General features: G+C 38.2%; 11 protein-coding genes and 1 long non-coding RNA gene across 14 annotated transcripts in view; 10 read left to right on the plus strand and 2 right to left on the minus strand.

The window, feature by feature from the left end:
• The window catches only part of dld (deltaD), a 9,041-nt gene extending 5,162 nt beyond the window's left edge, over positions 1-3,879 (plus strand). The window contains exons 9-14 of the mRNA XM_015000031.2: positions 1-100; positions 175-345; positions 1,242-1,431; positions 1,716-1,853; positions 2,426-2,515; positions 3,633-3,879. The exon at positions 1-100 is cut by the window's left edge and continues 91 nt beyond it. Coding sequence (XP_014855517.2) covers positions 1-100; positions 175-345; positions 1,242-1,431; positions 1,716-1,853; positions 2,426-2,515; positions 3,633-3,698 — 755 coding nt within the window. The 3' untranslated portion in view covers positions 3,699-3,879. The remainder of the gene's footprint in view (positions 101-174; positions 346-1,241; positions 1,432-1,715; positions 1,854-2,425; positions 2,516-3,632) is intronic.
• A 1,111-nt stretch (positions 3,880-4,990) lies between these two features.
• Positions 4,991-16,118, plus strand: syt8 (synaptotagmin VIII). The gene is made up of 10 exons (XM_015000030.2): positions 4,991-5,121; positions 6,735-6,800; positions 7,910-8,119; positions 9,132-9,295; positions 10,746-10,841; positions 10,990-11,157; positions 11,785-11,952; positions 12,225-12,342; positions 13,978-14,111; positions 15,366-16,118. The coding sequence occupies exons 2-10, from the start codon at positions 6,788-6,790 to the stop codon at positions 15,627-15,629; spliced, it is 1,335 nt and encodes a 444-aa protein (XP_014855516.1). The 5' UTR covers positions 4,991-5,121; positions 6,735-6,787; the 3' UTR covers positions 15,630-16,118.
• A 140-nt stretch (positions 16,119-16,258) lies between these two features.
• LOC106925583 (uncharacterized) lies at positions 16,259-25,372 on the plus strand. The gene is made up of 3 exons (XM_015000029.2): positions 16,259-17,541; positions 18,725-18,909; positions 19,466-25,372. Exons 1-3 carry the CDS (start codon positions 17,454-17,456, stop codon positions 20,354-20,356), a joined length of 1,164 nt encoding a protein of 387 aa, XP_014855515.1. The 5' UTR covers positions 16,259-17,453; the 3' UTR covers positions 20,357-25,372.
• Positions 25,373-35,062: 9,690 nt separating this feature from the next.
• Positions 35,063-43,729, plus strand: LOC106925575 (troponin I, fast skeletal muscle-like). Its single transcript, XM_015000022.2, has 7 exons — positions 35,063-35,156; positions 39,881-39,916; positions 40,135-40,171; positions 40,464-40,592; positions 40,782-40,871; positions 41,787-41,963; positions 42,218-43,729. The coding sequence occupies exons 2-7, from the start codon at positions 39,906-39,908 to the stop codon at positions 42,296-42,298; spliced, it is 525 nt and encodes a 174-aa protein (XP_014855508.1). The 5' UTR covers positions 35,063-35,156; positions 39,881-39,905; the 3' UTR covers positions 42,299-43,729.
• A 3,960-nt stretch (positions 43,730-47,689) lies between these two features.
• LOC106925578 (troponin I, fast skeletal muscle-like) lies at positions 47,690-53,806 on the plus strand. Of its 2 annotated transcripts, none has more exons than XM_015000025.2 (7): positions 47,690-47,806; positions 48,962-48,994; positions 49,205-49,241; positions 52,531-52,659; positions 52,914-53,003; positions 53,158-53,331; positions 53,423-53,806. In XM_015000025.2, the coding sequence occupies exons 2-7, from the start codon at positions 48,987-48,989 to the stop codon at positions 53,498-53,500; spliced, it is 516 nt and encodes a 171-aa protein (XP_014855511.1). In that variant the 5' UTR covers positions 47,690-47,806; positions 48,962-48,986; the 3' UTR covers positions 53,501-53,806. The 2 variants fall into 2 exon arrangements, with proteins under 2 accessions (XP_014855511.1, XP_014855512.1); XM_015000026.2 differs by having other exon boundaries at positions 47,727-47,802.
• Positions 53,807-57,850: 4,044 nt separating this feature from the next.
• LOC106925579 (troponin I, fast skeletal muscle-like) lies at positions 57,851-63,959 on the plus strand. Of its 2 annotated transcripts, none has more exons than XM_015000027.2 (6): positions 57,851-57,879; positions 59,503-59,542; positions 59,623-59,742; positions 60,613-60,702; positions 63,123-63,296; positions 63,654-63,959. In XM_015000027.2, exons 1-6 carry the CDS (start codon positions 57,872-57,874, stop codon positions 63,729-63,731), a joined length of 510 nt encoding a protein of 169 aa, XP_014855513.2. In that variant the 5' UTR covers positions 57,851-57,871; the 3' UTR covers positions 63,732-63,959. The 2 variants fall into 2 exon arrangements, with proteins under 2 accessions (XP_014855513.2, XP_087862721.1); XM_088006595.1 differs by lacking the exon at positions 57,851-57,879 and adding an exon at positions 60,187-60,195 and having other exon boundaries at positions 59,513-59,542.
• A 706-nt stretch (positions 63,960-64,665) lies between these two features.
• Positions 64,666-68,391, plus strand: LOC106925577 (troponin I, fast skeletal muscle-like). The gene is made up of 7 exons (XM_015000024.2): positions 64,666-64,898; positions 65,987-66,019; positions 66,205-66,241; positions 66,593-66,721; positions 67,536-67,625; positions 67,701-67,874; positions 68,007-68,391. The coding sequence occupies exons 2-7, from the start codon at positions 66,012-66,014 to the stop codon at positions 68,082-68,084; spliced, it is 516 nt and encodes a 171-aa protein (XP_014855510.1). The 5' UTR covers positions 64,666-64,898; positions 65,987-66,011; the 3' UTR covers positions 68,085-68,391.
• Positions 68,392-75,134: 6,743 nt separating this feature from the next.
• Positions 75,135-106,689, plus strand: lsp1a (lymphocyte specific protein 1 a). The gene is made up of 13 exons (XM_015000014.2): positions 75,135-75,467; positions 85,478-85,624; positions 90,123-90,495; positions 91,372-91,511; positions 91,874-92,114; positions 92,669-92,797; positions 94,205-94,248; positions 95,308-95,389; positions 95,745-95,879; positions 96,838-96,936; positions 97,781-97,867; positions 99,372-99,471; positions 104,319-106,689. The coding sequence occupies exons 1-13, from the start codon at positions 75,409-75,411 to the stop codon at positions 104,339-104,341; spliced, it is 1,659 nt and encodes a 552-aa protein (XP_014855500.2). The 5' UTR covers positions 75,135-75,408; the 3' UTR covers positions 104,342-106,689.
• prr33 (proline rich 33) lies at positions 99,515-110,046 on the minus strand. Its single transcript, XM_088006596.1, has 3 exons — positions 109,901-110,046; positions 109,527-109,576; positions 99,515-103,982 (listed from the first exon to the last, which is right to left on the minus strand). The coding sequence occupies exon 3, from the start codon at positions 103,965-103,967 to the stop codon at positions 100,944-100,946; it is 3,024 nt and encodes a 1,007-aa protein (XP_087862722.1). The 5' UTR covers positions 103,968-103,982; positions 109,527-109,576; positions 109,901-110,046; the 3' UTR covers positions 99,515-100,943.
• A 4,598-nt stretch (positions 110,047-114,644) lies between these two features.
• On the plus strand, positions 114,645-116,708 carry LOC148159503 (uncharacterized). Its single transcript, XR_015763092.1, has 3 exons — positions 114,645-114,762; positions 116,425-116,465; positions 116,696-116,708. It is a non-coding gene; the product is annotated as an uncharacterized LOC148159503 (long non-coding RNA).
• Positions 116,709-117,708: 1,000 nt separating this feature from the next.
• tnnt3a (troponin T type 3a (skeletal, fast)) lies at positions 117,709-125,792 on the plus strand (the record flags this gene model as incomplete). The annotated part of the gene is made up of 10 exons (XM_015000019.2): positions 117,709-117,898; positions 121,059-121,077; positions 121,181-121,226; positions 121,430-121,546; positions 122,459-122,536; positions 122,617-122,730; positions 122,813-122,925; positions 123,211-123,301; positions 124,018-124,058; positions 125,419-125,792. Coding segments are annotated over 10 exons (846 nt in total), but the record flags the coding sequence as incomplete, so codon positions are not given.
• A 7,447-nt stretch (positions 125,793-133,239) lies between these two features.
• Positions 133,240-136,943, minus strand: myod1 (myogenic differentiation 1). Its single transcript, XM_015000017.2, has 3 exons — positions 136,236-136,943; positions 135,353-135,422; positions 133,240-135,008 (listed from the first exon to the last, which is right to left on the minus strand). The coding sequence occupies exons 1-3, from the start codon at positions 136,821-136,823 to the stop codon at positions 134,782-134,784; spliced, it is 885 nt and encodes a 294-aa protein (XP_014855503.2). The 5' UTR covers positions 136,824-136,943; the 3' UTR covers positions 133,240-134,781.
• Positions 136,944-142,932: the final 5,989 nt, after the last annotated feature.

Below are 142,932 nucleotides of genomic sequence, written 5' to 3' on the forward strand. Positions count from 1 at the left end.
AGAACTTCCAGCGCATCCTGCAGAAGCAGGGCCTCAAGTTCAAGCTGAGCACCAAAGTCCTGGGGGCCACCAAGAGGCCTGACGGCAAGATAGACGTGGCGTGAGTTGGCGAGGAGAAGAAGAACATGCTTCTAGAGTCGGACGGTTTGTAACCGTAAGGGTTTGACGTTGCAGAGTGGAGGCAGCGGCTGGCGGGAAGAACGAGACGCTGACATGTGACGTTCTGCTGGTCTGCATCGGCAGAAGGCCGTTCACCCAGAACCTGGGTCTTGACAGCGTCGGCATCGAGTTGGACAACAGAGGTCGCATACCGGTCAACAACCGCTTCCAGACCAAAGTACACGGGTATGACCCTTCACCTGCTGATGTACCGAACCTCACCCGTCCATGCTCCGCAGCTGCCTTTATCCAGGAATCAGTAAATGAGATGGACCAGTGTCCAGTACATGACAGGACCAACACCCACAAGCAACATTTCATGCACTTATTCATATTAGAGTTTAGAATTAATAGAAAGTATTTTGAACTTCTAAGATCAGTGGATTGGTCAGCCTTTTCTTTAATTTCAGGTTAAAATAATATTTGAACAATTCATGAAATTTTAGAGATGACCTGTATTCTGGTGAACATCTGGTTCAGACCAACAGTATTTATTTTGCACCAATAAAAAAAATTGGGCCAATATTAATACTGCTTTTATGACCAATAATTACAGACATTTTATATATTACCTTATATATTCATGGTGGGACTTGATTAAAAATTTTTAGTTAATTTGAGTGTCTGTAATTAATTAATTGCATTTTAATCAAACTATTAACACAATAAGCAACATTTTCAATTCAAAAGCTCTTATCAGCTAAATTGTTGAATGAATAGACATTAACAAAGATATTTATTGTTTTTAATCTGTTATTCAGCCATCAGATTGTTTAAAGGTCCTACTCTATCCATTCAGTGATTAGGTGAATGCTACATGTTTAGCATTGAGATGCTATTTTAGGCTTGAATACCTTCACTAACAGGCTCACTCCTTTTAGCACAACTTGAACATAACATTCTTTTACTGCATCCAATCAGATAATCTTTTGAATAAATGAAACTGCAGTGAGCCAAGAGAAGCAGCTTAGTACTCTGTCACTGCTGGCTTTGTTTGTATTCAGTGTTGTAAATAAGTCTGCTAAAAGAATGCATGCAGTTATGAAACCCTAAACAGTTCTGAATATTTTTCTTTGCCCCAGCATTTATGCAATCGGTGACGTGATTGCTGGGCCGATGTTGGCCCACAAGGCTGAGGACGAGGGCATCATCTGCATCGAAGGCATGGCTGGTGGAGCAGTGCACATAGACTACAACTGTGTTCCCTCCGTCATCTACACCCACCCTGAGGCGGCCTGGGTGGGGAAGACAGAAGAGCAGCTTAAACAGGAGGTCAGAATCCCATCATGCTCCAGCTTCACGTTTGGTTCATTTACATTTTCGGCAGAGTTGAGAAAATGTTCTGAGCCACACAGGAGGTTTTGGGATAAACATTCTATACATTTTAAAGAACATACTGATGATAGATGAGTTAATAATGAATGTGTTTGGTGTCAGAAATCACAGCAAAGGACACATCTGGGTAAATAGTTCATCAGACAAAAATGCTAATTAGCACTAGCATGTTTTCAGTTTGTCAAACGACTGATATTCAATCATAAATCTCTTTTTTCCAGGGTGTCCCATACAAAGTTGGCAAGTTTCCTTTTGCCGCCAACAGCCGAGCCAAGACTAATGCAGACACTGATGGCATGGTGAAGATTCTGAGTCACAAGGAGACGGATCGGATGCTTGGAGCGCACATCCTGGGAACGGTGAGAGTTGAGATCAGTTCACACTGAGCGGAAACGCTGTAGAAAGGGTCTGAGGTAAAAAATCCCTGACATTCAGGATCAGTGTCACTTTATCGTATGACTGTAATCTGAACTAGGGATGGGCATTTATAATGTCTTATTTAACCTGATTAATTTCTTATCATAATAATAATTTTGATTTATTGTTGTCACGATAAATTCCAGTTGATGTTTAAAAAAATAAATAAACTGTCTGTATTACCGAGATAAACTATTGTTTGTTCAAAGAAAGCATCAATACATTTAAAAATATGATTAAATGCAGTTACTAATTGCAGTTTAATGACAAACTACACTCCTTTGTGTGTGAAGATGTATATTACAAAATGGGAAAGTTTTTCAAGAACAGTAATTGTTTTTGTGGGACTACAATTGCTGTGGCACAGAGCCGCAGTGGTACCGTTACATAACAAAGGAGTAATAAATAGTACTTATCGTCACTTCTATCGTTATCACAACAGCACTGCAAAATATCATGATAAAACTGTAGCTATCCTCTCCTGGTCTGATGACATAGTTGTGTTTTGATGCAGGGAGCTGGAGAGATGGTCAATGAAGCTGCTCTGGCCATGGAGTACGGAGCTTCCTGTGAGGACGTCGCTCGGGTCTGCCACGCACATCCAGTACGTTCTCTTCTCCACGCTCACTTTAACTCCAGGGCTTGGTTTCATCCCAGCAGCAGGAAACCTGCCGGCATACAGACCAATAAGAATAATGGTTTACACATTCATTTTAATCTATTTTAAATTTTCAAAATTCATGGAAAATTACTTTGTATCATTTTAAGACGTAGTGTTGTTCCTCATCAAAGACATACCACCTATGACTGGTTGCTAATGGCATCATGAGGAGCGTTGTCATGATGACGTGCTGACAGCGTAGTGTCGGACAGAGCTTCTTAAAGAGACAGAGGCCCAATTTCAAGGCATCAAATTACAAAGTCTAATTTATTTTTAAGTTATGTTTGATGTATGCAGCATTTTTATAATAACTGAAGATAACTTATTTGATTTTGCCTTAATTTAAAATGGCACTATGTGGCTAGAAAAATATGCAATACCGCCCCTTTAAGGATGGAACAATTACCGGCTTTATTGCTACCTCGACAAAATTTTTTATGCCAACTGTCACTGGTTCAAAGTTATTTTTCAAAATGTATTTGATAAGGCGCTAGGGAATTTTGGGTTTGTTCTGTTACCTATTAGAACATCTACCAAGATTCAACAGAAGATATGAGTATATATAGAGAGAAATATGAAATAAATGTTGACAGTTAGTTTCCCTAGCATAATTTGGTGCATTGAGTAAGAAAGTGAAAATGTTTTTTAAAGCTAGAGGGTTAGCATAAGGAACTGAGGGAAGCTGGTGAGGCCTAAGTTGTGGCAAACTGGCTAACACTGGTCAGTGATGCTATGCTATCAGCTGGGCTTCCTTACAAAATTGGTTACTAACTGTGATTAGAAGCTGAATTTCACCAGACTTGCTGCAGAAGTTGATATCAAAATAATTCAACAATTCAAAGGTATTTATTACTAAACTAAAACATGTATTCCTTCACTCATGTTTGTTCCTTCACCTCATCCTAACCCAGTTTCTTTTTTTTTTAATTGGTGTGTTTCCATTAAGCGAATATAATTTTGTAATTTCAATGTGCACAGTTTTATAGTTAATGGAAATGCAGCTTTAGTTGTATTTTTACCTGCTGCTCATCGTCCTGCCTGTTCTGCCCTCGTCCTGCAGACGGTGTCGGAGGCTTTCAGAGAAGCCAACCTGGCGGCATCCTTCGGAAAAGCCATCAACTTTTGAGGCTGCGGCGGCCGTGGCGCTGATGCTGGAGAAACGGGACGCGTACTGTCTGCATCGAGACTTTCACTGACTTAAGCCACCTGTGATCCTGTGTCCATCACGACGGGATAATTACAATTAGTTTCATGTTATTTAAGTGTTCCAAAAAGAATATTAAAATGGGTGTTGACGGTATACAAAAGCTGACTTGTGTGAGACTCTGCTTTGTTTTCAGCACGTACTTTAAAGTTGCCATGGGGATATTTTCTTCACCCTTTTGTGGAACAGAGAGATGGATGGTATTCTGAGATGACTGTGTTGTCTTCTAACTGAAGAAAAGGATGCTTGGTTTTTTTTTTGTTTTTTTTTTTTTTGTTTGAAAGGTTTAGTCAGGAGCTGAAGTTAGGATTAATATAGAAGCCTCTCTGCTCTGTTTGCACCCATCCCTACATATAAACAACACATTTTTTAATACATGTTGACTTCTCTGCAACTCTATTGATTTCCTCCTTTTAGGTCATTATCGACTCCATTTAAAACGGGAACTATTGGAGAGGCCTTTCCTGATTCAGTTAGTCGACTGATTGCTCCATTCATCCAAGCCAATAAATCCAGTTCCATAAATATTTATGTGGTGGTGTCTTCATTCAGGTCTGTAAAAGTTTGAAATTTACTGAATTCATCTAAACAGATTGCACTCAAACACACAGGAAAAGGTTGCTTTTGTTCTTCCTGCTCACATCGTCATATATGGATATTTTCAGACCCAGGGTAACTATGCAGGATTGGTTCCCAGCTGTTGATACTGAAACACGGCTTTCTGCAGCACTGATACACGGAACAGTTTGTATTTTATTAGTGGACTCTAAAAGATGTTAATAAAATAGATATGTTTGATCCTCTTGAATAAGCCGAAATCAGTAGTTGGTAGATTTTTTTGTTTTGTTTTTAAGAGAGTTTTCTTTGTAGAAGGGAGTAGAGGTTGATTGTTAGTTTTCCAAAATGACCCCAAAAATGTGCACCATCTCTCTTTAAGAATGCCTGGTGCCAGAGCAAACTGAAATCTCATTATGCAAGAATGAGTTTGTGCAAAAAATGTAAAGATGTTTTGCATACTTCATAAGCCACTAAAAAGATTCATTCTTATAACTAGGAACTTGTAAAACCTGCGTAGCCCCAATATACAGTAACTGAGTTTAGATGTTTGTTTTCCCAGTTAGCTGTAGCTGTTCTGGTGCTCTCATTAAATAAGAATTCCTGAAACTCCACCTGTGTTTGAACACTGACGGTGCAGGGTGAGGGTGTGGCAGCTGCTGCTGGCTGAAGTAAACACACTCAACCAGCTGAAGATGAAGGACCTCAGCAGAGCACTGACACTTTTATTAACTGTCTGAATTCATGAAGTAATGCAACAAAATCCCACAACTTGGAGCGACTGCCTCAGGTATTATGTTGGTTTTATTTTTTGAGTCATGATTCTTTTGGTGCTCACGTCATTCTGCTCCCTCTGTTCGTCTGACTTTTTTCTTATTTATGTCTTTCTTTTTGTACAGTGTAAGCGCAGACATGTTTGTAGTTCAAGAGACATTGAGGATAATGTTGCATTAAAGTAATTACAGTCCATTAAAACGGAGCAGTACCTAGAATATCTATTAGTTACTTTTCAAATCCAGAAAAACTAAAATTTCACCAGTTACACTTGTTTTCACATTTGACTAAAATCATTTAGTGTGACCTAATTGGTGTAGTTTACCATTATAATCGAAAGGTAACCCAAATATTGATTTTTCTTTATATTTAGAATAGAATACAGCATCATTTATTGTACCATAGTGAGAAAATTCAATTGGACAGATAGATGAGCAAAAGTATATTTTCTTATTTAAATTTAATTAAAATAAACATTTAAAATAAACTAAATGCGACTTTATTAGGGAGATCATAAACTGACTTTAAAATGTTTTATTCTGCTCAGTCATGGCCTTTTTTTTTTAGAATACCAAGACAACAGCAGTCTGTTAGTCCACCATGTCACAGGTTCAAAACATAACACCAGTTAAAAGTTTACACACGCTTCATTTCTGAGTAACAGGTACACCATCTTTATCACCTCAGAGCTGGGAAACACTGTTGACTTTCCATGCATGGTTTGTAGAGCTGTGGCTCCTGAACACGGAACCAACAGGAACATTTCAAATGATGGATGAGTGAAACCTCAGCACAAACCCGGCTCTTTGTCCAGAGCCCAGTGGGTTAAATGGATTTTCTAGTTTCATGACCGATCATGCCTGAAATAAAATAAATTAAATCAGTGTGGAATAAATAAAGAACAGAAATTATTTTAAACATTTCACAGACCAGTAAGAAGAATATGAAGCTGCATATTTATGTTGATTAGCTGACAGTGGAGGTATTTTGGCAACGAGTGTTTACAGACTATTTTTAAGCAAGCCACACTCTCAAAACAGGAAAACAGGAAATGCAGTTTAGTTTACTATTTGAGGTTTTTAAATTTTTAACTAGCTGCTCCTAGTGTTTAAAAATGGCTTGTTGGCACAGTTCCACTTCACAGCAACTGACCAACAGTAAAAAAAAAGATAAAGAAAAAAAACTATCAGAGAGAGACCTGACTGGTAACCCTACACAATTTTTGTTTCTTTTTACATAAAACAACAGAAATATTCAACATCTTGGCAAAACAAAGTCTGAAGAACCTCAGAGTGGATGCTTAGAGAAAACTTAGTGGGAGATCGAGTCACTGTGCTCAAAGTGTGAAAGTAAGACGTGTCAAACAGAGTTTGGTCATTTAACTTTTAGGTTTATCCGCATAATTGACCTTTTTAGAAGCCAGAGTTAAGAATTACACAAAGCAAACTTCTTTACTGGGATGTTTTGTGATGTATTCTCCTGATTACACTTAGACTAAAGAGCATGACTGGGAGTAAATGCAGGAAGGAGACACTTCCTCCCTTTGATTAAATGCTTAGACTCCTGCAGTTCAGCCGTTAAATGTCCCTTCCTTCCTTTTCACTCTGACACAAGTTTTCTTTTACTCAGAGTGAGAAACCTCAGAAGCAGTCGTTAGGAAAAATGAAGATGTGGACTTATCTATGAAACCCAGAAGTGAGTATTACATTGAAGTTACTCCCTAGTTCTGGTTTTATTTTATGAAATACTGTTTATTTCACATGGGAGTTTACTGGCTGTATGAATAGAAACTGAGAAAATAGCTGCTAAAAAGTTAGAATAGGTTGGGTTTGTCTAATTAAAAAAATTCTAGTAGTTATGTTAAGTATTTTTTGTTCTCCCTTGTGAGGAATCAGTTTAGGACTGTCAACAACTGGAGAGAGGAAAAAGAAATTGTTTTGTAAAACCTTAAACATAGACGCACCTGTTAACCGGGAGCAGAAGGTTTGAATGTTCCTCCGTTTTTTACACAAATAATGGATAACTAAGATTTTAAGTTGTATTAATATCATTTGTAACATGTTAACAAACATCATCATATTTCATTCTTTCAAAGAATCACTCTAAGTATTACTTTCATATACTACATAATTTACTATTTAAAAAAATAACTAGAATTTTAAAATATGGTGAGCATAAAAGGTTTATGTTATGTTTATGTTAACAAGTTAAAACAGGATCTACATAATAAAAGTGAAGACTAAATTATAAATAAAAATGGCTTTTATTTATTTATTATTTGTATTATTCTCTTTTTTGGAATAAACTAGTTAAGTATTAAGTATTGGAATTTTATCAATGAATTGATCAGACTACAGGTTAATGGTTTGCTTGTTGATTATTCAGGGTGGAGGCTGATGACTGGAATTCCAACCATGCATGTTAGCATGTATGGTGCTGGTTTTACCAAAGTTTTCACTTTTAAAGATGGCCATACGATTGCCACAATATTGACAATAAATAAATACTTAATAATTAATAAACAACCAGGAATCTTAGCATATTTGAATTTAGTGCAAACAATTGTAAAATCAGGTAAAAATGTATGATTTCTAGTATGTCTCAGACAGTGAAATCCTAGATTTAAAGAGACATGCTTTCTTTTCTACCACTTTTTAAATTCTTTTTTCTAACGGTGGTTGGACTGCCCTCATTTAAAGACACATATGAATGAAATGATAAATTATTAAGGAAAATAACTGCCATTATCTTTTCTTAATGTGTGAAGCAGAGTCTTATGTTTTTTTTATATCTCTTGCTGTTAGATGTCTTCAAAATGCCTGCAGTCCATCAGCCATCAAGATCTTCGATTCGGGGACATAGAGCATCAAAATCATGGGCTCAAACGAAAGCTGGATCGTCAAAGCTATTAGTCACCAATCAACCCATCCACATCGTTTCCACCATGTCTACTCACAATGCCTCAGTTCATCCAACTTCTGGTTCCTTTGAAGACCTGCTGGACCACATTCCCTGTAAGTCACCAACCACCAGCTGCTCCTTATTCTTGTTCTATTACTTTCTCCTTTCAGGTATGATCTATGCACCTGATGTTGTTTAACAACACCACAACAATAACCTAAGTTAGAATTGGATGATCTTTGCAAACAAAAGGTTCATTCTGTTTGCTGGTGCAGATTCTTAGATCAACCAGGACTTGACAACCTTAAGTCGGTAATTATAAGACAACTGGATTTCTTCTTGCTGTTGAAATGCACAGATTATGTGATTCTAAATTCAAAGTAGACAACAGAACTTGTTTCTTGTACACATTTTGAACACTCAACATAAAGGCTTCTGTCTGAACATTGAAGTAACAGGCTTACAAATTGTTGTAAGAACAATCACACTAACAGAACCTTTAAAGTCACTGACAGGGCATTAGGACACAAGAATCATTGGTCCTATCCTCAGTTCAGATTAGTGTCTGTGTCCCTAACAATGCCATGTCATTTGTTATGGTTGCATGTCCCACTGTGTGAATTGTAAAACTGTCTGTGAGGACGAGTCAGGGCTGCAGAATAGGTGTTGGAAAGATAAAATCTAAGTCCTCCTCTGCTTGGTGTTGGCTTCTCATTTTTAACATAGATAGCTTCTTACACTCGTCTTTCAAATCGGCAGTCTTCCCATGTCCAAAATATTAATGCCTTCAAACAAGTGTCTCTTGCCCTTGAAATGAACGTTCCTTACTGCGTTGGACTGCATATGCTGCTGGGCTTTTGTTTGTGCATTTCAAAACAGAAGAGCAAACTCATGGGTTCAAGAAGTTTTGTTTCATGTACATCTGAAGGACAAGGGACAAATTTAAAGACAGCAATAAGCACATTTAGGTAGATTTGTGCCGGAATCAAACTTAATGTCTCTATTAGTGCGGCTGTTCTGATTATGATTTATAAATCTGTTACTTCCAACCATGTTCAGAACCAGAGAAGCCTTTTCACCACAAAAAACCTCAACCTGACTATTTTTCCATTTTCCATTCTGCAGTGCCGCAATGGGCAATCTATGCAATCTTTGGACTGGGTGGCCTCATTATTCTGCTATGTTGCCTCTGCATCTGCATTAAATGTTGCTGCAAAAGGAAGAAGAGACAGAAAAAGGATCAGCAGATCCTTTTGAAGGGGTTAGATGGAAAAACAGCCACGGCTCTGGTAAGACAGGTTTCATGTAATACTAATCATTGACAGTCAATACAGTTCACACTTTAACATAATCATGTGAGATGAGTGACACATTAAATTTTAAGTTTAATAACTTATTAAACTGTGTTTAATAACTTAATAAGTTAGTTGCCTCATTTGTAATCTAGGACCTTTTAAGCAACCCAGCCTCTTATTTATAAGACTCATTGAAGTTGTTAAGTAATGGAAGTACTGATAAAATTGTATTTATGTTCATGATAAGTTTAAGTCAACTTCTCACAAGTCATTTTCTTAACAAGACTTAAACTTAATTTAGTGATCAGCGGATGTCAAAGAAAACATTCTGTCTTTAAGAATAAATGGCACAGTTTTTAGTTCTGTGATGTAATTTAGCCAACATGCTATAGAGAGAGCATAGCCAAATGTAAGCCTGACAGACTTGAGGGAAAAGTGAAAATCTGGAGAGGAAAGTTATCCGAGTGGAAGTAGCTGGCAGGAACCAAAAATGGGCGATTACAGTCACTGAGGAAACCAACTGAAGGAAGTGGCCAAGCAAACAGGAAGTGCAGAAATCAAATGAAAAACAAAACAAAAAAAGCAATACAAGTATCAACAGCTGAGCTAGCAAGAGAAGAGCTAGCTGGTTCAAAAACACAAAACCAGAAACACATGAAACACCTGTCATACACAACACTCAACCCGACCAAAAATAAACATAACAAACTGCAAAGATACTTAAAGCATCATATAAATTCTTTGATGTAAAAACATATAATATTGTGAGGGTGTGCTTTATTTAAATAAAAATATGTGTTGTATATTGAATCTTAATTCTTAATTGCTTAAATTTTTTCTCAAAACTCTATAATATATGAATTATAAATCTCCGGTCACTTTAGCCACCACTCATAAGTCTGTCCATCTAGCACCACCTAGTGGTGAAATGTAATTCTCTACTATCACAAAGCTCATCAGGACTAAATGTGATCACAATCAATCGATCAATCAATCAATCAATCAATCAATCAATCAATCAATCAATCAATCAATCAATCAATCAATCAATCAATCAATCGGGGTAACAAACTTATAAAAACCATAGGATTTCATATCTGTGAGTGTCTGAATGTTTTACTCAGTGAAGTCCTGTTCTCTGGCTGTTTACAACACTTTAAACGATTCTTTCCATATCTCTCCAAATTTGAATTCCTTCATGACTTTTCAGGCCAGGGTGACCTGCTATGTCACACACACACATTCTTTCAGGTCAGAATGACCTGGAACATTAAACTCACACATTTCCTGACTAAAATTGCACAAACAATATAATTATTCCCCTACATAAACCCTCCCTCTGCCCCCATTCCACTTTCTAGTGGAATTCTAACCAACTGAGTTGAGGATTATCTTCATTTCCACACCCTTGCTAGCAGATATTTTTTCTTTGCTCCTTTGACAGGTTCAGCCAGACATGGAGGATGTTGACTACGGTTCAGTCAAACAATATAGAGGAAAACTGCTTTACTCTTTGGAGTACAACGCCACTTTATCCGAGGTACTTCAGTTCGTAGATGTTTACAGTGAAGAGTCTGTTGAAAATATACATTCATGATTAGGCCTTGTCTAATCTGCTTCTAAAACTGTCTTTAGCAGCCAGTTTAACAAAACCGTCATTTTATTTTCTATTTCGTTGTTGTTCACAGCTTACAGTGGGGATCAAACAAGCTGACAGCCTGAAGGCGATGGACTTGGGCAGGAGTTCTGATCCATATGTCAAAGTCTACATTCTCCCTGACAAGGCCAAGATTTTTGAGACAAAAGTGTTCAAAAACACATTAAACCCCTTCTTCAATGAGCAGTTCACCTTCCAGGTAGAAGGTTCTTGTTAAATATTTGTTCAGTGTCATGGCAACAAGCGTTAAGTTACAACAGCAAAAACCTGTTTTTTAATATTTGATCCCAAGCAAAATCTCAGTTCCACTAGACTTGTCAGAAAGAAAGAGCAAAACTACTGTGAGAACCTTCTGACTTTTGAAGAAAGATAGAATTGTTTCTGTCTTTATCTCATTTATCGAACATTAATAAATTTGGCAAATTTAAATGAACAAAAACAGGAAAATCTTAATTTTAGTTTAAACAGGTGGGGAAAAAAAGGTTGTGCCTTTGTAAATATCTGGTTCCAACACATTTTCCTTGATTGGAAACAAGATGAAGATTTCTGCAGAGTGCAAGGGAGATTAATCTGAGGAAGTAATTAGGGTAATGGCAAGGAGACCTTCCAGAGTCAGAGCTCCTGAGTACATACATTTAACTCTGGATCTGAATAATTTGTGCCTGTATGTTATTGGCAATAAATGCCCATGGTGTATTTCAATAGCACAGTGTTTTAAAGTGTAGAAAAGTTGTAGATATTACATAAGCTGATGCGTACCTTAGTTGAAATTAGTCAAAAAGAAACAGAAGTATTTTTTCTTTTAATCCATTTCCTATCTCTGCAGCTATCTAAGTCCGCTCTTCAGAAGTCCACAGCCGTGATGAAGGTGTTTGACTTCAACCGCTTCACCAAACATGAGATCATCGGTGAACTCAGGGTGCAGCTCTGCAACATCGACCAGAATCACGTCATCGAGGAGTGGCAGGACCTGGCGAAGCCCGCCAAGTTTGAGGTTTCATTTTCTGACGCTTTTTTTCTCAAAAGAGGAAAGTAGGAAATTTAAAAAATACAGCTAAAGAAGAGCCCTATTTTTGTCAGCCATGTAAAACGAGTCATTATACATACATAGACTCATTACACACATAGTGAAGTATGATTAGCCTTTATTCAATGCATGTTAAATATGGTTTCAGCACTCAGTTTGTGTAAAAAAATAAATAAATAAGTGTAACTAAAACTAATGAACACACTTTCAGAGTTTGTTGTGACTTTTTTGTGTTGCAGGAAGAAAACTTAGGGGAGATCTGCTTCTCTCTGTGTTATGTTCCAATAAGCAGCAAGCTCACCGTGGTGATCCTGGAGGCCAAAGACCTAAAGAGCATGGACCTGGGAGGAAGCTCAGGTACAACTAAACATATTCACCCTTATTATATTATAATCTACGATAAATAAGCTCTGATATTGTTGACAACAGCCTTTTATAACACTTTTTGGAACATGTTAGACTTTAACAAATCAATATCAAACCTATCTTTCAGTCTCAGCAATCTCCCTGTGTTTTATGCATTCATGCTAAGAGTTAGTGATTAATTCGTAGCTCAGTGATTCTTGAGAATAGGGACAAAATGGGTTTTAATTTTCCCATATTTTTTTTTTATTTCTCAACCTTATGTATGCAAATATGACAAATAATGTTTAGAAAATATGAAGATGCTAAGGTACAGGCTCCCAGTTGCGAATTTTTTTTTAAAAATTACATTTTTAATCGACCTGACCCAGAACTTTGTCATCACCATCTGACAAAAATAAATCTAAAATGATTTTTAAAATACCCCATTAGTGATATTTTTACTCAATTTACAGACAAATGCTTCTCAAGAAATAAAATAAATATTATTTAAAACAAAAAACAAGAAAAAGTCCATCTGATGGAGTTGACAGTGCATGACGGAGTTGACACAGAACTGAAGGTGGTGACAAACTAGTGAGTAAAATGAAAAACTTGGTACATCTGAAGTAATGCAATTCATGTAAAATACATTAAAATGAATTAGTTGCACAATTAAGTGAGATTCGACAACAATTTCACTGAAAGAGTCAGAAAAACTCTGACGGAGTTGACGTCTGACGGAGTTGACGAAATGCCAAACTACCTCAATTTATATGATGTTATTCTGAAGGAGGCCATATTGTAGCTCATCAGGTCCATGAAATCTTTACAGTTTACCAAAATTAAGCTTTTATTTCGCAAAATTTCATCAAAGTTTTGTAAATTGTCAGTTATGGAGTTGACACATCATTGTTGTGACAAACAACTTAGGAATAAAACAGAAGAAAAAACTAAAGAATAACTTAAGCTAACCGGAGCTAACTAGCCCTCCTAGCAAAGGAAGAGAAAAGACAACGTCATGGGGTCCTCAGAAGTTCTGGTGCCCCCCAATAATGCCTGATTTTTTTTACATTCTTTTCATTTCTGACGGTGTTGACAAAAACTAAGGACAAATTTCAACGGAGTTGGAAAATATCTAAAAATTATTTTTAATTCAATTTATCGATACTTTTATAATTATTTATATGACTACTTATACTTAATTGTCATAATATATAATTTTAGTATTTCTTTAATTGTTTTAAACTATAAGAATGTGTTGAGTTCTGCTCCTGGACAAGGGCTTTTACAGGCATCATCCACCGACTACAATGTTTAAAATAAAAAAATATTCAGCAAAAAAAGAAAAATATACATTGTTGTGCTCACATGACCCAGGTTAGTTTAGTTAGATATTTGAAAAAAATATATTTTGTGTATATTTTATTCAAATTTCATGCTTTATCCATAGGACCTGTTTTGTCCCTATTCTCAAGAATCACTGAGCTAATTAATCACATTTTTGTGTAAGACTAGCTTGCTGACGTGTTTCTCTTCCAGCGCTGTGTATTGTTCAGGGACAGGAACAATTTGCCAGCCATGACATATAAAGAGATTTGCTGGTACCAGAAATTCTCTGATTTTCTTCCACTTGTTTGTTTCATGTAGATCCGTATGTGAAAGTACAGCTGACTTTGGACAAAAGGAAGTGGAAAAAAAGAATAACATCTATTAAGAAGAAAAGTCTGAACCCCTATTTCAATGAGTCCTTTACTTTTGATGTGTCACTGGATCAAATACAGGTGGGAATAATTAATTAGGTTCGGTAATTTCTAATATCATTGAAAGGTTCATTGAGTTAAATTCAGTTCACTAATACATGACATGGATTAATTACACACAGACTGATGTTTGCTAGTCTTTATTTTTGTTGATTATGATGACTTACTGCTTATAGTTAATTAAAACACATTTAAGCTTAGAATATTGAATCAGATCAATAAAATAACATTAGAAATGTTAGGTTAACAAGAAATGTCTAATGTCTGCTTAAAGGTTATGTTTATTCTGACAAACCAGCCTCACTGTAAGACATACCCTAATTCAGTGGTCCCCAAACTTTTTCTTCTGCGCCCCCCAGTGGTAGCTCCGCACAGCAGCAGCAGGTCTCCTTCACAGGTGTAAACCCAGCGCGAGCGTCGTAGCGCTCATGTTGCGTTTAAAAGCGGCTCGGAAAAACAGGTTACAATATGTTAACAACGGATTAAACAGTTTTAACTGCTGATAAAAGTGACAGAGGACACAAATATGGGAAATGTGGAAGACTCTACTGTATCAAATTGACATAGGAATAACAGAGAGTTGGCCATTCTAAGGTAAAAACCCAGCGCATACAGTGTTCATGTTTTTTTGTTTTTGTTTTTTCATCCAGACGGTTTCCCGCGCCCCCCCTGTCATTACACGGCGGCCCCCCTAGGGGGCGCGCCCCACAGTTCGGGAACCTCTGCCCTAATTAATGAATATGGCTGTATTGTAAAACAACCAAAAGCACTGAGTTTCTTTAGCCTAAAAAACCCCAGGTTAGAGTTGCTTTTGAAACAGCAGGAATGAAACATTAATCAACATTCAGACGTGTAACAATGCCACTTGACAATTGTTGACTGTGTGTTCCACAACTTTGTATTTTTTGTATGTGTATTTTTATGATGAAAAGCTCTTTGAACTGCCTGTTGCTGAAATGTGCTATGCAAATAAACTTGATTGATTGCTTGATATATATATCTATATATATAACTGCTGACACCAGTTACTCCTAGATCTTTGGACATAGAGTCATGTGGTCATAAGGTGCCTAGCCTTTTTGACAATAGCTATCCACACTATTTTTGATAAATCCCATCTTGAATCCATAATAGTTTGAAATATTGACTTTTTGAGATGCGCACAAAGCACAATCAGATATGTAAATTTTTCAATATTGCCAAAAGAGTCAATATCGAAAATAAAGGCTCCATTTATTTGCTGTTTCTCAGTGCTGGTCTTGTTTTTGTCTTCAGAGGGTGAACCTGGTGATCTCAGTTTGGGACCATGATGCCATGAGCAGGAACGACAGCATGGGAAAACTGTTCCTGGGCTGTGATTCCACAGGAAATCAGCTGAGGCACTGGGCCGACATGCTGTCCAACCCGCGGCGACCGGTCGCTCAGTGGCACAGCCTGCTGTCGGCTGAGCAGGTCAACGCCAGCTTGGGACTGAAAAGGAAAATCCCTGTTCCCAACAAAGTTAAAGAAAATAAACTATTAAAAAAACATTTTAAATAGACAGGAAAGTATTCTGAAAAAGATATTTTCTGGTGTATCAGTGATGTTGATCACACTGTAGGATATGCATGTAGGACTCACATTTGGGCAACACAATTTGATCACATTAAGGATACCTCAACAATTTTGTAATATATTCTATCCATGTAAAAATACCCCTGGTTACATTCTCGTGCAAAATCTGTGCAAACCAGAGTTTGGATTTTGGTTTACACAAAGAGAATCTCCTTAAATAGTTCATCAGGTCAAATGATGTGTCTGAGTTATGAAGCATGGATTTTTGGGAAGCTCATCCAAATTTACCGATTTCATTCAAATTTCAAGCATTCGTGTCTCCTGACCGCTTTCACATTTTATGAAGGTACGAACACAAACATAAATGTATTTCATTATGGTCTTATATAACAGCATGATTGTAAAGAGAAAGCAAAATATATTGTTTTCAATTATATATTTTCAGTTTTTATAAATAAATAAATGTAAAAAGTGTGTCATGTATACTTTGTTAAACCATCTCTCCTGTCTTTGGTATATGTCCACCATTAGTGTTTTGAAAAGAATATGAAGAAACGTCTGATGCAGATGTTATGCATAGTGCTGATGTCAAACTGATGGCTTTATCTCTCTTTCTCAAATTGTGACTGGATAAACAGATCGAACTCAGAGGAAACTTATTGTTGCTGGTTTATGACCAAAATATTCTGTTGCTTTTCAACAATACTTAGGGAACTTCAAGCTTGTCTTGTTTACTTGGAAATAAACCTCCAGACCAATACATTTAATGTTTCTCCCCTTTCCTTTTTCCAACTTATCCTTTTTGTTTGGTATAGTCTGCATTTGTGAAATACAATTTAAATGTGTATTTTTCATAACGCTGAGAAATACCTCCTGTAACACTTGATATTGCTGGTTGCTGCCATATTAAACCAGGGTAAAATTTTCTTAATGGTGAACAGATATATCACCATTAATAAACAACTCCGAGTTTATTTATGTTCACAATCTGTTGGCTGTCCTTTATAAAATTGTAGCTAAAATTTGGAATATTTTTGATAAGTAAATATTGTCACCTTCCTAAAATAATGGCCTAAGTCATTGTTTTTGCCTAAATTTCTTTTTTTTTAACTTAATTCTTTGACAATGAAAAGGTGGTGATTTTATTATTATTATTATTATTATTATTATTATTATTATTATTATTATTATTACTTAATTAACAAATTTTATTTTATTATTTACTATTACTTAGGCCAAAATTTCAGTAAGGTGACAATATGAAACAATATTTTTTATTGCAGAGTTGGTTTTTATCTTGCATAAAACTAACTTTTAAAAAAATCCAAATACAAGCAACTAATAAAATAAGTGCTTCCAGGTCGTTTTTTAGGTCTTCTATATTTGCGTTGTTTTCTACGTTTTTTTGATCCTCGCGCCCAAACAGGATTTACTCAACATCCTCAAGGACGCGTGAAAAGTCAAATGTTTTTTGGTCCTGTTGACTTTCCATATCCACCAACCAGCAGCAGTTAGCTGGTGCGCATCCTGCCCTCGTTCGGCAGCTGGACCGATATAACCGCTTTATCCCTCATGTCAGCCCGGGCTACTGGTGAGCATGTCTTCGCTCATTTTAACCCGAATTCCTCAACCGCACTAGCAGACTGACACAACTCCCAGAGAGTTAGCTGTGTGTTTGGCTAGCAGCGAACCGAGCTGCTAATGGCTGAAGCGATGTTTGTGAGATGCAGCTGAAGTGCTGATCGGCCTGGCAAAGATGACGTTCCGACCGAGCCTCGGTGATGTTCCTCTGGCTGCGGTTGGCGGAAGATGGACACCGAGGACGGGTGGACACCAGAACTGACTGCTGACGAACTTCGAAATCCGAAGGTGCTTTGCAGACACGATGGGAGAATCGGTAAGAGGACTGTTCTGTGGTTTCTGAGTCGGTTCCCAGCAGCAAGGTGACCTGTCACACCGACAGATGTTGGAGCTCATAGCCTGATCCAGAGCTGCAATTCATCACGATTTCCTCGGCCTGAATGAATACACACAAGTTTCTGAACGAGTCCCAGCCCATGTTTTAATATCTCCTAATATTGCCAAGCAAATGAAAACGGAATTTATTATCTTAAAATCAACTAATGGTCAGTTTTTACTGTGATGCTGTTCACACCTGGAGTTATTGTCCTCCTTGGACTTGTGATAAACCTGATAGTCATTTTACATTTGGTCAGTGAAGAGAGGCGGACTGTAGCTCAGCTGATGTTTCTGTAAAATCCATATTTTATTCTGCTTCTCCTGATGTTTCATTGCGACATGATGCATTTTGTTTTGATGTTTTATTAACAGCCTGTCTGGAGGGGAAAAAAAGTATGCTGACATCTTAACCTTAACATTTGGAGCCACAATACTCAATAACTGACAGATCTGTTATTATTGTGAGAGAAAAAAATATCATAAAAAACCCCAAAACAGATAAAAGCGAAAATCCTTCCTGAACCAAATATTCCATGCTAATGTGCTACATTCTCAAATTGCTAAAAAATGTTTTCTCCATTGATACCTATTATTATCAGATCAGTCTAAAGTTTTTCATTTTATGCTTTCAAAACTCCAGTATATGTCACTGACCATAGCTGGTACGACTGCATCTACGGTATTCTGATTCATAGCTTGCAACAAGCAGCTGTGAAAAACAGTTTGTAAAGTCAGTTGACATATTTAACTCGTTTAATATTCTACACTGCTAAATTCTTTAATATGTGGATCAGTCACTTCTGCGTTGCTCTTATGATTTTTGGGGATGCACCGATTGCATTTTTCTTCCCGATCACCAATAACTGATCTTTCAAAAGCCTGACTTGCCGATTCCAATTTTGGCCAATGCCAATTTATTTTGTTTGAAAAGTTTCTAAATATAGCAACTAAGTTACAACAATGGAGTAACTATTGTTAGGAAATGAACTGCTTGTCATTGGTTTAATATTAGTTTCTTTGGTTTCTAAGCTTTCTGACTGGCACAGCATTTTCATTTTAATGATTATTCATTATGGTTGGCTTGTCCTCACTGGTTGACATGTATGTTTTGTGTATTGCAGGTTCTTGTCCTGATCTAGCCATGAATAGGAGTGAGCACACTAACGCCAGGCATGTCCCTGTGGCCCTCACTCCTCAGCTCCCCCTTAGAGCCCATCGGCCCCTGTGCGCGTCGGTCTCCTCCGACAGCAGCGGCCGCTTCAAGGCTCTGGAGACTGAGGAGTGGAAGAACAACCTCAAAGCTCAGGTACAGACAATAAACAAAGCTGGTTTGGTTTTCCTTGGAAAACCGTAAACCTGGACAAAACAAACCAAAAAACTATAAACAGTAAAAAATTCTCATTAGGATTTTACTAATATGCCAGTCTACTTTTTTTTTCTTTTTTTTACAGGAATATCTAAACTAAATAGATTTTTGTGAAAAGTTCAATATTTTTTGTCATTCAATTTAGAAAGTAAAACTCCATATAGAAAAAAAACTCCACACACAGAGTGAAATATTTCAGTCCTTTATTTCTTGCACTTAGTTGTTCATGGCTTACAGATTACAGAGGAGGAGCTTTGTGCAAATGGGAGGAGCTTTGTATGAGTGAATGTTTAGGAACTCCTAATGATTGCCACAGGAGATTCAAGAATTTCCCGAACATGCCTGAAAGAATTAAAACAAAACTCCAGGTACGTTTTTGATGAAGGAATAACATTCTAACATAATGCAAAGCTCAAAAATGGCCACACAGGACCACTGGCAGCAGAATGAAGGATTTTGACTGGAGGTTCATGTTCATGTGTGTGTGTTCTTCCAGATGGAACTGGCCCACAGTGCAGGAGCGGCCAGCAGCACAGGTTCCCTAGAACGAGCCTCCATGTTCTGCGCGTCGGCCTCGGCCTCTCTGTCCAGCCCCGGCCCCTGCCTGCCCAGCCCCCCCGTGGAGACCCTCAGCAAGAGCAAATCCTCCAGCCGGTTCTCTCTCTTCTCCCCTCCGTGGAACAGCAGCTCTGAGTCCGACTCCAACCCACCATCCCGCTCGGGCTCCAAGAAGCTGCGCAACTACAGCCGGAGAGCGGCCACGGGGCCGGCCGGGGCCCGGGCCCCCGACGTGCTGGAGCCCAAACGGAGCGGCCCCGAACACTTCCAGTACTCTGAGCCGGTCATTTCCCGAGTAACAGACTACATCTATGTGGGCAACTTGAATGCGGCATACAATGGCCGCACGCTGTGCCGCAACAACATCGACAGCATCATTGACATGAGCAGCGCGCCCGGAGAGCCGGCCCCCTCCCTCAGCCTCATCCCCTGCACCTGCTCCCGCGGGTCCCGGCACAGCTGGTCCCGCCTCAAAGTGGACATGGGGGACATGCCGGACACGCTTGACGAGCGGCCGGCTCTGAAGCACTGCTGCTTTGAGGACATCAACGAGTGCATAAACGCATCCACAGAGAAGAGGAAGCGCGTGCTGGTCCACTGCCGGGACGGGTTCTCTCTGGCGCCCATGTGCATCATCCAGTACCTGATGGTGAAGCAGAACATGAGGCTAATTGCTGCTTATGAGCTGCTGAGAGCCAAGTACCCAGTCAACATCAAGGAGTGTCACCAGAACGTTCTAGTGAGTCTGGAGCGAGCCCTGTGGCCTGGCGGGGAAGTGGACCCCAAGTGCTTCAAACAGGCGCTGTCCCGCAAGCTGGCCTGGACATGATGTCTCCCCACCCCCAACAGACACACACATGCACATACCCTGATCACTCCCCCTTGTCTGCCTGGCTGCTCCTTCTGTTGCTTTCTTCTTTGGGTTGGTACATTTTCCACTGAAACCACCACGGGCAGCTGTACTTGTCCTTCTAGATATTACTGCACCTTTTTTTAATTTATTTGGTGAAGAGAAATAATTTCCATGTGTTTCTTTATCAAATATTGAAATGGATCTGGGAACAACGACTTTGAATGCAAATGCTTAACAGTTTGCTCTACACCTAATGTTTCGCTCTTTCGTTCACATCTGGCTTACATTCAAAGTCTATGTGCAGGTGCATCAGACTTGTCAAAATCGCTCTAGCTGTTGTTTTCCATTGCCGACCTATTTTGTCTGGCGCATCAGAAGGGCTTGATGCGTCAAACGGTTCAAATCGCGCCACGCTAGATGCTTGAAATGTGTCGCAACGGGCCATCGACGTGCCTCCACATAGACTTTGAATGTAAACCACACACATGAACGCACCATTACAGCCAATATAAAATAAATAATAAAGAAAGTGAAAGTGACAAAAACAATATGTTGACTACCTTAGTCAAACATTTAAAAATTAATTGCAACAGTCGTTCTTTCAGATGGTTCAGAAAGTGCGGTTGGGAATTATAAATTCAAGGTTTCTCCCAGAAAACTTGCACTACTGTTTTTTCTAGTTAAAAATGTTTAGAGTTGACAGGAAATTTGAAAATATCACAAGGTCATATTGTGCTATTGGAAACCATTACTAACAATACCGAAACAGTTACTATAAAATCTTAAACAGGCAAACATGAAAAAAAAACTATAATAAATAAATAAACAATAAATATACAATGCTTGGCCTGGTGGGGGCTGGGGGGCAGTAAAGCCAGACTGATAACACATTGAGGAAAACCCTGAAATATAACGTAAAACAAGCAACGGCATGACGTCACTCAGGGGCAAAGCATAGAACTACACTGAATAGATCTGCCCTCATTGTTCAGGCACATTGTGACAGATAACTAATCTAGAGTCTTTTTTTAAACATCAGAACCGATACAGATCTTGACGGACTTTTTCATCTCTAATTGTGACTTTGTTCTCCACCCTTTCTGTTCAGGACTAGCATCCACAGCTGCTTGGTTCCACAGTGTTTTATCTGTAGCTGTACAGTGAATTTATGTTCCTGTTTCTTTTCTGCTTCATGCTAATGTTCTGTTTTTCTATATCAGGGTAAAATCTTTTAGTGAGCTAACTCAGGAGACTGTTGATGTCAAAGCAATGTGGCATTTATGTTGTTCTTTTGCGACATAGAATATAGGGAGTATTCTGTGGTGTAAACCAAGGCCAGGTTTGGACACTGATCTTGGCTGAATTGTGCTGATAATCTTAAGTAGACTTATACGTTCACAGAACAAAACTAAGGTTATGCAGATGTGGAATTCATTTCAGACATTAGAAAGAGATATTTTGGACGTAATCAGCATGCCAGTGATTGACCCGTTAGTTATTTACTGTCTGTTTCTGACTATGTGGATTAGTGGTTCCCAACCGTTTTTGCGTCAGTTTTGTTAAAAACCTTTAACTTGAAGCAGTGGCTAGACATGATAACTTTAGTTAGAAACTTAAATCTGGGATCACTATGAATGATGCTCAGCAGAAAGAAATTTGACAGTCCTTTCTTTCTTTCAGTCCTTTATTTCTTTTTGGACACTTGGTAACATGAGTTATATCTTTTGCACTCTAATCACAGGCGAATGTATTTTTATTTTCATTTGAATTACTCTCCATAATAAAAATTCAATTAAAGTTTTAGCTCTATGAAATACATATTTAAAAAAATCCAATAAAATTTTTTTAAAAGCATGAAGCAGGAGACAATCTATGTGCCGGTGAAGGAGTCAGCTAATATTACAAATCATTTGAATAATGCTGCATGTTATCATAATGTTAATATCATAATAATCCACTTTTCAACACGTCGGTCTTTGTTTTCACACGAGGATACTAAATATTTACGCAATTTTATCCCTTTTACTGAGTTGCTAAAAAGTGTCAAGAAAGACTCGCCATTGGTTCCTCTTGGTCAATTTGAATAAATTGTTTTTTATTAAAGCCAAAACAAGAGGGCAGTTTAGAGAATAGAAAAGCCTTCCGGCTTTTTCTTTGTAGCTCTTCAGGCTTTCTATTTTGTTGACTTCCTGGTTGCGTGTTTGGGGTAATTCAAGGAATACTGACTGACTGATGCAATACTATTATTGTTTATAGCAGCAAATCTTAAACTCTTGTGACATTTGTGTTTGTGAAAATCTAATTGAAACTATTTAAACCTTGCATACACGTGCGACCGTACACGACCTCCTACTGGCCGCCAGGTTGGGAACCACTGACTGTAACAACACTTCCTACAGAGTTCACCTGTCTAGTTTTAAGAGAAGAAGTAAAATCTACAAATGACATGGAGCTTTTTATAGCACAGCATCAGCCTGTAAAGATTTCAACTGGGAACGGCACTGAAGTAAAACAGCCAATGACCTGTTTTCACAACTTTATCAGTATGGGAGAATAACGGTGCGTAGAGATAATTGGTCATTCCACATTTAGAGATTTTGCACTTTGCAGGAGTAATTTTAAGATGTCATAACATCAGTTAATACCACAACACCCAAAACAAAACTAAAAATGGTGCTTACAGCATTCCTGATAGCCATATAATTGTGTTAGATGCTGATTTGCCCAGAGACAGATTGCGTTCAGACTGCCTAACTGATTTAGACATCCGTTTTCAAGGCCACCTGAAAGTGTTTCCAAGGAAACCGTTCCCTCTGCTTCTTAAATCCTGTCCACACAGGATCGGATCATTCAAAACACGTCAGCGCCAGGTGGGAACAGGAAAATAAGTTTGAGGTGGTTCAGTGAAACAACAAATTTTACTCTAAATTGCAGTCAACGATTTCAGAGAAGAGCTGTGGATTCAATACGTTTGAAAGAGACGCAGCTTTTTTCTAGGCTGTGTGATGCTGTGAGAGCTCATGCCACTCCTCCACAAATGCCACCCTGGGCTGTTGCCCATATCGGAAACCGCCACTGCCCACACCAACTTTTGTTTCCATGTTATGCATGGAATGAAATGTTACAGTAGCCGCATTGCCATTGACCATGTAATAGAGCAATTTGAATTTTCAATAATAAATTAGCTTAATGGAATCACGGCAATTTTGAAAAAACTCAATTTTAACTAAAAAGTTTTGGCGCTAGAATGCGGTGTTTTTTTGTTGTTGTTGGCCGTATCGAAATTGGTTTATTTCACAAAACTGCAATGGAAGCATGTTCTTTACATTACGAGTCATGAGCAACTACCACTTGTGCAAACCACGAAGAAGACGAAAGAAAGTAGTTGGAGGAAGATGGCACAGTATTGTTTCTAATGACGTGAAGAAACTTATTCATTTGTGATTCTAATTGTGTTTCTTATGTAATGGAAACACCATAATTACAAAATTGTGATTTTCTGACATTAGCGGAGCATTGAGAAAGTTTTGCACACATTTGTAATGGAAACGCAGCTAGTTTGAATCTCGCATCATCTCACAAGCTGAAATCTCATTCCAAACTGCTTCAGGTTCTGTGTGTGAAAAGTCGGAGAGAATTTATGACCCAGTCAGTCACATTTCACCAACTTTATGACCACTGTGTGCCCAGATGAGTGATGATCCTATTTGGAAGTCAGCTGTTCTTCCTGAAATCTCTGGGTTTGGATCTCATTGGACTTTGAGTTGCTTCTACACCTAGCTTTAAATATTCCACATGTTGCATCTCATTGAACATGTTTTATTTGTTGGGCCTGTCTTTGTCTCCTGATGGAAGATGTGTGGTCTGACCCATCCTCTGTGTGTCACGGTACCAGTTCATGTGCAGCCACTTCCTTTCTCCATGTTTCACGGCGTTGTTTAGGTTTTGCTCTGTCTCTGTTGTTAGTTATTTTCTGTTTATTTTTTACTTTTTAGTTGCATTTAAGCCTATACCAATATTCCAAACTGCCATATTAATGTGCACTAACCAGATTAAGGCAATGAATCAGCAATCTAGACTTGCTACTGTTGGGTCACTTCCTATAATGGTAAAAATAAGTTCTGCCCATTTAAATGCTGTAGTTTTTTTTTAAAATGTTTTTTCTGTATTTATTTTTATTGGGATATACTTTTCCACAAATGTTTCTATTTTGAGTTTATCTTTAACAAAGGGTGAGATGATGATGATGATATAAACTTTGTTTTATGGTTTTGACCTTTTAGGATTAAAATAAGATGATTTTAGAACCCGTTCACCACAGTGCCACTGCAACACTGTACTTTAAACCTTAGAACTTGAAAACAGATGCACTAACTAAATCAGATACAGACTGGTTCTTATTTCTGTCTGCATTATAGGTTTGAAAATGGTCTTCTTTAATTAAATTTTGGCACCAGTAGATCTACTAACCTTGACAGTCAGAACATAAATCAAAATCTGCATTTCCACTGCTGTGAAAGTCTAGTCTAGTCTTTGTAAAATTAAATTTACTCCCCAATATATGAAGTAATGGTGTTTAAAAAGAGACCAATCAAAAGGAATATCAAACACAAAATATCAGCAAACGAATTCAAAGTCTACGCTAACCTTCTTTCACAGGTTAGCGTCCTCTACAGGCCTTATGCCAAACTGCAAACTGGGCTCAACATTTGCAGACAATGTACTGAATGATGTTTTCAAAGTTTAAAATTCAGGATCGATGCTTTGAACTAGGAGTGGACCATATGGACTTAGAAAATCATTGCAATATTTTGTGGTACTCTTGTGATAACGACAAAAATGAATTAGAAAAATATTAATTGCCTCTTTTTTATGGCTGTGAATGCATGGAACAGCTTTCAAAGCGGCACAAACAACATGGTTCTTGGAAAACATTCCCCTTTGAAATGGGCTTCTTCTTAAGATTAAACTGCATGTAGTAACTGCATCAAATCAATTTTCTGATATTTATTAGAAATATCAGCTTGTGCCCCCATGGAACAAACTGTGGAGAAAATAGTAAAAATAACTTTTGTGATAATACTGTCAGTTTTTTCACATCATTAATTGATGTGAAAGAAAATGCTTGATCAAAATTATACGAAAGTTTTTACGATAAACTATGAGGGGCCGTTTAGGACAAAATTTACGTTTTGTCTCTCACACACTACCAAAAAGTCTCGCATACTCCAAAAAAGTAGCCTCGCATACTAAAAAAAAATTACGTTTCGTCTCTCACACACTACCAGAAACTCTCGCACACTCCAAAAATTACGTTTTGTCTCTCACACACTACCAGAAACTCTCGCACACTCCAAAAAAGTTGCCTCGCATACTCCAAAAAATTACGTTTCGTCTCTCACACACTACCAGAAACTCTCGCACACTCCAAAAAAGTAGCCTCGCATACTCAAAAAAATTACGTTTTGTCTCTCACACACTACCAGAAACTCTCGCACACTCCAAAAAAGTTGCCTCGCATACTCCAAAAAATTACGTTTCGTCTCTCACACACTACCAGAAACTCTCGCACACTCCAAAAATTACGTTTTGTCTCTCACACACTACCAGAAACTCTCGCACACTCCAAAAAAGTAGCCTCGCATACTCAAAAAAATTACGTTTTGTCTCTCACACACTACCAGAAACTCTCGCACACTCCAAAAAAGTTGCCTCGCATACTCCAAAAAATTACGTTTCGTCTCTCACACACTACCAGAAACTCTCGCACACTCCAAAAAAGTTGCCTCGCACACTCCAAAAATTACGTTTCGTCTCTCACACACTACCAGAAACTCTCGCACACTCCAAAAAAGTTGCCTCGCATACTCCAAAAAATTACGTTTCGTCTCTCACACACTACCAGAAACTCTCGCACACTCCAAAAAATAGCCACGCACACTAAAAAAAATACTAAAATGTCACACACACACAAACGTTAACTTTCTCGCACACATACACTAACAGCTCGCACATTCACAAACGTTAACTGTCTCGCACACATACACTAACAGCTCGCACATTCACAAACGTTAACTTTCTCGCACACATACACTAACAGCTCGCACATTCACAAACGTTAACTGTCTCGCACACATACACTAACAGCTCGCACATTCACAAACGTTAACTGTCTCGCACACATACACTGCTACCAGCTCGCACATTCACAAACGTTAACTGTCTCGCTCACATACACTGCTACCAGCTCGCACACACACACACACAGACGTTTATCTCTCACATACACAAGACTAAAGTTGAACACACAGTACTAAGATTCGTTTTTTGAATGTGTGAGAGCGAAACTCTTTTTGAATGTGTGAGAGCGAGACTTTTTTTGAATGTGTGAGAGCGAGACTTTTTTTGAATGTGTGAGTTGTCACGGAAGAGGCGGGGCATAATTTTTGGATCAAACTGCGCATGCGTAGATCCTAAACCTTAAGTTTCGATTGTTGACTCACTGTATGTTCTATTACTTAGTATATTTGTGCTATATATATTTTAAATATATATAGAACGTTTAATTTTCTTGTAGATTAAATGTGCTATAGAAATAAATGAATTTGATTGATTGATTAAAAATAGCAAAATTGCTGTAGTACAATCTGTCCACTGGGTGCCAGCATTACAGGAATTATTAAGAGGTCTTGTGAGAAATTCTGTTCCCCCGTGAAAATCTGTTCCCCCTGTGCCGGGAGCGCGCATTGCAGCCAGAGACGTGGATCCGGTGAATCTGACCATTTTCACGGCGCTTCTGATCGATTTCTCGGTAAAAACTACTCATATGATCATATCAATGTGTAACTTTCAGTTTAATCGGCAGCTATCAAAATAAAAATACATACATAAATAAACGAGGTCCGGTGTGGAGGTCTTTTTTCGCTGTTTTGTGTTATTTTGAAAGCGAAGAAAATCGATCTTTTTTCAGCTTTTGTCTCGTAAGCCTGACAAATAAAAGTCAGTCAACAAACACAGGTTCCCAACACATAGTGTGCATTTATAATTTTTCATTTCTGATGAAGGAGGAAGGAGATTAATATACCTGCAAGATATTTTACTTTGTTTTCAAAATATTTGCACTATGTTTGACATTTGTCCTTAACATAGTTTAATATAAGGTAGCTATTGAAAGATAGTTTCAATATATTTATATATATTTAAAAACACAAATATACTAAGTAATACAACATACAGTGAGTCAAAAATGGAAAATTATAGTTTAGGATCTACGCATGCGCAGTTTGATCCAAAAATTATGCCCCGCCTCTTCCGTGACAACTCTCACACATTCAAAAAAAGTCTCGCTCTCACACATTCAAAAAACGAGTCTTAGTACTGTGTGTGTGTGTTCAACTTTAGTCTTGTGTATGTGAGAGATAAACGTCTGTGTGTGTGTGTGTGTGTGTGCGAGCTGGTAGCAGTGTATGTGAGCGAGACAGTTAACGTTTGTGAATGTGCGAGCTGTTAGTAATGTATGTGAGCGAGAAAGTTAACGTTTGTGTGTATGTGAGCGAGCTGATAGTGTGTGTGCGAGAAAGTTAACGTTTGTGTGTGCGTGGCTATTTTTTTGGAGTATGCGAGAGTTTTTGGTAGTGTGTGAGAGACAAAACGTAATTTTTTTGAGTATGCGAGGCTATTTTTTTGGAGTATGCGAGAGTTTTTGGTAGTGTGTGAGAGACAAAACGTAATTTTTTGAGTGCGAGAGTTTTTGGTAGTGTGTGAGAGACGAAACGTAATTTTTTTGAGTGTGCGTGGCTACTTTTTTGGAGTATGCGAGAGTTTTTGGTAGTGTGTGAGAGACAAAACGTAATTTTTTTGAGTGTGCGAGGCTATTTTTTTGGAGTATGCGAGAGTTTTTGGTAGTGTGTGAGAGACAAAACGTAATTTTTTTGAGTGTGCGAGAGTTTTTGGTAGTGTGTGAGAGACGAAACGTAATTTTTTTGAGTGTGCGTGGCTACTTTTTTGGAGTATGCGAGAGTTTTTGGTAGTGTGTGAGAGACGAAACGTAATTTTTTTGAGTGTGCGTGGCTACTTTTTTGGAGTATGCGAGAGTTTTTGGTAGTGTGTGAGAGACGAAACGTAATTTTTTTGAGTGTGCGTGGCTACTTTTTTGGAGTATGCGAGAGTTTTTGGTAGTGTGTGAGAGACGAAACGTAATTTTTTTGAGTGTGCGTGGCTACTTTTTTGGAGTATGCGAGAGTTTTTGGTAGTGTGTGAGAGACGAAACGTAATTTTTTTGAGTGTGCGTGGCTACTTTTTTGGAGTATGCGAGAGTTTTTGGTAGTGTGTGAGAGACAAAACGTAATTTTTTTGAGTGTGCGAGGCTATTTTTTGGAGTATGCGAGAGTTTTTGGTAGTGTGTGAGAGACAAAACGTAATTTTTTTGAGTGTGCGAGAGTTTTTGGTAGTGTGTGAGAGACAAAACGTAAATTTTGTCCTAAACGGCCCCTCATAATAAACAATACAATAAATACCCACCTCTACTTTAAACTTCACAAATGTATATCTGACCTCTGCTGCATTTCTTTGTCTTCACAATAATGTTTGTGCTCTAAAATTCTCTTGGAGAATGTGGACAGTGTTGCACCTCCTGCAGCTTTTATATCAGCTTAACTTTAAGACAGACTTTTTTATTTACTCAGATTCCATCATTCTCATATTTCAGCTTTGGAGTTTTCTTTATGTACAGTTTTTAACATTTGTTATCTGCATGAAAAGATGTTTGCAGCAGCAAAATGCTGCTGGGTCCCGTGAAAATCAATATTCATCATTATTTGATGTTTCATAGCAATAAGTGGCTACACATCATCTATTTGGCATCTTGTAGTTTAGATCCTTTTTAATTTTTAATCAAAAATAGTATTTACCACATGCACAAAAATTGGGCTTCAGGTACTTTGGATCCAGATGATGTCACCGTCCATATATGAAACTATCTCTGTTTAACAGAGAGCCATGGCTGCAGCAGCTGTTTCTTTGTTGGCAAAAAGTGCTTTTATAATTGCTCCAAAAATAGCGAAAAGGCTGGTAATTTATATATATTTTTTATACTTTCAGTATTTATTGGTATTCTGGCTCTAAACTGCAAGGTAGAGGCCATGGTAGGCATGTACAACACTGGCTTACAAAAATATATATTTTGGAAATTGTCTGTTTTTTCAACCGAATTAGGATTATTTTGCACCGCTGAATCCAAAAATGACATCCATTTTTCTCAATCAGGTTTTTATTCTAATTTGCTTTATAGAAATCTGATTTTCTGACTAAATTGATGAAATTTTTTGTGACATTATCAGTTCATTTCTCATCCAAAAAAGGTTTTAGGAGAAAAAGATGGTTTTCTAACATAATGTATAAATTAAATGTCACAAACTTGGATTTCTGTAAATTGTATAATAAACACTAATAAGGGTAAGTACATGTGAATTGAACATTACATCTTCATTGTGTAAAATTCCCCGTCTCTTTTCTGTCCTGATGGAATCTCTCGCTCATCACTCATTGATCAGATTCTCAGGAAACCGAGATTTTGATGCTCATGTTGCTCCATAGTTCAGAAAGTTGACCTGTTTGAGCAAAACCAATGTGATTTTTGGATTCAGCCAGTGTAATAGATCCGCTGGATCACCGATGTGAAATTGTAGCTGAGGTTTCTTTTAAGACCCCTATCTTTATAATATACCAATAATTAAAGTAATTACTTGCTAAGGCCATAAGTTAAATGCAATTTAGTAATCGCCAAAGAAAACTTGAATTTGTTCTGAATAACAAAAAATCTATGGAGCTGCAGCAGAGTTCACCCAAGTTTATTTTTATTTTTTGGTCAGGAAATTATGCATCTTTTCATATTTATATATCTGGAGCTGATCCTTTTATTTTATTATTTTTTTATCAGTGTTTAAATGTCAGACTTGCACCATAACAGGAAACTGAATTATAACGGCTACATGAAGGTATGATATTTTGTATTTTGATTTTGCTTGAATCCTAATAGTTTGTATTTGCTATATTTGGTCCCTATCAGACGGTGTCTCTCTCTAAGCACATCTGTCATGTGAAGGGTGCGGCTGTAGTGGAAGTATGGTGCCTTCGTTCAGCGTCGTTTTGTATGCCTTGTGGTGACACTTTGCACAATTTGTATGAATTTAACCTCTTGATATCTTGTACAGAAACTATGTCTATTTCTGGATGTTTTATTTGGATGGAAGGTGTCCATGTGACATTTGAGTGATGTGGTTTTTGCTGTTCTCTTCGGTGGTTGTGAAAGCCTAGTAAATGAGCAGATGTTGAAGTACTCCTGCAAAGCACTCTGAAAAAACAACAACAGTGTTTTGGTGTCTTCTTGTTGTAAATGATGCACATCAGTCCAATGCTAATCTGTTCTCTCAGGTGATTTCTTATTGGCCCACAATGTTTTTAATGAATTTGATGTTTTAAAATGTGAAGCAATGCATTTCTCATCTTACTTTTCCAAAGTTAATGTTAATTTCTATTGTTAAAACATTAAAATGCTGTTGTACACCTTGGTGGACTTTTTTGTTGTTTTTGTTGAAGTCAGGCAATTTAAAAGTCCAAGATAAAATTGAGCTTAGATTTCTAACACGTTTAAAGATATTTTTAAATTATTCTTACTGTGAAAATTCTGAGTCGGGATGGAAAAAATTTGGTCTCTCTTGGTCACATCTTGTAAAAACGCATGCGGGGTCAGTGTGACTCCCCCTTTGGACCTCATGTGGTCTGACTGACCCCCCTTTGGACCTCATGTGGTCTGACTGATCCCATTTTTTTAGACACGGGAGAGTCAGACAGTAAAGGAGAGTTTTACTGCATGTAAACATGTTTCAGTCAAACTAATGTATTACAAGGGTAGATATCATGATCTAGATATAGATATCAAGGTTTCAGATGTCACAGATTCTGTTCATTACTTTTATGGACAGAATTTCTAGGCGCAGTCGAGGTATTGAGGGGATCTGTTTTGGTGGCCTTAGGATTGCATCTCTGCGTTTTGCGGATGATGTGGTCCTATTGGCTTCTTCAAGTCGTGATCTGCAGCTCTCGATGGAGCGGTTTGCAACTGAGTGTGAAGTGGCTGGGAAGAGGATCAGTGCCTCCAAATCTGAGGCCATGGTCTTAAGCCGGAAAAGGGTAGAGTGCCTTCTCCAGGTCAGGGGGACTGTCCTGCCCCAAGTGGAGAAGTCTAAGTATCTGGGGATTTTGTCCACGAATGAGGGAAGAAGGGAGCGGGAGATCGACAGGTGGATTGGCGCAGGGTCTTCTGTGAAGTGGGCTCTGTATCGGTCAGTCGTGGTGAAGAGAGAGCTGAGTCAAAAAGCGAAGCTCTTGATTTACCAGTCAATCTACATTCCTACCCTCATCTATGGTCATGAGCTTTGGCTTATGGCCGAAAGAACAAGATCAAGGATATAAGCGGCCGAAATGGGTTTCCTCCGGAGGGTGGCTGGGCTCTTACTTAGAGAGAGGGTGAGAAGCTCGGTCATCCGGGAGGGATTTAGAGTAGAGCCGCTGCTCCTTCACGTCGAGAGGAGCCAGTTGATGTGGTTCGGGCATCTGGTCAGAATGCCTTCTGGACGCCTCCCTGGTGAGGTGCTCCTGGCACGTCCCACCGGTAGGAGGCCTCGGGGAAGACCCAGGAGACGCTGGAGGGACTATGTCTCTCGGCTGGCCTGGGAACGCCTTGGGGTTAGCCTGGAGGAGCTGGAAGAAGTGGCTGGGGAGAAGGAAGTCTGGGCCTCCCTTCTGAATCTGCTGCCCCCACGACCCGACCCCGGATAAGCAGAAGAAAATGGATGGATGGATGGATGGATGGATGGATAGATGGATGGATGGATGGAAGGATGGATGGATGGAAGGATGGAAGGAAGGAAAGAAAACATTCAGTGCTGCATTATGACAGAAGAGGATTCTGGGAAGCTTGAGTTCCAGTTTCTCTGTCTGCCCTTGAAGACTCAAAGAACTGCTGTCGTAACAGTCTATTGCTACGCCCACGCAATGTTTATCTTGACTGCAGTAACATCTACAAAAATAGTCATTTAAAGATGAAAATGAATAATTAAGGATTCCAAGCAATGAAATAAATAAATTAAACCAAAGCATTTGCATGAGAGAAAGCCCTGTAGTTTTTTGTAATCAACAAACATATCAACTTTAGAGAACTTGATGCATCAGTTTGTGACGTTGTTTCTGTCTGGACTCTAACTGTTGATTCTTGCCTCTGTTTTTAGACATGCCTCCCTGTCAGAGCCGTTTCCATCAGCCGAGAATGTGTCAGCTGCTTGCTGTTGATCTCTCAATGTGGTTGGTGGTGGGTGGGTTTGTTTGAGAGGCTTTTATATGATAGGGATTCTTGAATTCTTACTCCAAATCATACGGGGAAATTCTGCCTCAATTTTGCTTCCACCAGGTTTCCTCTTCCTGTGGAAGCATTACTTCCTGGAAACCGATGCTTTCCTGAAATGGCCTCACAGTCAGAAGGATTTCCACAGCCATCTTTTTTGGTAAAAATTAAAATGTCTGTGGTAATTGATTTCTATAAACACAATGCGTAGTTATTAAAATTTATTTTATGATTATTTTATCTTTCAGGGATTTAAAGCAAATCAAGATGTCAGAATGAGTAACTCAGAGCTGCAGTAACCTCTGTTATGCTACTTGGTCAAACTACGATATGTCAAACTGAATGGGATTTTTGATCTTCACAGCTGATATGTTTTTGTATTATCAGCCTGATAAAGAAGGATGGTTCTGTTCTGGTTCTGTTTATGATTCTGTTTTGGTTCTATTTATGGTTCTGTTTTGGTTTTGTTCTGGTTCTGTTCTGGTTCTGTTCTGGTCCTGTTTTGGTTTTGTTCTGGTTCTTTTCTGGTTCTGTTTATGGTTCTGTTTTGGTTTTGTTCTGGTTCTGTTCTGGTTCTTTTCTGGTTCTGTTTATGGTTCTGTTTTGGTTTTGTTCTAGTTCTGTTCTGGATCTGTTTATGGTTCTGTTCTGGTCCTGTTTTGGTTTTGTTCTGGTTCTTTTCTGGTTCTGTTTATGGTTCTGTTCTGGTCCTGTTTTGGTTTTGTTCTGGCTCTGTTCTGGATCTGTTTATGGTTCTGTTTATGGTTCTGTTCTGGTCCTGTTTTGGTTTTGTTCTGGTTCTTTTCTGGTTCTGTTTATGGTTCTGTTTTGGTTTTGTTCTGGTTCTGTTCTGGATCTGTTTATGGTTCTGTTTTGGTTCTGTTTTGGTTTTGTTCTGGCTCTGTTCTGGTTCTGTTCTGGTTCTGTTTTGGTTTTGTTCTGGTTCTGTTCTGGTTCTGTTTATGGTTCTGTTCTGTTTTTGTTCTGGTTTTGTTCTGGTTCTGTTCTGGTTCTGTTTATGGTTCTGTTCTGGTTCTGTTTTGGTTTTGTTCTGGTTCTGTTCTGGTTCTGTTTATGGTTCTGTTTATGGTTCTGTTCTGGTTCTGTTTTGGTTTTGTTCTGGCTCTGTTCTGGTTCTGTTTATGGTTCTGTTTTGGTTTTGTTCTGGTTCTGTTCTGGTTCTGTTTATGGTTCTGTTTTGGTTTTGTTCTGGTTCTGTTCTGGTTCTGTTTATGGTTCTGTTCTGGTTTTGTTCTGGTTCTGTTCTGGGGACTACTTTGAAACTTCTGGGGATGACGATGCAAAGAAAGATTTTACATAAAATCAAGAAAACTATTATTTTACAAAATTATTTAAAAAAACAGACTTCCTTTAGTCAGCAGCCTCTTCAAATTGGTTGTAATACAGACTGCTACAGGAGATCTTTCCCACCCACAGCCATCACCATCTACAGTAACTCTATCATCAAATGAGTTACAACATTTAATTTCCATATGGGATCGATAACATATTTTTGAATTTCATTAAATAAAATTTTGTTTCCATTTTGCTTTCACATATATTCCTGTGATAAGTAATTTGTTCCTCTTTGTACTTGTATTGTTATTGGTAATTTTTATCTCCCTCCTGTGTATTCCTGCTGTTTACTTAAACCTCACCCCTCCACTGTCTTTATTATCACTTAGATGTTTCCTATAATCATAGTGTCTATCCCATGCTCTCTTTTTTAAACCCACTCCTTGTATGCGCTAGTCTAGTGCTTAATGTTTCATTGCTAATCAGCTCCACTGTGAGTAAATTCCTCTGTTGTTAATTTGTTTTATACTTATGAAAACCTCACTTTGACTAGGACTTTGTCAGCTCTTCAGTCTTTCTCCTCCAGATACAAAAACAATGTACTTTCCTTTCCGCTGACTCTTTTGTTTTTATCCTCATTGGTTTAGAAATGCTCTGTGGAAACAACCACGTTTTCAGTTTTCATTAAATCATCTCAACAAGGAAGTAATAAGACAAGAACAAAGCAAAGTGTAGACCTTTGCTTTGTTCTTGCTTAAGATAAAATGAGTAACGAGCATGTCAGAATGTAGGCAAAAAATGAATTAAATGAGCTGAAATGAAATGAGTTTTGATGGTACGAGTTAAAAAGGATAACAATCTTAAAGGGCGGGTTATTTATAATGCAGGCAGCCTAGGAAGGGGCAACTGACAGTGTACTGTATTTCATGACCTTGCCATCTCATTGGCTTGTCCAGTAATCCACCACCATATAGAGAAAGTGGAGGATTTAGAGGGCTTTCTGAGATTGCAATATAAACCTTCTTTACACTTTCTCAGCGTGGGACTCAGTCTGCGTCTGACTGCAGAAGCTCTGCCTCGGTAAAGGAAAAACTTTTCTCTATGCTCTTCATCTTGATGTTGCTTTGTTCTCTCTGTCAGCTTCCTGGTGGCAGCTTTTCATTTCTTTATTAAAGGCAGCAAATCTTTACAATGTAGAAACTTTGCAATTAACAGGTGAAGTTTTATGTGATATCACTTGTGAATGCCTTTGGTGTAGTGTGAAATTTTGTGTCCGACTTGGAAAGGATTTTGCTTTTTGAGGTAAGACAGGGCGATCTTCTCTGTTGGCATTAAGTGCGTGTCCTGCTGGGCCGCCACAGTAATGTGTCGGCTGATGATGTGGAGCACTGAAAGCCAACGCCACGGCGAGGCTCTGAGTTGAAAATCAATCCAACAGTTTTTATCCTCCTGTCAACACCATGGAGGTTAGTATTTGGAGGAACACCTGGTTTGATACGGTGTTGACAGAAGTTATGTCTCTTTAAACGAAGCCATGTCTAAAGAACCCAGTCTGTTAAAAAGAAGTTAAATGGTTGTGAATCCCTCAGTTTTCCTTCAAGAGTTAAGATTTCTCTTTTAGAAAACACTTAGGACACAAATGCAGGACCATATGTATATATATTTTCATTTGTTATTAGGTATTGCTGTGTCCAGATTTTCTTTAAATAAACTTGTAGGCAAGACATAGCCTCCTTTCTTCCTGTTACTACTTCAAGGAGCTCTGACATTTGTTCCTGTGCCAGTTGAATGTTTCAGATGCCTGTGGTCATCACACATCCTTTCTTTTCAGGGGAGCTGTTTTTTTTTCTTCATACTTGATGAAAGCTTTGGGAACAGCTGTAGACCCAGGAATAGATGTTGCTCTGCTGCTCTGCTGCAGCTTCTAGGGATTACAATCAGCTCAGGCAGCAACTATGCAGCCTCAAGAGATCTGAAACTGTCTTAGTTTCTTCTTAACCCAGTGACATTATAAGTAAGGTTTTATATTTTGAGTGAAATACAATGTCTTGATAAAGTGTTTGACACAGAGTTGGGAAAAGTATTAGAATAAATAATAAATCCAGTATCACACAGTGTGAGAAAGACAATTGATCCAGCCACAGGACAGACAGCAGTGTAAATGCACATATAACACTGGGTTACAAAAAATATTTTTTGGAAGTTGTCTTTGTTTTTTCAACAGGATTATTTTGCACCGCTGAATCCAAAAATAACATTCAATCTCAATCAGGTTTTTATTCTAATTTCAATTTTATAGAAATCTGATCCTCTGGCTACATTGATGATATTTTTGTGATATTATCAGTTCATTTCGGTTAATATTTCTCATCCAAAAGAAGTTTTAGGAGGAAAAAAAAGTTTTCTAACTTTTAACTGTATTAATTAAATGCCAAAAAATTGGATTTCTGTAAACTGAATAATAAACACTACTAAGGGTAAGTACATGTGAATTGATCATCACGTCTTCATTGTGTAAAATTCTCCATCTCTTTTCTGTCCTGATGGAATCTCTCCTCCTCCTCTTGATCAGATTCTCAGGAAACCGATCCAGATGTGAGAACAAGTCATGCATTTGATGCTCATGTTGCTCCATAGTTCAGAAAGTTGACCTGATTGAGCAAAACCAAAGTGATTTTTGGATGCAGCACATAAAAATGACCCTAAAACTGTTGAAAAAACCGAGACAATATTTTAGCTGTAGACCAGTGGAATCTGACAGACGTATCAATGAGTCAATAAAAACACGTCACAGTGTTGTGATCTTCTCCATTCCTGCCCTCCTGTTGCATACTGATTGCTGTTGCCTACATCAGCTCCTGTCGTCAGTCTGGATTGGGGCTCCAGTCTTCCAGAGCTACCACCCTGTAACTTTTTTCTAACACACCTGCATCAAATGAATGGCTGCAGAGCACAGTTACTGCCGATGAGGAAAGCCAGCCTTTTTACTCAGGTGTATTGGAACAAGGATCCATCTAAAAGTTGCAGAGTGGCAGTTCTCAAAGTGGCCACAACTGACCAAAAGGTCAAAATCTCACATTTTGGTCATTATCCAGGTGGCAAGCCTTAACCACAATTTTTGAAAAGCAACGTCTCGATAATATTTTGGTGTGGTAGCCCTTCCAAAGTAGTAGCTTAGCCATAGTCGTCAGCTCATAGTTAACAACCCCTTTGGACAGATTCTGTTTTTTGAATCCAGGTATGGACATTTGTCAAAGGTCTGTAATAAATGCTTGGTGTCGTCTTAAAGGGAACACGCTTGGCTTGACCAACACAGAGGTCAGTAGAGCTTGTTAAGCCAAAATTAATACACATTTTTCCACACTTTTCGCCTCAGCTAGGCGGTATCTGGGAGATAAGAGTTAATAATAACTGGAATACTCAACAGACTCTAAGGATTCAGAACATGTATACCATACCCATACTGTCTGTTTATGGGAGGAGATTGAGCTGTGATTTGACACCACAGACCAACCCTGTTAACAGCCTTCAAGTATTCCATGTCTGACATCTTGACCATGGATCTGACTTGTTGTCTGTGCAAATAATATTTTCCCAAAGTCTTGGTGATCATCAAGGAGTTTTTTTGGGAAATGTAAGACAAGCTTTTGTGTTCTTTTTCGTCAGCTGTGGTTTTCTCTTTGGATATCATGTGGATGCTATTTTTGCCCCCCTCTCTAATGGTCTGTTTCTTATTGTTGAATCATACACACTGGCAGTAACTGCAGCAGGTAAGGCCTTCAGTACTTTAGATGCTGTTCAGGATCTGTTATCGCCTTCTGAGTGTGACGTAGATGAGCTTCTTGAGAACTCTGTGCTGGCTGGGTGTTGCTGTTAGGATTCTCTTCTGTTCCATCTGTTGAGTCCCATTGTGGACAATGGAGTCAAAAATCCCTTCCAGACTAAGTGGCATAACTTTGTTTCTCATCTGTTCTAGATTTTTTAGCCCACCTCTTGCTGTTGTACAAGTTATATTATAGTGATTGTTTTGGAAAACAAGAAAGACATTTAATTAATTATTTTATAAGGAGGGCAATTATGGTTTCATCTAGTGTCAGGTTAGTTTTGGAAACTATGATTATAAGAAATTAATCATCATTTGAAAATAGCTTTTTTGTGAGGTGACTTAAAAATCTATTTGATCATTTCAAAATGACAAAACCAAAAATAAACAAAATCTGTAAGAGGACAAATGCTTTTTTAATGGCACTGTGTTATTGTAAAAAAAAATAAAAAATACAAAACATATTCAAATGTAAGAATGTTTTTAAAAACATTTCATTTTTGGTGAATTATCATTTTATCAATAAATTATCATTTATTGAGGACTGGTCAAGGTATTTGATTTTAAAATCAAAAAGTAAATTTAGCACAATTGGGAAAAAATAGATGGTTTAAATCATCCATTTAACAATACAAACTGTTCAATGGGTTCTTATTGAACAGAAACTGTGATTTCTATCTGTGGGTTTTGTGTTTAATGCTTATTAGTTCTCTTTGTTGAAATAAACTGTTAAAATAAGACTGACTGGTTGCTGTGGTTATTTTTTATTTAGCTGTTTTTCCTTTAACCATCCCACAGTCATAAGAGACGGGGTCTATTGGACCCCACAAGCTCTTTACCCTGCGTGCACTTTTACAAGTTTTTTGTGTGTGTTTGGTTTCATGAACTGACAGACTCCCAAACAGAACACACAGGAACTTGATTTTTTTTCACAGAACCTGTCCCATACCTTACTGTTACGACAAAGTGAATGTTTTAACAAATATGTTAAACGTAGTTTTATGAAAGTTCAATACCGCAACTTTAAATGTTGTTACAATGCAAGTTGTCATAAAGTTTCTAGCAAAATATTGAGCAAAGAAAGATCAACAGTGCCACCTGGAATTATTATGAACCTGTCTGTTTTTCATTTAGATTTCCTATCTAAATGAAAAACAGACAGGTTCATTCTGCTGGAAAAAGAGACACGATTCAAATAAGATCAACAACATTTATTTAAGAATGGCAAAGCAAACACATAAAAAAGTAGAAAATGTATGACAACGTTATGAGAAATTAATTTGCAATATAATACCAAAAAAATTAAGGGGAATTTTGATTAAAGTTTTGAATATCCAACAGTTAGGACCTTGGCCATGTTCAAATTAAAGGTGAGATAAAGACTATACTACGTTCCTAAAATAAAAACATTTTGCTTAAAAATAATAGGCAGTTCTGTCAGCACAGAAATAAGATTTAAACATGAAAGGCAGTTTGCCTTTCTGCTTTCCTGAGTATTTCAAATTTTGCTGTGACAAAAAAACACAACCCAAATCTGTAAGATTAAAGCTGCTTTGTAATAATTTGAACAACAAAAAGAATAAACTATGGAATTATAAAGTCAGGACCCTTTTGTTTAACTCAGGGTACAACTTCAAGAAAAGTTGCCTTTTGATGTCGTTGCACTTTAGATTCTGACCAGTAGATGGTGCAAGAGAAGTCAAAATGAAGCAGGAGTGAAATTTAAATGGAGCCAAAATAAATAGCGCCTAAACTGGTAGCAGTCAGAAGGTTGAACAGAAAACCTGAAACAGATCAGTCTTCCTTTACCAACCTAAAGGTTAAAAACTATGAATGAATGTGCTGTTTATTATCAAAGGAACAACATGAGCAAAGCATGTGAGACTAAGAAGTGGAGATTGTTGAAAAAGACAGAATGTTGTCATTGTAACACAGTCCTGAAATAGACCTGAATTCAGCTTTCTTTGATTTGTTTTAACAGATAGAGACCAAATCCTACACCCAACATGGCCACTGAGTGAGTAAAATGTGATTTTTTTGTGCTTTGTATTTTGAGGCCAGCAGAACATGTAGCTTCTGTTATGTTAAAAAAAAATATTTGTGTTGCTAAATTTGTGAAACATTTTAGGTCATTTTACAGAACATTTCTAAACATAATAAAAACTAAAAATCAAATCTAACTTTATAGCTACTACTATTATTTGCCCTATAAAATGAATTTGTTTCTGTGTGCAGAAAAAGACTGTCTGCTAGACGCAAGCACACTCTGAAGGTAAGCCCACATAATTCAGAATTATATGTATGTGTGTGTGTCTGTGTGTGTGTGTGTGTGTGTGCGCGTGTGTGTAGGTGTTTGTGCGTGTGTGCGTGTGTGTGTAGGTGTGTGCGTGTGTGTGCGTGCATGTGTGTGTGTGCGCGCGTGCGGTGTGGTGTGGGTGTGGGTGACCATGAGCTACTGTAAATATTAACACTTTAGCACAACATTCGATCCAGGAACACATATGTTTATACTTGTGCCTGAACTCAATCAGTGTATTTTCTGAAGGGTCTTTTTCTTTTTGCAGAGCTGCATGCTTGTGGTCGCAAACAATTTACTGGAGGCTGAATCTCAAGTGAAGGCCAAAGAGAGGGAGACGTTTCTGGCAGAGAAATGTCCTCCTTTGGATGTGCCATATTCCAGGGAAGAACTAGTGGTGAGAAGAAAACCGTCAGAATATTGTCCTGGTATCATAATGACATACCTTCACAAACAAGGCAAAAGTTTTTCCTGACCTTTTCTTGGATATGGATATGTTTTTGTGACTTATTTATGGGCCTTCATATAGCAAAATTCTGAACAAAAATCTATTACATATTTTCTATTTTTTTATTTTGTTTCTCAGGAACTGTGCAAGAAACTTCATCAGCAGATCAATATAAGTGAAGAGGAGAGATACTGCACAGAATTCAAACTGAACATGGTCCTCAATGAGGTGAGACGCCTCAGTCTGCTGGTTCTGTCTGGAGGGAAACTGGCCGGGATTCCACATGTTGAACTCTCTCACAATAATCTGCTAATAATAGAATAATTCTTTCTAGGGATGCACGATATACTAAGACTTATTTGGCCAATAACCGATATCAATACTGATATTATTTTCTGATGTCAAATTTATTCATGACATCTTCTCTCTAAGACAATGACAACACTCAACCAGAGCAAATTTGTAAATCTTCATAAAATAAACGAGTTAAAAGCACATCAGTCATGCATTAATACTTAACAGTTTCTGATGATGAGGTGCTGAGCTGCAGGCATCATTGTCTCTGGTTTGTCAAGCAACTCCTTTTATGTCCATGAATCATTTTGAATGGTCGATGTCTGATATTAAATTTTACAGCTAATATCAGCCAATACCGATACCATGCTGATAATATTGTGCATCTCTAATTCTTCCTGTAGTTCGGTGAATGCAACATAATTAAATAGCAGTAGATGAGTTGAGAACATAGCATTCTTGAAGTGTGGAAGCTAATATAATGGAAGAAGACTTCAAAGTGGTAGTGCTCAGCATGGGTTTTTCTATAAATGTTCAAGGTGTTTTTTGACCTGTTGTACTGGGAAGAGACTTTGGGTCATATGACTGAGAGAATGTTTCAGAGCAACCTTAGGAATGTCAGGAAGCCTCACTAGATCAGCGAGACCAAGCTGGACGATGGAGGTTTGAGGATCTGTGCTCTGGAAAGACATTTGAGTCCCACATTTTCTTTGTCTGCACTTTATAAACTTTTAAAGAAATGTTTACAAATGATTTCCAGCTCCAGATCTCAGAAGACAACATGACCATCTTCGGAAGACAGAGTTCTGATTGGTGACTTTAATTCAACCTTTCCTGACCATTCTACAGGTCAGGGACCTAAACATCAAGATCGTGGATCTTAGAGGAAAGTTCAAAAGACCACGACTGAAGAAGGTGCGTATGTCCGCCGACGCCATGCTGAAGGCTCTGCTGGGCTCCAAACACACGGTCAACATGGACCTGAGGGCCAACCTGAAGCAGGTCAAGAAGGAGGTCAAAGAGGAGGTGAGCTGTTCAACATGAACAAACTCTTCGAAAACTAACTAAACTCTAAACTTCCACTTTATTTTTTTTTGGTTAGATCTCTCAAATGTTGCCCTTCTTTAGAAATCATTTTGATTTAGTTTTGGCCTCTATCTGAGAGGATACGATATAGAAATAATTAAAGATGTTGATGTTAACACCAGCTTCCTCACAGATGATTTGTACGTTTGATTTTTCAACCGCAAAAACTAAGAATTTCTTTTTTGTGTTTTTAGGACAAGCAGCTACGTGACGTGGGAGATTGGCGCAAGAACATTGAAGACAAGTCTGACAGGAAGAAGATGTTTGACAGTTAAATATTATATCTATCAAAGCCTAACAGCCCTAACAGAATGATGTTTTTTTTTTGAGGTGGTGTTTTGAGGTCATGAGCAGTCAATATGACACTTACAGCAGAAAATGTTCTTATGGACTTATTAACTTTCTAAAAACAGCTACTGACTAATCAGAGCTTTGTTCATTCATTCATTCATTCATTGTGTATGCCTTTGTTATAACCTGAACACATCAACATTGAATGAGAAGATGAACTTGTCTTGCTACTTTTCTGGTTCTGATCACTGCAGCAGGTTGTGATAAAGCTGAAGCAGCTTTAATTTGAAATGATAAGATTGAGTCATGGAGTAAGTGTGACAGAGAATGAGAATGACACAACAGAGCTTTGCATATATTTGAAGGATTGATGGTTTTTGAAGCGTCATAACAGAGTCCATTTCCACCATGTTAAAGGTGTGATTCCAGGCAGACGTGTGTCACACACAATCACTTAATTATTTTTTGAAACAAGTTTTGTTTCAACATTTTGATGATATTCAGTGAATTATCTGCAGCGAGTAAAGCATTGACAACTCATAACCCCTCAGCAGAACTCCACTAAAAATCTCTGAACTGTCCCTTTTATCACAGGTTTTAGGGCTAAATCAAAGGTGAAATCATTGTCTGCACAAGTAGGAAATGATCCAGTTCTTGACTTTACAGGTTTAAATTGTAGCAAAATGCTTTCCAACAAAAAAGCCAATCTAAGCATCTAGAATCTACAAATACTCCTGATCGTCTGAAGCCGATCAGAAGTACAGTCTCTAGCTGGCCATCATTGACAAAGTTTTAATAAGTTTAAAAACTGTATCCATGTAATGTTTTACAAGAAAGTCAAACTTGTCATCCTTCTTAAAAGAAAATTAACAATGAGGTTAGAACTGAGTGTACAGTCCTTCATATTACATTTTATTCAAAATTACTGCATGGAAGAACTTAAGCATGAATTTTAGATGTCACTTTTCACAGTAAATTCCCTTATGAACTTATGAAAAGACAAGAATTACTAATATTAATGCCAAATTTCTCCCCATTTTTGTCTGACGATAATGGCTTCCCCCCCCCCCTTGCTTTGATACTTGACTTGAGATATAATTTTCTTTCCTATTATAGAAGGGACAGAAATCCATCCAAGCTTTCTTTGGAGTCCTTATTTGAAAAGCTTTAATACAGAAGTTTAATGTAAAAATGAAGTAAACATATAAATGTTCATTCTGTTTCATGTAGCATGTTATGTCATCTTGTCTAAGAAAATCTCAAATTAAATGCAGAATCCTCAACTCACTCGTTGTTGGACCTAAAGTGTTTTCTTCTTTAAAGGGATTTCTTGTTTTACACGGGGAGTCATGAGCTGAAATAAGTTGCTGTTATGAGATTTTGAAGTAATTAAAACTCTGGAGCTGTTTTCCTAACATTTCAGTTTTATTGTTTTCATTTCAGTATTTCATAAAACACAATATTTTCATGGAATGTGTTTAACAAGCAATCATAAATATTTTTTACTGACTCTAATCATGAGTACTGCAATTTAATTTGATATTAGCTTATGGAAAAACTAAACAAAGAAAATCATAGCGAAGGAAAATACACCAGAGGTTTTAATCAGATTTGTTGCTGATAGTAATAATTGGAAAAGTAAAAAAGTGTTGCTCATGTACAGGATTTCTTTACAGGGTTTGACTGAAATCTTTACTTTTGAAGCTGTATTATGTAGTTTTATGTAATAAACCCCAAAAATCTTAACTGTTGGCAGAAAAGGAAACTAATTGATTACAAAAAAATAATTAGACCTAAATTCCTGAATCACTGTACTCAGATTTTTTGTATTCCTGTACTAATGGGACCACATTGATTTGCAACTGATGGATATTGACTGAGGTCTATTATTCCTGCACCTCTAATATCACTTTTTACTGATGCACCAAAGAGAATCTAAATATTGCAAAATTTAAATAATCTAAATCAGGATCAGAAGGTTTTCAACATTCAACATTAAAATTATTTAACCCTCCTGTTATGTTGCGGGTCAAATTGACCCGCGAACATTATTGCTGTACCTCAGAAACAAACATAACAGGAGGGTTAATTATGAAAATTTACAGTCTGAACACTTTGATGACACACATGATATCATGTTCAAAACATAAGTGATGCATGAACAAAGGTGACATTGACACAAAGTTTGCTGTGGATACAGAGGGAGGATAAATATAGGCATAGATGTCAGACAGGCCCCCATTCCAACACTTGATAGCCTAAACAGGATCTTGTGTGTTTTGTTACCCACTTGGTGAAGTGATACGTTATATTTGAGATTGAAAAAGTGAACTGAAGCCGAACACTTTTGTGAGAAAGTTTGGTTCCTGGGAATCGAAAGAGATTCCCAGGAGCAGACAAAGTTGTAGTGAGGATGGTAAAGAAGGGAAGGAGACTGGAGTTCCTCCAGAGGACTGGGATGGGAGAGGGGGGTCTAATTCTGGAACCAGTCCAAAAACAGCGGAGTCATCTCTGAACTTCAGGAGCTTCACAGAGAGGCCCACTGAGGAGCAGACATTTATGTAATGAGAGAAGATGTGTGGGGAGGAAACACACCCCTGGTGGACGCCGGTGCCTATCTGTAACAGAAGGTGGATCCCTGCTGCCGGTCAGTCAAGAAACTGGTGATCCACCGACGAGTGGATGTCTGAGTTGATGGTGTTCAGCTCAGACATTCCCTGGCTGGTCAAAATGGCATAAGATGAAGTGTACTCCCAGGTTGACTGAGTCGTCTGCCAACCTGCTTGGTTTGTGAGCAAACACTGTGCCATTGATGGGAGGGTGCCCAGCAGGGGGGCTCTGATGTCCTTCAGAGGCCTCCCCACCAGTTGCTAAGAAGGTTTAATGAACACAGACCTCAGGACGACAGCTGTGCAGTGACTGAATTCTGTGACGGCATGTTTATTGGGGAAGTGGTTTTGTGCAGCAATGAACCTAATCAGTGTACTATATAACTATATAGTGAAATAGGAAAGAGCAGCCAACAATCTTTCTGTCTCTGTATTATCCTATGAGTACCAACCTGCTGAGGTGTGCTATTACAACACAACATATTAATGAAGGAGGAGATTTGTGCAGTGGTGTTCTGAAACAGCATAATAGAGCTGGTGTCTCCAACTCCAGCTTTTAGCCACATTCCTGCTCCAACACAGCTGAGGCGATCCATTCACAGCAACTCCAGGTTTGGCAAAGGCCTGGTAACAAACCATTCTTCTGATTGATTCAACTGTTGGAGCACCTAATGTTTGGTTGACTCACCAAAATTATGTCTGTTGATTTTCAAAGCCTGAGAAACCCTATACGTGATGACAAAAAAAAAGAAGGATATAACAGGTTTGGTCCTACAGTGTGAGTGTACAGCCACACAAGAGAATCCACCACACAGATGTCAACCAGACTTAAAAGTAGCTGTTGAGGTCTGACGTTAGAAGCTCCTGACATAGAGCATAGGGGGTGTCTGTGTCTGCTAGCAAGGAAGATGACAGACAAAGCAAGAGGAGAATACACAAGATGGCAGGTGGCACTTTGTGGTGATGTCACACTCGAAACAGCTAGCAAGTGCACGAAGCGCTTGTGATCAATACTTGTACAGATGTGTGATTGCGCTGCAATGGTGGCTTGATCAGTGAACTGCATCACAAACAGAGTGCTGTTTCCAAGGTGACAGGGCAAAGGAGTCAGAATCTATCAAGACTCTGAAGCTCACAGAAACATATCGAAGATCCGAGTGAAGATGGCAGTTTAATGGCTGATGCTGAATTGTAGCTATGGCAATGCAGAAGCCATGGCTACAGTCTGACTGCATGTACAGCCACTGCGCCCTCTGACCACTACCAGCAGGGAAGAAAGGTGAAGTGTCTTGCCCAGTGAGACGAATGGAACAAGGATTGAATTGGCAACCCATTGATTATGGGACAGACTCCTATCACCATCACCACCGTCATGGTGCAGATGTCACCACCTGAATTCTCCACCAGGAATTGGAGCTTAACTTGGAGAAGCTGGCAAACTTTTCTAATAAGTTAAACCTTCTAAATTTGCTCCAGGCCTCCAGGGTCTGCCAGTTTTATTTATGTCTCTGCTCCACCACCGCTGATTCAAATGTCCCAACTACCTCCTCCACATGTCCACGTTCTGCAGAGGCCTCCTGATGCATCAGTTGGTCAAGGTGTGTTAAACCAGGGAAAGAGCCACAACATGCTGGCCTCTTAAAAAGTGACTTTGTTCTAAAGAAGCAAAAACGGAAAATGGAGAAAGATCACATTTTGCAGACAGCCTGCAGTTTAATGTAAATTGCAATCGCACCCAGGCAGGGGTCAGAGCGAATGCCTCTGGAAAACCTGCCCACCTGAAATCACCCCCCCTTATTTTTATAACTTGTGTTAATATGAGAGGTCTCCTGGCAGCCAGAGAAAAATCTGGAAGCCTTTCTGTGGACAGATTCACATCTCCAACCATTAAGCCAAAGTGAAATGCTTACCAGGCAGTAAATGAGTTGGTGATATTTATAGAGTGAAGTGTAGGGGTGCATAAGGCTTTATTTGGAGTAATGGTGTTATTGGTTTTTTGCACCTCTGTCCCCTGTTCCTCTTTCTGAGCTCACAGGTGACTGGAAATGCAGCGTAATCGTGTTTGTGTTAAGAAAGGTAAAATAATTTGATTCAAACTGCTTTCTTTTTTTTTTATTTACAGCTTAGAGACAGGTGTACATCCCACAACGGGTCAAGCACAAAGTGTGATAGCAGATGTTAGATCGTTATTTGGATCAGCTGAGAGTAAAACTGCATCTCACTGAGACCGGCTGCCTTTAACTCTTTGTTTCCTCCCAAAGCTTGAATGTGAAGCGCAACAGACTGTTTCCAAAGCAAGTCTCCAGCAGAAACATGGGGTGACTGGTTCTCAGGAATAATGTACTTCAGCTGGATACATGACACACTAACGCTAACAGAGCTGGCTCTGGGATGCAACACATTCCTTCTGCAACAGGGGAAATCTTCTTCATGATGGTAAGAACTAAAGATATTTATTTAGTGATGAAACAACTTTTCTTTCCCAGTCTGGTGACGGATATGTTAATGCTGCAGTGAAGATCTTTGTTCTTTTGTGATTTCATTTTTTGATAACTTTAGCTAACCATCCTGGGAAATTTTTACCATCAGATCCTGAAACTTGAATATATTTCTGACTTTTTCAGCCCATTTACTCCCCTGTAGAGGATTCCAGCAGCTCTTAGCAGGACCCTAAATGAATAGATGCTCCTCCTTGATGAGATGAAGTTGGGGGGGATGGTGATATTTCAGGCGCTTGATGGCTGATTGGACTGAGGATCTTGTATTTCCATAAAAAGCCACTCCACATCCAAGAACTGAAGCCTCATATATAAAAACACCCTGATGGTGATTTGTTCTCACTGCCTCTACTGTCCTCCTTCTTGGCTTTCTGTTTCATTGTAGGTGAGACCTGGCTGCTTTTCTATCTCTTTTTTTATTCATGGTGTCTCTGTACAGCTGGTACATGCATATGAACTTTAGTATTAACATGTTAAAGTGCTACGGTGATGAAATCCTGCAATGCAGAAGGCAAAGATTCAACAAGGAGGCAAAGAAATTTCAACTAAGGAGTTATTTGCTCTTTTCTCTTTTTTCTGACATGACTTTTTAGGATTTGTGGCAGGTATTTGGTTTGAAAGCTTATTGTATATTTTATAAAGTAAAATGTTAGTGTTATGTTTAGAACAATTTGAAGGGTGATTTACAGAAAACTTTTTAAAAACATATATTTGAAATTTCAAAGTTGTCAGTTGCTTGACTAACTTATTCTTTTGTTCTCATGTTTATGACATGAAGTTTATTTTTTCTTCACAAATGTGCATAACTATGAGTCAGCTGTTAAGGTTCCTGGAGATGCATGTGGTTCACAAAGAACAGAGGCTCCCTGAACACAACAAAGATTTCTCACCACAAACAGAACTGTTTAATCTGGAGGATGAAAAAAGAAAAGATTTACAACTATGTTTAACGTGTTAAAAATGAATGTCTGCTTTTAGTTTACTGAAACACATTTTGGTGTGATGTTACATATTAAATGTTTAACGGAGTTGAAAAATGTCTTAGAAAAAAAAAATCATGCTTTTACAAAATAAAGGTCACATTTCTGTTTTCCTATAAAGTTTAATAGTAAACCTATTTCTCTGTTTGTTGACATTGTGACAAAAGCAGCTAAGCTTGAAATATAATATACTATACTATATCACTCTGAGTCTACTGGACTTACAGTCCACAGACTTAAGTCCAGTGTGTGTGAGTGTGTGTGTGTGTGTGTGTGTACATAGGTGTGCTTGTGTTTAGTGGCTGCTATTAAAGATGCTGTTGCAGCACATTCACATGCAAAGTTATTTTCTGCAATAAGAATTAAGTGTTAATTCCCACAGGATGTTTGGCTTATCCCACTCTCTGCGCCAGCTGTGACATCTGACCCTACCCCTAAACTTAGCTCTATCACCCCTCAGCTGCTCATTAAAAGTTTTAATAGGCAACATTGGGACACTGTGGGGCCTCTTGTGTCATAAGGTTCTTATTTTTCTTCTGCTGTTTCTTTTTTCCAAACAGGCTGTGAAAGAAAGAAACTGCCAACATGTCTGAGTAAGTTCTCCTTTTGCTTTCCGCTGAAGAGACAGTGTTTTCAGACCTTTGGTTTAACTTGACTGAGAACATATTCATAATGTGCAAACGTTAGCTCAGAAGCATTAACTATTATAAATACTGACCCATAAAAGAGGAAGCAAATGTATGAAATGGATTAGAATCCATTTTAATATTCAGTATGTTTAATTTTGTTTGTGTTTCTCACAGAAAGAAGATGACTTCCAGCCGCAGGCACCACCTGAAGGTAAAGCAGTCTGCTGACTGGGCTGGGCATTCATCATGTGTTATGCTCATTCAGATCTCACTTTATTAAGCAAAAGCTTCATAGCAGTCATTAAATGACAACACCGTTGTTGATGGTCTGGTAGAACAGTCTGGAGGAAAGTATCTTAGAATGTTATTAAAATACTTTTGTTTCTTAAAAATATATATTTTAAAAGTTTTAATGGACCCTTTTTTGTTACTGACAATCAATTTAATGATTGAGTTCATGGTGTTTGACTCTTAACTAGTTTAGTTTGATTTAATTAATTACTGCCTCTGATTTCTCTGTCCACCACACATTCCTTTACACTTTCTCTCATGTCCCCTGTTGGCAAAATTCACTTGCATCCAATCACAGAGCAATACTAAACAATGTACTAAACAATGTACTAAACAATGTACTAAACAATGTACTAAACAATGTACTAAACAACCAGCCCAAGTACAAAAGTGTATTTGGGCTGCAGTTCATGTTATGGACTTATTTACATTAATCTCACTTATTTCTTTTGGTTTAGTGATGACAACTTACTTTTTTTGTGTTGAATTAACTTAAAAGTTGCACATTTTTAACTCAAAGGAACTTTTACTTTGACTTTACTTGAAGTTGCATTTGTATCCTGCATCTGGCATCATGACACAAGCTTCACCAGGGACAGATCCTGTGCCAACCAGGGAGCTGCGATGATACAGGATTGCAGCACCTGATCATGTATCACATAAGGAGCCTTAGTCCAGTCGCAGGTTCAATTCCTGGCCTGGTGACCTTTGCCGCATGTCATCTCCCTCTTTTATTACCCACTTTCCTGTCTAACTACTCTCAAATAAAGGCTGCCTGAGCCAAAACACATTTTAAAAAATATCCTTTATTAGTTTCCTTCTTTATTTAAGAAAGCTAAATGATTAACTGTACTTTGTTCAGGTGTAAAAGCCCATCTGAACGCTGGTGCTGCAAGCAAACCAGCTCTGTTCTGAATGAAAACATGGAGCTTTACTTTCAAGAGAACCTTGTTGTGATCCGGTTACAGTTGGAATGGAACTGGACCATCAATAGAAGAAGTGATGATGTGTCCTATATGTAGGAATTTACAGAGATATAAGTGATCTGAAAATGTTTAAGTTCTCTTTCTACATTTGTCTCATGACCACTGAGAGACGAGACAGCCACATGCTGGCAGTCAATCGCCTCATGAATGGCTCTTAGCTGTGTGACATCGGTGTAGCACAACCAGCTCATCATGTTGTCCTGGCAATTTTTGTGAAAGTAAACCAAACCAAATGAAATGATGAATCTTTCTTTATTGACCACCCAATCAAAATATGTCATCCAGTCTATTTTAGAGTGGAAATCTCTTTGACTGCCTGTTCATTTATGCTCTTTGTTAAGAATTGTTGAGCTTTATCCCACCAGAGGGTCTTATTTTATTTCTAAGGGAACATTTCATAATTTGGTGCTGTCATGGACGTTCTTAAAACAGAACATATTGCTGGATGTTTGATGAAGTTCAAGGTTTTCTTCTGGCTGCCATTGAATGCTGCAGGGTGTACAGTTTTCTCTTAAAGATGTTTCTTGGAAGCCAGGTGTGTTGTGGAACATCTTTTCTCTTATTTTGTGAAAGCAGAGCATGATGTTGTGACTACTAGCCTGACTGGCTCCCTGTGCAATTCCACTATTATTAATCAAATCAAGTGGAGTCAAGGTCTGACAGTTCTCTGTCAATAACAAACTATTTCCAACTTTAGGCTGCACTCAGCCAACACACTGCTAATTTAAAGAGCCCCAAGTACAAATCAACTCCAAATTAGAAGAATTTTTGCAAAAATAAAACAAAAAACATTTATTAATTTATGTTACCATGTATATATGTCATTAGCTTTATTCAGCATTACTTTGACTGTAGGTTTTACCTGCCTTTATAATATTAGTCAAAAGAATCTACAGCAAGATGTCGATATGAAAAAAGAATGTTTACCATGATATTTATCTTAGTGTTTTCATTATGTTTCTTATTGCACAATATAATTTTACTAACTTACACAATGTTTATCCCAAGTACATATTTAAATACAATAAGTTTCCTCCCCTAAATGTCAAGTGGGAATGTTGCAATGGGAATCCTTTTTGATTTCCAACCATGCTTCATACTTTTTCTCCTACCTTTTCTAAATTACTTTCAATTTTAAATATTTTGTGCCTAATCTGAGATTTTTTTAATACAACATTAACATATGAGAACAGTGTTTTCTGACTTGTGTGTAACGACAGAGACACGTTCTGATAATGCATCACTTTAGTAATTTTAGAACATGATGTATGCTTATTTACACTTAGAAACTAGAATGTAATCATAAATATGAATATGGTTAGACTATAGGTTCCCATCTGATGTCAGTCAGTGTTTTCCACTTTCAGCAAACCTGATTTAAAGTTGATGATGTGGTAAGGAGATCATGCAGACACATCTAAAACATCAGGGGCTTGTGGGCCTTGAGGGCCACTTAAGTCAGGTGTGTTGGACCAGGGACACATCTAAACGTTACAGGACACCGGAGCTTAGGGAGTAGAGATGAAGAGCCTCGCTGTAGGATGTTGTTTAATCTGCTAAGGCTCTTGGTAGTTTCTTTTTGTCATTATTTGTCAGTTTCCACTGGCTGGATTTTACTCAGAACAATGTCAAAGGAAATAGTGTAAATAGAAAAATGGAGGTGAGCAAAGTTAGACAATTTAAGAAAGATTTTAGTACTCCATTTGTAAACTCTAATCTCACCAAACAACAACTGAGCATTCTTTAGATGTCTCATGAATAGAAACAGAAACAGTTTTGCCGTGATAAATTTACTAACTAAGAAAATAATACCCTTAACTAGGTGAAAGATGCACTCTATCTATCTATCTATCTATCTATCTATCTATCTATCTATCTATCTATCTATCTATCTATCTATCTATCTATCTATCTATCTATCTATCTATCTATCTATCTATCTATCTATCTATCTATCTATCTATCTATCTATCTATCTATCTATCTATCTATCTATCTATCTATCTATCTATCTATCTATCTATCTGTCTATCTGTCTGTCTGTCTGTCTGTCTGTCTGTCTGTCTGTCTGTCTGTCTCTTTCTAAAAAAAAACTCAATAAATAATCAATCTGACACATTTTGTTCTCATAAAAAGCAGCATTTGCATCAACAAAGCCTAAAAGTCTATTGAATAATAAAAACGATTCTTTCATGAAGGCTGACTTTCTGTCCTTCCTCTCAGAGTTTGGTTCTGTCGGTGGCTGCAACCTGGCTTGAGAAGGAGAAGAAGGAGCTGGTTGTAGCCAAGGAGGCCTACATGGCTGAGCACTGTCCGGCACCAAACCTCAGTGGAGACCAGGCCACCCTCATGGTGAGAGACCCTCAGCTTCACAACACGACACTCTGACAGAGACCCTCTACCAGGATCTCTGTGTTTCATCAGTCCATTAATGAGACTAGCAGACTGATGTCCATTAGTCTTTGCCAAGAAAGGTTTCATTTAGTTTGGCTCCATTACTTATTTACATTTCATTTGATCATCTTTTAAAACTTAACTTAAAACCAATCACTATCTACTTTCTAATATCAATAAGTAACCGGCTGTTTCTTCTCAATTAAAACAAGGAAACCTGCAAAAAGATACATGCTCTCATCGACAAAGTGGATGAAGAGAGATACGACTTGGAGGCCAAAGTTGGCAAGGCTGATAAAGAGGTAGATCTTCTGAAGATTTTATCGTTCACCTTTATTGATCTCATCATGATGTTGGAATGAAAACCATCAAGCACCTCTGTCTGGAAGCATGCTGTGAGAAGAAAAAAGGAAGCTGGTCCTTAGTTTCAGTTTGATACCGCTCCGTTGTTCCCAGATTGAGGAACTGAAGATCAAAGTGGTGGATCTGGCTGGAGTGAAGAAGCCCGCCCTGAAGAAGGTGCGCATGTCTGCTGACGCCATGCTGAAGGCTCTGCTGGGCTCCAAACACACGGTCAACCTGGACCTCAGGGCCAACCTGAAGCAGGTCAAGAAGGAGGTCAAAGAGGAGGTGAGGGTTTTGTCGAAAGAAGCTTGGACCAGCTGTCGTGTTTTGATAACAGTTGACCGTGTGTGTGTGTGTGTGTGTGTGTGTGCTTCAGCCCACAGAGGCAGTGGGTGACTGGCGTAAGAACATTGAGGACAAAGCTGACAGGAAGAAGATGTTTGAAAGCGCTTAAAGAACTGAACTCTACACCTCCAGTTGCTCTGGGCTGTTTACACGCTTCTGAAATGTCTTACTTTCTCCATCAAATCATCTTTTGTTTCATAAATGAATGTGTTTCAGCCTGCTTTTGTTATTGTACATTTGTATAGTGCATTAGCTAGAATGATTGACTGTCCACTGGATGGTGTGTTATTCAAGCCACAACATTTTTAGGCAACAAGCATCCTCGTCTAAGACACCAAACCCAATACTGTCCCTCATGTGTTCCTTACTTATCAATGTGAGATTTAAAAAAATAAATAAATTGGATTCAATAGTTTAGATGGGTAAAGATGCATTTATTTTTCAATTTTAACTAGCTTTTTTATGTAAACATGTTCTGTTTCATACATAATAACTTCTCTTTGAACTCAGTGAGGCACAACACTGTAAAGCAGACGCATTAAACTCCATTAGGACCCGTGACAAAGTTTGCCAAACTTATCTCATTTTTCTGTAACATCAGTCTAATGCATTAAATGTGTGCCTGTAAAGGATCTTTGCATTGACAGTTCCGTGAAAGCCAACATTTTATTGTTGCAGTGTTAGGCATGTTTATTTGGTAGAAGACTCAATCATCAGTTTCCTTCAACATTCAACAAAAATCCAGTACTTTCTGTTTGTTCATAGCTAACCACGAAAAATGAGACCCTAGCCCTCAACAATGTGTAGCAGCTACAGCTTTATTAGTCTAGTTCACTGTATTGTTTAGATACCAGAATCAAAGTGCAGATGTGGATCGTAATTACCTTTTATCCTTAGTATTATGTCATGATATAGAATATAGAAAGCAATGACAAGAGAATGTCCACAACAGTACAAGATTCCATGTCCTCTATCATTATTTCTCTCTTATTGTTCCAGCATTGAAAAGTAATCATTTAACTGTGAAAGAAATTTAAACTAACTCCAGTCATGCTACAAATCTTTTATTGATTTAGCGTTTATTAGAAGATAAAAGTTGCTTCTTGACTTTCTGTCACAGCTTAAAATGTTTCTCAGTGTATAGTTCCCTCAGCGATCCTGTCAGCCACACAGGGTCAGCAGAGGGCCACCCAATGGTCCTGAACCGCAGGACGCTGTCCAGTTCTGTCAGAACTCTGCTAATCAGTGAAACTGTGGAAAATGATCAAGGTCATCATGTCATCATTCTTTAAGTAAAATGCACTAACACTTCATCATGTCATCTCTAGCCATGTAATGAAAAAGTCAATTCTTTCCAGTCATACACACATTTCAGCTGATCCTGATCAACAAAAGGTAAAAAGTGTCGACTGTTTTGTTTTGTTCAACATCCTTTTTCTTACTTGACACTTCTTTCCTTATTTAGAGTTTTTCTGTTTGTTTTCAGGTGCAGTGAAGCCAACATGAAAGCAGCCTCAAGACATCAAGTAAGCATTTTTTTTTTAATATTAAGTTCATTTGCATAAATCTAACAACCCTGTTTGTATAATCTTTGTGGAAATTCCAAACTTGCAATTCTCACTGTCTTGGGGGAAGGTGACTCTTCTGGTTCCAGAATAAAACTTTCAATTGGACATAATATATAAATCAGTAATATATTAGACACTATGAGCCAGGCAAGTCCAAATCACCAAGTAAAAAGTGAGAAATCACATTTAAGGCTAATTATTGATGACCAGTGAAACTGGAAACATTTTCTCAGGTATTGTATCAAAGACTAATTTGGGAATGCAATAGCTAAAACAAATGTGGTGGGGGCGCGAGTAAAGCCTGGTGACCTTCTAGGCTTATAGAATACAGAGGAAAACCCTGGGTGATGGACAGTGACAGTTCCAGTCTCTGTTTCTGCTGCCTCCACACCCACTACTATCTCCTCCCTTTTTGTTTGCCTGATATGAAGACTGGATTGATCCCAGTTTGTGGAGATGTCATTTCTTCAAAGTTACTTCAGTGTTGCTAAAAGTAGCCAATCCTGGACAGAGGGTTTGGGACTCTCCAATGACACTTGTGGCTCCCCGTAGTAGCCTCTGCAGGGGGCCCCTGGTTCTTCTTATCGGAGCTTTGGAGCCATGCTGAGAAGCAGTACATTAACACACTCTCCACCACCACTCTGTTGTGCAGGAACATAACAATGTTTTCGTTTAGTTTCCTCAGAAGGTCTGGTGTCCACTGGACTCTGTTTCACTGTTTTATTACGGCCAGATCATCACAGATCTGCTCCGTCTTCTCAAAACCCCAGTCTGTCGTGGCAGACGGCCACTTGTACTGAGCCAGGTTTTGATTCTGCTAGAACCTGACTCAAGGGAGTTTTTTTCTCTCCACTGTCACTACATGCATGCTCTGTATGAGGGATTGCCATAGAGTCAATGACAATATGTGTGTTTAACAAGCCATTTAAAACTATTTATTACCAAACTGGTTTGTCAGCCAGGCAGAGTGGTTGGTGGATGGTGGCTTTACTGAGAGAGATGAACTCTTTAAGCTGACAGAAACAGTTATCACATGCAGGATGTTATCAGGACCTGCTACAGTCTGTGGGTTTTGTACTGTCCGGAAAAAAAATAAATATATTTTTGCTTTACTTCTGGTATATCCTAATCAGGACAATATTAAAGATTTTAAGATATATTTGCATATGCTGCAAGGAAAACCATGTTTGTGATTTCAACTCATTGACCTACTGTCAAAAAAGTTTGCAATTTCTAAAAAGAATGTGTTTTATTTTCTTGGAACCAAAATGCTGATGTCTACCACAGCTGCAGGTAACATCTCGAGGTTTCTTACATTTTCATCGTTGGAGAGGCAATCATTTGTTCCATGTATGATGCAAGACAAACAGGCATTTATTAAGATTAACTGAATTAGCCAGAACTTAAAAAGTTCCTAACTTATAGACAGTTAAAAATATGTCACATTTTCAGTTGATTAGCAAAATGTGTATTTTTTTTAAATAATATATTGATTCTTATGTTGATTTTATCATTTGCATTTATCCTCCTGAACATGCCTCAAACAGTAATATGATGACTGAGTAATCAAGTTATTGGTATCTAGTCAGAATAAAACGTAAATCAAAGTGTGTGAAAATATAAATTTTCCACAAGATAACGTGATTTTCTGAGATGCTTATGTTGAGATGCTCATCTGAGATGTTTAATATTTCGCGTTCATCGGATCATCCTGATCTCACTCCAATTACTGGAAGAAGATCTCAGATCAGTATTTCCCTTGGTTTGTAATCATTTCCTCTTGCTATTGAACTAAAAGCTTCTCTAACCTCCTAATGCCATTTCCATAACTGTCTAGTGCAGCTTCATTAGTAGAACCTTTGGCTCAGTGGCTGCTGGATGTTGAGTCTTGTTGTTCTCCTGGTATGGATTAGCCCAGCTAGCCTGGCTGACTGTTGGTGTAACAATTACTTCTGTCCTGCTTGTCTTTGACGGAGGCAATCTGGTAGTAAAGTGATTTCCTGCAGCCGAAATTTATGACGTTCCGCAGCAAGTTGCAGTGGTATTTCTGGATGCTGTCGGCCCATTGGTCTGAAGTGGCTCTGCTACCATAAAGAGGTCTGGCTTTCCAGCTGAGGTGGCACTTAACACCATATATACGTTTATTCTTTACTGTTTGGGACTTGGCAATTTCTCCCTCTTCTTCTGCTGCAGCTCCTTGTCCTCATCACTCCTGCAGCTTGCTCCGTTCACTCAGCCAGGAAGCAGCACTGACAGTCACCTTTAGATTTGCTTTACAGGTAGGAGAACAGAGGATCCTGAAAATGAATTTGACTGAATATTTTGAAATTGTTGACCAATGCATGACACTTACATGGTGAAAAGTGCTAGATACTGAGAAAACATTCAGCTTCCATTCACATACAGATCAGGATGAGCTAATTTAAAGTTTATTGCTTTATGTCAGATAAAATTATTGCATTTAGTTTTCATTGCAACAAGTTTTATTCTTGATTGAATTATTCCTTTTGATTCCTGCTTGGCGTTACGTTTAGTAAGCCTGCTTCTGGACCCGGTTAGTGTCAGTAACTGTATTGACCTTAAGACGTTTGAATCATTTGAACTGCTGCGACTCGCTGCTGTGAGCCACATTTTTGTCCAGTGCTGGTGTCTATTTGTGCTCAGACCTTCGGCTCACTGTTACCAGTTCAGTCTCAGGTGATACGTCTTCCATAGGCCCAGCTGTTTAGCACAGTGACTGAGGCCCCACTCAGCTAAAACTGGCTGCTTTGAGAGCTTGATTATATTTATTCTAAAACATGTTCTCTTCCCTGCAGACCTGTAATGATTACCTAATCAATGACAAGCAGAATTTGTGTCCGTAAAACTGTTTTCTCTGTCTGAACAGGGTGTGAAGATCAAGCACAGCCAAGATGTCTGAGTAAGTATTAAACTCCAGATGCTTCTGTTGATATTTTATGTTCTTATCCCAGGATCATTCAGATTTGAATTTTCTAAATAAATCCAATGCATCAAAATCTGATTTCTTTCTTTATCAAAACTAAAGAACAGGTTTCATAAAGATTCTTTGACAGCTTTGACTTCTGTCTATAATAGATATCTTCCCCAACCTTCCTTTAAACGTGTCATTTGTTATCTTAAGATGGCAACTGATTAATTGATTGATGGGGAAGATATATATATATATATATATATATATATATGATTGATTGATTAATTGATCAATCATAAAATAGTTTTTTTTTTTTTGTTTTTTCTTCCTGACTATCTGTGATCATTTTCTAGATATGTAAAAATTCTTCAGTTACATTTTAACCTAAATGATCACTTGAGACATCTGCATTCACATTCTAACTAAAAATCTGACTTGAATTACAAATTATTCAGAACATCTTCAGTTAGTTGAAGATTTCTCTAATGATGTCACCGGGTCACACATCACTATGATTCAAGATTTCTCAAATGCAATTAAGATTTGTCAAAATGAGAATTTTAGATATCTGAATTAAGAACTGTATGACCCATTATGCTGCCACTGAGCTACAAAAACAGTTGCCTGCAGAATTTTGTGTGTCCAGCAAAAAATTGAAAGAAAATGCAACAATTTAGAAAGAGTTCAGCACTGCAGGATATGAGGAGAACTCAAACTGTGTGAATGTAAAAAAAATAAAATACACACACTGCACTTAAAAATGTACTTTATGATTAATTATGATTTAAGTGTTGATATCTGAAATATATGTTTCAGTAATTCATTACAGATATTTTGAATTGAAACTTCCATACAACTTATAGGAAAATCTCATATTTATATAGTCAGAATGAGAGTAAAGATATCTCAGAGAGGTATTTTGTCTCATTAAAATATAATTAGAAACATCTTTAGTAACTAATATGTCAAGTTGTAAACTAATATGAGATATCTATAATGTAAGTAGGGTGAAGCCGTTTTTATTTAAAACCAGTTGCCAGTTGCTCCTGCTGTTAGAAAGTTTGGATTCCTTTCTTGCTGATTCATTTCTCTTTACACGCCTGTAAATGTCTTATTCTTAGTTTTTAAAATATACAAACTCTGTTTAAACATTCTGATGAGTGATTTTGTCATCATAGGTAAAATTCAACTGCTAAATGAAACTCAAATGAATGTGTTATAGAATAATACAGTATTATTAGACATAAAAAACAATGCATTTAGCTGCAAATTTAACTTTTGTTTTGCCAAGTACCTTTTTTTCCCCAACTTGTTTTTTTTTTTCCCAACACAGTTTTGTCTGTGTGCCGGTTTTCTGCTGTTAGGACTTTCAAGAGCAGGTAGCTTAACATTAAGTGTGTAAGCGAGAATAACCAACCAGCTTAGATGAAACCCGTTCTGTACATTTCTGTTAACCACGCTGTAAAAGACCAAAGACCCACCTGTCCCCTGTCACTGTATCGCTGTAGTGACTGGCATATTGTTTAGTATGTAATATCAACTGACAATATTTTCAAAAAAGAAATAATAATAGCAATTGATACCTAATTAGTTGTTTGTCCTCACCTTCAGGGGAAAGAAAATGACATCAAGCCGCAGGCATCAACTGAAGGTCTGAATTTAACTTTTTTGTATTGGGAGAAAAAAAGTGTTAGGACAGTTCCTTTGACTGATTCAGGTCTGTTTCTACAGAGCCTGATGCTGCAGATTGCTACCAAATGGCTCGAGGAGGAGAAGAAGTCAATTGCAGCTGCTAAAGAAGCCTACCTTGCTGAGAACTGCCCACCGCCTGACCTCAGTGGAGACCTCACGGTGAGAGCGAAACACACTGAATCCAGAGAGTTTTCTTCTGACACTTAGTCTAACTCAGAGACTGCATCTTTAAAAAGGGATTTATCCCAGGTAACAGACAACTGGTCCACTTAATGAGAACATTTTTGACTCTGTTTGGAAAAGGAAACCTATAACGTATTTTATAATTTTTTCCAAATTAAATGTGTTTTCCAATGTTATGTTTTTAAAGCTTAAACAATGAACTTTCCTGTGTCCCCAAATGGGAAAAATATGTTTCAGAACATTTTAGTCTGGAATGTCACTTGAAGCAAAGGGCAGATCTTTGAACAAGAGGTCAAAGATCACCCTTAAACATTCATGGAAATAACCAAAGGAGCTTGAATCATATAGCAAGAGAGTGAGTGGAGAGCAGAAAACTGAGCAAGGCAGCGCTAGGACAATAGATGCTGATCTGATTTAGAGACCTTAAGAGTCTGGAATCATGTTAGGAGTCTGGAATCATGTTAGGAATCAAACTCCCAAACTCCCTTGCCATCCTCTTGTCTCCAAAAATGTAAGAATTTTGAGCAGATAACATTTTTTTACATGAAGACAGAAATGGTGGGTGAATATCTGTAAATGTAATGACCTTCAGGCCTGAGGCCTTCTTACATTATATCTTTATGGTGTTTTTATTAGTTCCTTTATCCATAAAACAGTACAAAGAGTTTCACAAAGAATTCTAAAAAGCTGGACTCAAGGACAGCACAGAGGCCCTCGTCCTGGCCGCCCAGGAACAGGCCCTAAACACCTCAATAGTTTTGTCGTAGATAACTGTCATAACAGATTAAATCTAGTTATGGCATTTATAAGTTGCTGAAAATATGCACTGTTTCTGTGAATCCACAGGAAATCTGCAAGCAGCTCCATGCTGCCATTGACAAGATTGATGAGGCGAGGTATGATGCAGAAGCCAAAGTTCAGAAGGCTGACAAAGAGGTGAGAGACAATCAAGAGCAAAACTCTGGAAACCTTAAAAATGCAGATACATTAAAAAACATTTCAAAGCCAATATTCAGAAACCATTAATTTGATTTCCAGTTCATGTTTTCAATACAAATTTCACACACTGTACATAGATTCATAGAGTGCTCATGTGTATTAATTTCTACCTGTTCTGTGCAGGGAGAGAAAAAAAAACAGTGGACAGACACTCCACAACTCACCAATGAGAATGCACTGACACCTGAGATTTCAGTTAAGAAAATACAACTGCAATTAAAGAAAAAATGCAACAATATAGATGTATATTCAGTTCTAACTAGGTGTAGGGAGATTTGACTAAAAACCTCACAGAACTGTCATTTCTCTTTTTCCTTGTCATTCTTAACTCCAGTAGAGGTTGCTGTAAGGTTTGTCAAATTGTCAATGAAAAAATGTACTTATTCTTTTCTTTTCATGGGTTTGCATATTACTGAGTTATTAAAAGACTCCAAACACACTCTAACAAGCACAAATCCCTTCCTTTTAGCACATTTAATAATTTTCATTCAGTAACTATTCAGAAGCTCTTCAACTGATATGTTTTAACTTGTTTTGGGTGTACAGACCCATTCAAAAGATTAGAATACTGAAAAGTCCATTTATTACACAACATTCAAAATCAGAATATTACATTATAACAATAAAAAATATTTTCAAAAACATAAATATGGGTTTAATGAAAAGTATGTTTAATAACTGCTTAAAGTTTATTATTTTCAAAAGGTACTGCTAATTTGACAAACAGATTACCAGGACAAATATTCTGATTTATTGAATTTGTTCAAGGGTTGGGTGTGAAACAAATGCAACATCCTGCATATGACACTCTGAGTCTATACTATAACACTGGATCGTTAGTTTCATACATAGAACAATGAGTCTGCTGAAAAGTTGGATATTTTAATCTCTTTTGGAGAATAGTTCTGCTTTGTGGGAAAGACAATGTTAATATGTGCAAAGTTAAACAAATTAAGGTTATTTGGTGTGACTGTCAAAAGAACAACTTCTTCCTTTGAATAAAATGGTAAAGAGATGTGACCAACATGAACTGAAATCAACACGTTAACTTGAGCTTTAGGTCTTTGTGTAATGCTCAGCTGTGTGATTTGTGCTAATGCTATTCAGTGTCTTATTTGTTTCTTTGTTTTCACAATCTTTTGAATTTATTTCTAGTCCTTCTAATTTGTTTTGCTAACAACAGGAAGCATGGTGGTCACAGTCTGTGTGTCAGTTGGTCGTCTTTGTGAAGAAGGAATCTGGTCACTTTCTGCTGTTGAAGGGTTAACCTCTGTGCTAGCTCAGCAGGCCAGTTCTGTCCCTCAAAGGCCTTCATAGCTGGAGCTGTGTTAGAACAAGGGAACATCTCTAGGCTTGTGCTAGTTGTGAAAGTGAAAGAGAGACAGGAGGATGAGCATTTGCACACAGACCTTTGTCAATGAGCATTTTTTGGGAGCTGAAGACTTGCAGTGGCTTGGAAGGCAGAATATGCCATAGATTGTAGGAAGTGCTAGAGACACTGTATTTTTATTGCCTTTTCATGTTTTGCTACAAGTTGTCTTATCAGGGGAAACTGCTTGTTTCCACTGATAAAAGTTCCTCTTTTCTTGCTGTGTAGAGAGAGATAAACTCAAGTCAGAAATATGAGTTAGCCCAAAGAGAAAGTCTCCTGTTGGGAAAAACAAACACCCTAAGACTGTAACACCATAATACTGTAAGAACCTAATAGTTTGATACCCTAATATTGTAGTCAGCTGTTCACCATATACTTTGAGCACTAAAGAAACTATAACCTGCTCTAAGGAACTGGCGCTTATCTCCGGCAGAAATTGGGTAAGAGGAGATGTAAATCACAGACTGGTATTTAGTTCATCACAGGGCAACATAGAGACACACAGAAAAAAACAACCTGCACACACACACACACACACACACAATGAAACTTACCCCCAAATCAACTTTTTTTTTGCTGATAAACTGCCTACACAGGTTATTTAAGGCTTTGTCTTTATGTTCCTGTGTGAATTTTGGCTTTTTTTTTTTTTGCCTAAAACTGTCTCAGAGAGACCTCAGTACTTAGGCAGTTGAATTTTTCTATTGACTGCAGCAGTACGACTTGGTACAACTTTGTCACAGCAGTTCAGGTACAGAAGCTCCTACAACAACAAAAACATTAGACAGATGTACAGAGCATCACGCTACAGGTTGATGTAAACACAAACCTCTGTCAGGAAATGACAACGGTTTCTAACAATGTGTAACCTTAGGCAGCATGTATTACCTCTACATTTTAAGTGTTGAACATGGCATTCATTGGTAAGATGTTACTAACATGTAGTCTTAGTTTATTATATGAATAATTGTTTCTCTGGCCCCAGATTGAAGATCTGAAGCTGAAGGTGGTGGATCTGGCTGGAGTGAAGAAGCCCGCCCTGAAGAAGGTGCGCATGTCTGCTGACGCCATGCTGAAGGCTCTGCTGGGCTCCAAACACACGGTCAACATGGACCTGAGGGCCAACCTGAAGCAGGTCAAGAAGGAGACCAAAGAGGAGGTGAGGCTCAAAGCTCTAACAAAGACATCTGGCGTCAGGTTTTCACTGTTTTGCATCTTCAGCTTTTACCAAACAGCTGTGACTACTAATAGACTTTGCTTTAACGCCTTAGCTTCATGTTGCACTTTATGTACAAACCTCCTTTTTTCAACTAATAACAAATCAAGAGTAATAATCATACTGTTTTTTTAAAGTAGTACATGACATATTTTACAGTAAACAACACAAGACTTTTCCAGCCAAGAAACTGTACAGATTTTTTTCATTTCACAGAAATCTGTTAAGTTCTTACTTGTTTCAAGCACTAGTCATGTTTTGTCAGTTTTGTGTATTAACAATTCTTGTTGTTTGATCCAGCCAACAGAGGCGATCGGCGACTGGCGTAAGAACATTGAGGACAAGGCCGACAGGAAGAAGATGTTTGAGTCTTCCTAAAACTCTTCAGGACTGTGGCGGATGATAGCAGGTCTGACTGACTGAGTGCACCTCTGTGTCCCCTGGAGGCGTTCAGGGCCCAAGGCGGGGCACTCTGTCTTGCTTTTCTAATTGTCAATGAGCACACTATGCTCCTGTGATAGTATAACTGTTTGCTGAGAAACATCACATCAGAATGTACCAGTTTTCATGAAAGCAGTAGAAATAAATGTTTTGAAATATGAGTTATTTTGTTTGTTGCTGCTTTTATTTACTTGATAGATCACATCATTCAAACTGATACAGTGATGATTATTGAAGAATAACAGAATGTAGGATTTACTCTGATCATTTCCAGTAAAAGGTAAATTACATGAACTGTAACCATATTTCCAATCCTAACAAGCCTCTTTTGGAACCCCTAACCGATGAACATGGGGGTTCTCTCACTGTGTCAGTACAACATGCCTTTGTCTCTGTGGACTGAAGGGATCTTTGTGGTTTGGGAAGATGCTTTTGTTCAGACTGGGCAGCACTGAGGAAACACCACAGATACTTTAAGTGTTATGGAACGTGAGAGGCACATGGCGAGGTTTAGTTAGGAACACGAGACCTGAAGGCTCCCAAAGGCCAAGTTTCAGGTTTCTACATCACAACATTGGGTTGCAAAAAGGGGATTATACAGTTTAGGGAAATCTAATTTGACAGATTAGCATTGGGACCTGAATGTGGTGGAGGTACAAGCACTGGGAGACAGCATGGACTGATACTCACTAACACTGATGTCGGCTTGTCTTCAACAACCACCAGACAAATGAGTAATTAGCCAGTTAGCTAGTTTACTCTACTCACTTACATAGAAGCAACAATTCACTTTTCTTATATCTGAAGGTTTCTCTGTGAGTAATGTCTAATTATCCATTGACAGTAAACTTGGTGGAAGGAGCCGTGAGCTCAGTAGGAAGACGGGGGCATCTTGCAGTGGGGCTGGGCAGGGTGTATTTCAGGAGCTCGCAGGGCCATTGGTCTGACTTTGAAATTCATTTCCATAAAGAGGTTCTCAGCATTCTGCTGAGGCATCTCAGGCCACCATATATACGTATTTCATTTTTCTCTGTCCGTGGCTTTGGCAGTGTCCGCTTTTCTTCCAACAAGTGTGTCTTGTCCTCCTTCCCTCTCTCTCAATAGGTGAGAACTCTTCCATTTTTTTTTTTACTTTCTCCAGCCTTTTTGAGAGCAGCATCCTTTACTTTAATCGGGAAGCCAGAAAATGTGAAGCAGAGCCGTGTCTTTAGGTGACATCATTTCAGGCTGCTTTACCTTTGACCAATTCTGACTCCCTAAACTCTCGCTCGCTGTGCTTGTAGGACACATGCAGCTTTCTTCAGACTTCATCTTTTACCTTCATGTGTTTCAAAATCAGTTTGCAGCTCAGCAGGATTAAGTGTGTGCCTGAAACGTTTTATACCTGTTCTGCTTGTATTTCTTCTAAATGATGTTTGTCTATCAGGACAGTTTTTTTATTATTATTATTATTTTCAAAAGATAATGTTTTGATTATATAAGCCCTTCGTTAAAACAAGGCTGTGGTTTTTGGAAATAGTAAAATTGTCAAAGTTCATCAACGTGTATGTTTTACTCACTGACATTTTTCTTCAACCCTGTTAGTTGACATTGAGGAAATTCTGATTAATTTAGCAGATTTATTTTTGTCTTTCTTGCTTTTAGATTCAAAATGTAAAAATTCAGATTCTGTTTACTTAATGTTCCTAAAAATAATGCATTTCGTGTTCGATTCTTCAGCTAAATTTTAAATAAAATGCACTTGTACCCATTTAAAAAAATAACAAGAATAATAGTAATAAACATTTGGATAGTTCTTTTCACTTAAAACATTTTTCTCAACATGCTGATAGAAAAATTTACTGCAACCTCATTGGATCAGTAAAACATCTCCTTTTCATCGTCATGGATATTCCATTAATTGGACATAAAAGCGACACATTGGACCCTCGCCGACTGGCATTGCTGTACAGAATGATTTCACAAGATCGGATGGTGTCTGAAAAAGAAGTGACACCCTAGCTGGACCTTCCCAGTTTAGTTCCGTCTATGTTGCTGTTTCTCAGCTGCGGCCTCAGATCTCGTTACGTTACAAATTCTGCAGTGCATCAATGTCCCTCATGCTGCTCTCAGACAGCTGATGTGCTTGGCTCCAACAGCATAGATCAAACACACTCATAAATTTCCTGTAATTCATGTGTGTTTTGATGCAGATTGTGAACTACAAACGCCATCAAGATGTCTGAGTAAGTCAAAAAGTCTTCTCTGATGACTGTTTTCAGTTTGCAGTCCCTACCCAAAAAGTTAAACAAAAGTTTCACAGTTTTTGTGGGTTTTTTTGTTTTTTGTTTTTTTCAAGAAAATGCATTTTGGAAAGTTTCAGTTTTTCCTCAACAGTGACATTGTAACTATGAGAAATCTGTCCAAACAGGAAAAAGATGACATCCAGCCGTCGGCACCACCTAAAGGTATCAAACATACATACACAGACACACAGACACACACACACACACACACACACACACACACACACGCACACGCACCCCCACACACACACGCGCACACACACACACCCCCCCCACACACACACACACACACCCCCACACACACACACACACACGTGTGCGTACACGCAGTCTCACAAGTCTGCTGCTACAGTAGTTGGGAAATCTACAACTTGTATACAGTTAATTAATAAAAGCAAAATAATTATAACACTGGTCTACTGTATCCCATATTTCAATTTACAGCTCTAGATAAATTAGGATGGCAGAAGAAATAAAACTAAATTGTGTGCTTGGTGTTGTTTCCTTCTGCAGAGCCTGGTTCTGCAAGTTGCTCAGACTTGGCTGGAGAAGGAAAAGAAGGAGAGAGAAGAGGCCAAAGAGGCCTACATGGCTGAGAACTGTCCTCCTCCAGACACGAGTGGAGATCAGGCTACGCTCATGGTGAGACACCAGTCACAAACATAAACTAATTTGAATGAAGATATTTCCAGACCTAAGATTCCCATAGGTCTGAAATATGGGTAGGAAGTAAGTCCAGCCATTGAAGAATAAAAAAGGGCAACATTTGCTGAAGGTAAAGAACTGAGAGAAGAACAAAGGTAGAAGATGTACCTTTGTGGTACATCCAAGAGTCCAGAAAGACTCTTAGATGTACCACAAAGGTTTCTTGATTGTTCATGTTTAAGGAAGTTCAGATTCCGACCTCTGAACAACAAAAGCCCAGAGGTAATGGACTTAGAGTTTCCATAAGTAGATGTAACTATGGATCATGGCAACATGTTGGTGGAATGAAAGAACACAGATATCCAGTTTTTACAACAAAATCTTTGCCAGCCCATTTCTTTTTAGTTTTTCTGTTTTTCCATCTATATTCACTAACAAATCAGAATTTGACAGATGAAGACAATCAAATATCCTGGTTACATGTTGTACAAGCATGCTGAATTTATAACATGGCTCCATTTTAAGACACAGAACCACATAAAATATGGCACTTATTGAAAATATTACAGTGCTTATGAAAGTTGTAGGATTAGTTAGAACCTCTTAACACAAACACAAGCTAAAGAGATGGTTGTAATGTTGTAGAAATCAATACAAGTAAGCAGGTCCACACTCTAACATGAGCTCAGCCGCGGAGCTTCCTTCATTACAGAAGATTTTATTTTTCTTTAGATTTGACATAAAACAGACCAGGTACTTAACACCTCTCAGGTTTAAGTGAACGTCACTGTTATTCTGATTGTATCAACAGGAGCTCTGCAAGAAGATCCATGCTGCCATAGATAAGATAGATGAGGAAAGGTACGACATTGAGGCCAAAGTCCAAAAGGCAGACAAAGAGGTGGGTCACATGTGACCACAAATACACAACAAAAGTCTAAAGAAAAGAAAAATCAAGTGTCATTTTTACTCGTAGATTGAAGACCTAAAAATCAAAGTGGTGGACCTGGTTGGAGTGAAGAAGCCCGCCCTGAAGAAGGTGCGTATGTCCGCCGACGCCATGCTGAAGGCTCTGCTGGGCTCCAAACACACGGTCAACATGGACCTGAGGGCCAACCTGAAGCAGGTCAAGAAGGAGGTCAAAGAGGAGGTGAGACACAAGTTTTTATCAAAATTTCACTCTTCGTAAAACACAAAAAACTATTATCCCTGTTCTTACGTCTGTGATGTTTTTGTGGACATGTATATTGCAATTAGAAAAATATGTTTCTGTGCTTCACAGCCAGCAGAAGCAGTGGGTGACTGGCGTAAGAACATCGAGGACAAGGCCGACAGGAAGAAGATGTTCGAGTCCTCCTAATTGTTCGTTGCTGCTCGTCTTTCTGTTTACATGTACTCCACGTGTCTTATGTGCCACTCGAAGCCGGCGACTAATGTTCATCTCACAGCTAAGAGTTAGTGTGACTCGGGGGAGTCTTTCTGCAAGACATGTAATGTGTCAGAGACTGAGAGGGAGATTTTGCACTGTTGTTGTAGTCTGGAGGGAGGGAGGGGAGAAGAGTGGAGGTTCAGGTTCACCAGAGAAACGTCATGTCTTTGGTTCCATACACACAGGAAAACACACAAAATCAAACACTTCATATAATAAAATCAAATGTGGAAGAAAACACCTGGTATGTTTGGTCTTTTTTTAAATGTCACAATTATTTTATTTTTACTTTGAAATACCATGAAGGGGGGGCAGTCCTGAATGTTTCTGCATGGAGCTGCATGTTCTCCCAAAGCATGCCTTGGTTTACTGCAGTCACTCTGGCTTCATCCCACAGTCTAAAAAGATGCAGCTTGCCCTGGTTGTCTTCGTGTTGTCCTTTGTTGTTCTGGTGACCTGTCCAGGGTGGACCAGGCCTCTCGTCAATCACCTCTGGAGAAAGGCTCCACCCTCCCTGATGCAGCAGGTACAGACCAAAGGAGGATGGATGGAGAAGTGAAGTAGCAATGACTAAAAACAGACCTACTACAGGACTGATCTGCTCTGCTGGAAATTAAATAAATACCTCAACTAGTTACCCACATAAATTCAGTCAAGTTAAGGTTAATCTAAGCCCATGAAGTTTACATCTGTGATATGTTTTGATGTAAAATAAGAGAAACTGTTTAAACTGTCCAGTAAGTGTCAGTTTAAAAATGGACAACCTTCTTCAGCTGAATATAAAGGAGGTACAATATGTATTAAATAATTCAACAGCCAAAGCTTTATTATGAAATCAAACTATTAAAGCTTATTTGGGTTAGAAATCCAGTTCCAGTCTGCCTTTCCAGTAATGCTCCACATCACCTGTGTCCAGATTTACACAATGCCCTGCAGCTCTTTTGTATAAATATGAAAGTCTCAAAAGTGCATTTAGAGCGGCCAACCTTCTCTCAATGTAGTTATATAATCCTATTTTAATGTCACTGAAAAAGACTTTATGTGTAAAAACATTAGGAAATGATCATCATTTCCATTATACAATAACCTCTTTTAACACCTTAATTCAGTCAGTTATGGCAGGTTCGGATGGATTCATAATATAAATATTTTCATATGTAACTGCAGGTATTGTTACATTAAAATATAGTACTATCTGCTTTATTATTATTATTATTATTATTATTATTATTATTATTATTATTATTATTATTATTATTATTATTATTATTATTATTATTATTATTATTATTATTATTATTATTATTAATGTTTCTTTTATATTTTAAACACTTTGTGACATAACTCGATGCTCCTGTCTGGGACATAAAGGATATTTCTATTGTAAAAAAAAATAAGTTTTCAATAGGTTTTCTGTGTTTATGGGCAAAGTTGTAGTTTGTTATCAGTTTTTTGTTGTTGCTTGTTTTTGGTGTAACCTTAAACTGAGATAAAACAGTATGTGTAATGTATTATCCTGTATACTGGAACCAGTTGGTTCCAGTATACAGGAGGATACAGCTTCAGGATACTGGAACCAGCCAACCAATGCAAAAAAAAGAAAAGAAAACAAACTTCCACCCCCCAAGAAATGATATTTATAAGGAGATGAAAATTATTTTTCCTTTTGTCTTTACCTAATCACCTCACCTGACGTTCTTTAAAGTTTTACATTTTCTCAGTTTGATTTGTTTTAATTCCCTCGTATTTCCGGACATGCTCCCACTCCTTGTATGGTGCTCTGGGCTTGGCCTCCAACTTGCCAGAGGCCTCAGAGCCTCCAGGGCTCTAATGTTTCCTCAGAAGCTAACTTTATCCTTGTAGCCTTTGGAGGAATGTCACAGAGATGCCTCTGAGTTATATTTGGAAAGTGTCATTTCGCAGAGACTCATTTAAGAAAATAATAAAAGTAGGGTTTTGTTTTCCAGTCTGGCAACTGTTTTTAAAATTAGCGAACTTTAGGGTTTTAAAAAGAAAATTCAAGTCTGTGCTGTTTAGACAATGTTATGGAACTGGGAAAAAAAACAGTTGAACACAACGCGATCCTGAACGTTGTATCTTGTACGCCTCGGGCCCATACTCAGCAGCGGCGGCGGCGGCGGCGGCGGCGGCGGCGGCGGCGGCAGCGGCTCAGTCTGTGGGAGCGAGAAGAGCAGAGCCACTTTACAATCCTTCAGTTTCTAATCTGAGAACTATGATGTTCAGCAGAATATGATGCTTACATCACAGTGAGGAGGATGGCCGCAAACTGTGCTTATATAAAAAGCATTAAATGCATTGAAAATTCCCAGCATGAGGACGGCAGCACAAAGCTTAGCAAGATATTGCTGAGTACAGGAGAAATGCCCCACACATTCAGCATACTGCTCAGGTATGACACACATCAAACATTTAGTTCAAGAGTTCCAGCTGAACACACAACCCAATGATCAAGCTGGATTAATTAAAGACCCTGACAAAAGCCTAACTGACAAAAGCCTGACGGTCTGTCCCCCCTCCTGTCGTCCTCCATGTCAGAATACCTCACACTCCCTGAGAGCTGCAAATCACACACATCAAAGCAAAGTTTATCTACAGATGAGCGGACATTTGAATGTTAGGGACCTCTCCTGGATGTGATTATCATTGACTCCATTTTCACACAACAGCAATATACATTTTAGTTATGTCGTAATTTAAAAAACAAAAATAGCATACTCACTTTTTTTTTTTTTTTAGAAATAATGACAAATGTTTCAGACCACTTTAATAACTTGAGCTAGATAAAATATGTTGTACTTGATTCTGTGAAAAAAGCAAGTTTGCTGTTGCTAAAGCAACAGAAAAAAGCCAATTTTTCCAAGGCACCATTAGCATACTTCACTGATTGATGAAAGAACCTTAGGATAACTAGATGACCAAAGAGCTTCTCACAGAGTCGTATTTGTATAGATCTTAGCTATTTTTTTATGAATTCGTAGTCAGATCATTAAAAAATACACATGAAACACACATGCCATTTCCTTTGAATAAATGTAATGGAAGCTGAATGTTTTTCAGCAGCCATATGGAATTCTAATAATATTTTGGTGACATGATGCAGGTTTTCAGTGCATCTTAAATTTTGTTAATGAGATCTGGTGCTTCCTTAAAATACAGCCTCACTTGGCCAGCAACACCACTGGCTTCCCCCTCTTCATCCTCAAAGCTTTCTGAATTTTATCCTCACTAATCTTTTCCACTTCCTGTCCACAGTTTCTACAACCTGTGCTCTTCCATTCTCTTCATTCATTAGCTCCTCAGAGCATTCTTTTCATCTTCCTACTGTAGTCCCCTCACTAGTTAGATTGCTGTTACTGTTTCAAACATAACCAGCTGCACAGATTGATTCCTTTGTCTTGCTAATAGATATAAGTTATTCTCTCCTTTTTTAAGGAGAGAAGGACTTAATGAAGAAGTATGCTGCGGAATGCATCATGGTGTTCTGTCATGTGTGGTTTGTAAAACTGCAGTAAACACAGTAATCATGGCAGAGAGGATCGACTATTATGAGTTCAGAAGTTCGAGAGAGGAGGAAAAAATGACCTATGACCTATGATCATGGAAAATAAAATCTTGTTTTATTTTCCATGGTGTCAGAAAATCAGAATGGAAGAGGTCGGTGAGACATTCACCTGCTGCATCGGACCAGAACCAAGCAGGCAGTGTTTATTGTTTCAGTGCATACATCTTCATGGCCTCAGCTCCTCAAAACTAGCTATCCAGCTTTCTGAATCAAAGACCAGCTTCTGGAAGCTGCTTTCCACATAATTAAACACACCCACAAAATTCACAAAATCACACAATAGTTTTGCGTGAATAGTTTGCTATGGGGATTGTGACCAGAAGGGGAGGACAACATGAGGCTGAGAACAAAATGATGAGATTTTTGTCATTCAGCTGTGACAATGAGAAGTGATGTTAGCAGTTCGGTTCGATCATGCCGAGCCCTGCCCAGCCTCTTCGCCCTATGTTGCATCTCCCTATATTGTTGTGTACTCCTGGGGCAATATAGGAGTATGTTAGAAGTTTGGTTTGAATCCCCACTCTGCTCTTCCTTGCCCTTGGCCTGGCCTGCTGTTGGTTGTCTGATGGCCTGGTAGCCCTGGTGCATGGCAGCTTTGCTTCTGTCAATTTACCTCAGTACAGCTATGGTTAAAATCCAGTTTCTTGCCACATCAAAGGGTGAATTTGTGGATGTATGATTTAATGTAATGTGAAGCATTTTGGGGTCCACTGGACCTGATAAAACACTACACAAGTACATGTTATTTGCCATTTACTCTCTTCAGTCCTCTCACTAAATTCTTCCTATGGTTAACTTCTTTCAATTTATCATTCCACCACCAGATTTCCTCATTATTTGTTCCCTATCCAAATGACACACCAAGTCCCTTCCTACATGTCTTTCTAATCCGTGCTCCCCAATCACCTGAAAGCTCTGTCGTACCACCCAGAGATCTTATCGTCCCATTTCTGAACTCCTTTCAACATCCATTCTTCCACCATTTAGTTCTCTTCTCTGCCTTTACTTTTTTCATCTTCTCCATCCTACAGTCACCCAACACACCACTATGAACTCGTTCTTTAACAGGTTTGATGAGTAGCCTCTGATAGTTTGCCTCATAACTCATAGTACAGAGTCAGAACTTTATGGACTGGTGCCAGTGGAACCACACTCTGATCAGTGTGGCTAAAAACAAGGAGTTAGTGGTGAACCGACCCACCTCACTGCAGTGAACATGCAGGGAGTGGACACTGAGACAGTGGCCTCTTATGAGTACTTGGTTGTTCACCTGACCTGACCAAACTTGACCAGACTCACAATACTGATGCTCTTTAAAGGAAAGGTCAGAGCAGACTCTGCCTGCTGAGGAGGCTGAGGTCTTTGGAGGTACAGACGGCATTCATGAAAACCTTCTTTGACTCTGTTGAAGCATCATGGTGTTATTTGTTGCTGCAGCAGCTTGCAATTTAGAAGAAGCAGTTAGATCAGGTCATAAAGATGGCCAGCTCTGACAGGCTGGTGAGAGTCCGAAGGACTCTAGCTAAAATAACATCAGTCTATGCATGATGCTGTTGAGGAACTGGAGACTTCTTTAAGTGACAGTCTGTTGCATCCTAAATGCACAAAAAAGCATTATAGGAGATCCTTCCTCCAAGCAAGCTGTCATACTTTATAATCATTACTCCTCCTAACAAAATCAACAAGTCCTTGCAGTACATTCTGGCATTCGCAAAATCATCTACTTTGTTCTTGCTAATTTTTAAATATTATTATTGGACATCTGTTTTTCTGCACTGATATGTTGTATACCCTGGGCATTGCCTTCATGTGCTATTCCACTTAGTTCAAATCTCGTTTACAGCAGAGACTGGGATTTCTCCCGTTGACATGGATTCCCTCCAGTAGAATTTCTACAGGCCAATCAGCCAACAGAAGCATAAGTTGTGAACGATAATATTGTTTTTCTGCACTGTTTTGGAATTGTAGTCTGTCTACTTTTAGCAGGAGCAGCAGAGGAAGTGAACAAAGCTGTTCAGTCTGTGTTGGCCACCCTTCCAAATACTGAGTTTGCATTAACTGGTTCAGTTCGGCACTTCTCTCTTTGCAGTGTTGGATGGTTGTTTACAGTGCAGGTAATTCCTGGTAAGCTTCAATAGTGTTGAATTGACGCATTACATTTGTCATGACCAAATGGTTGAGACTGGGTAAAATTTAAAACCTCAACACAGTTCACGCCTCCAGGACTGTGAAACAATCATTTCTCAATTGACCCTCTGGACGAAGCAAAGTGTAGAACAGCGGGCTGGTTTTTAAGAGGTCATTGTATTGCAAATATTCTATATTTGAAGTTTGTTACATATGCTTATTATGTTAGATTTTGAAAAAGTAATTAGTCCCAAGCCTAAACCCAAACTGAAAAACAACATTTTTTCTTATGGGTTCCAGACTTTACTGCTCTGCTGATGTTTGGTTTGTGGTATGCTACCAGGTGTCCACTAACCGTGATACAAAACAAACAAATTCTGAGTCATTCTGCAGCTACAGTCTTATATCTACACTGCATGTCTTAGTAAAGGTTTTCAGAAAGCTCAATGACTGAAGGATTTTTTATTTTTGCTTTTTTTTATTTTTTATTTTACCAAAAGTTAGTCCTGTCAAAACATCAGACAGGATTCAGAGCAACATGGCAATAAGAAATTATTACAATAGATAGAAAAAAAAACACTGCTCTCTGTTAATTGGCTTGTTCAAATCTTTTGGCTGAATTGACCACACTCTTTTAAAAATGCTTTATATTTAAGAAAAAGAACTTAATTTTAACATAGGGTTAGAATTACAAAAAAATGGTCTTGCTTTTTGATTTTTACTAGAAGTCTTGCTACAGCATTTTGGAGCAGCTCATGCCTTTTTCACAACTGAATTGCACTGGGTATGCATGACTGCAAATGTTCTAAGTGCCAAATTCTACTTTCTTTTTGTAAATTTGCTTATCTGTGTATTGTTTAGTAATTTGTATGGCTCACTACCTTGTTTCTGGTGACAGGGCTTTTTACATTCACTCAGCTTACTGTTTGTGTATGTGTTTCATTCACCTCACATAGAAAAAGTGCTCATAATTATTTTCTTTATCCAGTAGGGAAACATGAAAATTAGTATATTCCAGAACCAGATGACCCCACAGTAGTAGATTCTTCTTTTCTCAGGAACAGGCTCTTGTTTGTTTTATTCCGCGCTGGGGAAAAAACATGTTTGGAGGAATAACAGACAGAGATGGAATACAAACTGAGAAGAGGGATTCTGAATCCCGCTGCTCTTCAATGAAAACCACATGTAGAACAGAGGGAGGGGTGACGTGTGTGTTTGTGCTGGAGGGAGTGTAACGACTAAAGATCCAGCCTCCATGAGAGAAAGGAGCTAGTCCCCTTGAGCCTTCCTGGCATTCTCAACAAGCTTTGTAAGGGTTGGGACTGTGTGTGTGCATGTGTGTGTGTGCTTAAAGAGACTTTACCATTTACACCCAGATTCTCACACACTTCAGTGCTGTTTAACTTGGTACAACTTCAGATCAAAGCAAACCTTCTCTCAGAGGGGTTGATCTCAGAGCCATATCAGCAGCTGCTGTGATCTCTGTTATTTTTACCACTGTGAGGCAACAAGAAGAAGACAACTACACGCAGAAAAGAGGCAAACATGTCCCACGCTCTGCTGAGGAGGAATTCCAGCAAACAGGGTTTGCAAAATCTAATGAGGTATGTGATGGACACATCACAGTTTCTCATGGTCATTTCTCTTTGTCTTAGAAAGCTGCACAGCCACTGAGGTTAATGTTTAAACCACACATGTATCTCACACAGTGACTGAGGTAACATGAGTAAACATGACTTTTTGCTTCTGCTGGGCAGTTTTTAAGTGATCATCAGAAATCTGAGAGGTTTTGTCAGGTATTTTGTTTTTTTCTTTTTTTTTCAGATTTTGAGTGTGTTTGCTGGGAAAATCAATCTGTTTTAGTGGAAACCCTGGGATTAGTGGGAATGTCTTGGGTCACATGGGGATTTAGGTGTATTTTTCCACAAGCTAATATATGTAGTAAATAGTTAATACATATCTTGATCATTTTATTATTAAACCTCACTAAGTGTTTTGTTTTAGGATGGCAATGGAGACCTTTCAGTTGAAACATTTAAGACAGAGTAGATGCCAGAGGATTTTCTGGGAAACGGTGTCACTAACCAGAGTCAGAGGGGAAAGGTCACCTGAGTCCCTCTATTGTTTTCTGTGTGCTCATGTATGGAGGTATGTCCTGTTTTTTCTGCAGTTTGCCTCTCTGAGTTTGGTTCTATCAGGATCTTCAGTGATTCAAATGATTTTTGCACCTGCAGCCATAGCATGACTGGTTATTTGAGGTGCTACTTAAAGTTACGATTTAATCATTTCCCATGGTTTCCTCAGTTCTGTTCACTTTTTTCATTCTAACAAAGGTTCTATCAGTTTATAACGGATTTTACCAAACTAAGACAGAAACAAGTCAAAAGATCTAACAAGATTGTTTTAGTCAAGTTAATTATTTTCTAATACATCTTAACTTTAGTTTAAATTAATTTACATTTTATGTCAACTTACATTTCTGTGTTGTATCTGCAGCCAAAAAAAAAAACAAGAAAAAGTATAAATTTCACAAAGAATTGTAAAAAGATAAAAAGGTTTTACTTCAGTTTAAACATATTTATGTTTATTTAATTCGGACAACTGCTTTGATTCAGTTGTTCTAGGGGAGTAAGGAAGGGACACAGAAGAGAAGCGACTGCCTTTTGATGGCGAGAGATCCTGTTTACAACCAGATCCAGTAGGATAGACAGCAGAGGACAGAGAAGAGACCACGATGTGGTCAGCCAGGTCTCTGAAGGAAAGCTTTTGGCTCAGATATTACAACAAAACAACAAACATATAGTTTGGATTTCTTTCTCACGTGCTTGTTTAAAGCCACATTCTCCCACTGCTGATGTGTGTTTAGCCTGTGCATACTTGTGATGTGCTGAAAGGCATAGTTACATGTTAATCATTTGGAACCAGTCAGATTGCTGTCATAAAATCTCATGTCAATGTACCAACATGTTGTTTTGAGCCAGAATGAGATGAATTTGACTCATGGAAAGTTCTACCTGATGAAAGGAGTTCCAGGCCATCTGAATCAGGTGGTATATGAAAATTTAAACACTCCTGCTATGGAGGTGTTGTTAATCAGCAACATCCATTCCATTCGTCATCAGTGTGACAACAAGCAATGATGACTGCTCTTGTGACGGATTACGTTGCCTCAATACCAGGACTTCTGATGAGTATTTTGCTCTTCAAATGTATGAAATGACTCATTTATCCGAAGAACATCATTCCATGAGTCCTGGACTTTGTTTATATTTTTCGTGCAAAACTTTAGTTTGACCTTCATGAGTTTAAGTTAAGCAAAACTTTCCTCTTTGCACATGAAAATTGAAATTGTGCAGTCTTCCTGATTGTACAGGAATGCATGTTCACCTCAACACTAGCATATTTATTGGCCCCATGTTCACATTTTATAGGTTTGACTTCTTTTAGCTGTCTTGTTCTGAATGCCCACAAACTACATACTTTGTAACACTCTGATCACTGTTTGTGGAGATCCTTGCACGCAAACCAAACCTCTGTCACTGGCAGCCAACTTAATTTATGTCACGTCACTTTCTTTACCGTGTCGTGGTGAACGTTGCTAATTTACTGTTAGCTACAGCAGCTGTCCCTAACCCTGGTTCTGCATGTCTTAGGTGTTTCCCTGTTGCTGCACACCTGGCTTAAATGAATGGGTGATTAACAGACCTCTGCCGCAATTGAAGGCATGCTGAGGAGGTATTGAAGTCATTTAAATCATCTGTGTTGTAGTGGGGAAACATCTAAAACAGGCAGGACAGCGAGAGCCCCGAGGACCAAGGGGTCTGGGACCACAGAGCCAGAGTTAGATTTACTGCCTGCATCATCTGCATCTGGTTGCTGTTATTTATGACACCCCATGCTCTCCCTCCCAAGCAGTAGCCATACACTAGCTGTCATGTAACAGCTAAATTCCAAAATGTATTTATGAACATTCAGATTGTCATGATGACAATTAGCTCTGCATTAGGTGAAAATAAGCCAGAGTCCTGGTGATCATTAAATCTTAGTCTGTTTCTTAGGAATTGCTGCTAATTTACACTTTTATTACAGAAACACTTGCTCTGGTTGTTATCATATATAATCGATTTGGTAACAACCTTATTAGAGTTACAAAAACATTGCTTTATTTTCATAAACATTATTTATTCCCTATTATTTACTGGATATATTGTTATTATTATGATTATTATTATTATTAGTTGTAGTAGTAGTAGGATTACATTATTAATAATGAATCGTATTATTCATTTGAATGGATATTCATTATTTATTTCATGTAACATGATTTGTTCCATAAATAAAGCATAAATTTCAATTTATATTTCCATGAGCTATGTTTAGCTCAGTAATGAGCTAAACATAAACTCGTTACTGAGTTTATGTTTAGCTTACATAAACACAGTAAGCCTGTTTTTTTAAATAAATGATAATATCCCAATGATTCTATTTTCCAAAATGTATTTATGAACGTTCAGATAGGTCAGCAAAACGTTTTGTCACCTGACATCATTAAAATGGTTTTATGTGTGAATTGCTGTCCTCATAAAGTTACTCCAGATTGTCCTCTGAATCAGAATGAATGCTGACGGTTTGATTCTTGCCTCTGTCTCTGTTGAGGTTTTGTAATTGGTGAGTCACTGGAAGAAAGTCACAGGGCTTCAAGATAACAGCTGGCAGTTTTTGGATCTCTCATCATGATTTATCATTTACTCAGAAGATGGGCTCTTCTGTTCGGAGGTGCAGACAGAAACCACGACATCACACCAAATGCAGGGAGTGACTCCAAGCCCACTGGTGTATCAGAGAATTTACTGCTCGGCTTGTTTTTCAGCACTGTTCGTCATGTTTTCTTCTCTTAGGGAGTTCAGGTTGTTTGGGCATGTTTGACCTGCTTCTGAAAAACTTCATGTAGTGCTTTCTCTATAATGTTTATTGTTTCTTTGGTTTATAATTATAAACCAAAGTCTTCTATACTGAAAACTTTCTTTCTAATATTTGGTACAAATTTGAAGGATGTAAAAAAATGTGAAAAATCCTATTTGTTTTCTATCAAATTTGGACACATGGATAGATATCATAATTTTTCACCAGTAGTATAATTATATACCCAAATATACCCATTTCTTGGTTTCTGTGACACGAAGGCCAATACCAAAGCAATTTCTGGAAAGGATTACATTTGGACATTCCCACATTTATTGCCATTTTAAATAACTGGAAGTACACACTGGTGTGTCATTTTAGGTGCACATGAATAGAAAACCATTTCATTAGAACATCCGACATTTAGTGTGGAAGACTGTAACAGCTTATGAGTCAAAGAAGGAATTCAAAGAAGTCTTATTGTTGGGTTTGGTGATCTACTGCTGCGGCAGAATCTGGCCAGCTCCCCATCAAAGAAACCAACATTAACTTCATCGTGTAAAAAAGGTAGTTGAGGAAAATACTAAACCATGCTGCACATTAAAGAAATCATTCAAATATTAGACAGATGTCAGAGACTTGTTCAAAAAGTCCCTCATTGAATGTATTTCAACCAAAGGTGTGAAGATTAGTTGTCAAAAATAAAAAGAAAGAAATATAACTCAAATCTGTGAACTTTTTTTTTTTAATGCAGTAAAAAATTGGGTGAATTTTTTATGTGCAGTTGAATAACTGAGAATAAACAATAATACCTGAACCTTACTCATAAAAAAAGACATTCTTAAAGGCATGTCCCAATAGTTTTGAACATCTGTTGGTATGAAATAAGTAATCATCTCTGATCTCTTAAATATTTATTAGGGGGACATTGGAGGTATTTAGAGCACGATCTTCATTTTGAACTATTGCTGCTGTTTTTTTGGAAAGACTTTATTTGGTCTCAGATTCTTTGCAGGTTTTTTATTGTGCGACTGAAGGGCTTGCTGTTATGGGAAGGGGTCATGGCAGGAACGCAAGCAGACCTGATCTGCTTTTAATCAGCTCTTTGTCAGGCTGGCTCAGCCTGCAGCACAGACAGGGGTAGATCTGTGACCTCTAAGACTGAATCCCTGACTCATGTGTGGGTTGCCTCAGTGTGTCCAAAGAGATAAGACATTCTGGAATGTGTTTGGGGGAGGTGGACTGATGAGTGACGAGAGCATGGGCCTCCCTCAACTCTCCACATTTTGTCTTCATTAACCCTTGTGCGTACAAGGACAGAGGCAAACGTATGAGGACTGAGGCAAATAATACAAGTGATACGGGTGTGGGGTCGGTTGGACCCCATTTGTAAACACAAAGTTAAAAGGATAGAGGACTATCAGTCAGCAGTAGGTAGCTGTGATATAACAGTTCTTTTCTGGCCTACCTAGCTACTTGCTAGGAAAAGTAAATCAATGAAGAATTCTTTGGTTGTGCAGCTGACAGCTTGTTTTCTCCTCACCACAGTGGTCTTCTCAATTGATCTTTTTCCAAGTGGCTCACTTTTTTTCCACTCAAAAATAATGCAAAATCTTTAACCTCAAAGTTTCTCTTATTCCTAACGAATAAGAAAATGTCATAAATTAGGTGGAATCTTCTCATCTTCCTCCTAAATGTCAAAAATTGGTCAACTGTGTCCAATCAGCTACTAGAGTCAGCATCAAAATGTAGCAACATTAGCTACATTTTGATGTAGCTAATATTGTAACAAAGTAGTTAGTTGTTTGGGCTATGTATCCCAGGTTGGGTTTGAAATATTGAATTATACCTCAATAATTGTATTTAAAAAAAAACCTTTGAACATGTTTAGTTCATGAACTGCAAGGTCAAGTTTTTCCTCTCAAAAAAAACAAAAAAAACAAAAATGCTCGTTTGTTTCTGCTCCAACGCATCGATAGTTATGAAATCCAATCATTTTTTTTCTCATAGATGAAATCAAATAACTCTGTGTTGTGCCAAGATACCTCAAAGTCTGCTTTTGCTGTCCTGCCTCATGGTCTCCTCATATTGTTTGTCTGAGTATAACATAAAATTGAACATAATTCAGTTTCAGTAATTTCGCCCAGGTGATCAATAGAATAAAGACAAGTGGGAGTCTGACTTGTCGTGGCTTCTGAACCCACCTGTTGATTTATGTTCTGGAGCTACAGTGACTCATTGCGTCTCTCTGTTCTGACTTGTTCCTGCAGCACAGTGACTTCATCTGTAACATGTTCCCACCATGCCCGTCTGCACCACAGAGGCTGGAGGGCTTTCAGGCTGAATGCTAAACCTTGTTATTATTGTATCATTCAATCCATTCATCCACCTGATGACAGCGTGAGACATTACAAAAGAGCAGCTGAGGTATAATACCCTCAACCTCTTCCCTCCTGACTGTGATCCCTCTTCCTCTTCTGTTGCTCTTCAACATGTGCAGACAGAGCAAAAGGCTTTATATGGCTGCTGGCAGTTCTTATCCATCATGTGTGTATGGATGTGTTATGAAACAAATCTGCCAAGTAACCAATTTTGCTCCGACGACACAGCGAGGCTCTGAAGAACTGTCAGACTGCTGTCTTGTCTTTGTTTCCTTACTGTCCGAATAAACATGAACAATAGAGTCACCTGCTGGGGGAGTAATAAGAAGGCTGGTGGCCAGATGTGAAAAGTATGTTGAGGAAGGAACACCAAGAGACAATAAGCAATAAAAATGATGGCAAATAAACAAGTAAGAAGGAAGACAATGTTGAACAAACTGCTGCCAGCCTTGGCTCGTCTCTGACCAGAACACAGGATGATGATCAACATGACATGAGCAACTGAAAAGGCAAAAGCAGAGAATTGGACATATTCACTTGCATGATGTCCAAAAGCATTCGCAGTGTGTTCAGAAAGATGAGAAGACATTTGTCGTGCACAAATGACACAATGATTTGAAGATGGAACGAGCACTGAACAAGTTTTGAGCATTTCAGTTCTGACCTGAGAAACGCACCAAAGTGACTGCTCAACCTCCCCCCTCAACTTAAAGGACCTTTGCTTTGACTTGAAACAATTAAGTTTCAATGCTGCATTCGTATCCTGACATCTGATGTCATAACTCAAGCTTCACCAGGGATCTTGTACCTACTGTGGCACAGGACTAGAGCACAACTCACATAAGCAGGTGTTAGTACTTGACATGGCTGTCACAGGTTCGATTCCTAGCCTGATGACCTTTGCCGAATGTCTTCCCCATCTTTTATTACTCACTTTCCTGTCTAAGTCCTCTTAAATATAGGCCACTAGAGCCAAAAAAACCTTTAAAAAAATTACTTTATTAGTTTACTTCTTCATTTGAAGTAAACTAAATTATTTCAGTAACACTTAATAATAAATTAAATTGGATAAACTTAATTGGATTTCTTGTTACCAATTGAAGCAATTAAATTAAGTTGGTTAAACTATTTTCTTATTTCAGTGTAACTTTCTTAGTATTTAATGAAAGTACCAAAAAATAAACCATAGAAAGCAAATGAAGACATCAACCTCTGACCTGCAGTGTGAGGCATTTACATATTTGACTTCATCCTCAAGTATGTTGTGACTTTCTGCCACCTCAAACTGAGGAACGCAGCTTCAAATAAACTCAAACAGACGGTCACTTCCTGATCTTACCTCATAATTCGTATAAATTAATTTTAATCGTTAACTGAATTCTGCTCTTAAAAGCTGGATGTGTCCTTCCAGATAAATCACTGCTCCTAATCTGGTGTGGACTGTACTGACGTCCATGGCTTGGCTCATGGGAACTTTATCAACCATTATTTGAGGAAACGCTTAGTGCGTGTCCGTTCTTGCTCCTGGTTTTGGTTTACAAAGGAAGAATACAGAAAAGCCAAAGAAGTTTGTTTAAAGTCACTGCAATGGCAACATCAGCACATATGAGCTCTGTATGCTAAGCCCCGTTTTGGAAAACAAGGTTAAAATCTCCATCTCTATGCAATAATTACATGGTACAAGAAAGAGAAACAAAGAATAATTTTGTGGGGAAAAAAAGGCAGCTGAAGAAAGTTAAAATACCTTTAACATCTTTGATTGAAATTGCCATTTTAGAGATTTATCATTTAAATTTAGTAGGTTTCGGATGCTGCCAAGCATGACAAAATACCTCAGCCATAACTATGAGAGAATATGCAAGGTGAGAGCATAGTGAAATAAAAATAATTCTAATAATTCTATAATTCTATAATTCTCAATTAAAAAAAAAATCTAAACTTGCACTAATGAACGCTTTCTTCATGAAATCAGTCTGAGCTGATGTAGTTTTGATCTATTACATCCGGCTGGAGGTTGTGAGTTTGATTCATAGCAATTTAAAACTGGCAAAAACCCAAAAACAAACTGAAACTCAAAGACTTGTTTTCAAAAATTTAAAGTTTCATGTTGTCATTACAGCCTATGATGGGAAATCATGTTTGCTGTACAAAAACAACTCAAGATAGAGATCAAGAGATTGACTTTATGAAATCAATACTGTATCTGTAGCATCAACATAGAATCACCATATGATCTAAATGATTTCCAAATTAGTACCACAATCACTTTGATTTTTATTGCGAAAAATCACAAGACAATCGTGACATCCTGGAAGGACTGAAAAGATGCTCAATATTATTTAATTTTAAGAATCCATTGATATTTTAATCAATACAGCAGTAAAACCCTATCCTTATTACATGTTATTGTTGGAGTTCATTCATCTTTGTCTCTGTGCACCATCCAGGTTCGTTAATCAGTTTCATGACCTGACCAGAACCCTTCAGTGTAAATTACCTTGAGAAATAATGAGATCTGGTTATATATAAAAACAGTCTTCAATGCCGAAAAATTATCAAATATTGGAAGCCATACATGTCATTAAAAAGGATGCTCTGATCAGGTTTTTTGCTGCCGATTCCGATACCGATCACCCCTGAGGCCGATTTCTGCTGATCACCGATCTTTGCCGATCGCCTGAATTGACTGTTCATTTTTCCCTTTAGGTAGAAATGATACTAAGTGATCTGGCAAAATTTATAATTATCTTAATTAAATTCACCTAATTTAGACATAAACATGCAAAATACTTGCAGGCACAATACAGCAGCTATTCAGTCAAAAGGACAACTGAAAAACCTGCAATCAGTAAAATAATATTTAATAGTAAGGCTCTCAGTGCCACAAATTATTAGTCAAATAAATCTATATCAAATAATGTCAAGTAATAAAGGAGACATTCATTCAAAGTCAAATGCGGGTTGCATCAAAATAAACAATCCTTCCTGATAGCTTGGCTAGCTGATTAAGGCTGGTTCTGATTGGCTGTTTCTGACCGAGCGGAGTAATTCTGCAGAACACAGGAGGAGGCAGAGGAGATCGATTATTTTTTCAGAGATTATCTGTCTTATGTTAGGACGACGAAAGTTTTAATCCATATCTAAAATATTTTCTTTTTTTAAGTTACGTGCTGCAGCTTTAAGCAGAGGTTCGGTGTGAGAGTTCACTGCAGGTGGAGCAGAAACGGCTCTCCGTAGGTGAAATATTACTACCAGTAGCGCGTAGCGGCGGTTCAACAACGAGAACCGCGGCCACAGCTCGAAGACTTAAATTATTTTTCGGTTTATTTGTTTAGCTTTCTGACCGTGATGCTAATCCGGGTGAGTGTTGGTAGTTGAGCGCTGCTTTACCTGCCGTTCCGGATGTCCTTTTGTACCTGCATTAAGCCTCGATGTAGCCGAACTCCATCAAGTGCTTGTTTTTTAAATGTCATATTATATTCGTTTTGTTGATGCATTTTGACGTGATTCACTCCCGAAGTAATTTTCCGCCGCAACACGCAAATGTCCCGATTCACTCAGAGCGTTATAGTTCCACACGACAGGATTTGTTGCTACGCGTTTGTGCAGTGTGAAGGTAAAAGGAGATAAGCTGCACACGCAGGCTGCGAAGTGAGATAAGTGTGATCGGTAACAAGAGACCATGATCGGCGATCACCGATCATACACTTATTCACGGAAATCAGCCGATTATGATCGGTGGCCGATCGATCGGCACACCTTAATAGAGAGCGTTACATTCACCGTCCAGCCCTGGGCCACACTTAGCTCACCTTAGAGATGTAACCAAGTGAGGCAAAGATTGTAGCGTGAGTTTAGCTTTTATTCTTTGCAATCTGTATCCTTTCTAAAGGGTAGTCTAATCAGTTATGGGGGCAGTCATACATAAACATGGTTATGTAAGCTGCAGCGTGTGAGTGTAAGCAGATAAAAGAGGACAAAAGAGATAGAGGAAAAGCCAGAATCCATAACATTACATTATTGAGGGTAAAAGCAACATACAAAGTGATATGTGTACAGGTGAAGCAATGTGAAATGATTGTGGAATTTACAGCACAACGAATACTGTGGATATAAACTTACATTTAGTACGTTTCCCAGCAGTCTTTTTGCATATTTTATTAAAAGTATTGAAACACTTACATTAGTGAATGCCCTTTTTGTACTGATATATGAAAATGAAGTCGTGTGAAGTCTCCTTTTGGCATGTTTGAACGCAGACGTAGCATTTTCACATAAAGCCACTAGGACGTTTTGATGTCTGGAACGTCAGTAGTTCTTCTTCTCTCCAGACTCACCGCTCAGAGGAGCATTGAGGATGCTGAAGAAGTGGAGCGGGAACGTCGCCGAAAGGCTCGAGAGTCTTTACGCCGACGGAACAGCGGCTCAACACCGGAAGACTCGTCACCAGAGAGCGAGGCACCAGAGGAGAGGAACACGTGAGCACACATAACAAAACCGGCTGTCTTCTTCATACTGCATTTGATTCATGTTATAAGAGACGGCCAAGTTTGACTTCCAACTTCCACTTTGATAGATTATTAATCAGACTGCAGACTTCTCTAGCAAACAAATGGTTATATCAATCAAATCAAACTGACGTCACAGTAACAAAGTTAGATGGGGCCTATATAATAAAGCCCTTGAAACATAATTCTAGAAGTCATGAAGTAGCCTTTACTCCTGCCCTCTCTCAAAACTTAGTGTAAAATATGTCATTCAACATACTGTCAAAAATGAGTTTCTTCTCAGTTTGCACCTGTTATTGTAATGCAAACTGAGATAAGTGAAGGGAATGCTGATGCTCACTGAACTGAATCAGTTTTTATCCACTTCACTGTTTTATACATTTTGTTTTTGCACAATTTCAACATTTTGATGATGTTTTGTATTTACAATTTGCCTAGAGAATGTCAATGTTTCAATTAAGGTTAAATTTGAAATATAATATTTTATTTTCTATATTCTGATGAGCCACTGCCTCTTTGCATGGTCCCTGCATTAGAGACTCCAGGAGGAGCTCTGCTGAAAGGAAGCTGTTACTTCTCCCTATCTGAAACAGTCAGATTAGATTTAATCAATATTGGATATTGATTAGGATGTCTCCTGGCTGAGTTTTCCTTTTTTATGTAGTTTTTCAAATATTTTCCCTTGGGTGTGTTGCGAGGAACAGATCCAGACCTCTCTGGGTAACTTTCATTAATACATTATTCCTTAAATGTTTAACTTCGCAGCTTTGTTTGTTATGTATAACATGCATAAACTGAGACGATTTTCTGTAAACTGTAAAACCACTGAATCATTGTAATAAATATTTATTCATATTTATTCGGGGGTTTGGCGGACTCAGCCTCATTGAGGAATTTTTCTGAAATCCTGCTTTCAGACTGAAAATCCCTGCTCTTGGATTATGGCAGAAAAAATCCTCAATAGAATCTGGAAATTCAAACTTTTTGGAACTGCATTGCTAACAAGGACATTTAATCTGTCTCTTTATATTGTCATAGCAACCTGACTTAGTCAGAATACATCCAGGTGAAAAATTTAATGAACTGCAGAAAACTGCAGCACACAAACAGGCTGCTGGATTGCAACAAAAATGTTAAGAGTTTCACTGAAAACCAAACAGGACTTATAAGAACAAGATATGTATATACATGTGTACACTCAATAGTTTTCCTCTTTTTTAAAAGTATTTTGCAGTCACACAGTGGCATTTTATAGCATAATCAAATAACTATATTACCCTCCGTTGTTATAAAAGTGATAAAAGTGGTGTATATATTTCAAATATGACTTAAAAGACAATTTAATTCCATATTTAGCACCTTGAAATCCACAACAAACAGAAAGAATGAGACAGTGTCCTACCGGACATCTGTGGAACCATCTAATGTCAAAAAGTCTTAGCTGTTTTACCTTCTTTTACTGATAACTTAAGAACAAGTGCTTTCATTGAGAGAAGCAGCAAACCGTCTCTCTCCCCAGCACCGTGATAATGATCTGAAGAGCGACATGCAGCTGCTTTCTCATTACATAGCATGCAAAGAATGTCTCAAGAGAAAAAGCATCACCATGCCACAGCCTGTGGTGTCTCAGGAGACCTGAAATTTAAGGCCTGTAAATTACTGCTTTCACCTCCAACACCTCCTCTGTCTCATGGCAGGCTCAGCTGGCCTGAAATTGTGGTGATTCAACATTAGGTAACTCTGCCACTGCAAGCCTGTCATTTCCATACCTCTTGTATAGATGCAGCAGTGATGTAATGCTCCCTTTTAATTTGTGGTTAGATGGGAGATTTTGTAATTTGCTTTTTGTGGTGATTCAATAATTAGTCTGTGATCATTTCTGGTGTAATAAGCATCTGCTGGAATGACAGCTTACAGTTACTCCACTGGCTAAATGAGCAGCCAGAGAAAGGAAACACTTCAGAGACCTCAAAGCAGTTTTAGTGACTCAAACAGAATTGCTGGTATTATGGTTTTGCTACTTTATCAGGAATCAAGCAGAGACTTTAGGGTTCTACTGGGTGATCAAGCGATCTAATCATCTGTGGAATGTTAGTAAAATTCTCCTGTCACCCCCCGGAGACTCAGAACACATTTTCACCAGGAAACAGATTAAACTGATTAAAGGTGGCAGATTAAGACTTCATACCATCTTGCATGTAACAGTTGCAGGTTGGTAGCTCTTGGACAGCTCTCATTCAAGCCAGAAGTACCATAAAGTGCTAACTTGTTTGACTTTTTATTCAAAAAGTTTCCAACTCTTCCTAGAATCTCTGAATCCATCCATTTTGCTGAACCCTGTGGCCTTTTTGTGGAAGAAGGACCCATGTCCTTTAGAGTGCATTGTTTCAGTGTACTGCTAAAATGCAAAATCACTGACCAGTAACTATTACTTAACAATACAATGTTCTGGCACTAAAATCAGCTAATACTCTTAGATATATGAATATTTAGATGTATTCCAGGGAGCTTGTTCATATTTACTATTAAGAATGTAGTAATAGTTCTTACAAAAACTTTGAGAAAAAGGTCTGGCTAATAACTCAAAGCCTCCCTGTTAACAGTGTTTCTGAATGTGTTACAAGTATTCTGAGTCATAAACAAATATATGCAAAACTTTCTCATTAGTCTGCTGTTGTTGAAAAAAACTCAATCTCATAATTGTTGTATAATAAGAAGCACAGTTGAAATTACACGCGAACAAGTCATTAAGAAACATTATGGCATGATCCTCCAACTACTTCATGTTATCTTCTTTGTGAACCACAACATTGTTGATCATGTGACCAGTGTGATGCGAAAAAAGTATTTTCATTACAGTTTTGCTAAATGAACCAGTTTTGATACAGCCGAAAAACCATGTCATCCTACCTCCAAAACTGTTTACCAAAAAACAAGATTTTTTGTTGTTGTTGTTGTTGTTGTTGTTTTTAAATTGCTGTGTTTCTATGAAGGAGGAGTTTCAGAAAGAGCAGGAGTTTTTTAAAAGAGATTTCAATTCAAGGCATTGAATTACGCAGTTAAACTTCGTCATATCTAAAAAAAAAAAAAATTCCCTTCTCACCCTCCGCGGGTGGTCTCTTTCATCCTCTGAGCTCGGGTCCTCTACCAGAGGCCTGGGAGCTTGAGGGTTCTGCGCAGTATCTTGGCTGTGCCTAGAACTGCACATTTCTGGACTGAGATGTCTGATGTTGTTCCTGGGATCTGTTTGAGCCACTGCTCCAGTTTGGGGGTGACTGCCCCGAGGGCCCCGATGACCACAGGCACCACTGTGGTCTTCACCTTCCAGGCCTTCTCCAGTTCCTCTCTGAGGCCCTGGTATTTCTCCAGTTTCTCGTGCTCCTTTTTCCTGATGTTGTGGTCACTTGGTATTGCTACATCCACCACAACGGCTTTCCTCTGTTCTTTATCCCCCACCACAATGTCCGGTTGGTTCTCCATTACCATCTTGTCTGTCTGGATCTGGAAGTCCCACAGGATCTTAGATCGGTCATTCTCCACCACCTTTGGGGGTGTTCCCCACTTTGACCTCGGGGCTTCCAGTCCATATTCGGCACAGATGTTCCTGTACACTATGCCCGCCACTTGGTTATGTCGTTCCATGTACGCTTTCCCTGCCAGCATCTTGCACCCTGCTGTTATGTGCTGGACTGTCTCAGAGGCCTCCTTGCACAACCTACACCTTGGGTCTTGTCTGGTGTGGTAGATCTGAGCCTCTATTGCTCTGGTGTTTAGGGCCTGTTCCTGGGCGGCCAGGATGAGGGCCTCTGTGCTGTCCTTGAGTCCAGCTTTCTCCAGCCATTGGTAGGATTTCCTGATATCAACCACTTCAGTTATTTGTCGGTGGTACATCCCATATAGGGGCTTGTCTTCCCATGATGGTTCCCCCAGCACCTCGTCCTCTGTTCCCCATTGTCTGAGACATTCGCTGAGCAATAAACAGCTATGCCTTACCAGTAATCAGATACCCTGCCGGAATAATTAGCTGGCCAATGGAATCTCTTCCACGGACGTTAAGACTCGGAAGATACTCACCATGCATGGAGGGTTCCACCCCAAATCCAGCACCCTGAGACTGTACACAAGCCGTAAGGAAGGAGGCAGAGGACTAGTGAGTGTGAGAGCCACTGTCCAGGATGAAACAGCCAAGATCCATAAATACTGTACATCAAGGACAAAGCCTCAATGGACGATATCTTATATATATATATATATATATATATATATATATATATATATATATATATATATATATATATATATCTCATTCTTACAACAACTCTAGTTAATATAGTTACTTGATTGTGCTATAAAATGACACTATATGTCTTAAAAACACATAACACTGCCCCTTTAAGAGGTACATGGTGATAAGTGTGCCACCCAAATAGTTGAACCATATTTATATGACTGTCTCTTGTTACTTTAGGTATGATCGTGAACTGAAACCCAGCAGTTCCCCTTCTCTTGAGGAGGATGAGGGTTTTAGTGACTGGACTCAGCGCAGAGAAAAACAAAGACAACAGCGACTGCAGGAACTCAGTCAGGATGGAAAAGAAGAGGAAGAAGAAGAAAATGTCTTTATGAAGAACAATGTAGCCAAAAAGGCTGCTCACGCTGCTTTGACGCTGTTCAGTCCAGTTCAAAGACAAGATCAGGAAGATGCTGACAGCATCAGGATGGAGGCAGAGTGGAGGAACGATTACGAGGAAGAGGTCAGGAGAGTGAAGGAGAAGGAGGGAATGAAGAAGAACAAACTGCTGCTTTCCACAAAACAAGAGACTCAAAGGCCAAATATAGAGGTAAGAGTTTTGTATTAAACATTAAAGTGTTTGGTTCATTAGTCACAAGGATTTCTGAAGTTGCTAAGACATTTTTTTCTGTTTCTATTTTTTTGTGTGATAATGTCAGTAATCCTGCCAGCATGCCTAGGTGGGCCCCATATGGGGTAAAGGAGGGCAGACATATGGGTCCCATATGGGTTTGCCCGCGGGTTCCACGGTGGCCCCACATGGGTTTACCCATGTAGGGCCACAGCCTATGTGGGCCCTACATGGGCAAATCCATGTGGGCCCACCACCATGTAGTTTCATCGTTTACTTTTAAGCAATAAAAAAAATAAAACCATGAAAAAAACACCAGCCCGATTGTAACCGCAGCTCTTGGGGTTCCAGGGAGCGGGGTGGTACTGGGCTGGAAGTGCTAATGCAAAACCCATCAGCCGGGCCAAACCGGGTCCAGCTGTGCAGTGCAAAAGGGGCTTTAGTGTCTTCAGCCTGAACAGAAACACAGCTCAACATAGAAACTCTGAAGTCATAGTTAGATAAAAAACAAGACAACCAGCAAAAAGCTCCTTCAATTTCTCTGACAAACAAGATCAAGCTCAAATGTTTTACACATGTGGGCAAATTGTTGGCATGCCTCTATGAAAGAATGGAAAGCCTTCAATGGTCACTGAAATAACTTGAAATAGACAAAAGTAGTAATAAATACAACTTGACTAAAATTAACCAATGAAAATCAGACATTGCTGCTAAAAAGAACATTTTGAATTTTAAATGCCAAAAAACAAACAAACTTGAAAACATATTTGATCAAGATTTTTAATGTCTGGTACACACAAAAAAGACTGATATGTTCAAATAGTTTGTTTTTTTTTTCTAACATTTTACCAACAGGAAGCGAAAAAGAAAGAACTTAAAGTATCCTACATGTCCAAGGTTTTCCTGTGTCAGAAGCCAGAACATAACAGCCAAAAGAGTGGCACAGCTGGCCAGGAAGTGACATCAGTCATGAACCAGAGGAGCAGATCCAGCAGGTGTGTGGTGTGTGTGAGAAAAAATAGTCCAAACATAACACTTTTAATTTATTCGCCATGAAAAAAATAGATTTGTTGGTAACACTTTATTTAAAGGGCTGTTCATAAGTCTGATATGACTCTATTATAAACATGACATAACATCTGTTATGAACAAGAAGAAGACTTTATGAATATCACTGTTGTCATGGAAATGTCATTCTGTGAATAAAGTTTGAACTTTTAATAGACTTTTAATACAACTTTTAGAGCAACTTTGCTTTAAAAGTGTCATTATTTACTGATTGACACTTCCATGACAACAGTCATAAAGTCCTATATGTGCTCAAGAGCCTAAACCAAGATATTTGTATTGTATGCAGACAATCTGTGGAGTCAGAGGAGGCAAAGCCCTTTCTAGAGGCCGAGCAGAGACTGGAGAGGATCCGCCAGAGCCTGCAGGAGAAGGAGAGTCAGGAGCTGGAGCAAATCAGACACAGGCAGTTTGAGGCCGAGCAGGAGCTGCAAGAGCTGAAGAGGAGACGGGAGGAGAGACGGCGAGCTCGTGAGGAAGAGGAACGCCAGAGGGAGGAGGAGGAGAAACAGCACATGGCTGCTGAGGAGGTGAAAGCAGAAATAGTGAAATAAAAACTACAATCCTTTGGCTTTATGTAAATATTTACAGAAGTGGAGGAAATGCATCATCTCTCTGACTATATCAAGTAAAGTCGGAGTTCTTTTGGTAGAGATCAAACCAAAAAATGTCACACATTTCAGCAACAAGGCAGTTCAAAGATAGTCAATCTTTCAGTAAATCAGTACAATCAAATTGTGAAACTTTCGGGGTGAATTGAGTTTAGGTTGTGTTTCTGTAAGAAGGAGCAGCTTTTAAAGTAAAACCAAAAGGAAGTTTTCTTTTCAAACTTCCTTTGAAAAGAAAAATAAAGTTTTAGTTTGTTAAAGTTAAGTTTAAAGAAACTGAAAGGTTCTGAGTAGACATTGATTTGTAAACACAACTCCCTCATCACTGTTTGTGATAAACTGCTTTTATATCAGTCAGAATACTTTGGAAATGACGACTTCACTGAGGAACTTTCAGGGAGGAAAATGCTGGCTGTGTTTCTTATGAGACGGTGCTGCAAACATGATGTGATCGAGTGTTTTGGAATTCCATTCAGGAGGAAAGAAGAAAGATGAGGGAAGACATGGAGAGGAGGAGGATGGAAGCAGCAGAAAGGATGAAGAGCCTCAGTACGTCCAGTGCAGAAGGAGAGGAGGCGTTCAGTCCCAAAGTTTCAACACACAAGGTGATAAAAACTGAACAGCATGACTGTGTTTTCATCTACAAAACCTTAAAACGCTTTTATTTTTACTTTGTGCCATGATATTCAGCATCATATAGTCTTATACAACCAAAAAGCGCTTAAACAGCATGTTTTCAGAACTGGAAAAATAATAAACTTTAATGGAACTAAGCTCATATCTGTTCAGGATGAGAGAAATAAAAAAAAGAATGATGTGAATGCGTCAGATGACAATAACTGTTAGTTAGCTGACAACTTTATTTTGTGTCGTTAAATGAAATGAAATTAAAGTTGCATTAAAACCCCGTCTGATAAAATCTGACGTTATGTAGCAAGCAGCTATTAACGAGATACAACCATGTTTATTTCACCTTTATAATTTATCAGTTTAGTTATAGATTTTGCTGCCTGGTTTAGTTAATCCTAAGTTTTAATGTAATAATCAATTACAAAGGACATTAAAAACAACCAAAAACAGAAGCACCAGACCAGGCTTTGTTACTTTACTGACTTTTGTCAAATAAACCTTAGTGAACATACAAAAGAAAAAGGAATGAACATAACTGTGTTCTCTTTGCAGCTGATGGGTTCAGTCTTTTAGCTCTTGTAAGTTGCATGCGTGTGTGTGTGTGTGTGTGCGTGTGTGTGTGTGTGTGTGTGTGCGTGTGCATGTGTGCGTGTGCATGTGTGTGTGTGTGTTTGCAAAACCAGCATGACCTGGCTTCACCTTGGCAGCATGTGATGTTGTTTTGAAGTTCACTGATATTTCCACACATACGTCGCTTTCAAATGTTTAAGACTTTATGAACAGATGAAACCAGACGTCGACATAAACTGAATAAAAAGGCACACTGACCTTTTTGTCTCACTGTGTGAACTTCAATCAGATCAAACTAGAAATAGAAATACCACATTTATTTTCATTATGCTAAATGCCACACAAATGAGTATTTTAATCGTTTTGTCAATAAACTGTACTAACAGTTTACACCTGCAGTCACCCCTGAGCCTCATGTTTCAGTGATCTTTGCTCTGTAATGCATCAAAATGCCATCAGTCAATTCTTTCATGCAGCAATGTTTTGACTGAAACTTATTCTGATTACAATTAGCTCAATTTTGAAAAGGTACCATATTATCCAGTCCTGCCCTCATCATCAGCCCAGACAGAAGACGAAGCAGCTTTTATTGTCACCATGTTGATCAGGACTGCCCGCAAGACGAGATCCTCTGTGGCTTTCTGCTTGAACAATAAAGTTATTCACTATGAATTATACTGTCACAACTAAGTGTTAAACATGTGAAAGAGTTTGCTGAGCATGTGTAGACCACCATGGACATCTGGGGCTTTGTTTAGGAACTTGACATCTGAAGGCATGACATAAGACCCACACCTTTTTTTCTTTTTCAGATCACAGAGAGAACCAACTCCCTGAACCGCTCGCTAAAGAAAAGGTAACTCTGTCCTCAGACTTTGTTGTTTAATGAAAAAAAAGTTATTCTTTTTCAAATAGTTCATCAAAATTGTTTATGAAATATTTTAAATGTTTTCAAGATTCTATTCAGAATAAAACAGAATATGACTGCTAGACGCTTGTTCAGGCCACGGTGTCCAAAGTGTGGCTGGTGGGCCGTTTGTGGCCGTAAGGATGATGTTTTGCGATACATAGTCACTGTTCAAGACATTTGGTCAAACTGCAAAGGCGGCTGATGCTGATACGTTACTTTTTAAAGATTGTATGGTTGTGATTTTCAATAACTTGGCGCTTTTAGAGTCCTAACTGCTTTATAGCTGCTGATTAACTCTTAGTTGCCTGAAGTTAAGACAGACAAGGCAAGATGAGGAAGAAGGTCGAAGGACACCCCCCACCAACACACATTTTTCAGGATATAATACTCCTAGGTTGTGATTCGTAGCTCTGCTTAACTGAGTCCAGATGTCAGGGACTGTCTTCTCTCCAGTGGTGGGTGAGGGACGGTGGCTCCAGGAAGTCTGCAGAAGGAAATGATCAATTCTGAGGAGCTTTCAAGACAAGGGATCTTTCTATCAGGATGTATAAGTTCAAGATTATTTAACTTCCTTCATAGCTTTTGAGAATTCATGCTTGATATTCTCTAAAGACCAATAACACAACAACACATCATTGAGTGAATCCTGTCCTTTATGAAAATATGGTTCTTAAAGCCCTCTGCTTGAGGCAGACCCTTAACCCAGAGTGGATGGTCCACCGTGGGGAGACTCCTTTGGGATTCCCTGACTGTCAGTTGGTACAAAAAAATACATGTGAAGATGCCTTCAGGAAATGTATGGAAATATCTGACCTACGAAGGTAAAACAGCAATTGCTTAGTCTTGACTTTCTGATTTTGTTTAGGAAAAAAAAAAGTTTAGTCTCTGGAAGCTCTAAAATGACATATCATGACAGCTTAGTGAAAAATTGCACACAGACAGTTATCCGGTTAACCGTTTGTGGCTTTCATTTTAACAGACATCAGTGTCTTGTGTCTAATTTAGCAACAGTTTCAAGAAGACTCAGCCTCCCTTCCTCCTGACCAGGATCGATGATAAGATGGAGCAGTACACTCACGCTGTGGAGGTCAGTATCCCACACACACTTCCAGCATTGAACAAAATCTACATGTTTATGTTTTACAATAATGTTGGATATACATTTTTTTATTCTTTGAATCAAATTTACACAGCAGCTCATTTTGATACAGTTGATATATACTGTATCAAGTATGGCACTTGCATAAGAACCAACCATTAAAAAATAAGGCAGTGCACATAATTTCAAACTATATAGATCTTATTGATCATATCTTTAAAAACATTTAAGTGTGTTTAATGTATGGTAACTGAACCACTTCAAGATAATTATACACTATATATGAGACTTCATAAACATAGTCAGGTTATGTACACATTGATAACACATATTTCCCTGTCAGAAAACCTCCCAGGAGCTGCGGGCGGTGAAGGCATCGCTCACTGACCTTCCCAACTCCCCAGAGGTTGTTTCCTCCAAGAAGAATCTGTTTGAGGCTGGAGAGGCCTGGAGCCCGAACAAAGGAGCAACATGCAGGGTGACACGACACACACAGATTGTTGCTGACAACAATATATAAATATATTTGGCATAAATATATAGAATGAGCATAGACCTCCAACTGGGACTACGCAGACTTTACTCACTCCAGCACCTTATGATATATGTCCCAAGGTACAAAACAGATTGTTGCAACGCACTTCAGAAATGTAGGATTCAAATTTAATTAAAACGATCCAATATTCAGATTCATATCCATTCATACTGTAGTTCAATAATATAAATCAGATCATAAATTATCTGTTATGTGGTAGTTTTATAACTATCAATCTAAACCCTTCAAAATGTTTAACAGTCACATTTTAATTTAATTGTTCTCCATGCTGATGTTTGTGCTTGTTTCACGTTCTAGGCAAAAACAGAACATTATGAAAATGATTCAGCGATCATTATAGATTTTTTTGCCCCTAAAATAATTCCAACAGGCTTGCCTTGAAGTCTTGGGTCAGATCTGTTTTTTTTTTTAACCTCCTGAGAGAAAGTTTTGAAGATGTCTGCCATTGTGACAATACGTATTGATGAAGAAGGGCAACTTTCAGTTGATTTGACGTTCCAGTTGACAAGTACATCAGAGAAATGTCACACATTGTCTTAAAATAGAAATAAATAGTTTTATTTTTTCTAAAATAGCTTCATTATCTGTCTGCTGATTTGGGATCAGCAGAACAGATGGCCTGTGTGTTCTTCAGTCTGTAATGAATGATGACTGTATGATGACTTGATTGTATATATGTAAGATTACTTTGAACAGATTTGCAAAATACTAAATATACAAGAGTTTTACTCATATCCACTGTTCACCTCAATCCTGTATCAGATTAAAAAATTTGTAAAAAATAAAATCACATTTTTATTTCCTCATTTTCCTTTGTATTGATAACACAATGTAATGGTTGTAAAACTGAAGTCTATGTTGTCTTTACTTTCTGAATCAGGACACTGGTAGTCTGAAAGTGGGCGTGGCCAGCCTGATCACACACTGGGTGAAAGGCCCCTCAGAGCCCAGTAGCAAACAGTCACCATGCCGACCATCTGTAAGTTCACTTTGAAACTACTGAATTTTTTTTCTCTTGCAAGTGTGTCATATAAAGAACCACCATTTTAATAAACATAATCTCTGGTTTTAAGCATAAGTTCATATTTGTGCAATGACATCCTATTCTGAATGTAACATCTGATTTGGCAGTGATGTGTTAATTCTTATGATGAAGTGTCTTCTGTCTCCGTCTTTGGCTGTTTGACTTTTGAGTGCATTTATATTTTCACTTTTAATCTTTTCTAGCCTATGTTTAGCATTTTTTTTCTCTTTTTTTCTCATTTGAATGTTTCAAACTCATATGATTATGAGTTCCACCAGATGGTGGAGGTAACACAGCAATTTGTTGTTTGTTTACTGTTAATAAGAGGAGGCGGTGGAAGAAATAAACAAAAATGGAAAACAGCCAGCACATTGCTGTTTCTTATCTTTTTATTGTTGGTTGGGCAATCATGTCTGGTTGGTTGGTTGGTTGGTAGTCAGTTCAAACAAACTGAATGTGTCCAGATTTCAAAATCAATGTGTCCAGATTTCAAAATCTTAATATCAGTAAATAAATACTTATTGCATAGAGTTGAGTTCTTTTCTCTCGCACACTCAGGTGACACTCAGTGCAGATGGTTGGACTTTCTGAGACTTCCAGTTGCAATTATATGATGGCAGTATTTAATTCAGGGTTATAAAGGAGTGAATGTAATTTGATCTGAATCTGTCCATATGATTGGATTTGACTTGAATCTGGTTTATGGATAAACAGATTCCTTCTCCTCTGTTGTCCGAGTGCTCATCCTTTCAGCTTTGAGTTCTAACAGTTCTCTTCTGCTTCTGGATGAGTTTTCTAGGATGTGAGGTCTGGAGGAGTCCTGCAGAAGAAGAACATGTGGGAAATACTTGGAGACCCATCAGGGGGGACCGAACCAAAAGCAAAGGTTTGTAGCAACTGTTTTATTTCCCTGCCAAAACAACAGCTGACCATGGCTGTAAGTCTCTTCATGTCAGAATTACGCAGCATTGTTAGAGTGATGCTAAGTACATCTTTAAATTCTAGAATGTTCTGTGTTCTGTTCTGTATCTTTCTGTGAGTTCTGTGTAGAAGTAAATATGTAGATTAATGTGTGTTTTGCCTGAGTGATTTTTCTACATATGAGGACAAGTTTAAATATTTTTTCCAAAATAGTGAATTCTTAGAACTTCATGAATTCTAAGATTTTGCTTGTAGTTTTACCTCAGTTAGATAAAAGTTAGGTAACACTTTATTTGAAGGGGTGTGCATAAGACTGACATGACACTGTCATAAACATGACATAACGCCTGTCATGAACATAAAGAAGTCTTTATGAATGTTTATGACAGTTGTCATGAAGTGTCATTCAGTAAATAATGACACTTAATGCAAAGTTGCTTGAAAAGTTGCATTAAAAGTCCATTAAAAGTGCCAACATTGCATTAAATTATCATAATTTACAAAACCATGCAAAGTTGGCACTTTTAATGGACTTTTAATGCAACTTTTAGAGCAACTTTGCATTAAAAGTGTCATTATTTACCGAATGACACTTCATGACACTGTCATAAACATTCATAAAGACTTCTTTATGTTCATGGCAGTGTCATGTCAGTCTTATGCACACCCCTTCAAATAAAGTGTTACCAAAGTTTATTCACAAAGATAACCCCTAAAGGGACAAAATGTTAGCAGCAGTGAGGAGGACTGTCAGTGAGTCTGACTGACAAAAAAGGAGAGACGTTCTCTGTATAATGGATTGAACTGTGCCAACAGCAGGCACTGCATGTTGATACTGTGTGGTAGATAATACAATATTGCATAGTTTCATCATCATGGCACACTTCTCTTAATCCAATCTGGACTGTATGATCATTAATTTATATCAAGTGATTTGTGTTTTTGTGTGTCTTATTTAGTTTTGTGCAGTAATCAATCACAGTCAAAACTAGACCTTATTGATTCATCTCAGAAAGACTTAATCAGTAAATGCTACCTGGTCATAATCTTTTACATTTTTTTTAATCTTTGGTCATTTGTCTGATGGAATAAGATACATTACTTTTGTTGCTTCTTTTCTTTGATGTTTGATCAACACTCCTCACCAGTGGGTGGCAGTAATGCTCCATTAAGTTGTTTGTCAACTGTTAAACAGAAGTTGAAGAAGAGCCAGTCACAGATCCTATAAGACAGCATCACCCCTAGCAAAAGGGTCAATCACACCTAGCAACAGGGTCAATCACAGCTCCTCATTCAGATAGCAGTTTTCTGTCGTCTCCTCGCTCAGAGTGGCTCTCAGCAGCTGAATCACTCTGATGTCTATGGACCTGTAGGGAAAACCTTAACCCTACAGGTCAAAAGGTTAATCTGAACAAAAATCAGAGGGATTTCAAAGGAAATAAACTCATTTCTGTTCCATCTCTCCACAGTCAACACCACATGGGAAAAAACATAAATTTATTGTCACTGGTCATGGAAAATATGAGAAGATCTCTGTAGATGAATGTGGAGACCTCAGCCAAAGCGCCGGTAGGACTTTCATCACAAAGTAGAACAACACAATAAACATAAATAGAGTTGTAATTGTGAGTTTTATTTTTATTTTTTCATGTGTGCATCCTAATCTATTAGAACATGAGACGTGGTGGCAATTAAACATTATTTCAAGGTGTCATCTAGTACATAGATGGTTATTTTTTACACTGCAAAAGTTAAATATGTCAGACAGTTTGGGTTTGACATTCAAATCAAATTCTTTCCCTAAAAAAGAAGATGAAAATTGGCTTTTGTTGATGAAAATCTTTATTTTGAAAATAATTAGTCTTTATTATCTAGTCTATTAGATAAAATGGAGTGCCATGATAATTAGACTCTTGTCCACCTCCCAAAAAGGTGTTTATCAAGGGGAGATGATGCTTAGTAAAAAAAAAAAAAAAGAAATCAACTACAGTCTAGAAGTTCAGAGCTTTCTACCATCCCATCATCCCTCACCATCTAACTAACATCCTGTACAGCACTTTGTCTGCATTTCAATCCTTTTCTCTTACAACTTTGACAACTCACAAAAAATACCTTATTCTGTATTTTCTCTATTTATTTCTTTATAACCTCTAAAATGTATCTCTTTATAACCTTAGCTTTCCATCTAACGCTAACCTACAGTCGCTTCTGGAGTGCTGTTTTTTGTTTCAGATAAGTGTCTGCCTAATGTTCCAAATAAAAATCACAATGATTACTTAACAAAGTGGTTTGTTTATTACTGATGCCAAATTTGTAATTGTGGAGGTTTATTATTAGTGGATAATCCACTAGTGCCTTCTATTAGCAACATCATTGCTAATATGAACTTTCCCGCTGCTCTCCTCTTTACAATCACACTTCAGAGAATTAAACTGTCACTGAGGTGAGTGTTTTCAAAGAAAAGGGGAAAAAACATGTACAAACTCTACATAAGCATTCATCATTTACTCAGAGGTGTTATGTTGTGGCAAATAATACAATGTGGTAAAAAAAAAATGTGTTTTTTTTTATTTTGATTATGGATTAACATATAGTCTAACATTTCTTGATAAATATAAAAATACTGGAAGATTGTACACAAGCAACAACCATGTACATACATATTCAGTGGCTCAGCAGCATCTCTAGTAAATGTGTGATGAAAGAAGAAAGTGGAAATTGTCAGATTACATAAACACTTTAATGTTTTGTGATGTCTGGAGACATTTAAGACAAGTCAGCTTGTTTTTGCTAACTTAATAAAAATAAAACCTCTAACACCCGTTAAGCTACCGGCATACTATAATGCATTTGTCAAGTATAAAGTTGGGGTTTAGTTTCCTTCAGCAGTGTTCAGAAGTCTTACGTTAACAGATAAATTAATGTAGAGCTGTAGATGATCTCTGCTACCATTAACTTACAGTAAATGTAAGTTTAATCTGTGGGAAACAGATTAAACTGTTTCCCACAGTTTAATCTGGACATTTCACATCAGGCATAGTTTAAGAAGCAGCAAACCCTCTGGCCTTCCTGTTAAAGTCTTTTGGTTCCTCTTCTTTACCTTTCCGCCCAATCAGACCCATTTCAAACACAACAGAGATTTTTGATACTGGTCTTGAGGCTGCTTCTTTCAGCTTCTTAGCATCAAACCTGGGGCTGAAAAGCAACACCGGTAGCCTAAACGCAAATGAAGGGACCTCCTTCTGCTCATTGCTTTTCTCCTCATTTTTTTCATCTTCACTTTTGTTTAACTCAATCTGATGCATGATGTTCTCTTTGGAGGAGAACATCTGGAAGAGGACAGCATCCCACATCTTGGTTGCCTTTGGAGTGTCTATGTCTTTGGGTGTAGCTAGCTTCTCATCATGACCACTTGGCTTCTCTTCTACCCTCATCTCTTCACTCTGGTCCTGTTCTTGGATCTCAGCTTGAGAACCTGTCTCTGGGAATTTTGGTTCCTCCTGTTCCACCACCATGTGTTTCTTTAGTCGCAACCACCCGCTCGGTTTTGATTTCATGCCCTTTGACTTTTGCATAACATTAAGAAGAGATGCTGCTGCTGCAGGGGAGTCATCAGTGCCCTTTTTGTCAGGTTTATCTGTTGAACATGGTTCTGTGCTGTCTTTTGTATTCCTTTCAGTTAACTCAACAGGCGAAGTAGGATCAGCAGGAAGTGATTTTGAACTTTCATGCTTAATCTGTGTAATAGGTGTCTTTGGTTCTATGATGACAGATTTGTCAGATTTTACATCAGATTTTGCTTTTTCCTCATCAGTCTGGGCCTTCCCTCTACTCAAAAGCTTTTTTACAACCTTCAGGGAATCTTGGTCGCCACTTTTTAGAAGAGGATCTTTTATTTTTGTCAGTGTAGTTTCTGTGGTTTTTTCCTTCTGGTTTTCAGAAGGCACAGCAACCACTTTTGGCATTTCTTGAGTCACTATTGCCGCTTGTTTTGCTGCAACTGAACTCGTTGCTGTACATGGATCTTGTATTGATATTGTTCCTGTTGAGTCAGATAGTGTTGAAACCACAATGACTGGGACTGTGACACTGGAACCAGCCTTTACATGACTCTGGTCCAGCTTTTCTTCACATCTAGAGGTGTCCTGTCTTTCAGGAAGTTCAACCGTTGATTGTTCCTTTACAGTTGCTTTGTGGCTACTCTGTTTTGAAACTTCCTTTTCAACTTTAACCTCATCTTGTGTTGGTATCACAGAGGTTGTAATGCCAAATGCAGGTGAATATGTTTTGATTCCACCGTAAGCAGCATACTCAGCTGGTGTAAGTCCACGGTAAGCAGACTTTGACTTTTGAGAGTCTGGGGTTTTAGGTCTCTGAAAGGCCACATGTGAAATAGATGATGTTAACGTCTTTTGCTTTTTGTAGCCTGGTGATGTGGTCAAAAGGCGAGAGGCTTCATAAGTTGGAGTTTTTGGCCTTTGATAGGCAGTGGCTACTTGTGTTGCGGACACAGATATAAGAGTTACAGCTCTTTGGGAGCCAACCGCTGAAACCGAGGTCACTTTTCTTGTCAGATCAGACTCTGATTTTGACTTTGTAATACTTTGTTTTATAGAGTTGTCTGCAGGTGTCACATTAGAGTGGACATCCCCATTTAGTAAAATTTCAGGAAGCTCTGTTGTCTTCAGATTAAGAGAGGGCAATGAAGTGCTCACAGTAGAAATCGTTTGGGGTGACCTTGACCTCTCTGGATCCACTGTGATTGGCGACACCGCGAACAAAAGAGGATTGGGTCGTGAGATTTCAAAGACAGGGGTTGCGGCTCGGCTAATGTGGTATGCTGGAGTTTTAGGTCGCCTGGATGACAGAAGCTCATAAGTTGGTGTTTGAACTCTGACCTCAGATGTTGGAGTGGTGGTTTTATGTTCAACTGTTTGAGTTGGTCTTGTTGTTTCTATGTTTGGAGTTGGAGTTCCTCGTTTGATTTCTGACACTGGAGTGACTCGCTGGGTTTCTAATGTTGGAGTGACTCTTCTTACTTCAGCCTTTGGGCCAGCTCCTTTTACTTCTGATGTTGGAGTCTTTCTACCAGGATCTACTTCTAATAAAGGAGGCTGCATTGTTGTCGTTGTCACCTTCCCTCCTCTGGTCTCTGATGCTGTGAGCACTTCTTGTTTTGTTTCTGCTAATGTTTTACTTTGAAGTACTATGCTGCCAATAGCAGTTAATCCAGCCGTGTCGTACACTGGAGGTGTCCTGGATGTTTCATAATAAGATGTGCTTGCTGTGTACATCCTAATCTGAGGCACTTCAAACATCGGCTTTGGTGATTTTGAAGGCTCAGTTGCTTTAAATGTTGGACGTGGACTTTTAGATTTTATGAGTGGGGTCAACACCGTAAGAGGCCGAACCACAGGTTGACCCGCTGGTACCGGATGTTGAGTTGCAGCTGAACTTGTGATTTTTGAATGTGGGGTACCGACATAAGGGGTAGGTCTCAAACCAGCTTGGCTTTCAGTAAATGTTTTCAGTTCAGTTGTTTGTATGCTTACCTCGGGCACAGAGGAGTATGGCAGTGATTGCTTTGCTTCTCCTGGAGAGGCTAAGACTTTGGAAACCTGATTTGAAGCAGAACTTAATGACACTTTTGTGTCATGGTGTGAGTACGTGCATGAAGGGGCGGCCACCATGGGAGGCGACATGCTCACTGCTCGACCAAAAGCTGCCCTCTGCGGATAAGGGGACGGCACATGTTGATACAGTGGCCTGACGGTGAACCGTGGGGGTTGCTGGATGCTGTGGAGTCGAGGGAGTGTCTCTGGTGTTTGAGGGGAAGTTGAGTGGTCACTGCGCTCCAGGTCAGCGCTGGCCTCATTTACAGGCGAAAGGCTTGACCGGAAAGGTGTTGCAGACTGTGAAGTCTGGGTGGAGGCCTTTTTCTTTGCAGTCCTTTTGAGGAGTTTCTGTAGACGGACATTGTCTTTTCCAGGCTTGGGCAGCAGTGGTGGAGGGTACTGCTGGGAAAACAGGCCCAGCTGGTGGATAGTGCCATAAGCAACAGACATGAATGCTTCTGCACCCTATTGAGACAAAGAGACAAAGCATTCTTAAAACTTTGCCTAAAGTTTCACAATTGTTCATTGTTTTATGTTTTCAAATGCAAGTCATTTAAATGGAAGCATTAACCGCAAAGCAGCTGGTCAGAGGGGACGGCACATTAAACACATTGTCTTTTTTTAATGCCTATAACATCATCATCTCTTTCCTCTTTTACTAACTTAATCCTGAATACTCTAAAAGTTGGAAGCGGATAAACTCAGTTTTTCTTTCAAACAGAACTTATCTTCAAAATACATCAGGTTAAGAGAAGCTTCACATTTTTAATGTCTAATCTTTTTTCTCTGTTCCTTTTGCAGGTTTGTGTTACAGTGATTGCTGAGGAAGCATTTCCTTCCTCTTCTGTTGCCTTTGTGATCTCGCAACACCTTAAATGCTGATGCAGGAACTCTGCAACCGGAAAGTCTCTATTTTTTCTGACCATCTCTAAAGGAAATGCACATACAGCTCCAAACTCAGGCCCAAAAATATATATACCCTTGGCAGATTTAGGCTAAGTAAATTATTTTTTTATTTTTATTTCATTAAAATCCTGGTATGTTGAAAATGTAAACCTTTCTCAATAAGCAGTGGAAAAAAATCTTTATTCGCAATCACACCATTCCTTAAATTGATTAGTATCTTTTCACATCTTTCCACTGATTTGTTGCTGATATATTCTCCAAGTCTTTAAGCTTGGATGCCCTCCATCATCTTAAGCTCCGCCCAGAGAGTCTCAATCATATTCATGTTGGTATGCTTGCTGCAGCCTACAAAAACCCTAACCCTAAACCCTAACCCTGCTTCCAGTCAGGAGAAAGACTTTCAGAAATCTGTCAGGGGTATGAATGATTTTGGACTCAATCGTACATATTAAAAATTAAAGCCCACACAAATATGTGATGGTCATAGTTGTGTGATCCTCTTTACATCTTCCTGTTTTCTGTTTTTACCATCATGAGCCTATCTTAATGTGAGTTATTTTTTAGTTTTCATCTGTTCAAGATGATCATTTGTAAAACGTTTACAGTTTGAATCATCTCGAGTAAATGGATCACATCGATGTTTGACCTGTTCAGCACTTTTTAGCTTGAGGACAATCAAAACTGCAAAAACTGAGCACCAGCCACAGCTAAAAGCAGACATTAGATGTTACACACTGTCCAAAAAGACACAACTATTTTACTGTATGACATTAAATCTGAATAAATGTTTCGTTATTTTGGCCACTTAGGATTACCAAAACTTTTTCTTGTTGATAGATTTCAGAAAAATAATGGGAATATTTATTTTTACAACTTTCTTCTAATTCAGACATTTCTATCCATTTCCTCAGGACTTGGTAGAATAGTTTTTTCAATTGTATAAGTTATGTAATATTGGGCATCCTTCCACAAGCTTCTCATCAAAGTTTACCAGAATTTTATTTTGATTTTTTTTTGTGCTAGAACTATTTTGATTTAGACATTTTTTAAATAAATTCCTTACATTATTGTGCTTTTAAGCAAAATTCTATGTTATTGTAACTTAATTATGTAACATCACATGAAAATCTAAGTAGGAAGAGAATTGTGGACCAATTTCACAATCCTGGAGATTGTTCACAGTTTGGGAGCAATCTCCAGATGCATGAGTGTGCCACATTCAAATGTTGAAATAATTATATGTAAGCATAAACACTACATTGATATCCAGCAGTCTGGTCAAAGCAGTGAGAGGGAAGACAGCCCTGTAATGCCACTCAGCCAGGAGGAGGCCATTACTGAGGAGTCAGATTACAGTTTTCAAACTCACTCATGGACAGAGGCCTCATTGTTTAATATCTGTTTGATAAAACTAAAATGAAACTGTAAAATTGCCATCATTACATTTGGAGTAAAAATGGCAAAATCTGAAATCCTGAGAACAACTAATCAACCATGATGTAAGAGGCTGACACCATGATATCTCTGGCATTTTGGGAGGAAATGATCTGCACAAAAAAAAAGTTGGCATCACAAGAAAAGAAGAGTAATTTAAACAATTAACGTCTCACCTCCAGACCAGAGCAAGGAAGTTAAACCTGCAAACAAAATAGTCTTCTAAGTGGACAATGAACCCAGTCATACCAGTTATGTACTGGTTACAAAGTGTGTTAAATACATATATAAAAATAGCCATTTTATACTCCCTCAAACCTTTTACCACCTTTCCAAAGCAGGCTTGCTGAAATGCCAGGCCCAACCCGATCCAACTCATACAGTTCAAAAAATTATATAAAAGTAAACATGTAAATGACTGAATTTGAAGAAAGTTACAGAATAATCTCTGACTCATTACTCTGGCATTTATAAATAGTTAATAATGTTAGAAATCCTAATTATCCTAAAACAAATGTTTAGTTTGGTTTAATTTTGGTAAACATTTTGGTTTAGCTATAAAGAACTGCTGTTAACTGGATGTAAGAATCATAAATATTACTCAGTACATAGTTGTGACAATTGTGGTGGACATTTGCTTATCGAAATTTGACTTTATGATGATATTTAGCTTAATATTTACACCTTTGAACACTAATGTATGATTTAGTTGATACATTTCTGCTTCTGTCTAAATATGCTTTTACTTTTATTCCGTTTCAACAAGATTTTTTTGCTTTTATTTTTATGCCACTTTGAAAATATTAAATAAAATCAGTATCTATTCTTCTAATATGTCAACTGTTTTTATTATGCCCATTGTGTCAAACAACTACAACATTCACCATATTAAAACATTCAAATGTTTTAATAACACTTTACAAAATAATTGCTATTTTCCCATGCTTAAAAGTTTCATTAAGAATGTGTTTTTTTTTTTTTTTTGTTCACGTGTACTGTACGGAACATCCTGTAAATATAAGGCAAACACAAACCACCAGTGATCTCAAACTCTGTCCAGTATTCAATGTAAAATCCACTAATTAACAAAATCTGTGTTTTTGAGAAGAAATTGGATTATATTTTCCCCTCAAAGAAAAAGACTTTAAACATAAGTCCCTTTGGTCTGAGGTGACAGTATATGTATACAAATACATATAAATATAGAGCTCTGGAAAAGATATGAAAACACTTAAAATGATCAGTTTCTCTGATTTTACTTTTTATGTTTGAGTAAAATGAACATTGTTCTTTTATGAATGAAATTCCAAACAAAAATTTAGCATCTATTTGCAGAAAATGAGAAATGGTCAAAATAATAAAAAAGATGCAGTGCTTTCAAACCTCAAACAATGCAAATAAAATGAGTTCATTTTCATTTAGAAACAACAATACTAATGTTTTAACTCAGGAAGAGTTCAGAAATCAAGATTTGGTGCAATAACAAATGGGGTTCAGTGCAGTGGACTCTTAATTTTTCCAGAGCTGTATATACAGTACTCACAAAAAGTTAGGGATGTTTTGCCATTGAAATTTCTGGAAACATATAGAGTATTGTGATATTACATCACAAAAGTAGAGTATTTAAGCATATTTAAGCACTAGCATGCAATGGTGATTTCCTCATTTCAAACAATGTATTAAAACAAAACAACAGCGGTAGATATGTTACAACAAAATATGTCAAAGTCTTAATAACATGTCATGTGCCCTTGACCATCAATTGTAGCTTGAAGAGCTGTTCATAAATTGACTTATTGAAGCATGGCCTTTCTTCATGAAGGGCGGCCCTCAGATCATTGAGCTTCTGGTGTCCAAAACTACAAGCTATTAGATGGCGACTCAGCTGATCACACAAGGCTTCTGTAGGATTCAGGGCTGTAGAACGTTCTTCTTTGAAGAACCCTAGTGACCAGCAATCACTCTCTTATGATGTAACCTTGAGCATTATCTTCCATGATGATGAGATTGTTCTTCATACACCATGACTGAACTAATGATGTCACTCAGGTAGTATGGGTAGTGTAGGGCAGTCCTTTATTGACTGGACACACCAGTCCACACTCTAACACCACCACCCAGGTTCATCTGGTGACAACAGTGGATGATCCACAGCGCTCTTCTTGATGTTTCCAACATCTCTGGCGGCCATAGTTTCTGTTCAGCACTGAAGCCCACTGGTCCAGAGTTCCCTTGCCAGAGTTCTGGGTGGCTCAGCTGATAGACCTCACACACCCTGTGCAGAAGCTAATTGTCAGTTTGCTGTTCAATAAAAGCCACTATATACAAAACATCTTTTAAAAAATTGTCTCTGGTCAATGCAAGACGATGGCGCCTTTGCCTGATGATGTGCTCAGTTATCCTTGCAGGTCGTCTAACACACAAACCATGCTAATGTAGACGGTTTTCAATGTTCTGACCTGACATTTGGGTGATTCTCAGTTCATCTAAATTTGCTTAGATTTGAGTGGCATTAATCATCCACTTCCTCAGGGCACTCCTCACAATGAAGAGGTCATCTGTGTGGGATGTGGTCAAAGGATGTCCGGTCTTTCTGTATCTCTGTTGTAGCCTGCTGGTGACACTCTAAGCTCAGGGGCCAATTCTGCCAGAGAACATCCTCGACCTTCACAAATGCCACGTTACGTGTTGTCCTGGTCTCATGATGTCAAAATGTGAACAGCACGATGAAGAAGAGCTGTGCTCCTGATGTTCCTGCATTCATGTTAAACACTAGAGAGCCACAGTAGACTTAAAAAATTTTATGTTTGATATCAAATCAGAATTTTATGATGCAGTTTTGATTGATTATTCCAGATGTAGCTTCCCCCATAAACAATGTCTTTGTCACAAGAGTACGATCACCTGCTGGAAAGCAAATGTACAAGTGCATATCCTCTGTACATTTCAATTGTTTTAGCAGTCGGTTCTATCTTGTAATAAATATTTTACATACTGACGTGGGACGTATTATTGGACTGTGACTAACTGCCAATCAGGTGTTTGCTTTTTTATTTATAACAGGCTGAAAGTGAACGCTCATTATGCCTTATGATCTCACGCCCCACTGACACTGGATAACACCTTTGAAACGTGACGTCACCGAGGAAAACATGAGGGCCAATTAGGCACAAATGTCCCATGAACATGCAGCTTTGGCACACAACCTGGGAGTTATTATTTTAGGCCTAAGAAATAACACTCTGTATGTGTAACACTGGCAGAACATTGTGTCAGCAGTCTTAACCCTGATTTACCAGCTCAGGTTATTAGAGAACCATCCAGGCAGCTTAAGGTTCTAGCATAATTAAGTTCAGTGTTTGTTAGCCTTATCTCACTATGTGTCACCATGGTAATTTATAGGTACAACCTGGTAAATGTTTAGAACTCTCCCAGCTCCCCCTTCTGCACTTAGACGTCAGCCTGACACATGAGACACCCATTCCTCCTTTTAAGGCTCTGCTAGTGTTGGCATTTGTAGTTCTTTTAGGACACAGGTTCAAAAGAGGAAAGTCTAATAATAGCTGTGCAACAAAAAACTCAAACAGAAATTACCTGCTCATGCGCAAGAATTCAGGCTACAGATTTTATGTCAAGCAATAAGTTTAGAGGTAAATGAAAACGACTTACCAGGCGAAGAACTTATTGGTGGAGTTTAAAGCGCTCCAGGCAGGTTTCCCCTGGCAGGACAGGACAGTGTTTTAATTAATGGTAAAGGTGGAAAGTGAGCATTTATTAGAGCTGTTCAATTAAAATTAGAAGTGAATGCTACACTATGTTATAACCTGGACAGATGATCAATAGAAAAATGTGTGCTAAAGCCACACGGGGGTTGAAACATTGAAATCGTAACCCTGTCAGTGCTTCAGTTTTGCAGAGGACAAAAAAAGTTACCCTTCCATACACATAAGGTCTCAGCAAGTATCCAACAGCAGCTGCCACTGTAACATAATGCTTTTCCTCTGGTCTGGAAATTAAAAGGTGTAATTGAAGGGAATTGTTACCTGTAGGACTGCTGCTTGGGGGTGGCCGGCCAGCTGCTGCCTGCTTGTCCCAGCCCGGAGTGTCAGAACGGCAGGTTCATGTTGAGACCAACTCGACCCCCCTTCCTACAAATGGAAGGAACGGGTGCCATGGCATTCCAAAAATAAACCTTGAGCGCTGTGGGTTGCTCAGAAGCTGCAGCAACATTGTGACCACAGAGAAAGTTGAGGCGAGACGTAGCCAACAGGCCAACACCCAGTTTTTACAAACACAGAGCTCTGAGTGAGCTTTGAAGGCCACCTAGAGGTCTTTGAGAAAATAAAAATAAACTTTAAACACTACAGATGTTCTTTCAGCTGGGCCATTTTCCAAAAGAACTTATCTCAAGGAATATTACAACAATAATATACAATGTCAGGCTCTTCCAGTTCATTCAATTCCAGTTTAGTCCAGCACTAATCAGTCTAACTCAGTCAGAGTGCTATTCTTTGAAGAGGAGAATTTGGAATAACACATTTTTCCCCAAAACAGTATATCTCAATATTTCAGTTTCCTCAAGGACAGTAAAAAAAATGCAGACAAAGTTAATTAAACGTATGTTTAAATGAAGTAATGTTTTCTCAAGGCACAATTAATCAAGGATCTTGATTTGGAAAGGAGAGAAACAGAGGGAAAGTGATCATAAGTCTAAATTCAGATACTAATTTGACACTGTATTATATCATCACTAACCTGACGCTGTGTGAGGCAGAATCAGGTTTTATGATACTTTAATCATGACTGGTGTTAAGAAAATAAATTTAAAATAAGCTAGTTTTCAAACTTAACATGCCTTGATTCAAATAGCCTAATTGTGGTTTTAAAATCAGTAACGTATTCTGGCTTTTTGACCTTGATGTTACCTGTAGTTACAGCAGATGGTTTGCTAGGATCTTTTGAACTGCCTTTTGTCTGTGGGAAAACAATACAGTAGAAGTTCTAGCTTTTCACATTCATCTGTGAAAAGCCGTAAACACAGCAGGAGTTCCTGGCTTTAGAAAGAGGGTCAGAGATGGCTCCTGGTTGGATGAGCAAAGATACGCATTATTTGAATGAATTAAAGGTAAGAATACGCCTTTTACTATAAAACTTTCTACACAGAAGTAAAAAATTAGATTTGCTCTTGCAATTCTCCAAAGACGTCTTTGGACATCTTTGCTTTTCTTTCTTTCCTTCTTTTTTCCATGTCTGTCAGGTCTGTCTGTTTTGTATGTTTCTGTTGTTCTGCAGTTTCTGTTGTAATTTTAGGCGTTGTCTTCTATTGGATTAAACTGCAATTCTGTGACGTCTGCACTCATTGTTGTTTTTGTGTGGCTACACGTGGCCCGCCCGGAGAACCCGGGATCATAAAGGAAGAGAGAGAGCCAAACTTTTTCCAAAATTAACTAATTCAGAGAAATCTTCCTTAACACTGGCTACAATACACCATTCAAATTACAGTAATAGCAATGATGCTTCATCCAACTTAAGATTGCTTAAGTGGATTTGACACTTCATCACTGCACTTCAGGTGATGAAGTGCATGTGTAGTGACATGTAGTGCATACACAGGAGTACATGTTTTTCTTTATGTTTGTTTTTTTAAACTATGTGAGCCACTTTCGGTCTCTTGCCATCTTTGTGTTTAAACACTTCCTGTACCATTAGAAATATTGTCTTCTTCTGAGGTTAGCAAAATAAAAAACCCTGTGACTAATAAAATAATCTAATGCTGACTTGTTAAGAGTCCCATCGCCTGCCCAACCCTTGTTCTGATCGCTACCTTAATAAACAAGTAATTGGACTTGTTTGGAGAATAGAATAATGCTATAACACCATATTATAACATCTATTTCGCTATTTTGTTCAATTATTTAACTTTTTTTTTGTTTTACTAATTATATACCCAGTAATTAAATCACTAAATAAACAAGGTATTTCATGAGATCTTGTGAGCAAATTCTATGCCTTAAATCGCAAAAATGTCAAATAAAGCAGCAAAAGTTTTCAACCTGAACTTTTGCTGTGACGTTTATCTGGAAAGTGAACGCATGGGATTAAAGAAAGTGAGCATTTTTTATTATAGCAGATGAGTCAAGGAACATTGCCACCTAAAACTTGTATTTGTTTTCTTAGAAGAATACCGTAGGTGTTTTTGTGAACATTTTTTTGACTCACTTTACATACAGAGGATTTTCACATACTTCACCCAGGAGGTTCAGCGTTGCCCCCCTGGCCAGGCCTTTTCCCCTCCCCAATGTAAAATGCTCTAGATCCGCCACTAGGTGACAGATGTGGTAACTAAGCCAACTTAGAACTAAAATAAGCAGAGTGTCACTGTGTGCAGGAGTTACATCTAGTAACATGTTGGGGAGCGGAAGAGCTCTCCCAGCTGGCAGAGTGGATCAGCAGCCCAGAACCAGGCAGAACCTGCAAACAGTTCTGAGTGAGCAGCAGCAGGTTTCAGATAAACTCCAGCTACTCAGAAAGGAAAAGAAAAGCTTTACATTTAGTCTGGGAGCTGGTTCCACAGGAGACGAGTCTGAGAATTAAAGGACCTGCCTCACATTCTACATTTTGAAAGTCTAGGAGTAAATCTGCAGTCTCAGAGCAAAGTGTTCTGTTAGGAACATATGAACGGATGTCTGATGGAGTTGATCATTAAGGGCTTTATATGAAAGAAGGAGAACCTTAACTTCTATTCTGGATTTATCAGGGAGCCAATAAAGGGAAGCTAAAATAAAAGAAATATGATCTCTCCTTGTAATTGTAATGAGAACTTTCGCTGAAGCATTTTGGATCAGCTGACGGCTTTTAATTGTATCTTATGAACTTTCTAACAGTAAAGAATTACAGCAGCCTAGCCTTGAAGTAACAAATGCATGGAGACGTTTTTCAGCATCACTTCAGGACAAGATGTTTACAGTTTTGTTGATATTCTGAATATGAAAGAAGGAAATTCTCAAAACCTGTTTAATAGAAGATTTCACTGACATGTTTGGGTCAAACATAGACTTTATCACCTTTATTATTGGAGGCCAGTTTAATGTCATCCAGATTCAGTGATTGACGAAGCAGTTTATGTTTCAGAGTCTGCTACAAAGAGAACAACTTCTGTCTCATTTACATAAACAAACTGGAATCTGTAGGACAAATGAGATTAAATCTCTTCTCCTGATCTCTGCGACATATTTAACACTTTCTATGGGATTATTTTTGATCAGTTATGTCTAAAGCAACCAAAACAGATACAAGTTCATTATCTGAGGCCAAGAGAATATTATTTGTGACTTTCAACAGAATCATATATAAAATGAGTGCAGAAGTCAAAGGGAATGCTTTAAATAATTTGTTGGGATTGGGTCCAACATCATGGCAAATTAAAAGTTTAGATGAAGCTAATATTTTTGATAACTCTAAAAGCAAAAACTGAATCAAGGTAGTCTTTGTAAGTCATTTTTGTTGCCATACAAGTGCAGAATAGATACATTTTTAGTATCAATTTTAGAAATCCTGAGTGTATTCTTTGATAAGAAGGAGGACTCTTCTGGTTTCCACCAAGTTACCAACCAGAGGCGATGTTTTTCTCTTTCCTAGATCCTTAATTTATATTAAAATAAATTTAATGTTTAATGTGAAATATTTCCATTTTGAAGTGGAGAGGGGTTTTTTTTTCATTTCAAATCAGTAATAACTATAGAAAATCAGTCCCAGTTTCACACACCACCACTGCACTATGGCACTGTGTTCCAAAGCAATGACTTGTCAAGTTCTCACATTCTGCCGTCTCCCTCAGTCCATCAGCCTCAATGACAGCTACGAGAGACCACATTTAGTCAGTAAGTATGAAAACCTGCCCTCTTCTTAAAATTTTAGGAAATACTTCACTTGTTAAACTGAACACAAGACTGATGGTGTTGGCATTATTCAAATGTGAAGCATTTCTTCTTGTTTTCTAATCGCCAAGATCCCAGTTTGTTTCCTTTTCTCTTTTTCTACTAGGCTTCATTGGCATGAGCGGTAACGCTATGACTCCTGGTCTGAATTCTGTTATTACAGCACCATCTGGTGGAAGGCAAGGTCAACTTCAATGTGAGAAGATCTTACAAAGCCCCACTGTATGCAATAGGCCACTGATGAGTTTCCTGGATGACTCAAGCTGCAGCTCATCAGAAATACAAATCAAATTCTGCTGCTGCTTTCTGTCAGACCTGAATTTATTCAAAAACAACGGTAGGAGAACAGGACCTCTAACGTGATGTCGGCTACGAAGGATGTAAACTACAGTCAAATCAAAATCTCTGCCATCAGTATCACTGTGAGAAACACACAAATGAACATGCAATTAAAGAACAACCAATAGAGAACAACCAATAGAGAAGAACAACCTATTGTTCTTGAAAACCAAGAACAATAGGTTGTTCTTGGTTTTCAATCAAAATGGTTTTCAATCACACCATTTTGATTGAAATTTTGGTCTAAACAAATCTTCTGAATGTTCTTATTTTTCCATGTAAACTGTACACTGTGCTTGTCTGGATTTGTTTCTGAAGCACCACCTGCTGTTCTCCCTGATGATCAGCTCCCATCTCCTGCTTCAATGAAATTTGCTTGCCTAATGCAGCGACACCAGAATAGCATCCTGCAGGCATCTTCTCCATTGCTCTCACCAAACTAGAACCTCCCTCCTTAGCATTCGAGCCTTCCATCTCCTTATTGAGCACTTGTGTAGGGCGTGGGTGCACACTGAAGATGTGGATCCTGCCCCATGACAGGGACGGACGTGTCTTCAAGCCCGACCTCTGGCCAATAGGGAAGTTGAACGGATCAAGTGTCACTATAACAGAAGGACATAATCACGGTGGTAAGTTTGCAGAACCTTACAGCCTGTCTTGGCCAACAGGGAGCTCTCTTCATTCAGCTTTTCTGAGGTAAGGCAGAACAGGAGTGACTGCATGTGTGGATGATGGTGGGAGCTCAGCTGCAATGTCTCTAAACATCACCTAAAGTCAGGTGCAAACTGAGTCCATGTGTCTTAAAATCACTGTCACCACCAGTTGAGGCATCTACAAAGATCAGAGCTATAGCTACTGGAAGACATGTTTGTGTTTGAGCTCTAAAAAGCAAATATCTGATGTGTTTCTGCTTGCCAGAAGAACTGATGATCAATGGGCTCACTGTACTGATGTACATCTGTCTGACTTTAGCGTGAGCATAAAATATACTGTTTGTTTAGCACTTCTAATGGAGACACAATGCAAGCAGATTAATCTCAGTTTCTTGTCAGACGTGCAGCTAGACTTTGTTGTAGTTTTTGTGTTGTCATGGCTGGAGTCAGGTTTGACTCAGTGAGATGCTGAAGGGATTTACAGATGGCTCGGAACCTTAGCTCAGATTTTCTCCTTACTTTTAGTAAGCATGCACTTTTTCTCCACTGCTGAAGTTTTTATTTGACAATTTTGCATGTGGACAGTGAAATACTGAATACAAGACTGAATGTGTTGGCACTATCCAAATGCCAACACACCTAGTTTACTGACATCACATTAAAATGTGGAAAGAAACTACATCTGTCGAACAGTTCAGGACTTCGTTGTAAATTCCAAGTAAAGCGGCTTCAGTCAACAAGGCGCCTTGAGGATGATTGAAGGAACCATGTGAGAGCAGAAAAAGTCCACATAAGGGAACGATGCTGGAGGAAGTCCAGAGGATGGAATCCAATATTTTACATCATGCAAAGTGAAACCAAATCTAAGATCTGTGCAGCTGTCATTGGGATAAAGTGGTGATGTCAGGAGGTTTTCACGGTGGCTAAAGAGATTTATAACGTAGACAAATAACCAAAAATTCCATCAGGCAATGGATTTAATGATGAGTAAAGTCGGGTACTGGGTGTTTGTTGGTGGATTTTAATGGCACTGTACCGAGTCAGCTGACATGCTCCCAGATAAAATGCTGAAACAGATTTAGAATGTGGAAAAATTGATGCTGAGTGGATACTAGCCCCGTTATTGGCAAAAAGACAAAATCATCTTTAACACATAAACTGCTGATGGGGGAGGACAGCAGGCTGACCTGTAACACTATCACTGGACCTTTTTGTTCCCTCCACTGCAATATTAATCTCCTGCCGCGGTAGTTAAAAACAGACTATTGGCATAAATCTATGTTTAGTCTCCTTCTCATTTATCATGAGAGAAGCAAATTCATTACTGTGGCTCAAATTTCAGTCCAACGTTTTACACCAATTATAAAACCAAGCAGTTCGGATATCATTCCGTTAGAAAGAAGTGTCAAAAAATATTATTGGGGGAAACATTTACAATAAATCAAATGTAATCATTTTGTTTAATTTATTTCTACTAAGGAGGATAGTGTGAAAGTAAACAAGTTGAGGCTCATTTAGGGTGGGGTCTGCTGCACATATTTAAGGCATCTGCTACTCAACCCTGAGCTATAAATACAACAGGAGACACAGTTGCTCCTTAAAGACAGACTTTAAGCTCCTATTTTCTTTGGTTTTAAGGTTTTAAAGTCTACTGCCACCATGTCTGACGCAGAGGAAGTGTAAGTCTTCTCCCATTTCCTCTCAGAAATAAAAATGTTTCATTACATTTGTGAGTATTTTTGATTAAACAAACAAAACAAAAAAAAATCTCAGCTTTTGCTTTGAAGCAGCTTTCATTTCCTCTTGAGAAATTTGCAAAAAAAATAATCTTTACTCTTAAACATATTGCTGTATTCTGTAGTAGTGAGTATTTTTTGATGCTAACTTGTTTTTGTCTTGTGTTTTGCAGTGAGCAGGTCGAGGGTAAGTAGCCACATTTTCTGTACTTAAATGTATCTATATTTATATTTACATTGTCAAAGTATCTGCCCAGGTACAATTGGGAGCTCCATGCTAAATCAAGATGACATTTCTGAACATTCTCTAACTGACTTTCCATTCCCCGTAGAAAGTTAGCACTGGACAGTTTTGTCTGTTTGCAGGTTTGGCTTGACTCCTCCAGATTGAAACTGTACAGACAGAAATTAAATGTTTTTGTTGCTGTAGTATTCTTGCTGGTTGCAGCAAAAAAAAAAAAAAAGAAAAATAAAGAAAGAAAATTGACTATGCTGTTTGAAATCCAATTGCCCTGTTTGCAAATATAGTCTTCCAGCTCTGCATGACTATCTACAGTTGTAGCTGTCCTTCTGAGCTGAGCACATTTCCATCTGAAAAATTATTGTTTTATTCATCTTAAAGCTTCAATCAGCCCAGAATGACTGCTTTGTTTCGCTTAGCATGGATTCCCACTGTGCCCATCATTTACATTTATACTTTATGAAAAATGGGTACCAATGGGATGAAATGATAATATTCTTCTGCTCCTTTCTTTCTCGGATCAAGAATACGATGGTAAGACAGCCGGCAAACTACCAACCATAACATAAAAAAAAAATAACTCATTTATGACCCACTTGTGATTTCTTCCAGATATACTTTATGCAGCATGCTGTTTAACATTAACAGTATTTAAAATTAAAAACATATAAGTGGTTGTGCAGCTACAATCCCATTTCATCCATCAATGGTCTTTTTTTTATTTCTCTTTCCGATGTCTGCTGTCTCACATGCTTTGGCGCCATCTTGCGGAAACTGACCAAATAGCATTATCATTAACTCTCACACGTTCCCTTCCATGTCCAGAACTGAAAACATCCATCTCTTTCCCCCTTCTTCCTCTCCCCTGCTTCTATTAAATCTCTTGCTACCCCTTCACCCCTCTACCCCTCCACCCTCCACCCCCCACCTCCATCTCCACGATGATTTGCTGCATGCTGTTTAGCTGTAGAAGTGGAGGTAGTACAGGAGGTAGAGGTTGCCCCTGAGGCGGCCCCTGAGCCAGAGGCACAGCCTGAGCCTGAACCAGAACCAGAACCAGAACCAGTGGTAGAACCAGAGCCAGTGGCAGAACCAGAGCCAGAACCAGAACCAGAGCCACTGATTGACCCTGAAGGTATGTGGCAAGAAGGGGGACGGGGTTATTATTCTATCATCCCTTTCAATGCAAAGACCCCACTAATGTCTTGATGCTGTCTGCACATACTACCTTCCTTTCACCTCTGGACAAACTCAAGCACTCAGCTTTTACGCAGAGCTCAGACAGTGCAGGTTGAAGGACCTCTTGAAGAAATAAATATGCATAAATTATATATATATATATATATATATATATATATATATATATATATATATATATATATATATATATATATATATATATATATATATATAGACAAGATGGTAATGGCAAACCAACCGGACATTGTGGTGGGGGATAAAGAACAGAGGAAAGCCATTGTGGTGGATGTAGCAATACCAAGTGACCACAACATCAGAAAAAAGGAGCACAAGAAACTGGAGAAATACCAGGGCCTCAGAGAGGAACTGGAAAAGACCTGGAAGGTGAAGACCACAGTGGTGCCTGTGGTCATCGGGGCCCTCGGGGCAGACACCCCCAAACTGGAGCAGTGGCTAAAACAGATCCCAGGAACAACATCAGACATCTCAGTCCAGAAATGTGCAGTACTAGGCACAGCCAAGATACTGCACAGAACCCTCAAGCTCCCAGGCCTCTGGTAGAGGACCCGAGCTCAGAGGATGAAAGAGAGAGAGCAAGAGAGAGAGAGAGCGAGAGAGAGAGACCACCCGCAGAGGGTGAGAAGGGAATTTTTTTTTTTTTTTTTTTTTTTTTAAAGCTGCATTATGTGCCTTTTATTAAAAAACAATCACAGATTTTTGTCTCATACCATTCTGCCATGACTTAGTGACAGTTTCAATTAAAATGTAAAACATATATATTTATATAAAATGGTACATTCTGCAGTTTTAATGCTAAAGGCTTAGTTTGCATTGCTCTAAATGGCGGTTCTGTGAAGTATTGGTGATAGTTCCCTTACCTACAGTAGGAACGTGTCGTATCACCATCAGCTGGTTGAGACGTAAATACAGTTTGTGTGTTGGAGGCTAAGAGCTAGTTGGTTGTGCCTACTGTTTTAGCTGACTTTAGCAATTTACTTTAACTCAAACTGAAAACAGCTGAGCTTTTTATGTGATGGTACCTTGGTTTAGGAAGTGGGGGTGGTTCCACCTGAACAGGTCTGCAGTCCTTCCAGCGCAGGGCAGCACAGAGACACAATGCAACACACCTAATGACGATCTCAGCATGACCAGTTAACCTGCCGGCATGTTTCTGAACTGTAGGAGGAAGCATGAGGACCTGGAGAGAAGCACCTGAGCGTGGGCAGAAGTTGTTCAATCTATGCAGAAGACTCCTGCCCAGATCTAAATGTACCAGGCACCACAATTCACAGTTAGCTTTAACTGATACTTTATTGGTTAAAACCTATTTAGCTTTACCTGATACTTTATTGGTTAAAACCTATTTTCTGGCCCCAGGTTGTTTGTCCTAATTGACAACAGAGCTGCTAATAATACAGAAGATGACAAAACATTTCCTTAGTGTGTCATTCTTGTAGGTTGACCCAAATGGATCCTGCAGTTGAATCATTGACTGAATGTGACTGATTCAGTTCAATTTTACTCTAATACTTCTCAAAGAGAAGCGTCTTTGAGAATCCTGTGATATCTCTACGTGAATCTGTCATTTAATTAGATTTCATACATAACTTTACTTTATAGTAACAGTAAAGACCACTAGCTTTAGCAAAACTGGGTTTAAAAAGATTTAATTTTGTTAAAACCATTTCAAAGGGCAATCATCTAACTTGGTTACAGATCTACTTATTAAGCATAACCTGCTCACAATGAAATGCACACAGAAGGCTTGACTAACATGTTTGTCTTTTATACTACTGACAGAAATGGACACTGCTTTTAAAATTTCACAAATTTTAACCACATTTATGTATAATATGTGTAAATGTTCCACTTATCTTTATCCAAGAGAAACAGAAGTGTAATGTGGAATAACCAATGCAAACTACCAAGCAACTACCCACTTATTTTCAGGAATTTTATGTTCTGGATAGACGTTTTTGTTTGTTTTATTTTCCTTATGTTGAATGGGTTTACCTATTTCAATGTCAGACGTTGCTTTTTTGCGTCTTTATTCGATGCTTGTTGCATGCTGACGTCGTTGAGCTGAAGAGGAAGGTATGTAGAGATAAAAACATTTGATGGATATGAAAGGGATTCTTCTGGTTTTGGTGGGATGTCAAGTGTTCTGGTTTGAGGCTTATTTCTGTCAGTCCAAGAGCACCAACTAGTTGTCAGGGTGCTGGGGTTTAAGACATAAAAATGAAAAGAAAGTGACTTTTTTTGTTTTTGGGAAAAATCAAGAGTGTTATTGGAAAGGGAAAAAGGGTGAAAGAATATGGATTCCTAACACATGCTTTCCTGCACAGCAAACTTGGAGAGGCTTTCAGACCGAAAACAACAACTCAACACTGCACTCCAATATTTATTTATTTATTTATTTATTTATTTATTTATTTATTTATTTATTTATTTATTTATTTATCTAATATGCAGCCAAAGGTCATCAGATATCTGTTAAATTGCTGCCAGTAGGGCTGAATGCACCCTGCAGAAAACAGAGCTCAAGTTTTTCTTCCCTAAAACTCAACTCAACTCCTCCAGATCTGGAAGTCTGGCTACGTTTGCTCTGCAGCTCATCGTATGCATGGTTCAGGGCAACCAGAATATGACTAAAAGAGAGAAAATAGAGAAATAACTTGTGTTAAATAATTTTGGGGGTCAAGCCAAAAAGAAAATAAAAGTCTAGAAAGAAAGAGAGCAAGAAAGAAAGGAAAAGAGGAAGGAAAAAGTAAAGAAAGAAGCACTAACAGAGAGACTGGTTGTATTAACCGTTCAGTTTTAACTGCCTCTTGATTCTCACACACGTTTTATTTAATCCATGTTTAAAGTTTACACTTCTGCCATATCTGTTTCATTGAATTTTGTTTCATTTCCCTGTTGTGACTCTAACCTTAGCTGTTAATAAGGCGAGTTTCTTATTTTCTTTTTTCACAAATTAATCTCTCATTTAAAATGATTGTGATCTGTGAGCAATACCCAAAAGAAGTGCATTATAGTCTGTGCCCCTCCTAACCCAATGACATGTACTCATCCCCTCTTCATTTCTTAACCTGCAGAGGAGAAGCCAAAGTTCAAGTAAGTTTCCTCCTGTGGTCATGTGATCATTGGCCACAAAACAACAATAATAATAAAAAAGGCCCACATCAGTAGACTGAAACAGTGAATCCCTCTGTTGCAGGCCCAGCGCTCCAAAGATCCCAGATGGTGAGAAAGTGGACTTTGATGTAAGTGAGACTTAAATGAGATTAAGAAGGTTTGTTTTTATTTGTCTGTGATGTTTCCTGCTGAGTGCTGGGTCCATTATTATTATTATTATTATTATTATTATTATTATTATTATTATTATTATTATTATTATTATTATTATTATTATTATTATTATTATTATTATTATTATTATTATTAATTTATTTCTTTTCCAATGCAGGACATCCAGAAGAAACGTCAGAACAAGGATCTGATGGAGCTGCAGGCCCTGATCGACGCTCACTTTGAGTGCAGGAAGAAGGAGGAGGAGGAGCTGATTGCACTCAAGGAGAGGATTGTGAGTCTGACTCATTGACTTGATTTGATTTAAATCCAAATGTTACATCCAAACAGCCCTGCACAGCAGAGTGAAAATAAGCCTTTTTTGCCATATGTTAAGGAGAGTCAACAATGAAATATTTTCCTTCAATTTTCTTACTCAGTCAGCAAAACAATATATATATTTTAATAACCTGTCAGCAACTGAAGGACAAGAATATTTTAGGTGAAACAACACAACATGGATGACCAGATGCTGTCACTTACTCATCTGAATTTATCAGTGCAGTTGCTTTATTTCTCTGATGTGTTGAAGGTTTGGTGTCGTCGACAGAGAACTGTCCGATCGTTTACAACCTGCTGGACATGAAGGACTTAGTCCTTTCCACTTCAGCACTGCCAAACACTCTCCTCTTGACTTTGCTGAAATCTTACTTTCCTGCTGTCAGTTTTATAGTGTGTGGTTTGCGCTATATGAAGCTTTAAACTGCAAAGACACAAATGTATTTTTGGTCTAGTTTCTACGGTAAATATCTCAGTGCAGTTGAAATAAAACAAAATTAACTCATAAGTAACTTTTCATCAAGCTACATGAGTTTGTTTAAACTTTATATTTTCTTAATATTGATGAAAAAAGTATTACTTACAAAGACAGATTATTTCACTTATAACTTGTGAAAAACATGTTATAAGTGAAAATTATCTGCAACGCAGAAAGTACTTTCTTTTAATAAATATTAATTAATTACTGACATAAAACAAGTTTGCATATCTCGCTGAAAAGTTATTTGTAAGTTAGCTTTGTCTTATTTCAAGCTTACTAAGATATTTGCTCTAGAAACTGGACCCAAATGACTTGGTAAGGTTTAGTATTTTTGCAGTGTAAGTGTTTTGCACGGTCTCCATGACTACGCCCTTCCCAACCCTGCAGGAGAAGCGTCGCGCTGAGAGGGCTGAGCAGCAGAGGGTCCGAGCTGAGAAGGACAAGGAGCGCCAGGCCAGACGTGAGGTCGGTCGACTGATTATGATGTCACGGCGCCGGTCAGCGACAGTGTGGACTCACTGTGGGTTTATGTGTCGTGAACGCAGGAGGAGAGGCGGATAAGGGAGGAGGCTGATGCCAAGAAGAAGGCTGATGAGGAGGCTAAGAAGAAGTCAGCTCTGTCCAGCATGGGTTCCAACTACAGCAGCCACCTGCAGAGGGTCAGCACACACACGCATGCTCATACTGACAGAGGCAAATGTAGGGTCTTGATCCACTCTCATCTGTATCCACACCAAACAGGCTGACCAGAAGAGAGGAGGAAAGAAAGAGACTGAGAGGGAGAAGAAGAAGAAGATCCTGGCCGCCAGGCGCAAGGCACTCAACATCGACCACCTGAGCGAGGACAAGTTGAAGTATGACTCACTTTCTCTTCCAGGAAGCATCTTTTTGTCGTTTCTTATCTACAAAAAAATAAATAAATAAATCAGAGACCAGTAAAAATGAGAGTTAAAGCTGTTAAACATTATAACCTTCTGCTTCCAAACTAAAAACCATTCTAATGAGCAACAGTCTGATATTTATTCCTGTTTGCAGTCTACTTTTTTACACTAGAAAGTGATTTTTTTTTAGACTAGCTGTGAGTCGCATGATGACAGCGGTGCTCAGAGTTTGTAAAAAGCTGATTGGTTCTCCTGCAGGGAAAAGATCAATGAACTCAGTGACTGGATGCGTCAGCTGGAGTCTGAGAAGTTCGACCACATGGAGAGACTGAAGCTGCAGAAGTACGAGGTGAGAAGAGCTGATTACTCTGCTGCCTCACACACATCATTTGGACATAACAGACCCCAGTGGTCAAAAAAGGTTATAATAATTACATTTTGTAACTAAAACTGCAAAATGAATGATGCAGGAATTTTTCTAAACACAGATTTTACGTGACGTCTTTATTTTGTTAGTGTTGAAATATTGATTCAACTTAATTCAGTTCATTTACAGCATCAATTCACAAGATCTGATTTATACACAGAAACATTAAATCAATCCAATAAAATATAATAGACAAGTTCAAATTCAAATTACAAACATTCTAACTTAATCCCAGTTATTATACAGGCATCTAATAGTGGATATATTACATGTGACTATTTATTTGATGTTATTTGTTCAATTTTACTCCATCTGATGCAGAAAAAAGGAAACTAAATCTGATTATTTCTAGTATTTGCTCTGATTTAGTTTTTTACTATTTTGAAATTTATTCCTTAAAAAGTTTTTTATATGAAAGAGCTCCAAAACATGAAAATTGAAAGCTTGTGTGTGCGTCTGTGTGTGTGTGTGTGTGTGTGTGCGTGTGTGCGTGTGTGTGTGTGTGTGTGTGTGTGGGGGTGTGTGTGTGTGTGTGTGTGTGTGTGTAACATCTCCACCTGCTCTGCTGTACGCTCCGTCCTCCATCACCTCATTATTTTCTGAGATTAAAATTCTTTTTAATTTTCTTTTCTCTTCAGGTTACAAGACTGCGCAAGAGAGTGGAAGAGCTCAGTAAATTGTAAGTCACAAAAATGACGTTGTTCCTGCATGTCAGACAACAGTGAGAGAGACACCACAGTTTCCCAGAATCACTTTGTTACCATGGAGACTAAACCTCCACTCATGAGTTGGCTAAAGAAAGTCAGAGCTGGTGACTGGGGCAGTGTGGATCTGTTGCTGGGGTAAATTTCCTGCAACCTGGAAATGGAGAGTTTCATTCCAGCGTCTTCGTACGTCACTGTGACCCTGAGTGAGGCACTTCACCCAAAGCTGTGCATCAGTTGTGAATGAGTGAACGTGGATTCAGTGTAAAACACTTTGTTTGTAGAACTAGAAAAGGCGTCAGTTGACCTTTGTTGACTCAACATCAGATTTTTATTGTTTTCTTATGTTAAAGTTGGGGACAGCTCCTTGCAGTTTGCAGGTTGTATTAAAGCTGTAATTGGTTTAAAAACAATATTTTTATATTTGGCCACCTCTCCAAAAACGGGTTAGGTCACAACCCTTCAGTTATACTTGCGGTTCTCCTTTTGGTGTCAAACTGTTTGGTCATTAGTCATGTATGTTGGCAGGGAATCAGACAGGTCAGTTAGAGCCTGCTGGGAAATCAAGGCGTGTATGGAGGTGTTTATAATGAGACTGGTGCTGTAACATCACAGCCAACAATGGATTTAATTAGACTCTAAGAGTAATGTTTTATAATGCTTATATTTTCCTTTTCCCGGTATTTGCTAACACAGAAATGAATGAAAAAACAGGATTTTCAAATTTTTCAAAACATTAAAAGTTGATTGTATGGCATGTTTAAATTTTAGATACTCACATAGCCAATCTGCTTGTGCATAAAAAAGAACACACACACACACACACACACACACACACATATATATATATAAGAATATATTTTTCTTCACTTTACATATCTGTTCCCCAGTTCACATACTAAACATAGTAAAAACTAAGAGACTTAATAAAAAGGATAACAATTTGCAAAAAAGGTTTGAAGTTTCATATTGTCCAAGACATGCTTCATCTTCTGATGTGTTAACTCTCAAAATTAGGTTTAACCTCAATATAACTATGAATCGACTAATTAGTCAATAAAATATTTCAGCCAATTAATCGATGATTAAATGTGAAAGGAAGGAGTAAAGCCTTCTGTGATTAAATAAATGTATTTACAGCACACTGCTCTCTACCTACAAATGTTCATACATGCTTTAAAATGGTGCCACAAAACTTTGGTGAATCTGTTTGTCTTTATGTTTCACCAACATGGCGTCTTTGGGACAAATAAGACACAAGTTGCTCCTGTTTGGAATTAAAAATGTGAAGCTGCAGCTCTGACACGTCTCCCTGTTTTCTGTTTGGAATTACAGCAGCAAGAAAGGTGCTGCAGCCCGCCGCAGAAAGTAGACAGGCTGAACCCACGAGTGCTTGCAAACCAAACTGCCATCACCATGGACACACGCAGGATGAAGCAAATCACACTGTGGAGAAGGTTGCACCTCTGAAGAAACTAGTAACGCTGAGGTCCGCCCTGCGGTTTCTCAGCCATGTCCTGAAGAAACAAGGAGCCTTTAGCCACCGTTTAATAGGAAGAAAACACTACTCAACATGCTTGCCATCACGCCTCCTCACCCTCAACTCTGTGGTTCTCAGTAATTTTGTAAATAAAGTGTGACTCTTCAAGCCATGTCTGTAGTTATCAGAAGCCAATAAAGTTCCGTCTTTTCAGATGTGGAATCTTAAAGTCATCTGTTCAGCTCTTATTTCATTTTTGCCGAGCCGATTCTAGTCTTCGGTCAAAAGCTCCAGTCATTTGGAACATGCTTTTTTACTTTAGTCAGCCTAAATTAAATTATTTTCAAGGGTCTGCAGTGCAAAAGAGCGCAACATATTCAAGTATGTTGCAGTCTTTATATATATATATATAAAGAGTGCAACATTATTTATATATAAAGAATGTTGCTTATAGTCTTAAGAGCGCAACATATTCAAGTATGTTGCAGTCTTTATATATATATATATAAAGAGTGCAACATTATTTATATATAAAGAATGCTGCTTATAGTCTTAAGAGTGCAACATATTCAAGTATGTTGCACTCATTTGCACTGCAGACCCTTGAAAATAATTTAATTTAGGCGGGGATGTAAAAACTTCAGATCACTCAGATCAAAGAGGATGGGATGTGTCTGAAGAGTATTAAAGCTCAAGAACATCAGAGGTGCTTTGGCCATTCTCAAGAGCTTTTGAGTTACATGATCCATCATCTGTCCTGATCAGAAATAAATATATTACATGGCTCAGCATAGAGAAAATTTTCAAATAAAGTTTTAAGTCTGTCCTGCTGATTTTTTAAATTGATGACAATTCTTATGCTTATTTAATATTTCGTATGATGAGATTTCAAGTGTTGTGACTGTAATTTATTCATCAGTAGTTTTAGAGAACAGGAACAGCTGGGTGTGATACAACAACACTTCCAACTTTCTGCTGACAACAGGAAACCAAGTGTCAACTTTGTTCAAAGGCAACATCCACGTTGACTAGGAGTCGTCTGGAACAGACCATGACTCTGGGAACATGGATTGTTTTCAGAGTATTGCAGATAAGTGGCCCTAGTAAACCAAAACATGGTATGTCAGAACCAGTCGAAGTTCTGACTCTCTCTCTCTCCATCAGACTTTACATTTAAATAACACCTCACTGTTTTCATTAACACGCAAAGAGTTGCTCCTCTAACCAATAAAGCAGAAAAAAAAAAGTTTTATTGAATTTCTCCCAATACAGTCAAATATAGTTTTATTGTAAGCAGGTTTAGCCTGTTACATATGAAACTAGACTTTTATTGTCTAAACAAAAGACTATAAGCAACATTTAGCAGCAGGGAAAGATATGAAGAGTTTATGTTGCCTCTGTTTTCCAAAATCTTTACTTTTATTTCAAATGAAGCCCTAGGCGAAAATTCAACCTGTAAGACTCTTCCGGCATCACCTATCACCACGCCTTCACCCCAGCCAATCAGGACGCACCACCTCTCTACCTCGATCCAATCAACTGGCGAGAGCTCCTTCAAAAAGGCGAAGCAACTACTTCAGCTGTGTTTCAACCCACCTCCTCCCCGTTTCCACCACCAGCCTCCAGGCAGTGGCGCAACTGCACATTATTCAGGTGGATGCGAAAACATAAAATTCCAATAAAATTGTCTAACTGCTGTTTCTCTCTCTCTGTGAGTCTCTACAGCAGTGTTTCTCAATTCCGGTCCTCACGCCCCCCTGCCCTGCATGTTTTAGATGTTTCCCTTCTGCCACACACCTGGATTCAATAGTTTGGTGATTAACAGGCCTCTGCAGTACTTGAAGGTCATGCAATCATTTGAATCAGCTGTTCTGGAGTAGAGGCACATCTGCCTGGGTGATTGGCTGGTATTATTATAAAACGAGGAAACTGATTCAAACTAGACTGGCGAGACCTATGTGTAATGCTGACAGAGCTCTATGAAGCTCAGTGGAGAGAAGGAGCCGCTCAGGGTTTAACTTGTGTCTGGGAAAAAGAAGATTTGACGGCAACACGGATTGGGAGCAAAGGCGGAAGAGGCACGACCAGACTGTGAATGGTTGGAAGGATGTCAGAGGGAAATGTGTCAGGTAGTGATTTTGCGGAAATGGAAGAGGGTGCTGATGATGTGGAAAATGAAGGACCTTGGCATATTCAAAAAGCTAAGCATAAACGGAAAAAATCAAGACAACAAATAGAATCATCTGTTTCTGAGGCTGAAGGAGAAACTGTTAAGATGTCAGAATTTAAAATAGTTCTGAAGTTTGTCAAAGAGGGTGTGTCCTTTGGGAAGTGGAATCCAATAAAGCTGACAAAAGAAATCAATTCACTGGTTGGAAAGGTGAAATTTGTTAAAATATTAAGAGATGGATCGTTATTGATTATCTGTAATGATATTAAACAAAAAGAAAGGGCGCTGAATATAAAAAGAATCCTTGGTGAGAATGTGAGAGGAAGACTTTTGGATGACAAGAAGTATGTATGCGGAGTCATTTCGGGGATTCCACCTGATGTGCCAATTGATGAGATCAAGTCTAATGTTTCAGGAGGGAAAGTGGTGGAAGCCAAACGATTGAAAAGAAATAAAAATGGAGAGAGGAGTGATAGTTTTTCTATCATGTTAAAATTTGAAGAGAACAGTCTGCCAGATAAAGTGTTTGTGGGATATATGAGCTATGATGTCCGACCATTTATTCCTCCGCCGCTGCGGTGCTTTAAATGCCAGAAATTTGGACATGTCGCGGCAGTATGTAAGGGGAAACAGAAATGTGGGAGATGTGCTGGGGATCATGAGTATGGGAAATGTGAGGAAGGGGCTCCGCTGAAATGTTGTAATTGTGGAGGTGGGCATAGTTCAGGATTTAGGGGATGCATAGTTAGTAAAAGAGCTGAGGAAGTTCAGAAAATCAAAGTCACTACTGGCATTACTTATGCGGAAGCAACGAAAAAAGTTCCTGTTCAACCAATATTATACCCAAAGAAAGTGTCTGGAGGAGGAAAAGAAGGATCTAATTGTTCAGAATGCTCTAAGATTAAAGGTGACACTTTACTCATGACAAAGGAGGATTTTGTATTGTTCATGGTAGAAGTTGTTAACTGCACTGCTCAAACACAAAGGAAAACGGAAAAAATTCAAATAATAGTGAAGGCAGCCCAAAAGTATCTTGATTGTAAAAATGTTAATTGGGAATCAATAAAGGAAAAATTAAATGAGACGCAATCTTCTCAACCTCAATCATGCAGTGGTGGCCCCTCTTCGTTATGTTAATTATTTTCCAGTGGAATGCAAGAAGTCTTATTAGTAATGGTCTAGAGTTTAAGAAATATATTTCAGATTTGACAGTTAAACCTCACCTGATTTGCATTCAAGAAACCTGGCTTAAGCCTCATCTGGATTTCAAAATCTCTGGGTATACATCAATTAGGAATGATAGAAAAGAAAGACAAGGAGGGGGAGTAGCAACTTTTGTACTAGACAGTATAAGATATAAAGTGGAATCAATAGGGAAAAATTATGAATCAATAGTTATTAAGATTTGGATAGAAAATGACCAAATGTCGGTGATAAATTTTTATAATGCTAACAAGAAGTTGTCCATTCAGAATCTCAATGAAGTAAATGATCAAAATGTAGGTAAGACTGTATGGTGTGGTGATTTCAATTCTCATAATATTTTATGGGGGAGTCTTAATACAGATGCAAATGGATTGACTGTTGAAGAATTTCTTGAGTTACATTCTCTGGTTTGCCTTAATGATGGCAGCACTACTAGATATGATTGCTGTAGGAATTTAAAGAGTGTTTTAGATCTAACATTGGTTTCAAATACATTAGCTGGAATTACTTCTTGGGAGGTGATGAGTGATTCTCCAATGGGCAGTGATCATTTTCCTATTCTAGTTTCAGTTGGTTCTGAAGTGATAAAAGAAGAGGAAGGACAGATTCCAAGATGGAAGTTAAGTAACGCTAATTGGGAGTTATTTAAAAATTTAGTTGATAGTCAATTTAATAAACTGGATGAGAATTTGTTTTGTGATGTGGAGATGTGTTATTCAAAGATTAAGTCTGTTATTATTAATGCAGCTGAAAGTTCAATTCCTAAATCAAAGGGAAGAGGAAATAAAAAGTCTACTCCATGGTGGAATGAGCAATGTAGTATTGCTATAAGGGGAAGAAATAAAGCTTTTAAATTGGTAAGAAGATGTCATACCTTTGAGGCATTAATTCAATATAAGAAAGCACAAGCTATAGTTAGGAAGACTATTAGAGAAGCTAAGAAGGCTTGTTGGAGGCAGTACTGTAATTCCATTGGAAGAGAGACCAAACTGTCAGAGGTATGGAGAGTTATTAAGAAAATGAATGGTGTTAAAAAGAGGTTTTCCTTACCTGTTTTAGAATTAAATGGGAAAATGGCGGTTAGTAATAAAGAAAAAGCTGACTTATTAGCAGTAACGTTAATTAAGGTGAATAGTTCAGAAAATTTATCTGAAGAAATGAAAAGTAATAAATTAGATTTATTGGATGGAAATCCAGGAGTTACTACTAGGAGAGAAGTCTCAAACCAGGATTTAGATATGCCTTTTTCTATGTATGAGTTAGAAAAAGCTATTAATAATGTTAAGCAATCAACTCCGGGGAAGGATGGAGTGTGTTATGTAATGCTCAAACATTTTAAATATTCATCTCTTACTGTTATATTAAAATTGTTTAATCTGATTTGGATGACTGGGAGAATTCCGGCAGAATGGAAACAGTCAGTTATAATTCCCATCTTAAAACCTGGTAAAAATGCAAAAGACCCATCAAATTATAGACCTATAGCTCTTACATCTCAATTAGGGAAAATAATGGAGAGGATTGTTACAGATAGGCTTTATTATTTTATTGAGAGTAAAAATAAATTTTGTCCATTCCAGAGTGGTTTTCGTAAAGGGAGAAATACGATGGATGCAGTTCTGTGTCTAGAGTCAGAAGTAAGAAAAGCTCAAGCGAATAGAGAGTTAGTGATAGCTGTGTTCTTTGACATTGAGAAGGCATATGATATGTTATGGAAAGAAGGATTATTGATTAAATTAGGGAAAATTGGTATAGGAGGTAAGATTTATAATTGGATTTTGGATTTTTTGTTTGGTAGAGAAATAGAAGTTCGGGTAGGAGCGAATTTCTCTTCTAGATATGCTGTTGAGAATGGTACTCCACAAGGTAGTGTGTGTAGCCCAATTCTCTTTAATATTATGATTAATGACATTTTTGATGAGATAGATAGTAGTATAGGTAAATCTTTATTTGCAGATGATGGTGCTCTATGGATTCGGGGACATAATCTGGTTTATTTACAGAAAAAGATGCAGGCTGCCATTTTGAAAGTGGAAGGTTGGGCTAATAAATGGGGTTTTAGGATGTCAATTGCAAAGACTCAAGTAATTTGCTTTTATAGAAGACATAAGGAAGTTACGTTGAATCTTTATAAACATAAACTTGAACAAGTGAAAACAGTGAAGTTTTTAGGTGTCATCTTTGATGAAAGCTTAACTTGGAAACATCAAATAGAATCAGTTCAAAATAAATGTAAAAAAGTGAATAATTTGTTAAGATGTCTCTCAGGACAGGAATGGGGAGCTTCAAGAAGTGCACTGTTGGGAGTTTATCAGGCGCTCATGAGATCTATTATGGATTATGGGAGTATAGCATATATGGCAGCTGCTGACAGTCATTTGAGAAAACTTGATAGTGAGCAAACACAAGCATTGAGGATTTGTTGTGGAGCTTTCAGAACATCGTCTTTAGCTGCTTTACAAGTAGAAACTGGTGAGCTTCCTTTAAGATTAAGAAGGTTGAAATTAATGTACATGTACTGGGTGAACCTACAAGGACATAAGGGTGATCATCCAACTAAGATGGTGCTGAAGGAATGTTGGGAACATCATAAATTAAATTGTAATAGTTTTGGATGGATTGGGGAAATAAAGGCAAAACAGCTTGGTTTAACTATGCTCCAGTATAGTGCTACAGTTCCTCAATCTGAAATTCCTCCATGGTTATTTTTAACTCCAGAAGTTGATCTTCAATTAAATGAAATTCTTAAAAAGGGAAAGACTCCAGAATGGGTTGTAGTTAATAGATATTTTGAAAGATATAAAGACAACATAATTATATATACAGATGGATCTAAAGATCCAAATAGTGGTAGAACTGGAGCAGCAGTGAATATCCCACACCATAAAGTCTTGATTAAGAGGAGAACAGCTGACCATTTAGCTGTTTTTACAGTTGAATTATCAGCCATCATATTGGCCTTAGAATGGTTGCTTGATAATGATACTAGGGAAGTAAGTACATTTATCATAGCATCAGATAGTCAAGCAGCATTATTAAGTATTAAATCTGGTAAATCTAGCAGATTAGATTTGATATTAAGAATATATCAATTATTACTTTATCTTCATAACAATAAATGCTTGGTTCAATTTGTCTGGATTCCTGCTCATGTAGGTATAGAAGGAAATGAGGAAGTAGATATTTTAGCTAAGCAGGCCTTGAGATCAGATATTGTTCATCTGAATATCCCTTTGAGTAAAAATGAGGGTAAATCTATTATTCAAAAAGAAATTATTAAGATTTGGCAGGAGATATGGGATAACCATGATAATGGGAGACAACTATATACAATTCAAAAGAGTGTGGGAGATAGTAATTATCTGAGTGGAAGGCGGAAAGAGGAAGTAGTTATGTCTCGACTTAGAATTGGACATTCTGGACTTAATAGTTCGCTCTTTAAAATGAAAATGGGGCTTGTAATTATTGCAATCAGGTGGAAACAGTGGAGCATGTCTTGTTAGAATGTGATAAATACTCAGAGGAACGTCAGATTTTAAAGTCGTTACTAAGCAGAAAGAATATAGGACTGTCTATGATTAGTCTATTAGATAATAAATCAAGTTATGTTAGAAATCTCTTATTTAGGTTCTTAAATAACACTGGGTTAATGAGTCGTATTTAGGATATGAACAAGTATTTGTGTGTATGCCAGTGCATGCTCATGCATTAATTCAGGTATTAATGAGTGTGTTAGGATGTGAATTTGCACATCCTACACATCATTGAGGTGGATGTAATTCCCTCTGAGATCTCTGATGACCACACTCCAGTCTGGTAGGTGGCGGTAAATGCACCTTAAGTTGGATGCCAGCCGCCAATAAAAAACAAAAGAAGAAGAAGAAGAAGAGGCACATCTAAAACATGCAGAGCAGGGGGGCGTGAGGACTGGAATTGAGAAGCACTGCTCTACAGATTAAAATAGATTAATATGTTTCAAGCTGTTTTGTCCAAAATGGGCTGGTAACATTTTGTCACATTCTAATGTGTTTCAGAGAATTGGACACACATTGATGAGCGATCAAAGCCTTATGACTAAATATCTTATTTTATAACAACTTACCTGAAATCCAAAAAATAGTTTTAAAAGCTGAAAAAAAAACTGTACTTTCTCAGTTTTACCAGCAGATGACTCTGTCGACATCCTTCCTTTGTCAAAACCTGCTGGTCTGTGTGTGGGTCAAGTTTCACCCATCCAGAGGTAATTATTTCAATCTTTAAGTAAAATTTCTTGAAATGTGATAAAATATCAACGTCAAGCTTTTTGTATAAATAAGCCAGTGGATTTATTTACCTTAAAAATTTCACACAGTTTTCAGCAGTATAAATATAAAGGTGGCAATTTCCTCACAACAACAAACAATACAAACTGGAACATTAAATACAAATGCATGACTTCACATGAAACAAATCAGCTCTTATTTACACGATATGTACAGAAACAAGAACTAAACGAAACTGTATGGTCCTGACGGAGACTTCCGGGTCTGGATTTGACAGGAGTTTAAAACCAAACAATAAAACACAAACAGTAGATTACTTCTCCAACTGCTGCTTGGTCTGTCTCTGTTATTTTGTCAGTAGGTTTTCTCTGCAGAAGTTTTTTTTTGTTTGTTTTGTTTTGTTTGTATTTTCAGATCTACTGGAGCCTTCAGGACTTCAGAAAGAAGGATGAGAGTGGAGGAATGTTACTGGATGGTTTTCAGACTCATTTCATCAAATGAACAAACTAATTATTTTTTCATATAACTTAAATAGAAAAAAAAGCTATTAGGATAATAATATTGAATCCACTCACTTAACCCAAAAAGTGGAATAATCATCTATAGTGAGAAAATAAATTATTCTTATCAGTTTAGCGTTTATACGACCAACCTCCTGGAACCAAAGTAGTGACAAGTTTCTACTTAGTTATCTCTTCAACAGGGACAAAGCATGTACATACAATAATAATAATAATTATTATTATTAATAATAATAATAATAATAATAATAATAATAATCGGTTTGGTCTATTCACTTAGTTTTTAGATTTTTTTACTTGGAAAAAAATTTTGAGGTTCATGAAGTTCATGTTATGAAGCTTCCGCGCAAATTCAATCTGGAAGACTCTCTAGCCTCACCTGCCTCATTAATCAGCGCCTCCCTCTCATCACCCTGGACCTATCGGCGCTGGACTAAGCCTCATCATGGCCAATCATCGATCAAGCTCCAGTTGATAAGGACCTTCATCCATGGCCTCCTCCGCTTACCAGCTGCGATCAACCCATCTCAGTCCCATCTCCACCCGGCTCTTCAGGTCACATCCTTCTTCGACCTCCGCCACCAGTATAGGCCCAGGGGGGATTACATTCCTATGCAGCATCAATAATGTTTATCAAGCTTATCGAAGTCCAGCTCGACGTCCTCGGCCGGGGCCTGAAAGCCAAAGCACTTTAATGTTTATTTGTCATAGAACTTTTTAATCGCTTTCTTTCTCTGTCTGAGTCTCTCCAGATTGAATAAAGTTTCAATTAAGACTAGTGAAATATGAAATCACATTAAATACAATTTCAAAACTATTTAACAAAATGTCCACTGTCCTCTGATAAAAACTTTGACAAGTTTAGTTGAGTTAAATTAGTTTTTTCTTCCCGGCAGGAAGGAGCGTTGACATGAGAGGGATGCGTGTCACACTGCTAACAGCTGCCGGAGACTCTTTAAAAGCAGAATAATGAGGCCATTTTGTTACAGTACGTGTTTTCCAGTAATAACTCTACAACAAGGTAGCGTGCTGCTTTCCAGCGGGGCTGAGCAGGAGGCTCTATAGGACTTGGTAGGTGAGGTTTGGATCCTGGTTGACGAGGGAGGAGGGGATCTGGGTGGGCTCTCGGGCCTTTCCTGCCTCGCTGAGCGGAGCTGCGGAGGTCGGGGAGCCGTAGTCTTCAGGCCCGGGCTGCAGGCTGCTGCCGTCCGTGGAGATACGCTCCACAATGCTGGACAGGCAGTCCAGACTGGAGACCACTGAGCTGCGACCCCTCTTCGGACCAGCTGCACAGAGATTTTATACAAATACATTTATTGATACTTTTATTAACATTTGCTGTAAATTGATTTGTTGCTCCCCCTCCCCACGCGCCCCATGTGCTACAAATAAAGTTACTTGATTTTATTATTATTATTATTATTATTATTATTATTATTATTATTATTAGGTAATTGGGCTCTTAAATTTCTGACTTTAATGCAAGACATTTTCATTCTGAATTTCCCCCCGATTTAACTTAGTTATAAATTATGCGACTGGAAGTGGTTCAAATTCATAACCAGTTAAATATAATATTCCATAACACTCATTTGATTGATCGAAAGGCTCTGAGAACCGTGTGTCTCACCGTTTAGCGTCTCAGAGAAGAAAGAGCTGCTGTCAAAGCTTCTTGTTTTGCTCGGTCCGTTAAAATCCATCTGGAAGGAAAAGAAAGGCCGCTTACTGACGTCAGACAGCATTTTCACCGGACAAGTGAAAATGGTCTCCGGAAGTATTTTTCCGGAGACCATTTTTTACATAAACGTTAGTGTTTGACTTTCTTTAAGTGAAATAAAACAAAACTACAATCTAGTTCGTTGATTGGACGCGTTTCAAAATAAATCACACATCCTGTGCCTATGCTGAAATGTTATTACCAAATCATGTCTCGTTTTTATGTATTTCTGCTGTTGATACATTTTAACACTTAACATCTTAATATATTTCTCCATAAACGTTTAGATTAAAATGCGCATTTGAAAAGAATGGGGAAAAAACAAATATCATTTTAGTTAATTCAGAAAACACCAATCAAAAGAAATGTTCTCAAGTTAATATAATAATAATAATAATTATTATTATTATATTATTATTATTATTATTATTATTATTATTATTATTATTATTATCAGCATACCAGGTGTGTCTGTGTTCCCACAGAAGTACTGTTTGCTTCATAAATCACAAGAGTGGACTAAAAAATAAACAAAAACGAATAATCGAAAGCAGGTGAATGCAGGTGAACGGGCATTTAAAATGTCAAATACCCGTTTGACATTTTAAGTTAAAAAAAAAATAAATAAAATAACGTGTACCACCAATCAAGCACCGGTCATTTTATACTGTTCGTTGAAATTAAAATAGTCTAAAAGGAAGGAAAGTTATGACTGGCCTGGGATGGAATCAGGTCAGCAGTTTGAAAGCTAAAGATCGTCGGTGCGTAAAAGCGCGCCGCGCGTTCCCGGACTCACCATCCCATCGGAGCAGTTGGAACGGGGACTGGACGCGTCCGAGTCCCCGCTGTAATGCTCCAACACCGGGTAGAAGCCTTCCTCCTGGCCGCCGCGCAGGAGCGCCTGCAGAGATTCGATGTAGCTGATGGCGTTCCTCAGAATCTCCACCTTGGGAAGCCTCTGGTTGGGGTTGGCCGTCGTGCAGCGCTTCAACGTCTCGAAGGCGTCGTTCACTTTGCTGAGCCGCCGGCGTTCACGCAGCGTCGCCGCCTTCCGTCTGTCCGCGTTGGTGGTCTTCCGCTTGCAAGCCTTGCAGGCCCACAAAAGGCAGCGGCCCGCCTGGTGGTGCCCGCTGGGGACGCGGACGTGCTCGTCGTCCTCAGCCTCCGGGTGCTGGAGCTGGTGATGCAGGTGGGAGCACGGTGAGGGCGATGATGAAGACGAGGAGGAGGAGGGGGAGCAGGAGTCCTCGGGTTTCAGCGGGACCACATGCACCAACCGCGGATCCAGGTCCTCGAAGAAGTGCATGTCAGTGGTGTTAAAGCAGGGGTCATCATAGAAGTCATCAGCAGAGGGAATGGAGAAGGAAATATCCGACAGCTCCATGAGTGAGTCCAACCCAGAGCAGAGCAGGAGACAGATCCGCCGGAGCAGAAACCAATAGCCCGCTTTCAGTCGATGTGAAGTGTTCAGGCAACAGCGAAGAAGAAGAAAGAAGAAGAACAAGAAGAAGAAGAAGTGTTGTTTGATTCCTGTTCTCATAGCAGCTGTCAGCCTGGGGTCCCTGCATCTTATACATGGCCCCGCCGCAGCGGGCAGGGTCAGGGTACTGGGGGTCCGCCCGGATTTGACCAATCTGCTGCCAGCAGGAGGGGTTTACAGATTCACGGTAATTAGCTCAGTCCTACAATTAACTCAAGAGGAGATTTAGAAAAAAAAAAAAAAAGTGCAGAAGGAGCCAGAAACCCGCAGCCGGAGATAGAAACAGCGCAAATGTTCATACCGGAAACAGCTCTGCATGATTTATTTTGTTTTTCGTTTGATTTTCATTAATGTTGCATCATTTTACAAGACAATCCGTGATAGAAATGAACCGGATCAAATTTGATCTGGTAAATTATGAAAGAGCAAGTGCAAGATGATTGTTAAAAATTATTCTCATTGTAATTCGATTGTAAAGTTGAGTGTAAATCAAATTAGAATTGGATCAGAGAACTTTTGTCTGTTTGTTAAATGAAATCTGAATTGAATCCATTATGATTGTAAAATGGTTTGAAAAATCATAGGGTAAATATTTGAACCATTATTTCTTGTAGTATAAATTTAAACTAATCATAAAAAAATCTTGAAATAATATCAGAAATTATAATAAATACAAGTTATAATGTCGGGCTTTGTGGGAAATAGTTCCTCAATAATCTAAATTGTAAATCTTCTAAAAAGGAAAAGGTGTTTTAGAATGTGATGATGATAATAATAATAATAATAATAATAATAATAATAATAATAATAATAATAATAATAATAGTAATAATAACTATTATTATTATTATTATTATTATTATTATTATTAATAATAATAATAATAATAGTAATAATAGTAATAATAATAATAATAATAATAATAATAATAATAATAATAATAGTTATTATTATTATTATTATTATTATTATTATTATTATTATGATCATTAATAGTAATACTAGTAGTAAAAAGTAATATGTGATCATAATATTTTTGGAAACAGTCATATGAGTACAAATACAATAAACTTAATGAATTATTTCTCAACCAAACTCTAAAACTTCACTAAACTCTAATACTTCACTCCATCCCAACTCAGAGAAGCTCGTGTTCATATTGGAAACACGTCCACGGAGAATGTAAACGCTACATGAAAAAAAAAACAAACAAACAAACAAACAAAAACATCTAATGTCAGGGCATATTTTTAGACAGATGAAGCTCCCCTCCCTCTCAGGAGTCCCCCCCTTCGGAGGTGGGGTGGAGGAGGTCGTTCTCCTCCGGCTCCCTGCAGCCCACCCCTCAGCTGTGCAGTTTCATCCATAATTCAAAATTTCCACTCACAGTGAACACTGATTTGTTTTTCGTTTTTCTGCGGATGTAGGGAGTTAACTTTCCAAACACGACAGAAACAATAAAGTTACATATAACTCTGGAAAACGTAAGATATAAGAAAATAATTATCTTAAAAAATGAAGAGCCCACTGCACTGAACCCCACTGAAAACCTCGTTGTTATTGCACCAAATATTGATTTCTGAATTTTTCCTGAGTTCAAACATTAGTATTGTTGTTTCTAAATTAACATGAACTTGTTTTCTTTGCATTATTTGAGATCTGAAAGAACTGCATCTGGTTAGTTTAACCATTTCTCATTTTCTGCAAATAAATACTTAACTATTGATTGGAACCTCAGAGAACTCTCTCCATTAAATGTCTTTTTGAGGAGGAATCCTTCAGATTGTAATGAGAGGCTTGGTGGGACTGAGTTCTGCTGCTCTCATAGCTAACTTTAAGTATTTTTCTTATGAGAATGCTAGCATCACATTATTAGCAATATGTACTGGTAACGTCTATATATATCTGCTAGCTGATTGCTGTTATGTACCATTCGTTATAGGTCTGAAACTTTGCTAAATCTATTTTAAATTCAATAGTCAAGTTGGCAAAGCTCAAAATACTTTGGAGCTCAGTCAGATTCTCTCCATATTTTGTCTTGTTGACTCATCATTTATGAGTAACAGAAAGAAATATGACATGACTTGTGGTACACAACACTAGAACACGAGAAAGTTAACAGGTGTCAGAGAACTGTGTTGTGCTAATCTCGGGTTTAGCTGACTAATAAAGTTGGGGCAGAGAACGGTCAAAGGCCATGCTGTGACAAACCAACACCACCACCAATTCATCAGCCACCTGGAAACAACATCATCACCGCTCTATCTCTGTGGCAACATTAATCTTTCCAGTTTTCTGGAACGATTGGGGGGCAAACTTTAGGTTGTGGTGTGTTTAAATGTACAATCTGACCTGTTAAATGACTTAACCTGCTTCCATATCTTTGTTAGTTATTTAGATTCAAATTACTAAGTTGGGGCACAACTTGATTATAAAGGAAGAAAGCAAAATAGTTATTTCTTAGTTATTGTTTAGCAATTATCTGATCATTTAGAATAATACAAAAGTGACTTAAGTCAAAACAAAGACTCTAATATTTGTCTGATTAAACAGTCTCTTAAGTTCAAAGAACCAAAGAACCTTAAATAACAATATTGATTGTCTATGAGCATCAACGGTTCACTGACTATGAGCAGCATGAGGCTATGCTGCTCATGCTATAGTAGCTGTCAGCCACATGCTGCCATTAGATTTAAGAAAATGGGACATCTTAGAACATTTTTAGAACTATCTTATGTAACTCAGCGGTCAAATAAGGGGACAAAATTAACAATAAAAGAGAAATTCAACTAACATTTAAAACACTCGTTGGAAAGAAGTTTGAACAATCCAAATTCTTTATTAGTTTTAAACACACCAAGCTCTCAGGCCATTTTTTCTGGAACACTTCCAAGTTTTTAATGGAAAAACACATCAGAAATACAGAATAAAAACACTTACACTGGTCTTCCTAAGATATTATTTCTGCAACCTACTGTGAATAGAGTTCCAATGAACAAGGTGGGCTTAATCGTTCACCTGGCTGCATCTTTGTCAGAAACCAGGAGACAGCTAGCTGCTCGACTTAGAGCTTGGAGTGTGTTTTACGGCAAGAAGACTACAACATGGCGTTTTTAGCTCCACATCAGGCTGGCATAAGTGTCCAGCAATGGTAAAGTGCTGCTTCTCAGCTCAGGTTCTCAAAATAATCAGAATTATTAGTGGCAGCTATGCATGGCTAATACAGGTCAGCTTGAACAGCTGAGGCATCCTGTTGGCTCCTGTCTGGCTATCAGACAGTCATACTCGGCGAAGCTGTGACTCTCAGCTCTGGAGTTCAATAGGCTTTTTCATCTTCTCCTTCAAAGGGGCTAGCAACCAGTTTTGGGTTGCTGGCAGCAATTTTGGGGAACGTGTAATTCCAAGGTTCCTTTTGCAGAATTCTGAATAAAACCAGGATCAAGGTTTAATCCTTCTGCTGTGATTAGGTACTGGATGTACTAACAGTGACATGTATTTTTGGATCCTTTGCTCCTGGGCAGCCTTCCTCCTCTGGCGCACTTTGTCCACTCCAATGTAGCAGAAAGAGATAAGTATTATCCTAGACCTGGGTTATCTAAACAAGGTTGTACATTTAAGGTGCTCTAGTTAACTAGAAAAAAATGTTTACTAGATGAATAAATTCAATAGTCAAGTTGGCAAAGTTTGAAATACTTTGGAGCTCAGTCAGATTCTCTCCATATTTTGTCTTGTTGACTTACTGTTAAACTAGTAGAGCCCAACATTGAACATTAGGGGATGGAGAAGGATTGAAAACTAAACGTTTGCTAAACTGGGACGTTTTTTTTCAGCTTTTGAGAGCTTTAATCTATAATAGCTCCTAATTTGCTTAGGAGCTATTATTTCAGAAATCAACATCTTCTACCATTATGATAATATGTGATTTTACAGATTCAAATTCAGGTACATATATTACAATTTGATCCTAGTCGTAGTACAATGTAATCAAATGTAGCCTCTTCCTGAGCAAGCAAGCAGCAGCAGCGGGAAGGAATGACTCACTTTTTATAAATGAAATCTCTGTGAGCAGCATCTGCATGCATGTGTGTGTGGTGGTGTTAAACACTCAAGTAACTTTAAACACTCTGCTGAGTATGTCATACAGCAGTTAATGTTGTGATGACCACAAAACAGTTCACAGGGACCCTTTACACACTAATGACACTCAGGTTACGTTTCATGTTTGTGATCTTTTCTATGTCATAGGCTATGTGTGTCCATCTCTCTCTCCTGTTGTGTGTGTGTGTGTGTGTGTGTGTGTATGTGCGTGCGTGTGTGTGTGGTCATGAAGTACCCCAGCTCTCTGTGTGGTCCGTCACCCTTTACCCTGCAGACCTTCAGTGTCTGAATCAACACACTCAGTCTCTATGTTCCTGCTGCTGCTCTTCACACATTAAACATCCAAGCATCATCTTCCCACTGAGTGACAGAGTGAAACCAGCTCACAGTGGTTGTCTCAAAGGACCTGCACGTTTCTGTAAGTTTAAGAAAATTATCTTGGCGTCTTGAAAAAGTGAAACGTGAACAATTAGCATATTTTGAATAATTCTTTCTAACCATAATCAGCATGTTGCTTACATCTCATCACCTGAACTCTAATAAGCAATATTGGGGGATCCCTCCATCAACATTACAACATTGCTAATGATGTAAAGTTGATGTAATGATGTAAAGTTAGTTGCATGACTAACTGCAAAAGTATTGAATCTAATGCACAAATATTCACCTTGGAGGGAGGAACAGGGCATTGTTACCTATGAACTTGTGAGGGCAAAATGGGATTGCAAACAAGTTGATAAAAATCAACTGATGAAACTTTATTTATAGAATATGAAGTAAAGTGTGAGAAAGTATAGTTAAAAAAAAAACATATTACACCACTAGAGATGAGCGCAACAAAATCAAAAAGATATAGAGTAAAAAAAATAAACAAAAAGCAGAAAAAATTTGTCATGAAACAATGCCAACTTATAAGTGATAGAACTCAATTATAGATAAATAGATAAATCAATAGAAAATTTGGGATCTTTCCTCAGGGAAATTGTAGTTCCCGTCTCCAACACAGCACCCATACATCAAATTACTTAAATATTTAAATTACAGACAGAGGTGGGTGATAATTAGATTTCCTCAGTTACATGTATCTGAATAACTTTGGAAAAAGTGTATTTGTAGGAACAAGCTTACAATATTACACTTTTTATTAGAGTAATATTATGAAGACATGTTATGCTAACTAAAGAAAAATTTCTGGATATTCTGCCCACTTTGTAAAACGTTTAAGTCTAACAGTTAAAAGCCAAAAGTCAAGATGGTAATGAGATACATGTATGTCATCCATGTTACTGCGCTCACCTCCAAGGGTCTTGAGGTGAACAGTGGGATAAACAAAGTTTCAAAAAATAAATTAGAGAGGTAAAATTTCATGAGGGTTCTGGTTTATTTATATTTTGCACAAAAGAATTTTTCTCTAACAGTATCTACAAACTAAACAACGACGGCTGATTGGTGCCCACCCATTGCACATGGCATTGTCAGGTTAACTCCAACGGATCACAGTATGAGGGACCCGGCAGACTTTGACATGGTCAGCAGCTGATAACCTGAGCACAGTTCTAAGACTGAAGCATATAAAAGGCTGCACCCTCCTCTCTGGCTGGCTAACAAGAGTGGCTCCTGGGGATCCTGCCTTCTCTGTGCTGGTGGTCCACACACTTTGTTAGCATTCTTTATTTGTTCAAATGGTGCCAAACTTCATGTGTCTATTTTACAAGCCCAGTATTGACACTTCAACACAAGGTTTCACTAAATTACATGAAGGTATTCTATTGAACTTCAGATCATTTCAAATGGCATGCATGGACCTAACTTAGACCTTAACATCATTTCCTTTGTCATTTATCATGCTGGATTAATTAAGCTGTGAAGATTTGTTGTAAAAGTAAAAAAAAAAATAGATTTCTGACCAGAAAAT

The sequence above is a fragment of the Poecilia mexicana genome, unplaced genomic scaffold (assembly GCF_051168715.1).
Source record: "Poecilia mexicana isolate PSO_F unplaced genomic scaffold, ASM5116871v1 scaffold_6, whole genome shotgun sequence".
Taxonomy (NCBI): domain Eukaryota; kingdom Metazoa; phylum Chordata; class Actinopteri; order Cyprinodontiformes; family Poeciliidae; genus Poecilia; species Poecilia mexicana.

Coding starts and splice junctions, on each gene's coding strand:
- syt8 (XM_015000030.2), top strand. Junction 12,343..13,977: donor GGACCTGGGAGGAAGCTCAG/GTACAACTAAAC, acceptor TGTTTCATGTAG/ATCCGTATGTGAAAGTACAG. Junction 14,112..15,365: donor TGTCACTGGATCAAATACAG/GTGGGAATAATT, acceptor TTTTGTCTTCAG/AGGGTGAACCTGGTGATCTC.
- LOC106925583 (XM_015000029.2), top strand. CDS start 17,454: ATGGACACCGAGGACGGGTGGACACCAGAACTGACTGCTGACGAACTT. Junction 17,542..18,724: donor CAGACACGATGGGAGAATCG/GTAAGAGGACTG, acceptor TGTGTATTGCAG/GTTCTTGTCCTGATCTAGCC. Junction 18,910..19,465: donor AGAACAACCTCAAAGCTCAG/GTACAGACAATA, acceptor GTGTTCTTCCAG/ATGGAACTGGCCCACAGTGC.
- LOC106925575 (XM_015000022.2), top strand. Junction 40,172..40,463: donor GACGCAAGCACACTCTGAAG/GTAAGCCCACAT, acceptor TTCTTTTTGCAG/AGCTGCATGCTTGTGGTCGC. Junction 40,872..41,786: donor TGAACATGGTCCTCAATGAG/GTGAGACGCCTC, acceptor ACCATTCTACAG/GTCAGGGACCTAAACATCAA.
- LOC106925578 (XM_015000025.2), top strand. Junction 49,242..52,530: donor GCCGCAGGCACCACCTGAAG/GTAAAGCAGTCT, acceptor CCTTCCTCTCAG/AGTTTGGTTCTGTCGGTGGC. Junction 53,004..53,157: donor TTGGCAAGGCTGATAAAGAG/GTAGATCTTCTG, acceptor CGTTGTTCCCAG/ATTGAGGAACTGAAGATCAA.
- LOC106925579 (XM_015000027.2), top strand. Junction 59,743..60,612: donor ACCTCAGTGGAGACCTCACG/GTGAGAGCGAAA, acceptor GTGAATCCACAG/GAAATCTGCAAGCAGCTCCA. Junction 63,297..63,653: donor AGAAGGAGACCAAAGAGGAG/GTGAGGCTCAAA, acceptor TGTTTGATCCAG/CCAACAGAGGCGATCGGCGA.
- LOC106925577 (XM_015000024.2), top strand. Junction 66,242..66,592: donor GCCGTCGGCACCACCTAAAG/GTATCAAACATA, acceptor TTCCTTCTGCAG/AGCCTGGTTCTGCAAGTTGC. Junction 67,626..67,700: donor TCCAAAAGGCAGACAAAGAG/GTGGGTCACATG, acceptor TTTTACTCGTAG/ATTGAAGACCTAAAAATCAA.
- lsp1a (XM_015000014.2), top strand. CDS start 75,409: ATGTCCCACGCTCTGCTGAGGAGGAATTCCAGCAAACAGGGTTTGCAA. Junction 91,512..91,873: donor CAGAGGAGCAGATCCAGCAG/GTGTGTGGTGTG, acceptor TATTGTATGCAG/ACAATCTGTGGAGTCAGAGG. Junction 96,937..97,780: donor AGTCACCATGCCGACCATCT/GTAAGTTCACTT, acceptor TGAGTTTTCTAG/GATGTGAGGTCTGGAGGAGT.
- prr33 (XM_088006596.1), bottom strand. CDS start 103,967: ATGTCTGTTGCTTATGGCACTATCCACCAGCTGGGCCTGTTTTCCCAG.
- myod1 (XM_015000017.2), bottom strand. CDS start 136,823: ATGGAGCTGTCGGATATTTCCTTCTCCATTCCCTCTGCTGATGACTTC. Junction 135,423..136,235: donor CCAACTGCTCCGATGGGATG/GTGAGTCCGGGA, acceptor TTTTCCTTCCAG/ATGGATTTTAACGGACCGAG. Junction 135,009..135,352: donor CTTCTCTGAGACGCTAAACG/GTGAGACACACG, acceptor ATCTCTGTGCAG/CTGGTCCGAAGAGGGGTCGC.